Here is a 140859-nt window from a genome sequence, read left to right as displayed (position 1 = left end):
CGTTATCAGGTGGGCGACAGAGTCCTTCTCGATTTAAAAGTCCGTACGAAGGAAGAAAATAAGAAATTCATTTCTAAATATCGTGGACCATTCAGAGTGTCTAAAGTATACAATAACGAAACAGTAGACATAACGAAAAACTCTTTTGTCTCCAAAAAAAGTCCATGTTAACAGTCTCGGCCGCTTAACGACTCCATGATATGGCGGGACGAATTTTGTCCTGAGCTCGAAGACGCCACTGTTTTCCCAACGTCACCAGTTCCATCCAAAAGGGAAGAACAAGCTGATGGGGTTGTGCAAGAAGCCGATAACAGACCGGCAACACCAGAAGCTGGAAATAACAACCCTGCAACTGTCAACGAAGACGCGGAGCTTCTTGTTCCATTTCATGGATGGGATTAAATTGATAGTGATTAACCACCAGCTGTGAACATCCTTCCGCTAGACAAAGAAGTTAGTTAGGAGCCTCCCCCGCTACCCCAGCTCGGAATAGAAAGAAATAGAAGGGTTACAAAGGTCCCAAAAAGGTTGATAGATGAAAAATAGGAAGATTTAATTCTTGTCCTTTTTTTGCCAACTGCAATACTGGTCATGACACTTCTGTCAGCCTTGCAGCCTTGTCAACTTTTTCTTACACAACACAACCGTGTTCAAAAAAAATAGATAAAACAAGAAATTACAAAAATAAAATAAACAAATAAAATACATCAATTTGGAAATGCAGGATATCGGAAAAAACACAGACTCGCAAACTCGTAAAAACAAAAAGGAAAAAGAAAACAAATCTTGATTTGAGTTTTTTCCCACGGGTGGGAAGCAGATCTAGACAACAATTTTTGAGAAAAATTAGGGGGTCAACATACACCATTTCCCATTTTGATCCGCGTTGGTAAAAAAGCTTAAAAGAGCAAACGTTTTTAGCTAACAGCCCAATCCTTTTTCTTACGTCCAGCAGGACAGAGTAAACGGAAAAGTTCAATTGATTTTCGTGAAATGTCTTCATCACAAGCACAACGTGAGTTCGACAGACGTATGCGGTCTAACACCCCATTTCATGGGATGTGGGAAGAAGGGATGTGCTCCATACGTGACTCGCACAAATGGATGGACACATCAATTCCAACCCGAGTTTTGTTTACTTTAGACGAGATGTCAGAAAAATTGCTAAATTCGCCACATTACATGTGGGCGATTGTACGGAAGCAGAACGAGTCGCCGAAGACAACGGGATCGGACAGTACTAACAACGACTCTAGTTAAAGTGATTCTCTAGTTCCACAATATGACAGTTCAGACACTGACTGCCAAGAAACAAGTGAAACAGAAGGGCCAGGTACGCGAGATTCATCGTTTTACTGGGCTTCAAAAAACTTGGGAGACGACCGAAGCGACGACGACGACCCCGAAAGTCGTTTCAGCGATCGTTCATCGGGAAGTGCGACAGTTGAACCGGAAATGGGCCGTGTGCAGGAGAGAAGACCCGCGACTCACCCTTTTTGTTGGCACTCAGTTTAATGAGAGTTAAGGAAGAGCCTGAGACGGACTTTCAAATTATTTCGCACTCGATCAGACAGCCACCACTGGCCCGTTCCACAACCCAGTATGTCCGACGTGGCATACAGACCACCCTGGAAGAATTGCTTTTAAAGGTGGGGTGGGGATTGTTTAATGACATTATTGTGTGTGTTACTTTACATTTACATCGAAGTGTTTTACGTCACCACCGAACCACCCACCCCTCCACTTAATTTTATCCTGCCTTACACAGAGTAACGTCATCTACTCTGGGCCCAATTTTTTGGGGGATTGAATGACAGGTTCATTTTGAAATCCGTTCTCAATTTTGTGTGATTCTTATATTCATTGCAATTTTCTTTTTCTCGTCTCCCATTAATTTTCTCGTCTTCGATACATTTCTTTTCTCGTCTTTAAATCTTGCGAAGCATTTTCTTGAGTTTATTTATTTTTTTAAATAACTTTTTCGTCTTAGTTAAAAAGCTTTTTCAGTTTCTCGTCTCCGTTTAATTTTTGTTTCTTGTCTTAATTTAAATCGCAAGTATTTTATTTGTCTCGTCTTCGTCTACTTAATTTTCGTCCCATTTATTTTATCGTCCCAACAGTTGTAACGTTAACACTGTAATTTTTTTCCCCTTAAATTCTTCGTTAAAACTTAATTTCCTCTTTTCTCTTAAAAACAAAACCCACGAAGAAATAAAATTCAAAAAAAAATACATAAAAAAACATAAAAATAAATAAACAAATAGAGAAAATAAATAGAAAACAACATATAAAAATTATAAAATTATAAAAATAATAAATCAATTTAAAAAAGTAATACCTCCAGTAAAGAATGGAGAAACGCCAGTGAAAGAAAGGGAAAGTACAAAGCGGTAAAAGCCTCCAAAGAATGAACAAGAAGGCGATAAGGAAAAAAAGGTTCCTTGGAAATGAAGGAGGAGATGTCATTGAGAGAAGGAAGGAGAAGCCAATAGAGAAAAGGGGAAAGTGAAAACTTTTTTCTTCTTGACCTTTTGGTCAAATAGGCCTAGAAAACGAAAAATTAAAACAAAGTTATTTTTCTTTCGTTTTCTAGTACATACCTATTAAATATACCAACCAACAATTTAAACAGGTTAGTAACAAATCAGTTTGATCAAACAACCAGTTCAAATACAACTCACAATTTTATTCCTACTGGTCCACAAAGATTAAAAAACAAATTAACATTTAATTCACTACAGACAAACAAGTAAAAAAATTCCCCCCATATAAACAACAAACCAGCAAAAGGATTTCGATAACACTCATGCAAAGAAATCAAAATAGAACCAAACCACTGTTAACCTCCAAATAAGAATAAACAAAAACAAAACATTCATTTTGCCGACGGAAAACCAAGGAGGAAACAAATGCGTAGGAAGTACGTTGAATTAATGCAAGAAAAGCGAAGGCATACGCCATCTAGCGCGCTAGCGCGAACATAGACCACAACAATTTACCAGAATAACCATAAACCAGCTTTTTTAGAATCAGTAAAGTAAACATTTTTACGTAAAATCACAACCATAACAACATATTTACCTGAGGAAACATCCAGCACATTTTTTTTAACACACCAGTACACCTCCAAATCAATATTTTTTTCCCTCTCTTTTTCATCCGACACACAAATTTAAGGAACATTTCTCCCGTACATTAAAAAACTTTTTCAAGTTAACGAATTTTTGACTTAAATTGCCATGACCGTTCCCATGAATAAACACAAAGTACAAGCAAACGTTCACAGATTGTTTTCAACACATCCAAAAATACTTTCATTTTCCATCATGGCCTATGGCTAATTCTCCCTCTGTGCTACTGTGTCACTTGCAGACACTGAAACAACAGCCTTGTAAATTCCTTTCTACAATCGCCTTTCTACCCCGCGGCAGACAACTTTTTTTGGCTCCAAATGAAAACCACGCCCATTCAGGCTTAGCTTTTTCTCCAGCTACTACTACTCTCTGCCAAGAAGTAGTAATGTACACGGCTTTTTCGTATTTGATACAACGAAACAAAAATGGAAAAAGGCATTGTATTCAAACAACCACCATAATACAACATAAAACAAAATTAACGCCAGATTTCGTTCGACGGCCTTCAATCACCAATGTGCAGTCGACCCAAATCGGGATACTCCAGTTCCTCAACGTCGAAAGAAATGCCCTCAGGAAAGAAAACATCCATTCCTGACTCGTAATACCACAAAAAGCGAGCCGACAGAATATCGAAAACATCATGATACCTCGCGTAACCAGGGTACTGCCTAACAAATTATAACCATACAGCCGTTTAAATTTAACATAAAAAATTTAAAAAAAAAAAGAGGAGCACTTACGCATTAAACGCTCACTTAAAGTTGGAGAAACAAAACCGCCTTCTCGAGGCCTATACTCCGTCAACACAAGAAACTGCCAGCTGCCCAACGGTTGTTGAAGCAGCCAATTAAATCGAAGCCTATCGTTTAGGCTAAGATGAATGTCGTCCGGGATATAGAAAAACTTCAGAGCGAGCTCTAGAGCGTGCTGCTGAGAAGACTCCATTATAAACTATAAAATCAATATAAAATAAAGGCTACCACATCTCAAGATTGAAGAGACGCGTCGTTCTGGCGGGGCCAACCCCCACCAATTAAACAGCGCCATCGTCTACCATCAAACGTGTAGTCACTTCTGACTGTCTCCACAACAAAACCTTTTCATTTTTCCCCAGTAAATTTATTTCTACCGATTCTTTCTGTACAGAAATTAAAGTAAAGATGACTATCTATATTCAATTCTACTACTGCTTTCCGTGTGCGCGTCTGCCTTCGAGACTACAGTTTGTAACTGTAAAAATCCAATCCGGCAAGAACATCGACGATGACCATTGTCAACCAATTCGACGACCTACACAATGCAACGCCGATTACGCTATCTGGACTGATAGAAAAGACGGATTAAAAGTGCGCGGCTATGTATGCAGACGGTGGGAAAAAATCAACCATACATCTACAACTCTCTTTCTACAACAAATTGTCGTTCCCGACAAACGTGCTGTCAACACATCAAAAGCGGAATGCAAAATCATGGCTCAGACAAAACGGTGCGAAGAAATGCCGATGAAATTTGCCGACGGCAAAAGGCTATATGTACCTGAGCCATCACAGGACGGCGCATGGATGCGCACAATCTCGACACTAGTGCTGAACTGCATGGTGGAAGAAATTGTCCTTATCCAAGAAGAAAAAGACCTGGTCGACATCCCATTAGGGCAGGCTAACATCACAGATGGTGTCCACACACACAACCACATGACTTTGATTTGGGATGTGGGCGATGCTGATCGCATTTCACATACACCAAGGCTCCTCATTCAGGGGAAAGCTACGATCACTCAGACATCTAAGACGACAGCCTTCAAACTGGAAGATGATTCTAACCAGTTAGCGTATCACATCACGCACACCGACCGCTGTATAACACTGTCTTGCGATTCTACAAACAATACTTTTGCAGTAGCTGGTGATAAACATTTGTTCTTCGTCATTCTAAAGCTGGGAAGCGACGGAAAAAAACATCAGACCTTATCCTCAACCGGACAGCAACAACACCGACAAAGGAAGAGCTCGAATACATCAAAATCCGGGATGACTATTACAGCTATAATGAAGCCAAAAGAACAACTCTCCTTAAGCTACTTCAATCTCATGTCCAGTACATTAAAGATAAAACGATCGACCACGAAAATGAGATCCTTTGCGCTGCCCATGACATGAATTGTCAAATCACACGGATTAAACATTCGTTGGCAATAGCAGCAGCACAATACGACGGCTGGTTAGCTGCCAGTATTCTTGGATTACCTACCTGTTTTACCATCCAGGCCAAAGGTATAACTGTGCTAATGAAAGAATGCCGCGCTGAACAGATCACTTTCACGACCGAAACAACTACTTGCGACCCTCAGCCCAAGTATGAAAATTTTACGATATCCCAAAATGGACAGGAGCTCACGACTTACCAAGCGTGCTACTGGTCAGACCATAATGTCAATTTCAACGGTAAATGTATCGCAACGACACCTGGAAATTGGCGGAAGCCACTATCATTCAAATGGAACAACACTGGCCCATCTCCTTTCGTTATATCGACGAGAATAGCTACAGATATCAATCGTCTACCAACCCAGGATACAAAGCTTTCATCACCAGCCCAATGAACATCATGGCGGACCTCACAGCAGCTATGGCAGAGCAGTCGAGTCATTCAAGTGGTATACAAGAACTCCACTCACGCCAGTGCAAACAATCATCATGACAGCAGCCGAAAAAACTCACGTAGCGGGACAAATGGGTTGGTGGGAGACGTTCAAACTGGTTTTATTTATTACCAGTTTGGTATTCGTCTTCGCCTTCCTAATCGCCTTTTTACGATATTTTGGAATTTTCGCGCTTCTTTTCGCCATGTGCTGCAAGCCTCGCCCACGCGTCCATACATACCGCGTTCGGCGTCAACGCCGTGAAAATGTTTTGGATTCCGCTGCAGCTGTGGAACTACGAGATCTTCTCCCATCTGCAACCAACCGACCAGCTTGGTAGATTACGGGGCGTAATCCAAGGGGCCCGGGAGCCATGTAACAGAACTGAGTGTGTGTCACTAGGCCTATGGTTATAGTGACGCATCACACGACTGAGCATTTCCGGGACAACCCCTTTTCCTTTCTACTACCACCGCGGCTTTTTTCTCCTTTTAGATTGCATCTCAAGACATAAATTATGCGCCCTGTGCGTGTAATTCAAATACTATTTACCCCATTTAAATTCCCTTTAAAACTCAATTAAGTCAGTTGACACAACTGTCAACTGACCTGGGGGTGGGTTTTCTATGGGATACTTTTTGCTATCGTTTCTCTATTTGTCGCAACCTAACTCTTTTCATATAAAAGGGTGCGATATTCTTCTCTCAGGGCCAGATCCTCTTCTTAGTTCAAGTGACCACCCGGTCACACCGGGTTCCTAAAACGAGCCGGCTCTAGTTGTATTTGGTATTGAAAACTATCTTGTATTCGTATTTAAGCTGTGTTGTATTGTGCCGTAACGCCGATTCCAACTAACTACATCCGAGTAAAGGTATTGTCTCCCCGTTTATTATTCTTCTCCTTCATATCCTTTCCTATCAATTGTAGTTTCCGACTATACACAATAAAACGTTACATTGTGAGCAAACTCATTATCTCGAATATTCATTCCCGTAAGAGACAAGATGCACACGCCGTGTAGTCTCTTACAGTATTCATGGAGGAAGAATCGATGTCAGTAGAGGAATGCCTCTTAGATGAAGATGTCGTTATAGTTGGTGGAAGTAGTCGTGTGAAGTCTGTTGAAATACATACACGTATATCTGCAATGGAATTGTTGGGATTCAGGTAAACTTGAATGATTAATCATGACTTAATAATAGAATTCATGATTAATAACTTTTTTTTTTGTATTTTGAAGCAGCAGCAAGAGAACGTTTTGGAGGCAGCACTTGCTAAACGAGATTGCCTTGTTATCATGCCAACGGGTGGTGGAAAATCTGGTTGCTTCATTATTCCAGGCTTGATGGTTCAAGGCGTATTCATCGTAAAATCACCTTTAAAGTCGTTGATGTACGATACAATGACTTATTTAAACGCTTTAGGGGTAATTCAAATGATTTTTCATTTTTTCTATTGAATTAAACGTGTTGCTTAATTCTTTTAGGTCAAAGCCGTATTAGGCTGCAGCGAAACTAACGAAAAATCTTCCGAGTTTTTTTCATCACTTACTACACATTCTACCGGTAGAATTAATAATTAGAGATAATTTGAAATTCAAATTTTATAATTCTAAATTTAAATTTCGTTAGATGTAAAATTTATTTTCTTTACTCCAGAAAAGCTAATTAACTCTTTGAATGTTGTGGGAGAGCCTCGTAAGTTACAATAGATTCTTACTGCCCTCTATCTGAAAAACAATCTCGTGAGATTCGTCATTGATGAAGAACACTGTATCAGCGTGTGGGGCGCAGAATTTCGGTAATGTTTTAAAAAATTTTAAAGGTCAAATGTAATCACGAACTAAATTTTTTCTTCAAAAGCAAGAACTATTATGCGATAACATCCAATTTATTTACCGTTTCTCATCGGCGGGTAGCTTGGACTTGTTGGTGAAAAGCTAGGCTGATGGTAAGCTCGGACTGTATGATGGACTCGTTAGTGAATAAGTCCGGAGATGTCGGGCTTCTGATATGGATAACTGATATTCCATCAGTTTTCATGTCTAATGGCTTGATGCGTATACTTAGAAATCCCCTTATATTAATAATTTAATATTCATGTTTCACTGAAAGAGATAAAGAATAGCCAAGTAGGAACTAGGAATTGTGTCAAATTTTCCCTACCTGAAAAAATTTAAAAAAATGAACAAAATTTCGGAAAATAAAATATTCCTATATTTCTACGTCCCTGTAAAAGGAGAATCATGATTTTTGAAAAAGGTTTAGGATTTTTGTATTTTTAACTTGAGATATCAGGGTGATTCCATATGAAAACAACCAAAAACTGTGGCGACCCATGGCGTCACAGGATCTCACGGATTTGATCGCCACTAGGGTTTTTCAATTAGAATTGATAGAAGAAAAAAATTTCCTGTAGTGTTTGAAAAAAAATGTCGCGTTTGCCTGGTGCGAAGGTTTGAAATTTTTAAAAGACCGCTTGACTGTATAATTCTGCGGTTTCTCATTATTATACACTTGAAAAAATTGAAACATAGAGGTGGATACAAACAAGAAGAGTCTGTTGCCAAAAGTAAAACGCCAAGTTAAGCGGCAGTAGCGCGAGTGATATATTTGCAAATCTTGGCAAACTTCTTCAGCTGGTAGTATGCGGTGCTGCACACTTTCCCAATCTGCTTTTGCATAATAAGGTGGGTGTCTAGTGATACGCCAAGGTAGCGCTCTGCGTTGGATGGAGGGACAGACGCCTCACCCAGTGCAAGAGAAATGTCGGCCAGTTGCTCTTAGAGTAATAAAAGTGCGTCGGATTTGGAGTCGTAAAACTGGATGACGTTATCAGCTATCCAATCCCTTAGTTTTGCCAACGCAGTTTGAGACCATGGATTAAGCACGGAGCTGGGAAGAATGGTCCGGAACTAGAGAAAACGACAGGTAGATTTGCTCGTCATCGGCGTAGAAGTGATCAGAGACGCCGTGCTTCAAAGAGATGGGATGAGTTGGGCTGTTGCAGAGAGTGAAAGGAATGGAGCCCAGTACAGACCACTGTGGCAAGCCATAACTCGTTTATCGGGCATTCAAAGGGCTGCACCAGTTCAGCGCCATCACGGGAAGACTTAGAGAAACTGGTGGGTGGTTTAAACGGCGGGAATGAGATTTTGGCGCTACATATGTGAATGAATTCATTGTTTTATGACATAATGGTTAGGGTAAGAATAATTAATTATTCTGTCTGGAATTTTAATCTGGTAGCAGAGTCGTCTGGATCGTCGACAAGTTTTAGTCATGGCGAAAATAAAAAATTGTGAAAATCTGTCAAATTTTAAAAGACCTAGAAGAACTTGTTCCACTTTAACACTTGAAAACCAGTTCAAAGTTATTCAATTACTAAAAGAAGATAAAAGTGAAAGGTGTTTCGCTGAAATCGCGGGAGTTTTTCGTTCACAAATTAACAGAATAAGCAAATCGAGGGAGAAAATAGAACATTTTTTTCAAGATAAGGTGTTCCAACCAAAAGCCAAAGTGATGGTCAATAGATCCCTGAACGCTAATCTTGACATAGCTGTTCACAATTGGTTTCGTGAAATGAGAAATCCCCTTGGCCGCCATAAACTACTTTCTTTGTCCCGGACAATAACGGCCATCGATATAAAGTACAGTGGCGGTTATTGTTACGTGTTTTAATCAGATCCAACGTGGTTCACTGCGATCGCGTGCCCAGTTATAGAGCCACCCTCTCATGGGGCCACTGCACCAGGTGGCCCGATGACTGGACCGCCACGTAGGGTAACTTACTTCTTTCTGGTCTTCCTGCCAGTCACCTTTGTCCACTGCAAAAGGCTCAATATGCTGTTGCCCACGTCGTCACTGGTGCTCGTCGTCGCGATCCAATGACGCGACACCTGAAAGATCTGTGATGGTGGTTAGAAGCTGCCGCAACCATGTGTTTGATCCGGATAGATCAGACACAAAGCCGGGGGTACAAAAAATCTTGGCAAAAAACAAAAAAATTTAACAAAGTATACAAAGCCAAAGATAGTTGTTTGGTAAAGATGACTATTCTGGAACGAGCGTTTGAGCTTTCAAGTAGTCGAATGATGATAGAACAGCATACGGCCGGGGTTTATGTATCCCATTTTGTAGCGGTGGCGTATGAAGTTTGGTGGGCGTATATTGGCCCAGAGGTGTGGTAGACAATTGTGTCTTTTAAGAAATTCGCAGGTTTTCAGGGTTTATTCTAGAATGTTCGAATGTTATAGAACGTTCCTTTCTAATTTTGTGCTGATAGAACGTGTCTAAGGTCCCATAAAAATTTCCGCGGGTTTTATATTTGTTCTAGAACGTTCTAGAATGTTTTTTGTAAATTTGTACCCAGTGCACTTGTTACAAATTTGTGCCAGGTGCACTTGTTAAAAATTGTGCCGAATGCATCGGTAAAAAATCTGTTTAAAATTTGGTGCAAGATGCACTTGTTTTTAAATTTGTTACGGCTGTCCATGTTGCAAATTTGTGCCAATTGCACTTGTTGCAAATTTGTGCCGAGTGCACTTGATAAAAATTTGTGTGGGATGCACTTGTTACAAATTTGTGCCAGGTGCACTTGTTGAAAATCTGTTCCGAATGCATCTGTTAAAAGTTTGGTGCGGGATGCACTTGTTTTTAAATTTGTTACGGCTGTCCATGTTGCAAATTTGTGCCAATTGCACTTGTTGCAAATTTGTGCCGAGTGCACTTGATAAAAATTTGTGTGGGATGCACTTGTTACAAATTTGTGCCAGGTGCACTTGTTGAAAATCTGTTCCGAATGCATCTGTTAAAAGTTTGGTGCGGGATGCACTTGTTTTTAAATTTGTGCCAGGTGCACGTGTTGCAAATTTGTGCCGAGTGCACTTGTTTCAAATTTTTGTCGAGTGCACTTGATAAAAATTTTTGCGGGATGCACTTGTGACAAATTTGTGCGAAGGCACTTGTTGCAAATTTGTGCCGAGTGCACTTGATAAAAATTTGTGCGTGATGCACTTGTTACAAATTTGTGCGAAGGCACTTGTTGCAAATTTGTGCCGAGTGTACTTGTTGCAAATTTGTGCCGAGTGCATTTGATACAAATTTGTGCGGGATGCACTTGATACAAATCTGTGCAGGATGTACTTGATATAAATTTGTGCGGATGCACCCATTTGTTGGTAACATTCGCCTTCGGCGAATACACACCTCATTAAAAAAAATGCACCCAATATTAATTTGTGCGTGATGTATTTGTTGTAAATTTGTGCCGAGGGCACTTGTTGCAAATTTATGCCGAGTGCACTTGATACAAATTTGTGCGGGATGCACTTGTTACAAATTTGTGCTGTGTGTGCTATCTGAATCTTTGTGCCAAATGCATACGTTACAAATTTGCACCAGTTTTCTTTGGTGGTGGTAAGTGGCTGTTGTGTGCATGTTTTTTATGTGTATTTTATTTGTTTTAATAAAATTTGATCCCGGATTTTCATATTTTCTTTCACGGGTCTGTATTACCACGGTGAATCCAGCGTGTATTATCCCGATTTTTGGGTAGATTTGCGTTTTTCTTGCTTTCTTATTGAAGCTATATCCTCGAATCTATATTGGTCCAAGGCGGGCCGAGCGCAACGGGTACAAGAGCATCCATTCTCACCAAACCCGTCATCAACTGATCCCCCCGGGCTCTAAGGCTATCCCGGGAGGTCGCAATCTCCGCGATGGAGTTCAGATTACTCCGTTCTCCCTACTGGCTTGCCAGTGGTAGCCAATAGTCGATCGTTGAATAATACATGATTATTCCACTTTTTTGGAAACCGCGTGGTGAATTGCACCCATCCGAAGCAATTAGGTTAGGTCCGGTCAGGTTAGGTTATATTATATTTCCTGATTTGGATTTCATTTTTGTATTGTCTTTGTCGAGACAATTCCTTCGGCGCAGCCGGTGTGTTTCGAGGCTCTTGTTTCGTGCGACGAAGCCGCAAATTTTTGAAAAAGATATATAGCCAAGGAATATTTTTTTAGAGAGGTGGGGAACCAATTTTATTTCAGTCGATCAATTTAGAAAAGTGTATAAACGGATGATGATCTTATTGGTCTTCCTTCTAATTGTCTTTTTTTTGAAACCGGGTGGCGAATTGCATCCACCCGGAGCAATTAGGTTAGGTCCGGTCATGTTAGGTTAGGTTATGTTTCCTGAACTAGGTTTTTTTTGTCGTATTTCCTGCTTTTTCTAGGTGCCGGCGTAGCCGGTTTCGTGTCTGTCCGTTGGTACGTGCGTAAGCACGGGTACTGTGTTTGTGAGCCTTGTCTGGTATCAGTTAGTGGCTGCTTTCATTTATTTTGACGTTGTCTGTTTATTTTTGATGTGTGCTGCTGATTTAGGCTCTTTTGGTTCAATTTTATGTTTGTGTGAAAAAAAATTTAGCAAAAATTTTAACTTTACTCTTTGTCACTTGCTACTTCTTGCCAGACAAGGACCTAAGGAACCTAGAAGACTTACGAAGTGACCTCCATAAAAACAAATGTGGCATTGTTCTATTTTGAGTCAGTCTGACAACGTCGCCCCTACCTCCTGTTGATGGGAAAGGACCGAGTCGTTGGTCGTTCGAAGTTTTCGTTTTCGAAATTCGAAGTTTCTCCAGTAGTTCGAGCTGCTCTCTGCTCTCAGTTTGTTCGTTCTTTCGTCAAGACTTTCTAAAATGTCAGGCATCACGCCAAAAAGAAAACCAACAACTGCTGAAAAACTAAAGATTAGTACTAAAAAACTATCAGCTCGTATTCAGCAAAAAAAGGAAGCAGCTAGCAGGAAGCAGTTAGTGTGTCGTTCTTGTGGTGGTGTGAAAGTTCAAGTAAGGGGTGAAGTTGCGATGGCCAGCTCATCTATCAGGGTAAGTTTCTAAGAAGTCAGATGCCCCAAATTGTAAATGACATGAAATTTTTCTCTAGCTTGAACTTCCAACCTACTCTGGAAACAAAATGCTCAATCAAATCGAAGAAATACGCTGACATTGCAATTGGCGAGTACAGCTTTTTTCTACGGAACTCTGATTACCATCCCTACACGTTGGTGTTCCAGCCGTGTCCCAAAGCCAGCCAGGGCACTCCCATGCTGCTTTCTCTAATTAAGTACCAGTCAAAGAAGATGGAAAACTTGCCAATAGACAGTGATGATCAAGATCTTGCCAAGACAATAGTCAGCCATGCAGTCCAGACGTCAAGAAGAGTTCCTCCGTATTTTGCAGCTTAATTATAAGTCTGTTGCTTCGTGCAGGGATGGCATTTTATATGCCCAGCCCGTGCCTCCGTATAATGTGTTTGCGGTTCAAAGCCATGTGGTCGTGTGTTTTTCGCAGCTTGATTACCTGGATCCCGTGACGGGCAAGAAGCTGCTCCTCAAAAGAGGACAGGCTAATTGCAAGGCGATGCAGGGTGATCCGCCTGAGGCTCACAGACACACGTGGCGTTGGGACGAGAGTGAGAGTGAAGACTCCGAGGGGCCAACTATGGCGGAGATCGCGCTTTTGTATGTCGAGTGGAGACTGCGGTTGGTAGTGGTCAAAGAACCTTATGTTGGGGGGACCACTAAGGATCGTACCCGGGCTTTGATGGAGGTTCTCGATTACCTTGAGACCCGTCAGATCCCGGCTAAGGGGTTCATTGAGGACTTGAGGCGGCATTTTAAATTTTCCGCCATCAAGTTCTAAATGGACACAGCCATTAAGGCTTGTATGGAGTCGGGGTTGTCTTGGCCGGACGGGTCAAAGGGGCCTGCCGCGTTTCTAGGGTGGGAAAGGGCCACTTGGGGATCCAGGCTCCGGCTCTTGCCAAGACCAGTGGAGCAGGAGGGTGCTGGGGGCGGAGTGGGGTCCGGAGTAGTTTTTTCAGGTTTTGTCTTATAGTTTGGTGTATTTTTTATGTCCTTCTGGTGACTTCTGGGGACGGATAGCTCCTATGTTTCTTCAACGATGGAACATTGCCCTCATTCCTGGTTTCCGTCGGATTGCACATGGATACAACATATCACGAACTACCGACTAAATTTTATCAACTTGCAAGCAATATCTTATGGAAAGGTAAAGAATATTTTTTTTTTTGTCTGGGGATTGTCGACAAAGTTGATAACCCACCATTTTTAGTCAAATAATTATAGGGAGATATGCTATCGAAAAGCATTTCATTTTTTCTTCAAGAGCATACAGGTGGCATCTTTTTTTATGATGAGAAAGACCCAAGCATTGTACAAAGCTTGTCCCCGCCGCCTAATGAAAGTATGCCAAGAACAGACCGGAAGAGTTCCCACACTCAGTTACTAAGTTACTCATTTTACAGGCCATGCCCTCCGTGTTTCACAGTGGAAGGGCTCAAAGGTGTTATTACCATTCCGGAAAGGTACGTAAACTACAAAATAAATATTTTAAATTTCAAATGCTCATTAAATTTGTTTATAAACTAAATACAGCTACGCCACCCATCCCGGGTTAGGGCCAGCTTTACGAGCATACGAAAAAATTAAGAGGCTGGTTAAAAATGGCAATAGAAATTGCCCTTCTTCCCCCTGACGAGCTGTCGAAGGCTATTTTTTGTGTGGCGATAACGATAGAATTTATGTTTTTGGCACTGCGGAACTACAGCTCGGAAATCGAAAATGAAATTGACGCTGAAATTTGGGTGCATGTCCGCCAATTTGTGGATTATATTTTTTCTTTCTGGCTTGGGCAGATTTGCCCTCAAAGATTCTGGATTTTATGGACGAAAATTAAAAAAACAATCCTATGGAGGCGAGCCATAGAGCATTCAATAACCTTAGAGGAACAACCCATCCTAACGCTTGGTTCTTCATGGGTAAATATTTTCGAGAAACTGCCACACCTTACAAAATAACCTTACATATTTTACTCTTTTTCCGATCGGCTTCAAGAGTGAGCTATGAACACGATATACACCTATCTGGCTACGAGGGATGGGGCTCCTGTGAGAGACCGACGGAGAATGCAATACGTCAATAGAGACATGGCCTACTAAAGGGTAAGACCAGTAAACTTGTATGGTCCTCCACGAAGGGCGTGACCAAATTTTCTTGCAAGATCCAATCATAATTCTTTCTGATCACGTGCTGATCAGATCCAATCAGGAGAGGGAGAATACGACGACGCCATCTAGCGATCGAATGTGCCACCCGTAATAATGTATAAACATTAAAAGCAAAATTTAAATAGAGAAATTAAAAATTCTTTATTTTTTATATTGGTTCTAAAAACGCAAACATTAAAATGTAAATTTATTCGGTTGATATTCTAATTTGATATTCCATTTAAAAATATAGAAATCTTGTCAAATGCAGTTACACACACATAAACGGATATGCAAAAGGTAGAAAAACATAAATACGGGATGACAATTGAAGAAAGGATCGGGAATCCCGTCAGCAATTGTTTCAGTCTACAATGATCACTCAAATTTGCGTATTGCAAGGCTGCGCTAACAGCAGTAAAAACACTTTCATTCCATTGTTTTCCGTCGAATGAGATTTTGCGGGATAAGTGGATCACTATTTAAGACATAAAGGTTTGAAAGAAGGTTTTAAAGATGGTGAGGCACTTTTGTCTAAAAACTGTGTTTGTGTTGCTTGTTTCTCTGCATCCAAATATCGAGAGTGTGAACTATCTTCCTTGCGTTTAAAAAGTGATGTGGTACCAGATATATTTGAAGTAAAATCGAGTTAGTTTATTATAAGTAATTTATACATTTATTCAGAAAGACCATGAAAATGGCATTACGAGACTTTAGGAGGAACGTGAATATTGCAGTTGACAACATTTGAAAACCCTGGGCAGATAGGGATTGTCGATCCAAAAACGTCCATTGGACTCCTGATGCCAGTCAGTGTTCCTTACAATGAGTGATAGAACGCACTACTGATATTGTTTTAATTGTCTAATTTGGCTAATTTACAAATATGATTAATTAGACGTACAATAGCTATTAGTCTGTGATATTTACTATACCCTACTAATCATGTTGTCTTCATCTGTGTAGTAGATGGAATTTCGTAGTGGAAACGCAATCATTCAGCCAATAACAATGCGGCATTTAATCCTCCCAAGAAGAAAAATACTGTGGTTACAGTTACGGTGCCCATGTCACCGGATAAATTAATTTCAGTTAGTTTTTCCGGCTACACTGGCTGATACTCCGGCTAGGTCTCCTTCTTCGGCTACACAACCTGTTACTTCGGATAGATCCGATTCTCCGGCTGTTGCTCCCGTTGGCCTCACTTCTCCAGCTAGATCCATTTCTCCCGCAAAATCATTTTTTTTTTGCTTCACCTACGGTTACACCCGTTGGTCCCGTTTCTCCAGCTAGATTCGTTTCTACAAAAAGATCCATTTTTCCGGTTACACCGACGGTTACTCCTGTTAAGCTTCGTTTATTCAGCTAGATCTATTTCTCTTGATGCTCTCATATGTACGGCTGCACATGTTTTTCCGGATTCCCAAGTTTCACCTTTACGCCCTATTTCTCAGGCTAGACCTGTTACTCCAGTTAGATCCATTTCTCCGGCTGGAACACATGTGCGTCAAGCGATTAGGTTTGTTCACCTCCTAAATCCGCAATTACAAAGAGATGATAGTGTCGACTGGGTAGATGTTTTGCCAAAGAATCAAGCTTCTGGTCGTGTGGTAGGAAACACCCGCTCGTTCATCTGTTCTGAAAAGCAAAGAAAATTAAGACATGAAAATTTGCTTCAGTTGCTTAGAGGGGAAAAGAAGAAAACCATAAAATTGAAAGACAAAGTTACTGATCTGGAAAAAGAAGGAATAGCTTTCCAACAAAAATTCGCAAAAACCTTTCGCGGAGGCTTATCAACGCTTTCAACGGGGGGAAAGGGGACATTTTTCTACTGGACAAAATAAAAATTATGAGCAATTACAAGGCGCTCGCTGAATAGAAATCACTTTTTCCCAAAGCATAATTTTCCAAGCACGGGCTCCTGGGGCTAACGAATTTATGCGCAAATCAGGAATTATTCATCTGCCGTGCAGACAAGCTCTCAAGGCATACATCGGAAAATCAACTTCAGAGACCGGTAGGCTCACTTGTAAAGAAGCGTTTAAAGTCAGAAGGGGAAAACCTATCGGAAATGGAAAAGCATTGTTCATTGGTCTTGGATGAAATGACCATAATCCCGGGAGAAGAGTACATCCCACAACATTTTCAAGAGAATGAACGGAGGTACAGTATCTTGCAAGAAAACCTGACATATTTGTCACCTGACAACGCTGACAAATCTGTCAGCCTTTTCTGCAAGATACTGTACTCTTCATCACGTGATTCGCCACCCTGTACAACAATATAATGAAGAGGAGAGCTTTTATATACCTTTGGGTTATCGCCCTCTCTTTCTCAGTTTTGATTACTGTCATGTAACCAAAAATGTCCGCAACCAATTACTAGAACGAAAATTGGAAATAAAAGGGAAGCCTGTTACGGGACAATTCGCCACGAGGTTTTTTGAAGAACAAACAGGAGATTTGCTTACTCCAGTTAGAAACTGTATTCCTAAACGTGTAATGACTAACAGCATCGAAAAACAAGTGAAAGCCGCAATGGATATGTTCCGACTGTCAGTAACAACAGCCATTCAAATGCATGCAGACATGAAAACGAAGAGATTTGTAGACGTATAAAGTACGGTTACCTTCATGGATCGTCAACACCGCTGGAACTGCTTGCACGATGTAAGTAGCGTAAAAGAACATCGACGCTATCTTCTTCCTGAAAAAATGCCCTACTATTTCCCTTTTTTTAGATGAGCGGATTCACTTTTTGGAATGGGAATTTAATCCCCAATTTCATTAAAGGCACCTGGAAATCGAAGACATTGTTAAAATGATGCCAGATGATACTAAGGAAGAGAAGGTTGCTATCAAAGAAGCGAAGAAAAAGTTCCTGACACATGAAACCAACGAGGACCTCACATTCAAAACATCGTATACTGTAGCATGCATTCGCCATTTACTTCCAAGAGTTAGGATTTAAATATGTACTCATCAGAAGATTCTCAAGCGATCCTGTGGAGCAATTGTTTGGGGCTATTCGGAAAATGAATGAAGGCAACTTCAAGGGAGATGCAACGTCAGTTTCACAGGCTTCCGAGAAGATACTTTGAACTTGGATAGCCTAAAATTCCATCTATGGCAACACTTCTTTGTCTCGGGAATCTGAAAAAGAGTACAAATTAATACGGAATTCCGAAAATCTAAAATTAATATGACGGTGGCACTGAAACTGTTACCTGAGTCAAATTTCATAATGTTAAATGAAGTTTACAAAGCTCCAGGTACACCTGTAATTTGATTCTAAATTTGATCCGTTTTAACTTACTCAATGATTTCCTTTTTTGAAATAGTAAGACCGTAAACATCATCTCAATCATCTACGGTAACCTTCCTTGCTGGATACGTCGTCCGTATGCTGACAGAGCAATATAAGAGTTTTGTGAGGACTGTATTGCAAGATTGCAGGGTCTCAAATCCCCAACCCCTTGATGCAACTTATATACCGCCCAGGTAAAACATATCAACAATTAGTGTGAAAAAAATTGTTTTAAAAATTGTTTGTAAAATGTTTCAATTTCAAAATGGCAGACCGTGGTCTACTGTATCCTGACGTCGAATTTGTCTCCAGGCTGTGGGCGATCTATTTATTCATAAAAGAAAGCCTTATGCAGATCTCGGGGTCGACGTTAATGCTCAACGGTCTTGAAGAATTCCTTGTTGCCCAGCTTGAAAAATTCTGAACTTTTGTGTGTGAAATGCCACAACCTAGGGAAAATAACCAGGGCTTGATTGGAGTTATTCAAAAAAAAATATAAAACCAATTTTGTCCAAAAAGAGAAAATTGCACAAAATCGTGAACCAAAAAAGGACTACACTGACTGTGACTCTGACTCTGACTAACACTGAGACGTTCCTGGGAGGTGAGCATAGTCTACTTACAGGGATGTGGGAGATACTAATTGCACATACATCGAATGCTTATTACATTTCCTTATTTCCCCTTTCCTGTACATACAATTTGTTTTTCCGTTGGACGCCACATAAATATATTCGGTAGATGTACCACAGTAGATATTCAGGACTATCCGCTTTTACAACCCCGGTATATTAACACGGTTTAATATTCCGGTATATCGAAACAGTAATCATATTTCTATCTACACATCATATCATTGGTATGTCAACAGTGTACGTAAAAACTGAATTCTTAAAGTGATTAATAGACATTTAATTCCGTATTAATCGTTTATTTAAGAAAACCCCAAAAAAACCAATTAGGTTACACATGGGTTACACAACACACAAAGAGAACATGGTAGGTACACAGCACAAAGCACAACAATCAATGAAGTATCTGAATAATATCTTAGTTAAAATTTATGTTCATTTAAAGTTAAATGAACGAACCAGTATTTAGTGAGGTTATGTTTGAACAATTTTTCACACATAACTTCACTTTGTTTCTTAAGAATCAGAATTAGTTATGTAAAGAAGGGAGAACAGCAAAGGGAAAAAGGTACCGCTCAACCACAAGTAAGAACAAGAAACATTTCGTGAATGCGATGGCAGAAAAAGAAAATCTATTGTTGAGGACGTCTATCTGTATCGTCCGCTTCTACGGCAGCAGCTGCAACCAAATCACGTCATCGAACCGACTCAGGAGCCTTCCAAAAGAATGAATGTTTTCGTGCTCTAAAGTTGCGTAGCTTGCAAATTGGTAATTTGCTCTGATTTCGACTAAGATTAAAACGATGAATATAATTGGTTAATCAATAAATTTAAACAAGTTTTAACCAAAATTACCAAAAAGCAATCACAGACCCTTTCAGAGAATGTTTCTGATTTTGGCCACGCCTTAAACCATTGAAATTGCATTGAGCCTCAAAGCTTTCTGCCGAACGAATAAAAATCTCGTCCAAAGTTTCGCTTCCTTCGGTATGACTTTCGGCTTTGCTAACGCAGATTTTTGAGAGAATTGTTATTAGATCCTCGAGTTCGTTGACCTCAGTGGTTAACTTCAAAATTCCTTTGTAAATCTTAATAGTGTCAATGTTTTCAATTCTATCAATGTTCTCATGTCGAACTGGGCGCTCTTCAATTGTCATCAAAACGGGTCTATTTTCCACCAAAGCCTCATCTTCAATGCCAGCTGATGTAGTTGTTCTAACAACTAATGTAGATCTTCTATTAACAGCTGGGATGACGAATTGCTGACGGTTGATAGCTGATGAAGATTGAGTAGAAACAACTGAAGAGAAACGTTGATTGGTATTCGCTGAAGTCGATTGTCGACTTACAACACCTGTAGCAGGTCAACTGGTAGTAGATGGAAAAGGTGGTCGTTTTGCAACAGCTTGTAATGGTCGTCTAATAACAGGCCGTGTATTGTCAATGGGTTCACTGTCACCATTGTCGCTCAGAGTTGGACTGTTTATCAGTTGACTGTCAAGCTGTGAATCTTCTCCAACACCAACACCAGATGCAGATCCAGGTTCCATGCTTTCAGACTTAAAAACATGATAATGCACACTGAGGCAATTTTACAATAAATTAAATATGTTTGCATTGTTAGCAAAGAACAAATCTAGGTGTACTAACAACAACTGTAGCCTGTTCAGCATCATTACTGTGACGTGGAAGACTGTGAAGAATCAATAACACTCGGTGAATATTGTGTTGATGTATAGAATCCTCCTATAAATATTAAATATTAGACTCAATAAAATAATAACTGTGATTATGAAAACTTGAGTAGCATACTAGTGATGTTGGGAAACGAAGGGCAATTTGCCAACACGTATGATGCATCTTCCTGGTCATCACTTGAATCCTGAAAAGATTCTACCTTCGATGACTGACTATACCTAGCAGGTGGTCGTTTAGGTCTTTTACCTCTCCCTTGTTCAGCAGCTTCTTCTTCTGTCGACAAGTCAGTTTGTTCAACAGCCAGGGCTAGTTTCTGTCTAGCAGATTTGAAGTTTTCTGAAATTTAGATATGGATTCAAAGATTAATCCATGTATTAAAACTTGACGGGTATTGGAAAATTGTTACCAAAGATCTTTCAAACAACTGGTACATAGGTTGGCCAATCTGTGCGAGGTACGTCTCTACTTTTGACTGCCACGTACATTGATATCTTTGTAGTTTTTGTAGGCACACTACGTTTCTTTTTTACTATTTATGTTGTCGACGGCCATTAACCAAAAATCATGAACAACAAGAGTATACGTCACAAAAATGCCATTGTGATCTGGCATTTGGGCATCAATTAATGCAAATCTTCCATTCTGAAACATACAACAAATATTTTAACACATATATCGAAAAACTAAACAATTTTAGCGTTACGTCTTCATAGACCTTTAAACTTAATATTTAAAATAAGCAGCTTAAAAAATCAATGTCACTTGCAGATATTAACGAGAAACTCAGACAGACAGTGCACGACGCAGAGTTTTTATAGCTGATCAATCTACAAAAACATCATCTCTCCTGAAATATCCAACAATCAAAGAAATGTTTTTTAAGTTTAAAGCGGCATTGCCTTCTTCGGCATCTGTAGAACGTCTGTTTAGTGTTGGCGGAAGTATCTTCCAACCAACTAGAAATAGGTTGTGAGATTCCAAATTTGAGAAAATGTTGTTTCTTAAAGTGAATAGCAAATTGTAGTGATAGGGTACAGGCGAACGTAATAATAAAATGATTCAGGCATTTTTTTTTTTCAATGTAACGCAAATTTTACCGGTACCACGGTACTACTGCGGTAATTCTACCGGTACCGTTATCGCTACCGCACTTACTGAAAGCAATTACCGCAGTATCGCCACCACGGTACTTTTTCAAAGTACCGCTTTCAAAACTGTCACAGAGCATTATTTCTATGTCTATCAAGTGCGCAGAAAGAAGAAATGGCATAGGTAATCAGCTCGAGTATTCAAAATAATATAGGAAGAAAAATGCAATGGTGGAACATGGTTCGGTAACCAAGCTGAGGGCAATGAGGATACGGAAAGACAGTGTAATTTTCAATACCAGAGTCACACATATTGCTGTTTAATTCTCAACCAGACATGAATACGTGGGGAAACATTGCTGTAGTCAAAGATGGCACAGCAATGGCTGTTCATTGCACTTGTAACACAAGGTGAGTCTAAGTTCTTTCGCTATGTTTTATATGTTTACAATGATTCATCATTCTGAATTATGTTTGTTTTCATAGATTGTGTGGTGTTTTCAGCCACTTGGGGACAGCTGTACAGTGTCCAGAACTTAATTTGCACACAATGTACATCGAAAGAGGACTCATGGATGTACTCGGATAGATAAAAACATTCCAACAGTGGCCAATTTAAAGTTTTATTTGGCTTAAAAAATGCAATTACTAAAAATTTTTTGTAAAAACATTTAAAGACTAACGTTCCGACCACAAGTATGCGATGTAGTAGTCCTACTATACTATCAAAAACGATGAAAAATATTTATCCATTCCAAAGATAAACGAGGAAAATAAAGAAGCGTTAAATCAAATACTGTTGGCAAACAGTGCAGTCCAACTTCATGACGTGGATGAATTTTGTGACAACTTCGTTTCTGCTGAAATCCCAACTCGTTTGTTATCTAATATTTATAATAAAGATTTTGCTAACGGGAAAAATTATGAAGAAATTTTAGAAGAATGCGACCGCTTGCAAAGAGACTGTTTATCAATGCAGGGCAAGCTCTTCAGGCCGAGAAATTAACTATATAAAAAGAAAGTTTCCCTTCTGGTTAGAAATAAGAATAAGGTAATACACAGGATCTGTGATGTTTTCCTGGTAAACAACTTTTTACTCCAGTCATCAAGTTTGTAAACAACAATTCTTCTGTTATGTAATTATAGTAATGATATTAAAATTGTTTTAGCTGTTGCTTAGAAAGTGTATTTTATCAAAAAGGGCTTAGCTTGTGTCAAAAAGATGAATCTTCATCCAGGATCCCACACATCGAAAGCTGGATTCGTCATATCAACTGAACATCAAGGTCTGGCTGCTTTCACCTGACGGTTATTTCTCCTGCCCATCCCACGGAAAAAGTGTCATTGATGCCAAATCTGCAGTCATCAGTTAGAAAATTTGTCGGAGTTTGCTGTTCCCTATGAGGATTTTTTCATCGCCCATCATTCTGGCGATTTCGATTACAATTTTTCCTAAAAAAAGACACATCCCTATTATAACCAAGCTTAGGCACAAATGTTTATAACAAGTTCCTAGCATATACCAACGTAGAAATCTGTTTTGCATTCACACTCCTGATCTAGACGTTTTACAAGAAATTAGAATCAGTCAGCATTTTTTCCTTTTTTTGTGTTTTTCTGCCTCAAATGCTGAGTGAATAGGTTTGTAATAATTAAATTCGAAGCAATAACTAGTCCAACAATGGACATTTTTTAACGTAATTTTGAGCGGTTTTTCTGCAACCTGCTTCAGTGCTTTGTGGAATTTTTGCAATATTTAAATAGTGTAATACAATAAGTCAAATGCAATTTATTTATTTTTCTAATTACCATGACATGTCTAGTAAAAAAGGGAATCTTCCAATATCATTCTTTGCTGTACACAATCTTGATTTTAACTGCCTTTACATGATCGTGATTTGTGTTGAGCGAAACATAATTACTTTTAGTGTGTTGGACCATCTGAAAAATTTCCCATGATAAATTTATTTTGGCAACTGATGAATCTTCAAGTTTGTTTAGTTTCTCTATCAATGGACTAGTAATGTGTCCCACATTGTCTTCTATGTGATCAGGGATATGTAACCCACATTTTTCAAATATTGCATAAAAATCCTCTGCATCAGTAACTTTTCTTTAGTTTTTTATCATAAAGCCTTTAAGCATAAATAGCACAGGACAGTTTTCTTAAGCAACTGAATCAACAGTACTGACAGCGTTTCCGATTAACAACTCGGAACAATTTGAATCATGCGTGAATTAATCTTTGCATTAACAGAAATTATGATTATATAATTCAAAATAGGAAAAAAGTAAAACATTTTGATCAACAATATTTTTTTAAATTTAATTTGGCTTAAGATTCAAATTTTGTTGCTTTGATTCAAAGGTTTTGGCTTTCAATCATCCATGCTACAAGACACTGCAGGGGTAAACCGTGGACTACTCTAATTAAGGGCGGGATTCTTCGGCGTTTTTATGTCAGCCAGGTATTTTTTTTGTGGGAGAATCAGAATCAGAATTTAAAAATTACCATAGAATTACCATATATTCCTATACCTAACAGTTATTTTTTATAGAGATATTTCCTATTCCATAACGGAAAATTTGCAATAGGGCAAAACACCGATGCCATCTAGGAACCAAACCTCCTAAGCTCTTGTTAGTTTGCAAGCAGATGTCCATGCATGCATACCGAGAGAAAGAGAGACCACTCTCTTATCTCTATTCCTCTGACATAGCTGCCTAACTATCTTTTACCTTGTAGCGTATATTCTTAAGAGCTTAGTGTTTAGTTGCTAGATGGAACCGGTTTTTTGACCTTTTTGTGTTATCCCTACTCCTGAAAGTAAATTTATAATATCTTAATGATTAGTTTATTTCACTAAGATTTATATCCATAGTTGGAATCAGCGAAAGAAACTGAATTTAATGATATTTTTCATTAATGTTTTCATAAAAATACCCCACCCGACTAGCTATAACAAGGAAGGATAGGCGAAGAGTCCCGTCCCGTCATCACGTTATCATTGATTTCTACCGAAAAGCAGTACTACGAAAGTGTTCCGACTCATTTCTGTAAAACTCTTAAAGCATACAGTTTTTAAAGTTTTAAATATGTGACTGAAAACAAAATCTAATTGTATAAGTAGGCTTTCTTAATTCCAGTAAAGTAAAATTTCTTCAGAAAATCAATCCATACTAATTTGTCATACTCATCTAGCAATATTAGAGTAATCACGTAGACTAAAACTATCTAGAATGTTTTCTGCCTGGAACTTGGCTAAAATGCGGTACAATTTTGACAAAATTTATTTTGAAACAGGTAAAATCTAAGAGTGCTGATCGTGAAATCAGATAAAGCTAAAATTTAAACTGAAAAATTCTAAACGAACTCTTCTTAGAATGAAATATGGTAATAACAATTTTTAGGATTTATTTTGGGTCGAGAAATGTAGCATAAAGGAATTTTCTAGTGTACAAAAAGTGTAATAACAAATTCGTAAGATGGCATCAATAAAGAACGGAACGGAATTTTCACTGTGAGTCAATGACGAAAGGTTTCCAAAAAAGGTTTCACGGAAGAAGAAATTCACATTGCTAGGTTATATTCTGGGATGAATATTTGTTTCCGTGGATAGCCGGATCAATTCCAACATGAGAGAATGCCCACTTGAGATGGCGAGCTACCTCAAGAGGACAAAAGAATTCGAAAGAGAAATTTAAATGCCATTAAATAAGGGAATCTTCTATATGCAATACAATTATGATTTAAGCTGCGAGAGAGCTACTATCTTTACCTTCTTAAAATATATAAAGTGCGCATAAACAAATATTGCGTATGCAGAGGACTAGACTTTCTTGCGACGCTTTACATCAGGGATTGTATATAAAGATAATTCCTCGTAGCAAATAGTTGCAAATCTTTTCAATTTTTAACTGGTTTTATAAATTGGGTCCATAGTGATCACTGTAATTCTTGTACTTTCCAGAAAAATGTCATATTCTTCCGAACGAACTCGAACATGGCTAATCTGAATAACTTTTAAATCATTTTATTTTGATTAGTTAATGCCGTACAAATTAATATTTATTTTTACCAGTTTTACACTCTTTGAATGGATTTGCAAACACAATTTCATGTGTACATTGTGTAAAGGAAATCTAATCCAGTTTTCGATGCATTCTTCATTTGATTAAATTCCATCAATCAGGTACAAATCTCTGTATTGTATTCCAGAAGAAGTTTTCTCAATAGCACCAATCTAAATATAATTAATATATTTACATGTATATTTAAACATGTATATTTAATTAGTTTACAATTAAGCAAGTTGGTGCTACATCTACGGAATCTTAGAAATTCTGCAGTCGGAAGAAGTGGTACAAAAGAAAATGCTGGCCGTAACTGTCGGTCCATACTGTCGACGCTGCGAATTACACCTCTCGAAAATTGAATGAATGGAAACTGGATCCTGTGACAGATGTTAAAACCATACCGCGCTAACATTAATTCCAGACAATTTTAATTGACCTTCTTTGGTAGAGGAGACACTCAGGAAAGCGATAGCATTGGCTTTCCCATGTGCCATGAATTCTGAGAACAAGCAACTTCCAGATGAATATTTAAAAAAAAAAAAAAAAAAAAAAAAAAAAACAATTGTAGTTTCGTTATACCAAAGTTAAAAATAAGTGCAACACATTTGACAGAATGTGTCTTGAATCTAAAATTTTTTTTTCAAATAGAAACCCAGGGCCTTTTGGTTTCTGTAACCGTCCCGGATATCCTAAAACTCTGCAAGTTGTCGAAAAAAAAATTACATTAGCTGTGCAAACGCAAATCCAAGCACGATGTTCTACGGAATTAAAAAAGGGAACAACGACAACAACAGCTCATATGTAATTAATTCACTACCCGGATTTGTAATTAACCATTATCAACCCGGTGACACCGTGTTAATTGCTATGGGTCAACAAGCTAGCTTCACCTTGTCAACGCAATATTCGGTAAGATTATTTTTGAGTTTTTTCACTTGCTCACAACCAAGCGCGCCAAAGACTAGAATAGCATTACTACAAATTTTTAACTTTTTTTACTCCTTCAATAGAAAAAAAAAATCATCGAAGAACTATTTGGGCGCGTCATCCCTGAAGATACTGTTTATACTTCTTTTGTCAAAGTTTGACGACAAGTGATTTGAAATCGCGTTAATATGAAACGGTGTTGTTGGCTGCTGATTTACTCACATTAACTTGGCATAATTCGCCACTTTACGGGATTTCGACTTGCACCGACTGCCTATTTATATTCTGCTGTTCTTGGTTAGTTATTGATGTCAGATCAAGAGTGTGTGTGTGCGTGTTAGTGGGTCGACACGACACACTACCGTTTTCGTTTCTGCAGCAGCTCCACCGCCAACTCAGCCAGCCAAAACAGTATCGTAAACCAACAAATTTATCAAAGAGTAGCAAACTTAGTACTTTACTGGATGTCCTTAAAGTTTTCTTTGATTCTTTTTTACACTTGTGGTTTTATGACATAATTTTAACTTTTTTTAGTTGTTTCTCATCGGAAATACTTACATTTTCTTTAGTTTCTTCATTTCTTTTTAATCTCTGTACTTAATAACAGCCAAAATAACTGGTGTAAACTACAGTATTTATGATATGGTAGAAATGCTAAGTCGTGGTCACTCGTGGTCATTCACCCGTGTTGGCTATTTTTTTCCGTCGTGAATTTCAGAAAAAATTCTACAGTTAACCCAAGCAACCAAACAGGAAATGGTAATGGAACTACTCACGACGATGGAATTTGTTACTGCAAAAAAAAACATCATTCAGCACATTTGGTCTTGTGGATAAGCGCTAGGAGGTAAGCATGTTGATCCAAAAGACGAAAATGAAACTTAATTTCACATCTTTCTCTCATCCCTTATGCAGCAACTGAGTGATGACCAAAAAGAGCCATACCGTCAACTGATGATAAAGGAACACAAGATCATCGGTAAGGAAGAATGATAAGATCATCATTAAAAAACGTGTTAGACGCAGAGAATACATCGGTTTCTCGCCAGTGGTACCCCTAGCCTAAAAAGGACAGGGGTAATGAACTAAATGAATGGTAATCACCGAGTTGTAAAGTCCCAAAAAATAGGAGGGATAAAACCATAGCGATCGAGAGAGACGAACGTTACAAAGCGACCGATAAGACTCATTGTGGGAAATTATATAGGATAGAAATGGAGGAGGGGTAAAAGCAGCAGCAGCACGGAAGCAAAGACCAAAATCTGAACAAGCACTTACCCGGGGCTATACGGGACTGAAGAAGAAAAAGAAAAAGAGCAAATATAATAAATAAATAAATTTTGAACGGGAGCCAGCAAACCCAATAGGGGAGAGTTGGGGTAAAGCTGGGCTCTATGGACGAGCTTACCAGACAAGAATAAAAAAAGGCTGTCCTAACGATGTGACGAGTTATGTCGCAATTACTTAAACGAGAGTCACTGTCAATCATCAACGATTTAGTAAATCACATTTCATTTAACAAGCTAATAGATTATTTCGTTGATATGAAATATGATAAGCCATTCGTGTTTATATTTTATTCTGTATTCAATAACTTCTATTAGCAAAATCTCAAGAGAAGACAAAATCATGGCTAATGAACTGATGGGCGCCACCTTCATCTTTCAAGGATCACGTACACCAAATCCACCTTTACTTTCAAGAAATTCGTATTGCGAAGAGTAGCTTTGAAACTCCGTTCCTCTCAAGCAGCTGATATTCCCAAAATCCCTTAAACTCCATTTATTCTGTCTTACGCTGCACGTAATGCCATTGTAGATACAAGGGAACGGTAACTTCATTACGCTGCAAACCAATTATTGTCATCTTCTGATGAAAACAGAAGTGCGCGGACAAATTTTATAAAGTTCTTGCTTCAAAGTGGTGCCAATCCCCAAACTATCAATGAAGATGAAAAATCGGATTTTCGAATTCTCACCGAAAATTTCCAATCCAATACACATGAATAGCATTCCGTTTTTTAATGCATGCTTGAATTGAAAAGAGGGGGACAACTTTATGAGGTGCTCACATAAGAGAACACTATACTGTTTTAAGAATTCTCAAAGAACACGAAAATCATGCTTACGCCAATATCTCGGATGTATAAAAATTAAACTCCTGGCTTCAAAAGTGGACTCTACCCTAAGTCGATTCCAAAAAATAGCACATGAACTGATCCATTTGAAGATAAAATCATTCACAAAATTTGCCATAATTCGTTCACTTCTACTGTTCGCTGAAAATTGAATAGCACTTGAGAGCTATAGGATCCTTTGTAAATATGAAGTCGCATTAAAATCTTCTTGTCTCTTTGGTCTAGATTTGTTGGGTTTGTACCTTAAATCATTCGTGATTATAATGTAATTACTGGTTATTTTTTTCCGTCGCGAATTTAAGTCCCTCCAGCCGCGATGTCCGTGGAGAATCCAGCAAGCTGCTCCACCAATCCTATAAAAGAGCGGAGCTCTGTGATATTAGTCGGCTTCGGGAAGTCGGAGATGGCTCGAAGCTTGTCCGGGTCGGCCGAAACGCCACCCTGTTGAATTTGGAATCCAACCCACTGGAGCTACACAACAGTAGACTTTAGTAGTTTTTTGGTTTTGTTTGGTTTGGCTTTGCGGAACCGTTGGAAATTCGAAAGGCTCTGTTACCCGATGGGTTTCTAATCACGTTTTTTAGCCACACTAGATGGCTAATCAAGCCAAAATACAAAAAAAAGATCCAATGTTGGAGGATACGTGTAATGTAAAAAACGCCACTTCGATTTTGGAGTGATGATTAGTAAAGTTTGCTTAGTGATTTGGATTTCTTTTGCGCCATTAGCTAGGCGATTCAAATTCTCCATCATTTGGCATTTAGAAAACAGGACTATTATTTTTGTTCACCATAAACTTCAACTTCTACATTTTTGGTGGTGTGTAGGCCTATTGTAAAATTGCTTTGTCTTCCCCTGTGTTTTCCATGCAAATGACTTCATTCTTTATACTACAAAGTTTCAGCCTTTCAGGTCCAATCCATATAAACAAGATTACAAGTTAATGAAACATGAGATAAATCATGAAATGAAGGTATAGTAGATTTAGTGAAAGTGTTTCTAGTAAGTTACTAGCTGCTAAACTTGTAAACTGTGGTAATTTTAACTTTTTTAAACAGGTTTGTGAATGACATTCAGTCATGGCCATTTTGATGACAGCTGAAGCAATACCACAGATAAAGATTGTCATACAAGCCTCTTCATAAGTGGTGATAAATACAGGAATCATTATTAAGATCCAGGTCCAAACTCTTTACAGGAAAATTCTCTTGCTACATGCCAGTCGAGCAAGATAATAAATTCAAATCAAGTTTTACTTAACAATAACTGACAGAATAGGGTGAATCTTTTCCATTAAACAAGTATACTAATTTATGAATCTATCTATCTGATAAATTTTGCTCTTCCCCCCCCCTTGTCACCCTTTTTCGTGCTGCCTATACCCCCTCTTTTGCCCTTAGGGCCGAAAGGCGAAAGACGAAAAGGGTGAATAGGGGGGAAATTTATCAGATTTTAAGGACCGCCCACCAAAAATGGCGTGGGGTCTGTTTTAATATGGGGGGAGCCTAACTCAACTTTAAAGTGAGATTACGGGGGGAAATTATTATTTTAAAAATTAAAAAAAAATACCATGAGAATCAGCGTGAAAAACTGATTCTAATTATATTTTTTTCAAAGGAATCCCTTATTCATGCAAGGACCCCATTGGCAAACGTCAAATTAAATACAATATGACTTGTTAATAAAAATTTGTATGAAAAAATTACCTATGACTTTTAAACGCCAGCAAAGAATTTTACCAAGACAGGAGGAAAACAATCTTCGTCTGCAACACCCTTGGTAGCCACGGTGCAGTATAGCAGTTTATCCGCTAGGGGCAGGACAAGCAAAACAAAGACTCGGGGTCAGTAGGGATAGGGCTTAAAGGATAGCACATACGAAACCAGTCTTCTTTATCTATGGGAACAGTCTGACTTGGGAATTTAATTCAAACTAAACCTTAATAATATTGTACAACTATTTGTAGGTTGAAGGTTATTTTTTTTTATTTGATAGGTCAGATGTACAATTTGAATTTTTTTTTATAAAAATAATTATATGTGTCCAATAATGTGTCCAATAGGGCCAATCAGCGTACAGGGTTTTAAAGAGGCTGTACGCTGATTGGCCCTTTTGGACACAAATGAGATTTCCAAACCTGGCAACGCAGGATGTCCAACTGCTCCATAGGAAAACAGAAATCAACGTCGTTGGGTTTGAAAATGACAGATGGCGTGTGTGCTGACGTCATGTGATACATTGTCGACCCCCCCCCCCACCCCACACACACACACACACCATAGCCTTCTACAGTTACGGCCACGGAGCACAGATTCACCCTGGGTGTCAATTTTGTTCGAGCCACCCACCCACCCTCAGCTGCCTATACGATTACCGGACGTTTCGGCACTGACTAGTAGGTTAGTCACATTCGGCACTACCTACTACCATTTCGGCACTGTATTTTTACAAATTCGGCACTAGTCAGTATTATATGGAAAATGTGTTTTATTATCAGAAAAGAAAATGAAAATGATACCAGGGGTACGCATGGGGGGAGTTGCAGCGGCATCAGCGGCATTAATATAAATTAAAGAAAGTTAAACGACTTTAAAACGAGACTGATTGGGGATTTTTTGGTTATTTCGTTCTTATGCAGCATTTATTTTAATTTTATGGATACCGCCATATGGGCCATGTTAACACGGCGAAAAAATTTCGTCGCAAAAGCCGATGTGTATAACTACTTAATCAATTAAAAATGTTTGAATGTTCATCAGTCATTCAAATTTCAAACACACGTTTACTGATACATAAGTTATGATGACATGTATTTAAAATATTTTAAACATAGATAGTGAAGCCCCCATTTCCCAAATCCTATTTACAAATTTTCAATTACAAATTTCTAAATAACCTACGATTACACAGACCGAATTTGTCCTTGTTTAATAACTTAAAAAGTAAATAGAAATAGTGCTGATTTAAAAAATTGTAATTACAAGTTGTTCTAGGTTTAAATGATAAAATGACTTTACTTCATTCGAATACTAAAACTAAACTACAATTGACACCTGGTGGATTGATGCCGAAACGGTAAAAAGACGGTGCCGAATTGTCACTAGATAGTGCAAAAAAAATTTTTTGACGAGTCAGTGCCGAATCGTCTGGACACCGCCTATACCATGGACTACTTAAGCTAGAGGACGGGTCACTTCGACAAATCCTATGTCGGCTACCATTTTTTTTTTGTTACTTTAATGAATTGAGCTTCAAAAATGAGCCAGAGTCTATTAAATTATCCCTATGCGGGAATCATTTAATTTCGGTGATATTTTAATTAGAAATTGACGTAGGTGTTCGTTGGTTGTCGCCGCCTAGCGGTGATTGTTGGTTGACCACTCTGTGATTCTCTGGTTTGGGTTTGGTTTGGTATGATTAGGTGCGTCTGCTATCTGTGATTCTCTGGTGATTCTCTGGATTCTGTTTGTTTTCTTTCTAAAAACCATGGAAGAGTTTAGAATTCTTAGCGCTAGGTGGAGACAACCAACGAACACCTCTCCCGTTCTCTCAAAATTAAAACGCAAATATCTTTTAATTTAATATCTTCACAAGAAATGTGCATTGGAGACTTATATTAGCTTTTTAAATCTCTATCGATTGACCCTTTTTCAAAAAATATGATTAAAAATCCACCCGACAAGCTATAACACGGCGGGATAGGACGAGGGTCCCGTCCTCTAGCTTTAGTAGTCCATGCCTATACCTAGGCCACATGCGTTGCCATTTTACGAAAGTCACATTTTTTAAATTCCTGTTTTCCGCAAAATCACACATAAATGGTCAAGGTTAATTATAACGTGGTGGCCTGCCATGGCTGAAAATTAATGAAAATTTTGTGGAAAACAGGAATTTTTAAAATGTGACTTTAGTAAAATGGCAACGCATGTTGCCTAGGTATAGGCAGATGAGGGTGGGTGGGTGGCTCGAACAAAATTGACACCCGGGGGAATCTGTGCTCCGTGGCCGTAACTGTAGAAGGCTATGACACACACACAGCAACTGAAGTGCGTGAAAAAAAAAAATCCTAAGAGACCGTAGTAGCTACATGGGTCATGGAGTCTGGAGAATATCCAAACAATGTTTTTTACAGTGGAATTGATTTCCAGTTACCTGGAAATGGAGGAAAAGATTGTTCTAATTTCTTGAGTAATTGGCGCAGAGTTCTAGAGTCTATTTTTGCTGTAGCCTTCAGTTGCCTTTTAATTCATTTTGGTTATCAGCGATTAACAGTTCCCCAAAAAACCACAATAATTCGAAAAGATCGTGGAGGCAAGCGATTACTTCTTGTTGTTCTTTGCTTGGTCTTTGGTGTGGAGATAGGCTTTAAGTTTGCCAACCGCTCTGTCATTTTCTTACTGAATCCTTGCCATGTTGCAACCATCTTCCAGGTATGCATAATGTAGAACACTTGAGATTTTAACCTTATTTTATTATTTGAGCACAGATTTATTTATTGGCTGCACCACCTAGTCCACATGTGACAAAATTATTTCGGATCCATTTGAATTTTCTGAATGGAGCTATTCTAGCTTTACTATTTCCAGTTATCAACACACGCTTGGTTAGTTACATTTTTATAATTTCTTTATATAAAGTTTTTTATATACATGTTTATATTTTTCAGCTAACATTTGAGACTGAGACCTATTATGTTCAACATATTGCAATGCTGGTTGTTCCATACTACCTCTTACGTCTTGGAGGTAATTTTGTCTTCTTGAACTTGATTGTTTTGTGTCCTTTGCTTAAATTTTTTGGGTGTGTTAACTACTGTGGGTTTTTTTTTAACTTGGGTTGCTCATTTACTGGTAACCAACTTTTTCTTCCTGGTTATATCCTTATTGCTGTAAGAAAACAAAGGGGCCAATAAGTGAGAAATCATGTGAGAAATCATACTGTTTAGAAAATCCTAAGAGACCCATAAGCATGTCTGTTTTAAGAAGTTAATTAATTTCATATTACTCCTAGGGGTTTATACGTTGGAAGACGCACGAGATTTCAGCTGGTCAAGCTTGTCTTATGGTTTAATGCTGCTTTACCACTTTACTGTTCTTCAAATAATTGGAAAGGTAACATATGAAGCCATTGTCTAATATCCCTTTTTCGTATTTATTGATTCTTTGTATGCGTACGTCCTTGGCTTTCCTTGCAGTTGACATCAGTTAATCTCAACAGCATGCTTTGTCCTGCTGTTTCGGATCCTTTTTATGGACAAAACTATCGCGTGGCTGCCATTTTCCATCAGTTCGTAATGGTACCTCTCGTAAGTAAAGGTTACCGTATAGTGGCTTCCTACTTTCTTACACGTCTCTCCTTCACCAAGGTACGTACCTAGTACTCCCATTCAATTCTTGATGAGAACGTGATTATTTATTTCGTCTTATTTGTAGGTAAAAGACAAGCTGGAACAGGCGATAGAAGCTGACCTTGCGTTCGGTGCCTACCGTACCTCTTCTATTAGTTGCGTTTCCACTTCTTCTAACTTTCACTCGTTAGCTGGCGATAAATCTTCTAAGAAGGAATAGTTTGCCGATAACGCGCGCAGTCCTAACTTTTACAGGGAATGTCAGAAAAAAAACTCATGAAAATATTGATAGGGAATAATAATGCTTTTTAGTATTATTTGAGAAAACTCGCATTCCAGTATCAGTTTATTGTATTAAAGTAGGTGCTAGCGGAAAAGCTGATGGTGTTTTAATAGTTCCTCAGGCTTCATCTGGCGTATCATATTTTGACTGGCGAAACATCAACTTAGTTGTGATTTGTTTTCCATGAACTAACCTCTCCAAGTATAGAAACATTAGGTGGCCGTATACTTTCTGTCCAATAGCTGTCGAGTCTGTGTTCTTCCTTAATTTATTTAATTCGGCCTTATAGCCATCGGCCAATTACCCAGAACTAGCTGTTTGTTCGCAATCTTTCGTGCATTCGTCACTTATTGATCTATTAGTGGAACTCCTAAATTATTCTAGTAAAAACTAAGTTACGAAATTCAACTGTGTTACGGACGTCTTGAGTCAGAAGTGTGTCGTAATCGATCTCGATCGGAAAAAGTGCTGAAATGTCAAAACACGAAAGAAAAACTGTCACATCATGAATTTAGTCGTCGTGATCTATTTAATGTGCTTTGCTGTGCCATGTCGAAAGCAGAATACATTGTCACATTTGTCAGTGTGACGTCTGGTAACCAACTGATTTAGTCTAGTCAATTAGCGGAGAATATCAAACAAGCCTAAATTTAGGTCATTGATTAGACCTGGGCCATATGTAGTGGGCGCAAAGTATATTGTCGTTAACCATCTGCGTTTAGTTCAAAGAGGATATTATTTTCATTAAGCCTTATCATGTTTTCCTTACAGAAGAAAAACAGTAGGTAGTACACAGGCATACTGTCTACCAGCTGTTTTTCATACTGAAGGGTTTTTTTCTCTCTCCAATCTGTAAACTATGGCGACATAAGGACGGAAAACCATTCGACAGGGTCCGCTTGTCTCGTCATGTTAGTAGGCTTATCAATTCAAACAAACACTGCGAGAGCAGAGGGGCGCACGGTTTAAAGAGAGCGTAAATCAACAGACTATGTTTGCTTGATAATGATGAACACATTGGTGGATGCTTTATGTTTGCGTGATGAACTTACTACCTGTCACTTTATCGGTTGAAAGGTTGCGTTGCCTCGACGACTTGATTAGGATCACGGTGATATCTCTGTTTTTTTTTACTTGAGCGTCGAAACACTTAGAGGCAATGTGGCTAGCTGTTGAGATGCGCTATTCGTTTAGCTCGATCATTATTCTGTGACTAAAATTTTTACCAGAAGAAAAAAACCATGTTGGGTTTGATCTTCAACGGTTTCTTGCTAACAGTCAATTTACTTCTACGCGGAGGTAGTAACGTGTGGATACCATCTAACGTGCGGCCGCTAGGTTGTTACTCGCCATTCAATTTTCAAGCTGTGATTGCAAACTCAGATGGTACCGAAGTCGGATTATCAGAGTGTTTCATGTGCTACACGAACTTTACACTGCTTCGCGGTGTGCAATGCCTTTGCCTCGAGGACAGAAGAATTGCTGAACTCATCCGTGTGAATGACTCCTACTGTGACATACGCTGCGACGACAACTCTCAACCGAGCAACGTCAATTCTTCGTTCATGTGCGGCGGCAACCTCGGGGCTAATCTTTATTGCAACAAGCAAGCCGGAAATATTTGTCATGCTAATCCGAACCAACCTGCTGTAGAAATCTATCGCGAATTCGACAATAATCAAGGAAACGGTTTCGAGCTTATGGTTCCTTGTTTGGAGTATGGATGCGGTCAACCCGGTTTCAACGATAAATATCATCTTGAGTATATTGAATATTTTCCAAACTTGAATCCAGAAGATTGTGTTATCTACTGTACTTACATGAAAACTTCTTATGCCCATGTCGGATGGAATCCAGCCGGAAACAGTAAGTGGTTCACACTTCTACAGTGAAAATACGCCAAGTGCTCGTCGTTTTTCGACGAAGTAGGAGAATACTCTGAATTGTTAATGATTCACAATGGAATTTTCTCTAAAAATTCCGCAAAAATGTGGTAGTAAGTCATAATATTTCTGGTGGGCTGTTATTTATTATTTAGTTGAAGGCAGAGTTGTACCCAGCGCGCTCAATTTCCGCTTCGATTACCCGCTCATGCATCTGCCTCAATTGCCGCTCTGTGATCATGATCGGTAGTTGATCGATTGGTAGCTAGACCGAATCCACTTTTCAAAAGTGATCGAGATCGGAACAGAGGTGTTTTGAATTGCGATCTATTATTCTACGCCAAAAGACAATTTGATGGAAACAAAATACCCCCCTAAAATTAATAAGCAAATCATGGTATTTTTGATCGAATCCTGGGTTGGTACCGACTACCGAGGGCCGAAGTGGGGAGTAAAAATTTTAAAAAAGAGCGAGATCGGAAGGGAACAACAAAAAAGCTAATGGGGTACCCGCGGTTGCAAGGGTCCCATAATTTGTTCTTGTCAAAAGGGCCACCGAAGTAATCAGCATCAAACTGTCAAAATATTATTCTAATAAAATAATATCAAGACATACAAGAACGTTTGTTTGAAGTTGGGAAAATGGGTTTTATATTAAGGTAAATAAATCTTTACAAAATAATTATCATTTCAAGTCGCGTCTACTAAACAAGTCGACTAAACTACGCACTACTAATTAAAATTACGTTACTCATTCTACGAAAAATTCAATGCTGAAAGGGGTTTTTGTTTTTATTGGCTATCTTTAATCTAGAGTGTGTGATACTCCGCCCAGATTGTTTGCGTAAGCTAAAAGAGCAAGATAAATAACGTCACTTATAAATAAGCTAGCTTTATTTATCAAATTACTGCCAAACAATCAAAATAATATTACCGTAGTAAAAATGTTGCCATGTTTTTGAGGCTATATAAAAAGTCATCACTAAAAAAATTGTATAACACCCCAGAATTATATCCGGCATGTGTTTGCTCCAATGCTACGGGAGACCCTTACCTAACCGGCCCGCCATGCGTCCAAGGAACATGCCCTTCTCCACTGAATCCAATGAGATTCAATAACCGAGACGACGGTTATTTGCCGACGAATGGTTATTTGCCGTCATGTGGAAATCAAGATTTAGACGACCCTTATTGGTCTATCTTCTGCACGACGGCGATCGTTAAGGAACCCAATGAAACACAATGCGCGGCTTTTCAAACGCCGCCTGACAGCTCTTGGGACACATGTCCCACTTCGTCAACATCCACACAGAAGGCCAGTTCTTCTTCCTTGACGACCCAACCGCCACAAAACACAAACTGTCCATCGCACAGCAAGTTAGTTCATATATTTTGATACACTGTATATTGTTGACATAATAAAACATGGTACCATTATTGTAGGTCGATAATTCTGGGTTCTTATGTGAAATTATGGGAGATGCTAGACGTCGGTTCCTGCTCGAATAACAGTCGCGTTTACAACGGTTCTTGCTACTTCATCGAGTCACTGTCCGGTGAGTCCTAGAAAACGATCAAAATCAACATCATTTTCTAAATGGATTTTCTTCAGAAAATGAGATGGAAAATGTCGACGTTTGGAGGAATGCTTCCTCCAATTACTGCAACAAACATAACCACGGACACTTGCTGGCGATTGAAACGGAAAATGAGAAAAATTTCATCACAGGGGAATTTCTTTCGGCTGGTTTTGGTAGGGTATCGTTAATCGAAATAACTTGTTATTACCTAAATTATTATTACCTATTATTAATTAATAATTACCTGGACTCGTTCAGATCTATAAGACTTTTTAAAAATGGGCAAAAATATTTTAGAGGAAGATGAAGGACTCATGCGCCCTTATCTGACCAGCGGCGTAAAAACCAGTCAATCAACAGAGTTCTGGAGTCTGGCGAACAATGCCCAGATTCCGATGAGCAACATGAGTGGCTGGGGTGTTGAATTGCTGAGTTGCGAAGAGGAATATCCTTCCTACCTGATGCTGTACTACAATCTGGAAACCCAAGGTTGGTTATCATTCCCGTGTAATCGCTGCTGTCTGCATTATATCACGGATTTGTTATTCATTGTTTCAGGTTATAGCAGCTGGGAATTTACGCGGTTTGAGTTAAGTCGCCATTTCATTTGCGAGTATGCCGAGCCGGAGAACAATGAAATCACTAGCCCTTCAACAACTTCTTCCACAACACCCACAACGACTTTTTCGACAACGTCAACTACAACAATTCCTTCAACAACTCCTACTTCAACAACTACTCCTTCAACGACACTTTCCTCAACAACTTCTACTTCAACAACTCCTCCTACAGCAACTTCAACAACCCAATCTTCGTCAACACCATCAACGATGACAGTAACATCATCAACTCCATCTACGCCAACCTCCACTACCACACCAATTCGAAAACGTAAAAACGAAAATTTCCGTGAATGTTTAAAACAATCAATGTCAGTGTTTAATTATACACTTCATTGATAAGGCACAACAACCGAGTCAGTTGTTGACAACACCACACCACCCACAATGGAGACAACACGTGAGAATAATAACAAAATCGGATTCTGGTATTTTTCTCAAATCTTGACGATTTAACCTTTACAGAAGTTACTACGTCAACAACCACATCGACTTTAGTACCTGAATCAAGTTACAAACAGTGCCCGTGTGTCGGAACCGATATCTACCACAGCAACTGGACGATTCCAGCTAACACAACTAAGCACCAGCAATGTAGACCTGGTGCTATAGGCATGGCTTCATGGGCCTGTGGAATGAACGCCAACGGATGTTATTTCCGAACCACACAACCAAATTTTTCCGACTGCTCCAGCAAAGAGCTTAGAGAGATCGCTAATGATGTACGTAAATTTATTCGATTTGATTAGCGCAACATTAAAAAATAATAATAAAAATAAAATAATCAACATAAACAGGTAGACAACTATGATACGGAGCTCAGTGCTGTGTGGGATTCGCTGTCCAATTTCACGCAACCAAACGATCTCTATTTTGGTCACGAAATAGAATACATCCTCGGACTGATTGTGGACCTTTTAGATCGACAAGATGAGCAGATGAACAATACCATAAATCATCTCGAGTTTCAGATTAATACCACTCGCACAGGAGCGCATATCCTGGATAATCTTATCTCTCACGACATGCAATGGGATCAGCTAAATCAGGTATGTAAGAGTAATCCGACGACAAATCTTTCAAAATATTACAGTTGCATCACTTCAATTTCGAAATGGCTTTGATTTGGCATCACTATAGGTTAATCGCTCTCAAACGGCGTTGATTTTACTCAACGTTTCGGAAGACATGTCATTCCGGCTGACGGACGTGGCTGAAGTGGATGGTCGATCATTGCGATGCGAAATAAATTTGTCTAACGTCTCTCTCAGTTCGTCCTACTGGGACGGGGGACCGAATGATGTCCACGATTGCTATTTGAATACAATGGCTGCATCCAACGTATTCCAACAGTTTCCGCTTCCGGGTCAATCTTACGACTCCACTTATATCCTGTTGCCGGAAGAAGCGATTGCCATCGGTCGAACACATAAAGCTGCTGGTCTCCTCATCTCTCATTACATTCTACAGCAACTCTTCCCAGGCCAGAATAGGTTCATTGTCTTTCTTTTAATGCGCATGGATTACCTGTTAGTAATGTCGACTTGTTTGATACAGCGTCGCTGGAGATGAAAAACAGATCAATAGTCCACTGATTAGCTACTCTCTGCGTAACGAAGATGGACGAAATCTGTGGAAAAGTGGTCAAATTCCTGAAAATTCCTTTGTTCAGATTGTTTACAAACACGCGCTAGTGGCAAAAGATCCACCGGTTCAAATTATTCACCGCGAGTTGGACCCTGGGGAAATACCGAGTCCGGTCATAGGATCTGCATTTTGTGCATTTCTTTCCTTCTACGAATCAAGGTAACCAATGTAAACCGACAGCATAATAATACCTTGACCCATTTTAACTCTATAAATTTGATTTCAACAGTAATGACACTGATCGAATGGCTTGGATTTGGGATGACCGCGGCTGCTCACTGATATCAACCAATCGAACGCACACCCTTTGCAAGTGCAGTCATCTGACGGGATTCTCCACACTAATGGATTTTCACGATTATGCGGTATAGGTCCCATCAAGTTTTTAGTGTACACTAAGGCTTAGACATGATTCAAATACAGGGTGAATCCCGCCCATTGGAAATTACTAGCATTGTGTGCAGTATGGCTTCTGCCATATCATTAGCCATCACTTTTACAGTTCTCACCATTCTCAGGTAAATTCTTCAAATTATTATTTTTTTCTTTCCGTTTGATGTGTATTTTCACTTTCGTATTAGGTCAATCAAGACAGACCGGACCATTATCACACAGCACTTGTGCATTTTCCTAATGATTTCACACATTTTGGCTTTGACAACGTTGGGTACGACAAAGTTGCTCCTTTTTAAAACAAAAAAATTAGGTTAACCCAATTTTAATTCTTTTTGGTTTTAGACCGCCATTATCTAAAATTGGATGATGTATGAATATATTGATTTATTATATGTCTTGTAGAAAATATTATTAATTTTTATTATTATTAGGTAACTTGCGCCGCCATGGGCGTTACCCTTCACTTTTGCCTCTTGGTTTCGTTCATGTGGATGGGGATCGAGGGGGTTCGCCTATGCAGGATGGTTATCTACGTCTTTAATTTGTATAATTGGACTCTCTACTACATCCTAGCCGCTAATATTGTCCCATTTATCATCGTCGGCTCCACCATTCTTGCAGCTTATTGTACTACAGGAATAATCCCGGCTTATGTTGGCGACGAAACGTAACGTATATCCGGTCAAATAGATTGACATAGACGCTTGATTTGAACCCCAAAAAATCGATTGCAGGTGTTGGTTGAATGGAGATAACTACAAATGGAGCTTTGCTGGCCCAGTCGTTGTCATTATCATCGTATGTAACCCTTATTCATCATTTAAAATTTCTAGTCATAAGACCGTTTAAATTTTTAATTTAGGCAAATGTTTTATTTGCCGTAATTGCTGTTCGCTCATCGTGGAATCTGAAGCAGAATATAGATCGATCTCTGGAAGAAAAAATCAGGTGAATTATTCTTCAGTTGTTGTTTTCATTCAATCGAAGTAAAAATAATTTTAATATTTCGATTTCAGGAATGCTGCTGCATTGTCATTATCGTTGACTTGCTTGCTTGGTATCTCTTGGCTAACTGGCTTCTTCCTTTACATGGAAACACAAGTCTTTGAATATATTTTCACAATTACAAATGGTTTACAGGTATTGTAGTTTTTCACCATAAAATTATTGGTTTTCTGATAAGTTTCAAAATATAACGGACCCATTTTTATAGGGAGTAACGATAATGTTATTTCGGTGCGTGTTTAACGACGAAGTTTCCACCGCCATAAAAGAACGTTGGAGACGCCATAAAAGTAATAGGGTAAGGCTTTTTTCTGCGAAGTTATTGTTCAGCTAATCAAAAAATTTCATATCTTAAAAAATGTCGTTCATTCTCATTCTCTATTTTAGTTGGGAAAATGGTCGTCAACCATGACCAATAATACAAACTCCCAGCACCGCAAATCAGTTGCCGATACTGACAACAACCCTAGAGTCAACAAAAAGCTAACTCAAACCAACAGCCGATTATCTACCTTGTCAAATGCTACCAAAACTACAGATGTGACCTACGCTTCCAGTACCAACATTCATCGTCCCGAACGAACTCACCGAAAAAATAATATTCGTACTTTTTCAGGTGGGTTTTCTCAAATAATCAAAATAATTAATGCAAATGCTTTGATTGTTATATCTGTAATATATAATAGGAACCGAGTTCTCGGAGACAGAGTACAGCAGTTCAGAAGCCCGTGGGTCGTTCAGCAGTACGGAATCATATCGTCATACTTTAGGAAAGCAGCAAAAATCAGCTGGTAACAGTGGGGCTCGGGAATCACGACGTGTCAGCTTTTTCTTCCAGGAACACACATTACCCTCCACCTCAATTTCTCCTGATATTCCCGAAGAAATTTCTGAACATGCAACTATCAGCAGCAGACGGACCGGAAATCTAACGTTTTATGAACAGGACCCGTCCGTTTTTTTCTGACCACGGAATCGATGAATACGAAATATATCGATGTATACCGACATAAATCACGAAACTATTTTCTACATTTCATTAAAATGTATGTATCTCTCATAGGAACAACTGCTTTCCTGGAAAAAATCATTTGTTATTGTTTTCACTCCTTTCATTTATTAAGCCCACACAACACTAACTCGAAATCATTTGTCATCGCTACGCTTCCCTTTTTTCGTAGAACGTACTGTATACATTTAAGTTGCACAATTATTTTCGCTATCACCATTCCGCTTCCTATAGTATCTGCCCGCTCATTATTTCCTACATTCTAACACGAAAAGAACTTTTAAAATACGACAGTAACTATAAAACAAAAGATTGTTTTTATCGTCGATGTCTCCTTTTTGTATGAAGGAGGTATGAAGAAGGATAAACAAAAAGTTTGAGACAATTACTTGTATTAGGCCTACTATAATGAGCTATCGAGCGCTATATATATATATTTTTAACTTTTATTATTATATTATTTTGCGGTTGTCATTGTTGGAGAATTCCCAGTCCTAGTTACTCTCCTACTCCTATATAGTCCTATCTCGCCTAGCTATTCACTTAACCAGCAGTCTGGGGCTCACCACGAGCTGCATTTTTTACTGCTCTATTTGCCTTTTTCACACCTATTGTTTAGAAACTAATATGATGCAGTATTGCAGTAGTAAATCAAATCTTGTATTTTTAAAAGACACAGAAGTTGCTAACAGTTTGTTTATCATGTTGGTGGTTTACTGTTTACTTTGAGTAATTGGCAACAATGCTCTTCACAGAACAAAAAATCAAATAATTTCCTCAAATAACACCCGCGCATTCTGTAATTGTTGATTTTGGTCTGCGTTTTTCGTCCATCCGTGTTGAACGTTACTTGAATCTCCGAAACTTTGATTGGAGCTTTTATATAATTTGTAAATGGCTTTGATAGCGTCGATCGGCTCCATTTTTCCTATTGCGCTCCGAATTCTTTGGCGCCTGTAGTCAGCCCACGTGAAGTCTTTCCGGGTCAAGATGGTTTCTACCACGTACAAGATGTCGGATAAAACTCCCATGAAAAGCAGGTTTTGGCAAATTTCAGATGATAATGTGAAACCGAGTACATCTTTAATTCCTGGTATTGAGGCAACAGCTCCTAAGCCAATAGATGCGAGGGCACCAACGCTGAGGAGTGATACGAATAATGACGCCTTTAAAATTCTTTTAAATGTCCATTCCCGATTCGTAATGTCAATAATGCGATCAAATCCTCCAAGACTAAAAACATACAGTTCACTGGAAACAAATCGAATCACTTTATTCGACTCTTTTCTTATGTCACGATCGATAAAGTCGAGGAAGAAATCAGGGGTGATGGTTTTCTCAGCGTAAACAGGTCGACTCCTTGTCAGGAATTCCATAATATATTCACGTTCTTTATCGTTTTTTGTGATTTCGTCAACTTTTTCCTTTAAGTCGTCCACAGATATGTCCGACACTCGAGCGCCAGATATGACGTGGGCAGCCATCAAATCTCCCAGCATATCTCGATACGGTTTGCAAGGTAACAAGATGATGGCTTTGAGACATTGGGGTGTATCCTTCGACATTAACCACTGTTGTCTGACTATTTCGGCGGGGAATTTCTTTGCCACCAAACGCATGACACTGTCTGCATACGCTGGGCAATCAGGATACTTGAAATCTTTATTGAATTTGAAGTCTGGTTCAAGATAGCCTTGGCCCTTTATTATTTTTTGAGCGATCAGTTCTTTCCAAATCCCTTCGTGTTCGTATTTATCGATTTCAATTTTACCCAGGTCATCAATTCCCAGTTGACTTAACGATTCCAGGTTCACGTCTTTGAGTTTGTCGAGATCAAGTTGGGCAATTTTATTTGATTCGAAAAGTTTCTTATTTTTGCTATACCCATCAGACGATAGAATGTGTCGAACGTACTCTTTACAAAAAATGAGCTTTTTTTGTTTTTCCAATTCTTGGCGACTTTCATACATCAAGTTGTAAAGGATGTTGAGACAATTAGTGTTGTGATCAAACGAATTTCCGCCAAAATCTAATGTTATTGCATTTCGCTTATCAAGTTTGGGCTGTATTAATTCCAGCTTTTCTTCTAAAATGATGACACATTTCATGTTAACGCACTCCTTTAGAGAATTTAAGGCCTTGGCATCGACCAATTTCTTCCAGAACGTCTTCCTGGTGCACGGAATCAAATTCATTTGTTCCAGTTTCTTTTCAATGTACTTTTCATCCCGAGATTTATCAAAAATTTTTTTGAGTTTATCTTCCAACGAAGCGTTGGCGCCGTAGTCGTCGGCTATTTCCTTTATTATTTTGCTTCGAATAATGTCGTTACTTGAGATTTTGGACTTGTCGAGAACAACGTTAGGAATGGTATCGGAATCGTTGAGTTTACAGGTAATTATGCACTTGGATTTGATCAGATCACGAAAATATTCGTCCACTTTTTCCAGGTGAATTTTACGTCTTTTCAGTTCTTCGTTTTTTTTCTTGTTGTTGATAAAGTTTTCAAAAAATCCGGGATCTCTCGGGATTTCACGTGCAACTTCCTTGAAATTCGAAATAGAGCAGTAGTTGCCTAGCAACCACTGAATAGAGCTTAAAAAATATTGAAGAATTTCAATGTTGTTTTCCTTTTGTTCCTTGTAGCCATTGACGGGACAAAATGAAAGGGTTTGGTTAGGTTTCATCTCGTATTGATGAATTAGACTGAAAGACGACATTTGCATTTTGATGTGTTCATTCAAAATTGACTCCGTATGTCGTAACATGCAGATAAATTTATTTGTTTTGCTTTCTTCATTTTTGTTTTTCATTTTCTTGAGTAGAATAAAAGCACGATAGTAAAATGCGGCTGGGTAGAAAAAGTTCTCAGTTGAATTTTGTAGATTATCCAAAATGTTTGTGGCTTCTTTATCGGAATTTTTGAAATTTTTCATTGTCAAGTGTTTGGCAATGTTGACTCTACGGGCCGGCGTCATCCAATTGGGAATATCATCAATTTTAAAAATATCCCAATTAAAATTATTTTTGTTTGGTTTCAAATCAAAACATTTTAAATCGTAATCTGTTTCGTCTACCCACAGAGCCCATTTGTCCAGAATGCTGTCATGGAAGACCTTAAGCAACTTGTCATCGTCCGCTAGTTGGACGATTTGATTTTCGCATGGTTTCTTCTCTTTTTTAATTTCCTTGAATTTTTCTTTGACTTTCCTTTCGGAGAAATTATTGGTGTAATTTTCAAATAAATCTTCAAGCATTTTAAGGTGGTTTAAATCTTTTTCCAAACGTGAAATTCGTTGAATCTCCTTCCATTCTCTAATCTCTTTCATGACAAAAATTTTCTCAGCCCCCCATTCTTCACTTGTGCCCGACTCCTCCGTTTGGTCAATTTGTTCCTCGCACAGGATGAGGATTCCACTTCCTGGTTGTCCTTTTCTTGCCGCTCGACCCATCGCTTGTTCCTCGACTCTTTCGTTATCCACAAAATTAGTCAAACAAATGTGCAGACCTCCGTTGGCTTCTAGATTTTTGCTGATTTTGATGTCCGTTCCTCGGCCGGCCAAGTTGGTGGCGACGATTACGTGTCCGACATCCAGTTCAGAAGTTTCAAAAGCAAATTTCTCGTAATCACGAGTGTAGCGATGGATGCGCTTATTATTGTCTCTGCTGAGTTCTTTGATTGCAGATATCAATTGTTTATGAACTATGTTGACCTCTTTAATGGATCGACAAAAAATGACGATGGAACGATTTTGGTCAATGATCGCCCAACGGGTTTCTTCAGTAATAACCTCCTTCCATTTTTCATTTGTCTTCAGTAATCTAGTCGGTTTAAAGCGGAAACGTTTGGGGAAAGCAGGCGGGACAGTTATTAAATCGCATTTATAATTCTTTTTCAAAAATTCCTTTTCTGGCTGGGAGCCCAGGGTTCCCGACACTCCTGCAAAATAATTATATTTGTTAATGTACTTTGCGTTGGAGATGAACACTGCTTTGAGACTCTGCAACGTCAATTTGCATCCTTCCTTTAGCTGAAGGAATTGGTGCAGGGCTCCGCCCCATTGCGAATTGGATTGATCCGTCCCTGTATCCGGATCGATGATGATCACTTGCGGATTTAGATCGGGACTTGAGTCTGATCGGTCATGGTCAATGACGTAGTCCACGTCTTGTTTGAGCTCCAGTGCCCGCCTTGCGTTATCCAGCCAAGTGTCCAGGTGTCTGTCGACGAAATCCAACAAATGATCCGGTATGCGAATGTGACGCTCGCGCTCTACTATTTGACGGAAATAGAAAACGATTTTGGGATTAAGTTTGGCATTAACTGTGTAGTTGATCTTTTTTTCTGTAATTTCGCTGACTTCGTTTATCAGCAGACGGCCTTGACGGTCGATAACTTTTTTCTTAATCAGATGTTCCCATAACGCATTTCTTTCCGATTCATTTTGTCCCAATGGGCCGTGAATATTTTCCAAATCTGTTTCTGTTATTTGGCCGTAGAGGTCATACAGGATTTCGGATTTGATTATTCCCGCTGAAGTGTTGCGTATTTGTCCCCAAATGAAAACGTAAAGAGATTCGAGCATCTCCATACCGGGGATGTCGTGCGACAGGTAGAGCATGTTGTTACCACCATCCAGCAACATGCTATCCACTTCGTCGATGATGCCATACACCATCTTTCGGCCACCTTGTATTTCGCGATTGTAAAATGTGTCCAGCAAATAATCTCGCTGAAAATTTACAAGTTGCCCATAAACGACGTCCATGTTATAGGCCTTTTTGCGCTCGTCTACATTTTTACTGCAGTTGTTTGCCACGGTGACGTTGAAAAACTCGTAGAGTTCCTTTAGTCCTCCTTCGGCAACTGGCAGATTGGAATCACGGAGAGCAAGGACGTCGTTACTGGTGATGACGTCTACCTTATGATTCTTTTTCTGGTTGTTTGGATGAAAACGATCTGAAAGTGCAAATCCAATGGCAACCCCGGCCACGATAATTGATTTACCTTCACCGGTCGATACTTGCGCTAATGTTTTTTTAAAATCGAAACATCCGTTAGATAGTAGAGCCATGATGGCGAATTTTTGTGTCTCACTCAGCTGGATTCCCATAGTGATATCGACGGAGTATTCAAAAACGCAAAGAAAAGCTTCCATCCAGCATAAACTTTCCTTAGCCTTTTGAGAAATGAATTCAAACACAAATTCGCTTCGTTGTTTGTCGTTTGTCTTTTTCATTTCACTTTTTTCTTTTCTTAACAAAAAAAAATTTTTTGTCACTTTGTTTGTCTTTACCATTTCGATTTTTCCCAAGAATTCGGATTTCATGGATTCCGAACCATTTATCTTTTTTTCAATTTTTTTAGTCGTCTTGTTTTCCGGATCATTTTCCTCCATATCAGCAATAATTGCGTTCAAACTTTTCGGGTTCGATTTAGAATTTTCTTCTGGAGTGTTCAGAACTGTATCGCCCATCGTCAATTTCTTGTCACTCATCAATTCAGCTAGCAATTTTGTTTCGTTCTTGTATTCCAGATCCAGTAAAAAAAATGAAACGTATTTTCGCTCGTTAACTAACCAATCTTCTACTTTTTGCTTGTCAACCAACCAAGCTTCTACTTTTTGCTTGTCAAACGACCAATTTTCTACTTCTTTATTCAAAAATGCGCTTCTCTGTTTGTAGAATAAGTTAATTACAGATAATGAACCAAAGCCTTCTCTGGTCAAATCGCATTTTACTTCTTCAAAAACTTTTAGCGTCCGTGAGAGTTTATCGGAATCTAAGAAAAACAAAATGTCGCTTTCCTCTTTTCTCAATGCAAATTCAGTGAACAGTGACAGTACGTCTCGGTCGTGATCCATAAAATCCAAATGTTTACGCACTTCTTCTCTCCATTTTTTTCTCTCTGTAGAATGCTTCCATAGTTTCTCCAACCGTTCTTCCATTTCCAGTAGAAGAAATTCGTATTCCCAGTCGTTTGGTTCATTCTTTTCCACGATGTGCAGGTAAAATAAAGGACTTATATTTCGGGAGTTGTAGTACTCGATCCACTTTGCTAGTGAAATGATTGCGGATGCAAGTTTATTTGCCTCCACTTGACGGTTGAGCTTGTTTAATTGGTCCAAGAGAAGTTGAGATAGTTTGGCTGGTGTCTTGTTTTGGGGATTTAACTTCTCAATAGAAGTGATATTCTTTTGATCAATGTCTGTATTTCTAATTCGAGACATTAATTCTGTAAAACTCTCTGAATCGTAACTTTGTTCTTCAGCTTTAAAAGAGAACTGTCGAAACCTTTCACGATTATTGTCTTTAGATGAAAGTCTTTTCCATTGACTGTTGCCTTCGTATAATATGTAATATTTAATGATATCATTTGATCGATTCATTGTTTCTTTCTCTTCGAAAAATGATAAGCCATGGTACTTATAAACCTGAATTGCAATTTTAAACATCTCTGCCAACATTTCTAGTTCGGCGAATCCCAGTGTACCCGTCGGTGACTCGATGTATCTGGTGTAATCGTCTTTCAAATCTTTGTCCTTTTTCCACTTTGATATTTCTTCTAGCAGTTGTTTTTTCACTTCTGTGGGGTCACGCCCAATGCTGCCCCATGCCTTCTTCCACTCATCATCGTCGTATTTTGAGTCGAGAAATTCATCGTCGTCGTTACGGCCGTTGAATAAGTTCAACCAGTACAAAACTTGTGTCTCTTTTCCCTTCAACGGCTGATAATTTGCTATGATTTTTTTTATCAATTCGTCTCTTTTAGCACACGCCATCGGGAAAATGTTGTCATTATCTACTCGCAAAATGAACATGACTACGCCGTTGTAGGTTTTAGCGCTGGAGTCTTCTTCACGGATGTGTTTTGCAATCAGTTTGCGGAACTTGTTAGTGTCTTTACACACGTATTTACCCTCCGAATTCAATTGGCCGAAAAGGCAGTGAAGAAGACTGTCAGTTCCATCCTCTGTCGGCAATACATCGAGACAGTTGGAACTGACGACATTTCCATTCCAAACGGGGCGACGACCGATTATTTTGGGCTTCGGAAACGATCGTGATGGATCAAACGCTGGTCTAAAGTATTGTTCAATTTTCTCGAATTGCTGCTGTTGTTGACGCTGAGCCATGAGCTGATGGTGTTGATGGATCTTGTTTTCCGTTGCTTTTATAATTTCTTCTTTGCTCATGGAATGATGTTTTGCATGATTGGATAACATCTTTTGGATGGACTCTGTCAATTGCTTTCGTTTGTCTATTTGGTCGAGGTGACGGACGAGACTTTGACGAATGACTGCCTTCTTCTGGTGGACTGAATCCACTAGCATTACTACCAAATCGCTGGCAGAGTATTTAGAGACGGATAATATGGCATACATTTTCTCCTTTTCTTCTTGATATTTCACGTATAAATTTGCACCTGCTTTTTCTGCTGATGTCTTCTCCTTCACTCCCAGTTCAATTGTGATCTTCTCGTCTCTTTCAAACCCGTAGAAATATCCGCCGCCTTTAGCGACTTTTTGGGTAAAAGCAACGTCACCTGTTAATTTTCCAATATTTCCGTTGGGACACGAAGCCTCGTAGACTCCCAATCGGTCAGCCGTCAATTGTTTCCCTTCTTTGCCCGTCAAAGGGATCCCGGATGTCATAGACGATTGCCCGCCAATGTTCACTTCGATCTTGCCACCGTATCCACCTTGCCCTGCTTGCCCTGCTTGGCCACCTGCAAATCAAAGAAAATATATGCTTTCCTTGAGAAGAGAGTTATCATGTTATCATTCAAAGAGAAAAGTAAAAATAGTCGTCAAAATATCAACGTTGTTGACACGATCAATTGATAATGCAAAGAAAAAAAACGCATTTAGAAATAAAGAATTGAAAGAACACTGGTCATTGTTTGGTACCTCTGATTAAAAAGAGTGTCTGTCCTTCTTTTTTCCCCTTATAAAATATTGCCGTGATTTCACTGCCGTCGATCGCCGTGCCGCTGATGAGAAAATTGCCCTTGTGCCCTGGCAGAACATCTTTGTCTCTTGTTCGATTTTCCCTTGGTAAAATTTCTTGTAATGTTGTCAATACGGTTTCCATTGCCTTTTTGCCACCCGACGATATGGACGGAAAAGAATTTTTAAATTTTTCTTCGGTCCATTTGTAAGCCGCATCACTTCCGTCGCCTCCGTCCGATACGATCGTCCATTTCTGGCCGTTTACTATTTCGTTGCAAACGACGTGCACGTTGCCGCCGCTCTCACCCGCTTGACAAGGTTTTCCTACATTAATGATACAAATTCATGTTAACATTTTAGACAGGAATTAAAGAAAATAGAAAAAAAATTGTCTCACCCATCGGTTGATCTTCAGCATTTTTTCCGGATACGTTCCAACAAAATCCGGTCCAAGTCTGTGCATTATTGTCAGTGGTGTCATCGACGATGAGCTTGTCGGTGACGATGCCAATGTTTATTCCGTGCCAGATTTCATTATCCAAGTCACAATCGATGTGGACGGATTTCAATCCAACGATTTTGATTTCTTCGACATCCGGATGTTCGTCTTTCAATTGTTTCATTAGCTGAAGCATTTTGCTGACGAATAAGGCGATTCCCTTAAAGAAGATTATTTTTTTTCCGTCTTCTTTCTTGTAATTGATTTCAGTTTCGGGTAACAAGAATTTCTTGTACATTTCTTTTGTCAGAATTCGCAATTTGGGGGTCCACTCGACGTCTTTCATTATTAGTGACGAGGCTTTTTGATAACGTTGAAACCATTCAAGTGTTAGACTTGGCGTTGTCTGGCTGCCGTCAGTCTGGAGAATGCTTTGTGACATTTTCTCGACTAGTCTGTGAAACGACTCTGGCCATTCAGTGTCAGTTGTATTTTCAACCACCATCAAGTCGTTCTCCAGAATGGCTTGCAAAATCTCTTCCTTTCTGACGCTAGCCAGGAAATCGTTCTTAGAACAACTGACAAACATTTCCACCAGTTCTTTAACTAATTCCTCGCCAGTATTGCCATTGCATTCTTCGTTATTTTGGGGAAAACCTAGCTGCAACAGCATTTTTTCAAATACATTTTTGTCTTCATTAACAAAAGCCAAGAAATCATTCAGGTCAATAATGAATTTTTCGTGTTTCTGGCCGTTGGTTTCATCCTTGACGATGTCGCTCAGACATCGGGAGAACATCTTTTCAATGCACGATGTTTTAAATTGAGTCAAGTAACAGTTGACAGAGACGGTGAAACGTGGCGTGTTTGTAAACAGATCTTCCTGTCCGAAAACAAGTTTAAGATATCGACACTCCCCGTCGCACCAGTTTCGCAGTGGCAATGTCACGTCTTTTACCTTAGAACGAATGTCCTCAAAACAATTTATGGAATCCAATAGTTTCAAGTCAGTAGACATATCCTTGCTGATATCGTTATTGCAATTGTCCAGGTATTCAAAAGCCTTTTTTAAACTTTTTTCCAGCCACATTTGCAATACCGTTTGGACATATGGCATCTCAAACCAAGTTTTTTCCAAACAGGAAAGTGGGCGTCCCAGTTTGAACTCGATGTGTTTGATGGCATTTTCATAAGTTTTATTAGTGCCATCTTGATCGATCTCCATCCATTCTTTTATTTCACTGGCAACCTCTTCTTTGGTAGTTAATGTATTATTCGTCGTTGAAGGGGTGGAGATGGCATTTGAGCTACTTCCGGTGTCTTCATTCATCTTCAGAACTTGAGAATTGTTGGGTGTAGAATGAATCAATCAGATTATCGTTTCAGTTGACAGTGCAATCAACGCAACGTTATTTTTCAATTGATACGGCCACCAGAAGAAAAGGCTACAAAAATCTAAATTAAATTTGATCACAAATTAATTATATTATTATATCAACCGACTGGGAATGATTGCTTATGATCTATTTAAAGAAGAATCAAAGACAATTCTTATTTACAAATAATGTGCAATATTGGCATTTGACATTAACATTTAGGCCTATTATAAATTGAACCAGGATTTTCTTTATTTTAAACTTAACTATTGTAACAAGTGAAAGCCCGGGACACTAGTCACGAGTATTAAAAGTGTTAACCATGGTCTTAACTTTCTATACGAGTCGAAAATTCTGATTGATACTGAATATAAAGAACTAGACTACTGTATATCAATCTACATTTGTGTATGCCACGTATTTATTCGTTAAACTTAAACACAAGCAAGCGGTCGAAATGTTGAAATTTTCAAGGACGACATTTTCTTTTAGTGACACTCAAATTTTACGCTAGTCGAGTTTTATGCGATAGAATGACATTTCAATTTGTTTAAGTAACTGCTGACTTAAACCGGTCATTGCTTCACCAGCACCGCATGCTATATTGTAGTTTAATCACCATCGCTTTATTTTTATTACCGGATGACCATTTACGAAATTCCTCTAAATGTCTCCAACATCCCTACAGTCCAGGAGCCAGCCTACAATGACGCACATTTTGATTGGCAAAAGATTTGAAGCTAGAATCTGAAAGAGGGGGATGGGGGGGAGTCTAAAAAGTCACGTCTGGTCCGCCAGAGCGGCAGCGTCTAAGCGTGACAGGTTGCCAAAGTCGGCGTGAAATGCAAAAAATTCCACTTTCTATGGCAAGAAAAAAACTTATGGCATTTGATAGAAATAATAATGGTAAATCTGTCATTGTAAATAAAGCTATCACTAATCACTGTAATAAAGCTAAAATGTCATCTACTATACAAAAGAAATAAATTCGAAATACCCGCCGTCAATGCAACGTTGCCGTTTGAAAAATATACGGCTTTTCTGTCAAACTTCTAATGACGTCTGGTTTTACGCCATTGTGTTGATCATGATTTTATCTATTTTTTGGTATGTTTATGACACCTGCCAACACAAATATAAAATTTCACCAAAACCCCCTATCTTTAACCGTGTCTGGTTTTATGTTTGACGTGTAAAACGTCTGGTTTTGTAGTAATAGATTATACCATTATTATTTCTATCAAATGCCATAAGTTTTTTTCTTACCATAGAAAGTGGAGTTTTTTGCATTTCACGCCGACTTTGGCAACCTGTCATGTTTAGACGCGGCCGCTCTGGCGGACCAGACGTGACTTTTTAGACTCCCCCCACCCCCCTTCTTTCAGATTCTAGCTTCAAATCTTTTGCCAATCAAAATGTGCGTCATTGTAGGCTGGCTCCTACCAGTTTAAACCGAAAGTTTCCTTATCTCTGAACGCACTTGAACACAAAATATAAGAAAAGAAATAGCTAAAAATGTCACTTACCAAAATTGATTTAAATGATCTGTAAGCTGGTAAAATTACTAGATGTGCAGGCAAAGATGTTTGGTTAACTGAACACTTATTGGGTGCTGGTTACGAATATTCGCCAAATAATTCGCTGCTGCTGCCAGTAAAGACAAACTTCGTTTTGTGTCAACTGTCTGCTTCCAAAGGGTCCGAAAGACTATAGCCCGTCTGACGAAGTTTTCGTCAATATCGTTACGAATATCTTGCGTGACCTCCAGTTTTCGCCATTGGCTAGCTGTGCATCTTAGTGGCAAGCCGTAAAAGGCGAAGGGCCTTGCGGGAGTGTATCATTTGGCATGGCAACGTCCGCGACACATTTTCCTCGTATAGTTTAAATTAGTGTTTGCAGTAATGTCGTACTACTACTTTGGTTGATAAGAGAAAACAAAAACAGGCTGCGCACTTCCTTTTTCGGTTTATCAAAACATCGTCGGGTTTGATCACTTCCGTTAGCTGTAAGAAAAATACTTGATATTGTAATATCACAGCCAAGCCATTGAATCATTTGAATTCAAAACAAATTTGTCCTAACGTTCAATTTCTTCTTGTGGTGTAAATGTCTAGACAAGTTAACACGGCGCTTAAAGCGGAAAGCCGCAAACCCCAAGCTTAATAAAATAATTCATGTTTCTACAGAAAAATACGCTTCAACCTCCCTTAAATAGTTTTCTTTCACTGCTAATTATATATGTATTTTTGTGAAAAGGGGAAAATTATTTGCATTATTTCTCTCTTTTTTTTATTAAAATTTGGTATGGTAGTTGAGATTACGAGTTTTGTTTATCAACACATTCGATGATGGTGCATAGTGGGTTTTCTTTCGTCGATGGCATTGAAAAACGAGTCAGATTGTTTGTTTACTTCCTGCAGTCCGCTGCAGTCAGCTCTTCTCGCAACCAAAGCGCCCGGAGACATGCACACAATCTCTTCTCTTTTTCGAACCATGTAATAAAAGTTTAACTAGAAAATTCCAGCATTCAAGGCACATGATATTGCTCAAATGTTGGTTGTATATACAAACACTTACCAGACTGATTTTGAGATGAGTCTCGAGATGAGTACGAGAACGATCATGCCCTTGTTTTTTTTTTTACAGTTAAGATATATAGTTCCGTCCGTTTCCGTAAGATTCACGAAATGGTAAAGCGACGTATGTTGATGATGGCTCATGCTCGTCAGAAAGAAAGAAAAAACGCCATGACAAAAAGCGTACATGTAAGATATTGTATCCTTACACTTGATGAAGGTGTTAAAGTGGGGGAGTGAATTTTTTTTTTTTTTTTTTTGCAATACGTAGCAATCCGCCAAATCACTGCATCCGCCCAACGCACAATCCACCTATTCACTGGATGCCAATGGGTCCAGCAGTGCCCTGTTGGATTTGTTCCGCTTTCGATTGCCTCACGCGAGTGTCCTTAACAGTCGAGTCAACTTCAACAGCGTAAGAATACTGGAAAGGATCGCTCTTTTTCAAATAGAAATGATTGTCAACTCCCAATAAATGTATAGGTAAATTGAATTTACCTGGTCAAATTCTTCATCCGGATCCGGAGTACCGGTAGTTGTTAGTTACGAATTTAGACTTGGATGTGCTGATGTTGGCTGCGTTCAATGCCGACACTACGAGAGGAATGAAAATAATAAACTTTGCTGACTGCATTATGTATGGATGTTATTTCTCGCCTGACTATGGTGTCTGAAAGGTGACAAATGACAACTGTCAATTTCTACTCACCGGAACGGCCAGTTCACTTATTATTTTCATATCCAAGGAGCTTCAAATGACAGGCGGAGGAGCATAAAAAAATATATACTCTTCAAGGACAAGTATTCTCTAGGGGTCTCCCTAGAGGGTGTAGCGAAAGACAGAGCCGAGACGACAGAGCTGGATACTGCCATACTGGATAGGCCTTCCAAGGTCTGAACTTTCCCCCTTGTAGCATGTGGATATAATGGACATCCAACTATTGTTGATATTGGCCAATGATTTTTTAATAAGAAAAAACAGGCAAAAACGAAAAAAAAGTATGTATATGTATTACACTTGTGCTTGTACAGGCTTGTGTCGTATAAGTTGTGCAAGATGAAACCTTACAACTTTGGATCGGTCACAGGTAAGCAATTCAATTATAACAAGGATTCTCGATAAACCTGTTGACCCTTGTGTTCAAGGTGTGCATTGCGTTCACGTGCCCATCGGAAGACCAAACTGCATGGTATCAAATGGTCAACAGACTGCAATGGATAATCCTTTCACTTATAAGGTTGCGTTCTTCTATGCGACGGAATAAGCGTACGCCGAAAAATGTCACATACACAGTGTGCGTGCAGAACACGTGAATCGAATCAGACGGCCAACTTTTGGCTATACACAGTCTAAGAAGCCTCTCGGTTCTAACCTAATTTACAAACGCGTAGTTTGGAGTCTTTTAATATTGCGGCCAATGCCCTAGTCGGCCCCAGTCTTGGATTTGCCTTTTGCCAAGTGGTTGTTGGGATCTCATAGTCTTCTCCTTTCAGGTAAAACTGAATTGGGCGAATTGTAAAGATCAGCTGCTGAAACTTGGATTTCACCATGTCGGTTACTGTCGATTCCGTTTTCACCAAAATGACCCCGAACGGGAAGGTAAATTCATCATGAAAATGACATTTTTAGTGGGCCAGTTTCGTAACCATTTCTTCTCTCTTTTTAAAAAGATATCGCTGTTCATGCCACAGAGGGAATTTGTGGATAATCTATCATGGATTCAACCAATAGGTATACGCAGATTTTTCATTCAGTTTTAATGAATGTGGAAACCGCTTAGCCTAATTATTGGAATATGTATTTGGCATGGGTGACTACAGACGGAGCAATTGTTGTGGATCGCGAATACATCCATCCAGAACGTTCGATAGCTGTTCAGTTGGTGAGCGCGGTACGATATGGACGCCAAGATGACGAAGTTATGGGCTTAAATCTATCGAAAGAAATATGCCTGGCTAACGTAATTGTGAATAAAGTTGCACCGCCCGAGCATCTCACCCAAATGCAGGCAAGGCTCAATTTTTTTAAAAATTTATTTACTATAGCTAGTTAATAATTTCATCACTGGGAAATTTTTCTTGAGAAAAGGAAGGCATTATTATCGGGTTTATTGGGGCCGCACATTTATTACATCCTTTAGAAATTTAAAATTTCGTTCCTATTGGTTGAAAAGTTGTGCTAGTGTTTGCTCCTGTTTATTCGCTGATTGTTTATTTGCTGAAATGTGTTGGGCACAAGTGGATACAATTCGGAGGTGCGTGAATGCGGAATTGAAGGGAATGGCCCCGCACCTAGCTTTGCTATTGTAATTTGCTGCGAGGTTTTTTAGAATCCCTACAAATTTTCAAGATATTTATTTTAAAACTCACTTTTGTTTTGAAATTTGTCAGCAAAATCTTGTTCGCCTTCACGGCGACGCTTGTTTTCCTTTCCATTTTGATTGGCCGCGAGGCATCGGACCCAGTTTGACGATCCAGCAACCAGAAGCTTTCAAAGGCGAGCCATGCGGAATCCGACATTTCATTGAAGTCTTTTGTCTCTACCGAGGAAGTTTTCAACCTCACAAACGGTTTTTTTTTCTCAATTCAAACTATACTTAAATTTACATGACTTAGTTCAATTGGATTTTCTTAACAGGAGCTCTATCCACTTTAACGTGGATATGATTCAAAAGTACGGATCGGCTGAGAAATCGGCCATGTGGATCCCGCCAGCCACAACAGTCAGCCGTCCGCTTTTGCTTGCTCTTGGACGTGTAGACATGGAAGTTTGCCTAGAAAAAACATCGGTCGCAGACGGAGAGCCGCTTATAATCAATGTTTCCATTGTGAATCAATCCAACAGGAACATCAGAGGAATGAAGGTACAACGCATTTCCATTGAAGTTATTTGAAGACAAAGTAGTTGCTAATTGAATTGTTTTACTACGTGCAGATATCGCTGACTCAATTCTATAAGCTCTCATTTTCGGAAGGCAAACGTAAAATGCCAGTAAATTCCACAGAAATTAACACCGGATTTCCTATTGCACCAGGAGGCACTCTTAATCAGGTGGGTACACTTTGGTCTGAATTTGAAGTTGAAATCAGAATGTATAATCAGAAAATATTTTTGGTGTAGACTGTTATGCTTGTTCCTCGTGTTCCGTCGGCCACAGCCGGTTCTAAGCAAGTGGGCCTGGCAGTGCGTCGCTGCACGAGATCGAAAACATTTCAATTAGCTCCAAGTACACTTTTTGCCGAATCCGGTCATTCAGACATTTTCGGCTTCATTATCTCGTATCGAGTTCGGGTCAAGCTGGTAGTTTCTCAGACACCTCTGAATTCCAACGTCATGGCCGAAGTGCCCGTGTTCATCGTTGCTAAAAGGGACAGTGAACACTTTTCGCACCATGTGCCTGACATCGAGAAATGCACTGACGATACTTCTGGTACCGTCACTTTTCGGAACAGAAGGTGAGCGGCCACTTGTTAGTTCGAGTCTCATCAAATTTAATAATGCGTGTCCTATTTTCATTTACAGTGCAGCATTTGCTAAGTCATAAATGTTCTATCACTGAAAAGTTGCCTTGAAGAAAGAAGGATTAAATCTCATTGAATTTCGGTGGCATATTTTTCTATTCATTTCGTAGATAATTTTGATCAAAGAGTTTAATGCATCATATTTTGATTATTTTCACTATATTCTTCATTATAATATACTTTACCGAATATAATTAGTTTTTTTTTACCCTTTTATGAGAAACCTTATAGCTATGAAAATATTTACCATTAACGTTTATAGTGTATCGTCGGTTTTATATCCATTAAAAAGTCTTTATATAATTTGTTCTATAATATGTCTGTCTATAAAACAGCAAATTTGAATAGAAATAACAAGAATACATTCCTTAAACATATTTTATCCAGTCAGTTTAGCACAAATCAGCTGAAACGTTACGTAATAATAGCAAAAGAAAATACAACTTTTTGAAACAAAATCAAATCGATCCGCCATTGCCAGTTCCTCCTCTAAGTTGCTGCGGAACGTTGTTAAAGAATTCTTTTTCAGCCGGCAGAAGAAGGCAACCCGCGATTTTACATTCCAGCGCTGGAGCCTGGAGGCAATATTCTGACATCGAATTCGAACTAGCGTGCGGCTACGTGACTGTCAGATAGTTGTACACGTCACCTAAAGAGTTGTTCGTTAAAATGTCTTATTGTCACGTGTTAATATTTTTTTTGGCAATTACTGCAATTGCCAAATGTGACGATGAGCCCGATTTTTATACTTTCAACGTTCAAGATATTGAAGGCGATGAAGTGTCATTGGAGGAATACAGAGGAACGGTATCAAAAATGGTCTAGCTATTGAATAACTTTATAATACTGATTGTAAAACTTTATTTCAGGTGTCTTTAGTAGTCAATGTGGCTAGTTTGTGTGGATACACTGATACTAGTTACAGGGCTTTGAAACGACTACAAGACATTCTAGGATATAACCAAAAGTTCAATGTCCTTGCATTTCCTTGTAATCAGTTTGGAGAACAAGAACCTTATGAGGATGAAGTTATTTATAATTTTGCAAAAACTAATTATGCTGTTGAGTTCCCTATGTTTTCCAAAATTGATGTCATTGGAGAAAATGCCCATCCAGCTTTTAAAAATCTCATAAGTAAATTACTTGATCAGCATCTTTAAAGTCTTTTTTAAAATTATTAATCTGTTGCTTTCAATTCTGTAGGTCAATCATCAGTTCACCCAGATTGGAATTTTTACAAATATTTGGTTGACCATAATGGAAAAGTACTGAAAGCATGGAGTACCAAAACAACTGTAGAAGAAATTTTTGATAGGTAGGAAAGCTTTGACAAGTTTTGCCAACATGCTTCAATTCATTTTATGCCTTTAATGTTTTGACATAATTACAGCTGTAAAGCAGCCCTTGATGCTATTCCTGAAGAAACTGCTGTTCCATCTGAAGAAGAGCCTACCAACTTACCTCAGCAATCAGCTGATAATAATCTTAAAGATGAACTTTAATTAACACAATGAATTGCTTGAAATATGCTGTAAGAAAACACATACAGAAGGTTTGACTTTGATATTGTATTTCCACATTATTTAATGGCACTAGGATGCGCCACTATGCTTGACGGGAAACACGATGAATTAGGAATGAAGCTGATTTGTGGGAATTTAGGATTTAAACTACTAGGAACGAGAGTGTAGTATTTATACTTCATCGATAACAATGCTGAGTTAACAGTTTCTTTGTTTCAATTCATTCGACGTACAAAACTCTTTCCTACCTATCTGGGGCCTACAAACCAGGGGAACCCATTCCCACAGATAAAAATTTGCGTGTTGAAAAAAAAAATGACGATGATAAGATGATGGGGGGCTTTGAACTCTACCAAAGTTCGCCTTCTTTTTCTTTAGCTGGGACTTCGATTACTCGGGGCTTATCAATGATTCGGGCAGTTCGATTTCCCTTTTCCACGATTCCAATAATCCAGGCTTGATATCCTTCAGTCTTTTCGATGTCTTTGCAATATGCTGCAGCTTGCTCGCGTGGAAGACAGATAAGCATACCACCTATTAAAACAATTTATTTTAAACCTGCTTACGAGCAATGAAAAATAAAAAAATTCACCTGAAGTTTCGGCAGATAGACCTTGAAGAAGCTGGAACATGTTTCCACAAGCCTTGGCAACTGCAGCCATTTTTGCTATCACGGGTAAATTATGTATAACAAAAGAAACTTCGTTCTTTTGATGTGCGGCAAGGTTCTGAGCGTGACCCAACAATCCAAATCCAGTGACATCAGTCGCAGCATGAGCGTTGTATTTGTGCATCAAGCGGGCGGCTATAATTAACAATTTAATGTACATACATTTACATTGAGAATTAAAATAAGGCGTACCTGTCCTATTCAGTCTGGCCATGGAATCAATTGAACGAAGATAAGCTTTGCGTACGTCATCCTCCGATACAACCAGTTTGATTCTATTCCAGCGATCTTGTAGGTCCAACCATTGATGAGCATTGACAGCTACTTGTGTCCCCAAAGGCTTAGTTAAAACAAGAACATCTCCTACAACTGCATTGTCTGGCCTACAATTAAGACATTGCAAAAAAAAACAACAATAATAGTTTTTAAATAGTGCCATAATAATTTTTTTATAAATCTTACATTATCAGCTCTGATGTTTGACAAACAGAGGATGCTACACCTCCAATAGTGCACCATGGATTCATTACTGTCTGACCACCTGTAACATTAGTACCAGCTTCCAAGGCACAATCCTAAAAAACAAAAAAAAAGAAAACATTGTGAACTTCAAGTAAAAGTGAAATGTCACAAAATAAATTTTATTTACCTTAAAACCACGCATAATAAGTGGCATTACAATATCTCTTTCCTTTTCTGACATCTTTGTTGAAACTCCAACCAACATTAACATATTATCACACTCTGTCACACCCATGGCATACAAATCACTCAAAACGTTTGCGGCAGCAATTTTCCCTATTAATCAAATAAATGTATCAGCACATTTGCTATTGATATTACCTACATATTTACATAACCTACCTTGCATATAAGGATCATCAACCAAAGGGTAGAAGAAATCTGTAGTTTGAACAAGTGAAAGGCCTCCATGGCGAAGTGGTGTGACTGAAGCATCCATTCCAACACCTTTAGTTTAAGATTCATTAGCAGAGAAAACAAAATTGATAAAATGTAAATAATAAACAAGGAAAAAGACAAATGTCGACAGGGAGCCGCAAGAAATAAGAAAAAAATACCGATTCTTGTATAAGGAAAATGAAGATATTGACTTTGCTCATGATCTTGGATGTTAGCATCGTCATCCTGAAGCCCTGCAGATAAAAGAAGTTTCCCCAGAACATCCTGGGGTAACTTACACCCTCATCCTTTGAGATCTGCATATCGGGTCAACCTGAATGATGCATCCAGATCATGAGCAACAGGATCGAAGGGTCTTCTCAAAGACAGGCTTGTTGCATTTTCTCCAGTTAGTTCTAGTTGAACTGCTTGAACAGCAGCTAAGGCTTCCTGGGACACGTTCGATTGCTCCATGGTTACGAGCAAGCTAATCTAAAATTGAAAAAGAAAAAATTTCATGTAAAATTCTCTCATGACGTTTGAATAGGCTAAACTACTGTATGCCTTATACCAACAAAATATAATACCGAAAAAACAGGCCGTACCGTGGTCTTTGCACTTTGAAAATTAAACGTTAAACCTTGAAACAGTCCAAACGGCAAGCTATGAAATGGCGTCTAGCAAGGGCGTCTGAACAAGGGACAAGCCGCATCAACTTTCGATGGAAACGGAGAACGAACAAAACGTCCGTAGCGCCACCTTCGACAGAACGAATGCTGTGGCGGCCAATAAATGAACTATTTCGGAAGAATAAATACTCCAATGTTGTAAAGAGATCAAGAGATGAGCCACGATAAGGTAATAATAGAAATGGCAACGGCCACATTTGGTACTACTTTACGCGGAAATTACGAAAAAGGACATACAAATTTTTGTGGTTTCAATATTATTTTCAATTAAACCGTACATGTTTAATAATTTTATTTGAATGCAGTTTCTGATGATTGTAAAAATGATTTGTATTTACGTTGCGTCAGTGGTTTTACACTACTGATGTTAGAATTACTTACCTTTAGTTTCGGGAATGGCACGGTAGCGAGTGGTCTACAATAAAATATAGGGGCAGAATTACATAGATGATATCAATATAGTTTATTCAGCATTTGTTACATTCCTGAAGTTCATCAAAAAATGCAAATGAAAACAACCTTTAGAAATCTGAGAGAAATAAGCGAGGGACCAAAGGTTGCCTACATGGCTATATGCTTTAAGCATATTCGAAGGCTATATCTGCCACCTGGTGGCAGACAACACAAAAACTGGGAAGTTATCAACTCGTCATTAGTTTTCCTGAGTCCGGTCGAACAGCATTTCCGATAGAGTTGGCTAACGTCCGAAGTTGCCATTTGTGAAAAATCGATTGGACACGAAATAGTAAAATTTCTTACATGGCGGCTTACGGAGTTTGGCCCGTTTTAGTTTTAGTTTTTAATTTTCTCATTTAAGTCGTCTTCAGTTGCTATTCTTAATTAGATAACTACATTCCTTAGTTATCAGGTAATCTTTTAAGATTTATTTCCTCTCGACAGTCATTGTAGTTTATTTATTATGAATTTTTAAGTAAACGTCCCTACCGTGTTTACGAAAAAATATCGCCATTTCCTGCCCCAAGGGAAGAATGGAAAGAAGAGACGAAGGAAGAAACTAAGAGGGGACAAAGGGGTGGCGCGGGGTTCTCTTTCCTCGGGGCAGGATATTGTCCTTGGAAACCAAATGCCTTTTACTTAAAAATTCATAATAAATAAACTACAATGACTATCGAGGGGAAATAAATCTTAAAATATTACCTGATAACTAAGGAATGTAGTTATCTAATTAAGAATAGCAACTGAAGACGACTTAAATGAGAAAATTAAAAACTAAAACTAAAACGGGCCAAACTCCGTAAGCCGCCATGTAAGAAATTTTACTATTTCGTGTCCAATCGATTTTTCACAAATGGCAACTTCGGACGTTAGCCAACTCTATTCCATCTTTTTTTTTTTTTTTTTTATAAAAATAGATTCTATACAATGGCATCGATTGATCTATGAACCACCATGCCTGAACCATCCTGTCTGAACTCTGATCAAATGAGAAATGAATCACGGTTAAAATAAACGTTTGTTATTACGAAATTAACTGACGAAAGAAAGGTTCATAAGAGCTATACAATTAACACGATGTACAAGCATTAATGTTGCAAACTTGGTATTTAACTTTATCAAAAAATACTGTTATAAACATAAAATTGTTAGTTAATTTTAGAGTTACAAATAACTCATGTTTATAGTAATTATTTAATTAAGTAAATTTAGAGATCAGACTACTAGGTTTTGTTAAGGGGTACAACAATCTTTTTAAGGCAAATACTGTAACTAATGTATTCTTCTCAAATTCTTTCTTTTTTTAAATTTGACATCCAAATTAGATACATCAAATATGACAAACAAAATTATTATTTCATAAACAGAGCAAATAAGGAGAAAGGACTGAAAGTGAAGAATAATAGCTCAGGAGGAATGTTTGGTTTTCCTCCACCACCAAATCTGAAATTTGAGGAATTTCCTTAAGCCACCAGCAAGATTTATCAATGGGAACATGCCAAATACTACTATTTAGCTAGTTCATTGGAGAGCCAGTCAAGTCCTTCATACAATCCATGACCTTGTGTGGCACATGTTGCTTGGATATACCATCTCCTCCCTCTTAGTTGATTAAGGCCTAGTTTATCGGTGAGTTCAGCAGCACTCATGGCCTGTGGTAAATCTTGCTTGTTGGCAAATACCAAGACAACAGCCTCTCGCAACTCATCTTCTTGAAGCTGAAAGTTTTGTCAGATAATGAACATAAAAGAAAATGAAAACAATATCCAATAATCATATATTACCATTTTCTGAAGTTCGTCTTGTGCTTCTGTGATACGTTCTCTATCATTGGAATCTACAACAAAGATGAGTCCTTGGGTGTTTTGAAAGTAGTGTCTCCAAAGAGGACGAATTTTGTCTTGGCCTCCAACATCCCAGACTGTGAAGCAGATGTTTTTGTATTCAACAGTTTCCACATTGAAACCAATTGTAGGGATTGTGGTCACAATTTCTCCCAACTTGAGCTTGTAAAGGATTGTTGTTTTACCAGCAGCATCAAGTCCAACTAGAAAGACATTCAACACATAATTTAAAACTAATTCTTGCAGAAGAATACTTAAAATACTAAACTAACCCATCAAAATTCTCATTTGCTTCTTGCCGAAAAGCCGAGTGAACAGACTTGAAATGGTAAGACCCATGGTGATAATAGAGAGATTTTGGAATTCAGCGGAACTCCCCCACCAACAAGGCAATCAGACAACTATCCTAATAGTGGACACGAAGGAAGGTAGGAAAAAAAAGACTTCAATTGAATTGAAAATGAAATACTGGTGTTTCAATTATCTCTCTGTGACGAGTACAAACTACAACCCAACACACGTCAGCATTAAATACAAAGTCCCTGAAAACAACTGACGAACGAAAAGCGTTGATCTCTTCTGCAAGCCGCCAAGTCCAAACAGAGTGAATCATTCGCCACTAGAATTCCAGCGTCTTCTTCAATTCTATTCTTCAGAAATCTTGATTGTTTCTGATACTAAAAAGTTTTAGCAAGAATATATACTTAATCATATAAAACAATGGGGACATAAGATTTAATAATACTACACGAGATTAATATTAATCATAATTTTACTTTTGAAAATAATACAAGTCGCTAGATGGTGCATTTGTTGTGTAACATGTGAAATGCTGAAGACTTAAAAGTAAGAAAACTCAAAATAGCCATAGATGGTATCTTGAGTTTATTAAAGGGGACCGAAAAATATTGTTCGTTAGTTCTTTTTGTTCGAAAATAATAATATTACATTCTTAGTTTATCTTTTATTGCAGGCACGACCTTGTGTCCTTGTAAAGCGGTACTGCCAGGCATTTTTTAATTCTAGTGAATTAGTGTGTAGTTGCAGCCCAATAGGAATGCGTAATGGATATATAAATATTTCTTTACGCAGTTGGGGTTCCAGGACACAGTTCAAGAATGGGTGATTCCCAGCGATCGTGACTCCAATTAGCGACGTAACAAGTATTTGATTTGAATTTAAATAATTCAGAGTTATTTACTGAAAGTAAACTAAATTCTGCTGATCATATTTTCATCAAATTTTTACCACTCAAATGTAAAAAACTTTATTTTTTTTATTATATATACCCTCTTGTATCAGAGACGAAAAAGCTATTATGCAGAAAACAATAGCAGGTACACGTACACTTATTAAATATATAAATTAAACCAAAAAAAAATCTTCAGTAGAATGTGGAGGCGTCCAAGCCCTTGAGGGAAGAGCAACGAACCGCGTCACACCTTCACATGGCTAGTGTATGGTCTTTTCTTTCTTAAATGCGTGTCTCCTGCTGGATGGGAATAAAAGAGCTCTAAAATATGTGAATTTTCCAACTGTACCCCGAGGGCCCTCCGCCAGAGGGCAAAGTTTCACTTCTTTTCCTTTCTCTTCCTCAGTGTTTTCTCGTCCACTGGAGACTGAACTACCGGGGACAAGTCTGTAACACACAGTGCAGTGCACAGCTTTCATTCCTTCCATAGACAACTCTGACAAAGCCAGTGTATATTTTGTATTGCTCTTGTTCTGATTTCAAAACTACTTTGGGCTGATTTGATTCATGTTTTTGGCTACATGGTACGGGTTTAAATTTTTTGATCGTTTCTCATTGATCGTGCAATACTCGGAAGATCTCACATGATTCTTAAATGGTGCTGAAGACATGGAATTATTGACCTAATTACTGGTTTACAGAAATTCATCTTGCAACTAACGTCCGTGTTCTCTTAGCCTGCAGAATTTAGTAGAAGGTAAATCAAATTTCGTTTATCGCTTCTATTTATCACAGAGATGTTCCAACTGTATTCTAGAATGTTATTTAATGGTCTTAAACTGTACAAACTTTTTTCATGCATCGATTTTCGACTCGAACCACAGTAAACAGTAGTACTACTCATAGTTGCGCTTCATCGCCAACTAACTCTTGTTAGTGAACCGTTAGTGTAATCTTCCTCGAAGATTACAGGCACTTTAAAGCAAATTTCTTATAACAGCAAAAACTAATTCGCCAATATTTGGTAATAACTCTAATTAGCTCCAGCTGGGAGTGAAAGTTGTTATCTGTCAGTGACAAATCATTGTTTCCCCCAATTTTTTCCCTTCTCATCGTCGTGAACGTTTACCTAAGCAACACAACGAGTCGACCATGAATTTAAAGTGAGACTTTCTTCTCGTCAAATGCATCGAACCATTCTCATGAGAATGGACAAACAAACTGCTGGTGGTGGCTGGCCTCGGAAAAAAAGAAAAGCAGTCGACGTCGCCCTTTTTCACAATTTCACTTCGAAATCGATATAAATCAACCCTATCGATTAATCGCAACCTTTTGGGGGGGTTATTTTCAAATGGGTTTCACCGGGAAAAAACTAACATTTGTTGTTTAGACAGCCGGCTGCTTTTGGGTCAAACTGAAGCAGAGACTGGTTCCAATTTTGTGCTATCACAGTTTACTTGGCTGAGCTAAATGGTTCGAAATTATAGTCGTTGCCCCAGTTGTCGGTGAAGGAAAAAAGAAAAGGTACTCTAACCCGGTGTAACCCATCACCGTTAAAACTTCCGAAGAACCACCCATGGTCGCATTCGCTGTGTTGTGATTTTGAAAATTTGGGAGCAAACAGGGTCCACTTTTCTCTTTTGGCTGATAACTACCCAAAGTGAAAATGTCAGTTATTTATACGTTTTACTTTCTCCCTCCTTCTTTTGGTCAAACGAAACTGTGCGACGTGTTTATCCTGATATACTAAAACAGAAAGAGAATATATTAAGAGAAACCAGTATTCCATTGTTTAATAAGGGAAAATCGAGATTGAAACGGATTGCTTCTTATTATATAGTTTCAAAATCTCGGATAGCTCGCACGCCGAGACTGCAGCGTTCAGAAAGTGGAAAATACTCTTAAACAACGGAGTAAGAGTTTATCGCTAGCTTCTTTCTTTTGTTGTGTTTTCTACAAAATAAAGTACATGCCGTAAGTACAGCCCATCGTTATTGGAAGATTCCAAAGTCCGTTCGTTGTTAAGACCAATGAACTACAGGGACCAGAAACAAACTGTTCTATGTTCTAACAAACCGCACAGTTTTTAGACGCCGTTTACTATTTTTGGTTGTTTCAAAACCACGTTAAACAAGATTAGGATTGAACAACAGTGAGCGTGGTCTTCGAATGAAATTGGATAGTAAACATTGGTAATATTTCGTTCTTTTAAATAGGACGTCAAGAATTACCATCGATTTTGTTCAGCGTTTGTTCTTGGAACAATTAGATACAGTTCTTTTGAAAATAGATACGCATTCTGTTTTTCTTTAAATTGATTACTAGGTAGTGCGTACTGTATTATTTGCATAATGAGTCGATTGTTTTGTATGTACTACATGTGTTTGTTTTTTAACTGAACAGATGTTTCTCTGCCGATTCATCCGCCCTGCAGGCCGGATTGTCCGAGTGACCCGGGGTCTGTTGATACTTTTATCAGCTGTCGCCATCTTTGGTACCATTGCTTTCATTCATCGAATGGAAACAACTTCCAAATTCAATAATGACGGTATAATAACTAGAAATATCATTTTTCATCGATTACATAAAATAGAAAAGAACCCATGTTCTCTTTTTCGAATCAATGTTTCCTTACTATCCAAAAGTTATATGTATAAATCTTGATCTCAATGTTTTAGGGCACTCAGCTCCAAATGTAGTGCAACAATTGTTCACGCCAGCTTGCCAAAACTGCAGTCAGCACCGAACCGCGTCTGACGAGAGTGTTACAGTGATTTTGGACAACAAAATTCACGCCGACCATACAGCGAAATCTCCTGCGAAATCATCAGATAAAATGGAAAGGCCAATCAACGACGAAGCCATTGCGGCGGCGGCGGCGGCTGCCGCTGAAATCATTTCGCCCGACGAGGCATTACCGGAAGAGATGATGCCCGATCAGGAATCTCCTGCCTTTCAACCACCTGTGATCAAGACGGAACCTCAGCAACCGCCCTCGCCCATTCCCGAAAGTTTCCCCCAACAGCAAGAGCACGCCCAACAACAAGAATCGCTAAAGATTGACGAGCAGCACCAGAAATCGCTCATCTCTCCGTCGTTTGCCGTCAGCGACAACGCCTCGCCAGCAGTGCACTCTGAGGCTTCCAACGCTCACGCTGACAACATGTCTCGCACGCTGCTCCATTTGGAGACGAAGAAGGTGGCCAGCAGCGTGTCGGTGCATTCCAATGCGCGGACGGCCAAGATTCAAAGCGTCGGCGCCGTGAAAGGAGCGGTGCGAATGAACTCTGTGACACAGGAGCATCCGCAGCCCCAGCCCAAGGTTGGCAGCGAAGAAGAAAACCTTCCGGTGCTGACTCGCAGCTTGTATCAAGCCGGCCATTATCTCCCTCCCAAGGACGTCTGCCCAGAGCAGGGCGAAGGCATGAAACTGATGATCTTGGTTACAACCGCTCCCGGCCATGCCGCCCAGCGTGAGGCCGTCCGCTCTACCTGGGGACACGTCGCCTTCCGTCGTGACGTGGGCATGGCTTTCATGGTAGGCACTTCCAAGAACCACTCGGAGAATTCGCTGATTGAGCAAGAGAATTTCATCTACGGTGACATCATCCAGGTAAGCAACTTGCGCAACTGCTCAGAAAACACTATCATATCAATTTGACTAGTGTGGAAATTTCACGCTGCGTGAGGCAATTAAGTGCCAAAAACCGAACGCACATTTGGCATTCGACGTGGTGAAAGACATTTCACAGAATAGAAATGGAATCGCCAATGTGTCAACTCTCCTTTCGTCCAGAAGGATGTTATCGCAATCGTTGCCCGGATTGGATTATAGTCTGGCGTCGACGGTAATCAGAATTCCTGGACATTCGAACAATGGGCGTCCTTAATGTCACGGGATCTATCAGACTCCGACTTGATCCATTAAAGCGAAAGAAACTTTTTGCTGTAACCGAATCAGACCCGCTAAAAAACTACAGCGTGTTCTAAATACGCTGCCATGAATGAAAGAATGCCGATGACTCTCTGGCGTCCTTGCCAGCGGACACGATTCTCTACAATCTAAATAAAAGCTTCCACTGTATCCTAATATCCTTGGTCTTTTCAACACACAAAACAGGAATAATAGTCAACAATTTTTCATTGTTTGTTTTGTTGTTGTTTTTTTTTCCCCCAGGGTCATTTCATCGATACGTACAACAATTTGACGCTCAAGACGATTTCCATGCTGGAATGGAGTTGGGAACATTGCAGCCGGGCCCGGTTCTTACTCAAGACGGACGATGACATGTACATTCACATGCCTGTGCTCCTGTCCATCCTGGACGGAGCTGCCAGCCGACGACGAACAATCATGGGCAAGGTGGCCAAAAAATGGAAGCCCATCCGCAACGTCACTTCCAAGTATTACATTTCGCCGACTCAGTTCAAGGCGGCCATGTACCCCGACTTCAACACGGGCCCGGCTTACATTCTGACCAACGACATTGTCGAGCCACTCTACCAAGCTTCGCTGAACGAAACTTTCTTCAAGTTGGAGGACGTTTTCGTCACGGGGATGGTGGCCAGCCCGCTTAAGATCCAGCACATCAATTACCCGCAGTTTTTTAACCGCCGACTCAAGCTGGATACTTGTGCCGTCGCCAAACTCGCCAGTGTTCACATGGTCAAAACTCACGAAATGTTTGATCTTTGGAAACGATTATCGGACGGACTTACCCGCTGCTCTCCGAAATAAGCAGCTCTGATTATAATCCTCACCTATACTCCACAGAACTTAAATGAATTGAACTTCATGTGTCGCTTTACTGGAACGTAAAGTTTTTTTAAAAATTCATCCGTCACTCATGACAGTATTTGTAATAATAACCTTTGATGATTGCACACAAATCAACGCTCAATGATGGTCGAGTTTGCTGCTGCTGCTGCTGCTGTATTTCTGCATAATGTCACGTGCATCTGAAATCTGATTGGATGATGATATGGTTGCTATAATTGTGCTTTCCAAGTTCGTTTAAAAATCGAAATGTTGGCCCAGTTAAAGTCATAATGAGATGCTGGTTTGTTAGCCAAAATGTATATTTAAAATGTAGGGCCACCTCGCATGCAGTATTTGGTTTTCATAATCTTTGATGCAAAATTTTAATGCTCCCCTCGAACCTCTATTTTTTGAGTGAGAATCTCGTGTATTATCATTTATTCTTGCCTTTTTAAAAAATAATAAACCAAGATATTCAGTGGGTTGAATTGGGGTTGTGTCACTTAGGTAAGCCCTTGAGGCGAAATTTTCTTATTGGCGGTCAAACTGAAACCCCACGGGGGATAAGAAAGAAAGCAGTCGACCGAAACATTTTACCACCACATCCACACACGACCGTCGCCCGATCTTCCAGACGACGGGAAAAAGAAAAAATTACCGTTTAGTATGTGCCGACTTGTTGCCGTCTCCAAGACTAGCAGCCGTCGTTTCCGTCAATGGAGTCGACTGCTGAGACAAACAAGTTGAACGATCGATCAAATGGAATGAATACTCAACAACCGACTAGATATCTTAGGATATCTTCGGCCCTGTTTTATGCAGCGGCTTCTTTTCTCATCACTGTGGTGAACAAAATAGTGTTGACCAGTTACAAGTAAGTCTAGTTATTTAAGCCAACTTTTGACACTTAGATATTCAACTTCAAAAAGAAACATGTATGAGACGACCAATTTGGAAGTCTTGATGATGTTTGACTTTTAAACATTCACACTACAGGTGATGATTTATATTTCTGTCACAGATTTCCTTCATTTCAAGTTCTCGGGCTTGGACAGGTTAAATAAATAATTCAATTGTTTAAATTTTAACTAAGTCTCATCGAAGATAAATTTTTCATTCAAGATGGTTTCAACAGTGGTGGTCTTGTCCGTGTCTAAAAAATTAGGATATGTTTCATTTCCTTCATTACAAAAAGATACATTCAGAAGAATATGGCCGCTACCACTTATTTTTGCTGGAAACATGATGACGGGACTTGGTGGTACTCAGCAGCTAAGGTGATCTATTTAAAGCAAAGAACTGTTTGTCTGCAGTTATTCATCATGCTAATTATAACTTATTCAGTTTGCCAATGTTGACAGTACTCAGGAGATTTTCAATTCTTATGACTATGGTAGCTGAATACTACATTCTAGGGTAATTTTTGTTAATTATGATTATTTTTTTTATTTTATTTAAATCTTTCTTCACTTCTTAGACTCACTGCTTCTTGCTCAGTACAATTTTCAGTTTATATGATGATATTTGGTGCATTAGTTGCTGCTAGTGAAGGTATCCAGCTTATTCACACTAGCTTCACTTGTTTTATTTTAAAAGTTGTACCATAACTAATTGATTTCATTCTTATCTAGATTTGGCATTTAATTTGCAAGGCTATACATATATTTCATTAAATAATATCCTGACAGCTTCAAATGGAGTGTTTTTGAAGAAGAAACTTGATGCCAAAGACTTGGGCAAAAATGGCTTACTTTTCTACAACTCCCTTTTCATGATTCCTCTTGCACTAATTATTGCTGGAGTGTCGGGAGACTTGCACAAGGTAGAATATCAATAACTGGATTCTTTTCTGATGAAATATTTGGTTTACATTGAAAAATTATAATGTGTTATTCTTTTACGTGTTTAAATTACGTTGTTTAGGCATGGGAGTACCAGCAGTGGGGTGACATTGGATTCCTGTCACAATTTATGGGATCCTGTTTTATGGGTTTCGTTCTTTCTTACAGCACTTTGCTGTGTACTCAATACAACTCTCCCTTGACAACGACAATAGTAGGCTGTTTGAAAAACATAGCCGTCACTTACTTAGGGATTTTTATTGGTGGTGACTATATTTTCTCCGTCACCAACTTTATAGGACTCAATATCAGGTACTTCAATATTCCCATAGAGGTTAACTTTAAAAATCTATAATTTCATTTGTATTTGTTGCAGTGTGGCAGGAAGCCTTGTTTACACTTGGGTTACATTCCGAGAGAAAGAAACCAGGAAATCCGGAAATGATGTTGATGAAAAACCATTACTGACAAAAGAAAAAGAATCGCCTGCTTAATTTGAATTTTTTTTTTTTTTACTTATCGCTGAACAAGTGCGTAATAATTGAGATCTCGATTCGAGATTTAAAAAATTCTTCCTTATCGCTGGGATGCATTGACTTAAAAGTATCAAATATTTCCGCGTTATTTAAACGAGCCTTACTTCTTGACGAAATTGCAAACCGTATTTGTTACCATTTTTTACATTTGATTATTACAATTGTCTTAAAGCATCGAACTGACGTTTGTCATCGTTATTTTGAATGTATTATCCTTTTTTTCAAATTGAACCAATTTGTAGCGTGGCTGCTGCTGCTCAAAGAAAGGTCTATAATAGAAAATTTGAATGAATAACATTTGTATCTTTTTATTGGTGTTATGACTGGCACTGAAGAAATGCTGGTTACGTAAAAGAAGGTAATTTATGCACGGGATCCAATGTTTCTTTGTCTTTCAGATAATTATTAATACAGTGTGCGATGAATGAGCCCGCATTATTAGATTATTTGATTTCCCTGTTATTCTGAAGCATTTATTGAATGACGATTGACTAGAGTTCACGGACTGGAAATATTCCCATCCCGTCTTGAAATTAAAAGTACAATCAAGACCTTTCTAGAATTGGATTAATAGTTTATAGCTCCTTTCCTTGTTTTTAAATCCTCTCTCTTCGTCGCGCTTCTTTACGGCCAGCTGAAAATATTTTAATGAAAATGAGTTCGCGTCGTGTGCATCGTTCCCAAAGCCCCCGCAATAAAAAATTCACTTCGACCTCATTTGAACCGGTCAACCGGACGACCGATCACCTCATTAGCCAACGAAAGTTGGGTCATGGTGGAAAACGAAACGAAAGTGGTCCATGCAACATGCGTCAGTGTGCTGCGCCGGAATTTTTGCGCAACATTTAATTTGTGATGTTATTAACAGTACGTCACTGTACCATCAACCTACGTACACTTATTAATCATCTAACTTATTAATCATCTCTTCTATTCTAAGGGCCTACAAAGAGGATTCTTTTTATTTTTCGTAAAACCATTACGTGGAGTAAAAATGCCAGCCAAACATAAATTGTTTCATTCTTCTATGATTTGCCTATTAATAAATTTGTTTTCCAGCTCAAAATAGCAAACTGATGTTGTCTAAATTTCTCTTTCGGAAAATGTCTGCTTGAATGGCTGTTATTATTAGTTTTAACTCGATAAAAACACGGCACATTCAACACGGGTTGGCCAAGTAGATGTAAATAATTACCTCAGGCGTAGTTAGTTCAGGGTTGGTTGTTGGGTCAACGGAGATTGGAATCAACAGTCATTCAGTGATGCCATAACAACGAGCAATTGCAAATTGCACTACGCAGCAGCGGTTGTCTTGACAACCCATTGTATATTTTGACATGCATCTGAGCAAAAGAAATAAAAGGTTGAGGCATAATTGCCAGCTAATAAAGATTTTCTCATTTCAAATTTGTAATTGTTGTTTTTTTTCCCTAAGATAATTTCGTGATTTGTTTTTAATGATTTGTCTATCATTCAGCACGAACAAATGAATTTAATTTAAAAATTTTTATAAACAAAAGTTGCCCCTTTTACTCTTTTAGACGATAAATAAATTTGAAAAAAAAAAAAAAACTTTGACAGACCACATTTCTCACCAAAATGTTAATCGTCGACTATTTAGGCTATATTGAACGAGTAAAAAACTAATCAATGGTTGACGCATTTGATGTTTTTCAGGCTTATTTTTTCAAAGGGCCAAGTCTAATAATAAGCCGAGTTCCGTTTAATATGGTTATTTACGGTTATTTACAACACGCAATATCTCCGTTTGATATCCAAAACGGAAGGAAAAATCTGCATCGCCCAACATTGGATTCCCTGGTGATGGGTAGGTGAATCATTTATTCAATAGATATATTACGAGGGGGGGTCGGGCACGCGGGACAAATGGTGCTGAGAATCCGCCACATCACGCGTATATAAATATATCTTGGGGTAAAAAAAAAGGAAATTGAAGATGAGATTGTCCGCGGTGTATGTGGGAACAGCGGGAAGGATGGAGGACGCGGAGAGAGGAAGATGGGAGGGGGTGGGGGAAGGCAGCAGGAGACGTCGCGCAGGGTTCCGTTCCCATTTATCCTTTTCCTTTGCCCGGTAGATATATGAGATGTGTCACGACGGTAAAGAGCAGCTATCCGTCTTTCGCTTGTGTTCTGCTGACCGTAAATGCTGTCTTTTTCATCGCTTCTTCTTCACTTTCATTTCTTGCTCACATGATTTGTGGGTTAGTAATGATAGCTAGCCCGCTAGCCCGCTAACACGACGAGAAAGATCAGGGATGGTCTAGTACAGAAGAACGACGGTCTGGGCGAACCGAACTCAAATAGGCCAAGCGCTCGCTGAAACGTCTCCAATCTCTTATTACCCTTTGAGCGCTCAGCAGCGCTCAGCAACAGTTGTCTCCAACGATCTTTGGTAGTATAAAGTACAAATCTCAGCAGAGCAGAGCAGAGCAGAGCAAGAGCTATATACTACCCCCTTTGTTAGATAGATCTTCCCTAAGATTAATAGTTTCGCCTCTAACGGCGGCATTCTTCGGTTATCATCGGATTACGCCAACGGAGGAAATTCTATGAAACTCTAGGGAAATTATATAGTGCTGGCAAGCTGGCTCCGTCTCAGCACTCCGTCGTCCTAATAAGATAGAAACAGGGAGGGCCGAAAGAAAACTCAAAAAGTGTCGTTTCTCAATTCTGATTATTATAACAACGGGTCGGATGCACACCGTTTCAATCTAAAGCTTATAATGCCGAAAACTTGTCAATTAAAATCAATTGTTTTTTAGTCTAATATTTAATGTTGATCAAACTTAATAATACCCTAATCTCTTTTTCCAAAAATAGGTGAAAGTGTTTTGCTCTAACATATATAGTAGCTATCGGAATAAATCTACGATCGAGTGACCACGGGTTATACCGCAAATGAGTGCAAGACATTAAGAGTAATCGGATGGTTGTACAGCACGACGCGGGAATAAACGATTGTTGGCCGGGTGAAAATGACAACGGTGGCAATAAATATCATAGCATCTTTAATAAGCACACTTTGACTTCTTTTTGTTCCCCCATCTCCTGTGACAAGGAAGAATGATGCCTCGTCGTAGCCTATATTTGCCTTTGATATCCTGATGATTAGGGTTATTCTTTGTGATATTTGGCCATCTTTTTTGCGGAATGTGACGTGATTCGTTTTATCTCAAATAAAGAAGAAAACCTGGTTATTGCACATACAGTAAATGATAATAACAATACAAGAAAGTGGTCTATAATCAAATATACATATAGAACCTATTTTCTTTCTGAATGAAAGAAATCGTCATCGCCATTAAAAATTGAGGATAGCGCGGAACTGCTAACTCTCTACAAAGATACGCAAGAAGACCAACGTTAGTCTTTTTTCTCAGTCATAAGAATTGAATTTCCACGGGGTAGACCGAGATAGATATTGCTTGTTGGCTATATATCCGACCTACATGTCCGTCCCCGCTCCACATGTATAGTGTAGAGCACTCTAACAGCTTCCCTCTATATATAGCCTATATATCGGTATATATATATCCCTTTCATATTCTTCGACACACACACACATCTCTTCGAAAATCCCTATCTCATATATCAGCCAGAGAAGTCTCGAAGAGTACGTCATCCCCTCGGTCGGGTCGTCCCTCCGTATAAAACGACATGGGCATATCAGGATATGGCCTGGCCGGAATATAGAGCCGCTATTGACTTAACGCTTGACACCGACCAGGTTTATCCTGGAGGAGATCAAGTTGACCCCGGAAAGCTCCCCGACAATAATCCCCCCCCGCACGCGCATTTCATTATTACAGACTACTGTGTCCGGCCGACCGACTGAGCCTATAGCGCAACAACCATTCATCATCCACAACCCACCGCAGGCAGGAAATTACGTGGATTTTCAATTTACCGGGAAATTGATTTCTATGAGTAAAGTCTAATGAAAGTTGCACATCATTCATAACTTTTGAGCAAAGAAATTCCCATATAGTATGTTCTCCTATTCTCAGTGTTCAGTTGAAATTCAAACAACACAAAAGATCAAGAACAACATTTGAAGATTTTTAACTCCCATGGCAGTTGTGTTACTTTTAATAAAACATTTCTTGGCGTGAAAAATGGTAAGACAATGATAAGTATAAGGCTCTTTGATAAAAAATAGAAAAATAAAAGTCGCTCCGGGCTGAAAGTAACTTTCACTCAAAGAACCATCTAGCTTCTTGTCCTCCCTTTTATTGTTTTTTCTTTTTTCTTTTTTTTTTTTCTTTTTTTGTTCTGGGCCTCGGCTTAAGTTGCCTCATTTCCATATTCGTTGACGCTCACTCCGTCCCGGGAGTAGGATCGCGGTCTTGCGTCTCCTTCACTTCCTTTTCGTCTGTTCTTTTGTTTCTTTTCTGGGTGGGAAATGGGCGGGGGAGAGAGGAAACGTCGCAGAATTGTCGCGGGAGGAGAATCCCGGCTTTCATCTTTTGGCTGATACAAAAGGCCACGCGACCACAACAGGATAGTCAAAGAATAGACAACGACAACATTTTCTCTTCTTTTTTTTCTCTTTAAAAAATGGACACTTTTCTGGTTTACACTTTTCAGAAAATCTTTTACTTTTTTAAACACTAGGCGCTTCTTTTGACAGTTGACTCTGCAGTTCACAGTGGAATAAAGAAATCAACATTGCTGGGTTGGAATATTTTCTATTTATTCTTCTCATCAGTATTAGCGCAACCCACACACACATAAGTAGGTCCTAACGATTAATGACGCTTATTCTACCGAGAGGGAAAATAAAGGTACATTTATGGTGGCTGCTGGGTTTATACACACGCTAATGCTATTAATTTCTCCCTTGCATACGCGATTCACCGCCGGTCGCTAATAGATATTTCCAGTTGTTTTGGTGGCGTTTTAGGCCAGCTCAACACATCCGCCAATTGTATTTCATTTTTTCATTTTTAAATCCGCGGAAGGAAACATCCATCAGAGGGAAAACTGAGAGAACACAGCGCGACAAACGCCTTATAACTTCTGTAACGTGCTATCGTCTATTTGCGACGTATACACACACACACACTACGGTATGTATTCGTATTATAAGGTCTCTTATTCTCTTTGTTGGCTGTGTCAGCTCAGGACGCGTCCAGATTGAATATCAAATGCACAAAAGAGAAGGCAGTTGGCATGGGAAAAGGGGATGGGTCGCGGTCCGTGACGTGTCCGGATATTAAGAAAGTGTCCGCCGCTCTACAGTAAACACATCGCCAGCGCTATAGTATATAGCAGCGCTGCTGCTATGGAGCTGCTGCTGCTGGACTAAAGTTATTTAATCTGTCCGAAAACCGGACAACTGAACGACGAACGTTGTAGGTTGTAGCTGTTTTCAACAGCTCAATACGCCCAAGTTGGATATGTTTGCATCGACTTATTCGCGTTTCTTTACTATTCCTCACCAGCATCGTCAGTTCACGTTTCTTTTCTCTTTTTACATGTACGTATAAGCCAATACAATAAGTCAAGAAACAAATCGAAAACGTGAGTCAAATACCAGAATGCTTTGTCATCTATTAACCCCAAACTTTCTCATTCTCACTTGTTAAAACTTGGCTGATTTATTTATTTATTTTTTATTTGGCTAATAAGTGTTGGATTTTATGTATATACCGTATCTCTTTATTTTTTAAGATTACGCCATCAATATTTACCTGATGGATGATAATTTCTGTCTAAACAACAGCGGGAGTAGCAGACTGCTGGCTATATATTCAAATGTGAGAGTCCTGACTATTTATCTGACTTGTTTATTTTAGTTCTTATTTGACACTTTCGAAACCCTAGTCGAACTACTAGCCTACTGATTTCACTTCATCGCCTGTGTGTACAGGCCAAGTAAATAAAGCGGCTGTCGATCTTGAGCCGGCTTAAACTATTCATTGGTGGATTATACTGTATGGCCTTGGCTTCGATAAGAACTCAATATTAAAACCCTCGACACTTTTCGACGGTCTTTGAGACTAGCCAGACACATTTTTGAGCCGCAAACTCTTTCAAAAAGAAAAACCCAGCTCAGTTGATCAAGTTGGACGGTGCCAAAAATACTTGGCCTTTACGATATTTAGTCAGGGCAATAAGGGACGGAACTTATTATGCAAGATAGCAGGCTAACTATATCTTTATTTTTACGCTATATTACATAGGAAAAACGTAAACCATACATACGTCGGTTATTACGCTCTATTTCTGTGTATTGTTCATCTGCACGGAGATAACGTAAGATCGAATGAAAAATTCCAATTTACAAATATGAAAAAGAACGACGCAGTTTTTCCATTAGTAAACGAATCAGCGTAACCACGGAAAACGGGGGGAAATCAAGTAGATTCCATTGGGAAACTCAAGTAGCTACTAGATAGGCCGTACCCACGAATTTCCTATGCGCCTTTGAAGCACACTACAAGTTGCTGTAGTAACTGTTGATATAATCATAACCCGGAGACAGAAAATCAAGGAGATTTTTTCAATATATCTAAACGAAACAGTGTAACCACGGGAGGAAGAGTCGCATTAAATGCGGTGCTTGCGTAATGGAACCATTATAGAAATATATGCTTTCCGAACGACCGACTTGATATTACATGCTTATTAGGTGACGGATGTCGCAGCGTCTAATGGGATTCTGGTGATCGGGCAATGTGCAATCGGCTAATGTCCAATTTCTGTAAATGACGTACACAGAACATGGAGAAGTCGCAATGAAGAAAAAAAAGAAACATTCGCTGCTGGATTCGAATAATTATTCCTCTGATATTCACCTGAACGCATCCGAACATGTCTGACTAAATGCTCGTGTCACATCAAGTTCTGTGGGGGGAAAAAGTTAATCAAAAGCTCTTTAGTTTTAACAAATTTTTTAAGATTAATTTGTTGAAATAAACCCCAAACGGAAACAGTAACACAGAAAAATGTATTGAAACAAATTGCAATTCATCATTGAGTATATTATTATATATACTGATTGAACTGGAGATCATTTAGAAATCATTTATAGACAGTGCGTCGTTTAATTAAAAAAAAAAATGCAATTCAATGCTGCTTGGCTCAGAGAAGAATATAGACGAACGAAATTTGTCAGTGACATTTTTGAATAGAAAAACGAGAACTAAACGACGTTACGTATATGTTACGTATACATAACTTTCATTCCTTAATGAGTAACTTGAGGCTTGTGTATAGAAGAGATCTTTCATCAATGTTCAACATTCAACAAGTAAGCAAAAGAGAAAGAAAACAAAAATAAAACCAAAATGGCATGGCAAAGAAGTGTCGAGCTCAATATAATATGAGAGGGGGATAACGATCACTGTGTCATAAAAGGTATTCAAATTCCGCTACGCGCTACGTATGCTAAGTGTTTCTGACTTTTATTCCATGGCGCTGATGTATATAGGTACAGTATATAGGTCTGCTGGGATTTTATAAATATTCTTCCTTGAAATAATTACAGATGACAATCAAAATGAACTGCGACAGATGGACCACGTTGATGAGAACATCAAAATAAATCCTGCCAAAATCAGCCGACCTAAATAATCAAAAACAATGATGAGGATTATTATCAAAATCAAGTAGCATTCAATTGTTCTTTATAGCTTCTTACTGAAGAATTCGGTCGTGATGTTGGAGGAAACATTGGTAAACGCTCCGTGCCGAGTGCTGAGGCCAGTAGCCGATGAATTGGTAGACGTCGCCGATTTTGCCAATTTGATGGCAACGCGACTTCCCGGAATCGACGACGGAGCCCAAGTAGTTGGCGAATTCCTGATGACCCTAATGTCATGTTTGTCGGATTCTTCGAACAAGCCCAGGATGTGTGAAGTGCAAATAAGTGGCAAAACGACGTCGGAACCTTTGACCAGGCCAGCCAATGCCCGTGACCTTTCGAGTCTGTCGACGACCTGGATAATCCAATCGATTGGCAAAATCAGCATCGAAGTCGTTCGCTTCAAATTGTCAGCGATGCCATTTTGAACCCATTGGACGACAAACTGTTTATCGTTGGGGACCTTGAACAAGAAAATGGCTCTCATTATTTATTTAAAAAGACCAGATAATTATTTTCTCCGAGTTGTTGTATGTACGGGAATAGATGCCAAAGACCAGGAGAGCTGAGGGGCTGGAATGCCCTCCATGCCACTGCAATTGGCCACGATCGTTTCGTTGGCGATGCTCTCGTCGACAGTCACTTTGGACACGGTCACAAAGGGAAGTCCTTTAGGTCCGTCTGCGCAACACGGCGAAGCCAGCGAAAAATGAATTTTAAAAATAGTTTTTTAGATTAAAGGAGATACGAACGAAATTAGCTCAAGTTCAATGCATAGACATTGTTAGGGGATGATGTAACTTGATCTGGCGTTTTCCAGGTATAACAGAAAATAACTACACACCGTTATAACTATACAGGCGTTCAGATACATTTCCTCCTGTTATACACGACGGATTGTTGCCAAAACAGACAACAATTTCTTTTTTTGATCCAATCGAAAATATGCAAAGTAGAATAATATCGAATCACTTCAGATTCCAAATATAAGAACTAAAATTAAATTTATTTATTTGTTTGCAGAGTTTCGGCTGAGGTTCTAACTCATCATCTCCATCCGACTCCAGCAGCTGCAATGTTATCCGCTTTTTTAAAGAAGAGTAGCTACCGTGACTTTGTAATGTGCTGCTATAGCAATTGCCATTTATTTATATACATACCAGCGGCACCAACCCGTTGTGGAACTGAGAAGAAGCGGCTTTTTTTTTCTTTTTCTTTTCTGGTATTTGATTTTGATTTTCCCTGGTGACTTTTATCTTTTTGAAAAAAAAAAAACTGCACAAGTATGATACGAGAGAATGAAAAGTAGAAAATGGCCTCGAGGGAAAGTGGATCGGCCGGATGCAGTGCAGAGCAAATTGCTCCTTTTACTATGGCAATCAACGGTAGGATGGCAGTTGAGAGCTAGCTAGTCGTTTCGCTTTTGTTACAATATCTAGCTACCTTGTCGTCGTCGTCGTCGTCGTCGTCCCGCTGCTGTCTACTCAGTTGCGTCAGTTGGTCGCTAGGCAACACCCTCTTTTGCTTTGATTTTCGGGATGATGCTACACTGATGTTGATACTTACATCCTGAAATCGGAGAGCATCACATCTCGTTCGCCGGCTAAGATATAACCGTTCCAGCTAGCACCAGCGTAGGTACCGTAGCATATCACTTGATGAGCTGGCGGTTTTTCCTATTCATTCAACTTTGATGGATATATTTATATCATTCTAGACGAGAGAGACCTTTATAATCATACTTAACATCTATAGCGTGACACTCTGCCGAGTTGTGTGTTGCTCTAGACGCGGACGTTTCAACGGCTCTTAAACTAATTAACAGGCTGTTCCTACATGTTCATTATCACTATGACATGTCTGCCCCCTATCATCAGGTTCTTTCTATTCTCTTTTTCATCTCTCATCTTCCTTGGGTTTTGAAGATTTCAATGCGCACAGACAATTCGTCGCAACTTTTTCACGACATAGACGCGGCGGAGCGTGACTCTTTTTCTACCTAATCAGATCCGTCAATATCTAAGAGCTAATAATATTCTTAGAATAAAAGGAGAGACAAAAAACAAAATGAAACTTGCTGCATTGGCGGAAAGGTGAAAAAAGAAGAAAGAAAAGAAAAGAAGAGAAAGAAGAGAAAGCTTTTTTTTTTTCTAAAAAAATCAAACCCGCGTCTGCATGAATGCCAAACTCTTACCGATAACATTGAAGTGCGCTTCTCTGTCGGCGGTCTCGAATCCCGGCGCTTCGGCCGAAACTTCGCAGCGGTACAGGCCACTCGTCGATGCCTCCACCTTTGTCAGCACCACATTGGTGGAAGTCGATGAAAGTGTCTAAACAAAACAGGAATTTTGAGACACATTTTTTTTTTTCACGATATTTTTGGCAACTTTTTTGAAAAATGAAACTTTTCGTATTTTTTTTTTTTTAATAGAAATAGTCTTTACTTTGATTCTAACGCCGGACACGTTGTAAACACGCTGGGCCGGGGTCTCTTTGGGCATGTAACGGAAAAACTCGTTGCCGTCCTTGTACCACCGAAGGAAGTAAAGCGTTTCGTTGCTGCCCAACTGATATTGGCAACTCAATTGGCGGTCTTCGCCCACTTTGGCCGCTAGCGGAACCGAGAAATCTGTAATCTGCAAACAGTTAACACCTAGAAAAGAAAAGAAAAAGACAAAAAAAAAAGAAAGAAAAGAAAACGGAGAATTTTAAAAACAATTTAAAAAAAATAAAAGTTTCGTCGATTAATTGTGACCATAAACCATATGAATGACACAGCATTATACAGTTGGCCGTGTGTTAGCTAATAATAAGCAAAAAAGTTTGCCAGCCATGTCTAAATTGACTAAGATATTTATCAAATCATTGCCGAGCTTGACATGTAGCTTAATACGCTTATATAAATTATATACACATGCCGAAAATCCGCAGAAATAAATGAATTTGGGTGCTGCCGGTTTTATTTTCCAATCGAAACCTAAATACAATAGAAGGTACAACGTCTGTGCTAATCTATTTATATCCTCCTTTCTGAACTTCTGTCTTTTTTCCTAGAATTGTTCGAGAAAAGTTTCAGATAACGAATAATCAATGTGTCTTTAGATCATTCAATATCAGAATACCGGATGAAAAATTGACTGCACGTGTTTTGACTTACTGTAGCATATGATACCAATAAAACATTAGTGCTGCGAAAATGAGACAACCATCTCGTCCTGTTCAGTTTAATTTCTACCAATATGCAAAATATTTTAAAGATTCCCAGAAAATAGAACTCCTCACTACATAGACCACACGGAGACATTAGAATTCCGCCAATAAAATTGACAGTAAAATGTGGCTTATCGACAGTGGATACCAAAAGTATCTATAAGATGTATATTATAGTAATACACAAGCTATAATTTATAATAAATCAAAAAGGTAAAATGACAATTCAGAGTTTTGATTTGTCCATATTTTCCATTGAGTTGAATTATGCTGTTAATCGCCATTTCTCCAAATGGTGTCGTTACACGTGTCGTTCGGCTGCGGAAGCGGAAATACAGGTGAATGTTTGATATGTTCAGTGTAGTTGTTAATTGTATGAAAATCGCAAGACAGAGGGAGGAGCTCCTTATTCCTTTCAAAAGATCCGTGACAGGGCGGCGGCGGCGGCTTTTGATTCCGGGCAAGTTTAGTTCAAGGCTTTAAGCAGGTAAGAAGTTTACCTCGTCGTCCTACCAAGACACGAAGTAAAAGGCAGGAAAACTAGACTATACCTTCTCTACTTGGGTGTCGCGTACCCGAATTCGTAAAGATATAGTAGTAGAAGTGGAGGGGGAATAACCCAGCAAAAGGTCGCGTCGTCCCTTTTACTTCATTTTCACAAAGTGGAAAAATCATTAGAGAAGAAAACAATAAGAGTGCCAATTGAGTTTCTCCCAGTGAAATATTTGCGCAGATGACTATACAGCAAGAAAACACTAGCAGATTGTCAGCACTTCTTGTACGGAATTATTTAGCTGAACTGTTTCCGGTGTTGGCAGTTTATTGAGATTTGAAAGGTGATGATTAGCATAGCCGTCGCTATTGGTAGGCAATGTGTCAAAAGTCAAAAGATTCATCACCATAGTCAACTATCCAATTGTCCAATGATTACGTTATACATGCTATCGGAAATGACAGAATAATCGCATTTTTCATTTCTCTCTCATCTGGAGTCGAACGAAAAATCGTGCGAATTCAAACACCGTGTCAAGGCTATTATAATAATTGCGACGTAAGATTAGATTTCTCCTCTCATAAGCTAAGGCTGCGTGCCAATCGAGTGGCTATAAAACAATAACACGAAATACCTGTGAAAAAGACTTGGACGATCCCGATGAAGTTGAAGAAAACGAAGAAAAGGTTCACTGTCGATCGACGCACAATCATTTTGCATTTCTTTTCTGAACCGACGATGAACCGTTTTGAGCAAATGAGAGAGAATAATCAAAGAAAGCGGGGGAAAAAAATGAATGTGCTGTCGTCGTCCAACTTGGCGCACACGCTGGACTCGCTCGCTCTCTCTTCTGTGATCTATACGAAAGCCCCGGCAGCTGCTGAACTGAGCCGGGAGCAGAGAATCGCATCTGCTTTTGATGTCTTTTCCACATCCAGGCAGCCAGCGGATAGAGGGAAAAGACGGGAGTCGTTGTGTGCGTTGCCGTCCACTTTTTGGTGCGGTCTCAGCGCACGGGAATCAAAAAACGACGAGCAAGCCATATAGGACAGTCTTGTTTTTGTTTTTTTTTTCTCGGCTGCTGGATGGATGTTAGACGTGCCGGGACGGCAGACGGCGATTGCGCATGTCTCGTTCGCTGGCTTCTGCTCTGTGTGTCGCATATCCGAGGGATTTCAGCCGCAGACGACACCTTGACTCGTCAGTTTGACTCCCGTTGGCAAAGATATGGGCCTATGCCCTCCGCCTACAAGTCTATAGAGCCGGTCATAATCCATCGTCTCCAGCATTTCTATTTATCCCTTTTGTTTTATATAGCTGACTGCTGGTCTTTCTATTTCATGCGGCATTCTATAAGACATTGGTGATTCATTTGGAATTTGCATTGCTTTCTGTAGGATAGGCTTCGACAATATGCATGCTAATCAGCTTGAGGTAGGACTGAGTGAATCCTCACAACAGTATGTCTAGAAAGCAGTTCATATGCATCATTTTATCCCCCTTACATTTTATTCATCCGGGTAGAAATAAAGCTGGGCTCTTTGATAATGAAGTGTATCTTCGAGGAATTGTTTATTGAAAAATAAAAAATAAATGAATTTCATGTTTAAAAATAGAACTGGCTGTTACTATATGCCAATAATGAATGAAACTCCCGCCGGAATTTGAATACGACATCTTTGATTTGTTAAAACGTTTCGAATTTCCCGCCATTTTTGTTTTAAATTGTCAATCGTACTCGATGTGAACTTCTCGCTGCACATTACAAATAAATATTGATTGAGTTAGGAATCGTCCAATAATTAATAGTAAAGTTTTATCGAAAAAGGCGATGCCATTTTGTGATTCGTCTGATGTGAGTAGTAATGCAACCTCCATTCTTCCGACCAACGATATACGCTCTAATACGCTCACAGTCAAAGCGATAGCGCTAGCCACGTCAAAGCCTTTGGCATTGTAGTTTCAGCAAGGAGCTGAAAACTATTAAATTCTATGTGCGACGAACTAAGAACTACACGGGCAGTTAATCTGAAACTGTAGGCCGCTACAATAGCTATAATACACGCTAGTGTTAAAAATGACACAAGGCGGACAAAATTGTGGGAGACATTCCAATTCCATGTGTGTACGTCTAGTATACAGGACACATACGTACGTACGTACACAGTGATCTTTAAAAAGTCTAAAGAAGTCAAGTTTTAAGAAAGTCATTGTAAGAAGCGATCACTCAGACAATAGAAAGTTTGAGTTTCTTTTCACGGGCGTACATATCGTCATACATTCATGCATCTCGACGTCTAGCTGTGAGACTCTTGGGCCGTCTTGGGCCGAGCGAGCGAGCGAGGCTTTCTATATGCAACTCGAGATGAAAGGCTCTCGTTGCGACTTGCGAGCTTCTGGTTTCGGATTTCAATGTGACTGAGGGCCGGATCAACTTGGGTGACGTTTTTATTTGGCCTAGCTGCCTGCTGCCTGCTGCCTGCTGCCCTGTGCCGACGAGAGAGAGATCGTCTTCGCCAAGCATCGACATCCATCAGCCTCGCGATGAGCAGCAGCACAGCAGAGGGATTTAGTATTGAATTCTGACTCCCATCTCCTCTCCATCAGCCGGATCAAGTGATGAACGGCTTAGACTACGACAATATCCAGTGATAGGAAATCCATTTTTCGGATAGCCTACATCTATCCCAGGGTGCGCAACACATCGTGTATATACGTACACTACACTCACCCCTCCGCCGCTCTATAAAGTTCACTCTTCGAGTTTACGGCGGACGATATTATATCACATACTTCTCGCCGTTCTCGCCGCCAATCGATTACAACAACATCTGGAATTACAGCGATAACTTGCACGCTCTTATGAGATTGAATTACTTCAGAGCACTTAGAACACGGCAGACAGTTGGATGAATAGAAAGATGCGCCAACTATTTTATTTCGAGGACAACCAAAAATTCAAAAATCTTGGAAGAAATTGGTTAATTTTGATTCGAAAAACGGAAAAATCGCGGCGGATTTTCAGCGGGTATTAATGAATTATCTTTAAAAGTTCGCAAGTCGTTTGATTGTAGTCTAGCATTGTAAGTTTTTTTTATTGTTGTTTTGAATGAATGTTGTTTGTCGCTTGTTGCGAATGAATTTAATTGGGGGAAAATCCTGTCGGGTACTCGACACAACCACTTGATTCCTCTCAACAAAATGGGTAATCATTCTGAACGGTTAAGCAAGAGAAAGCAACGCCATTCAAGAGGAACCAATAGTGGAGAGCTATGCGCACGTTTAGAGTTCAATTTTAAGTGACTTGAAACTCGCCATCAGGAAGATGCTGGACTTTCACCGTCTCAGTCATTTCTATCGCATCCCGCAAACGGAGATGCGATGTTACGCAAGTTATTCTAATTACGCATTAACAAGAAACCCTGCGTACATACAACTCCAATAAGTTGTTTGAAGATTGCTCTGTTTAGTCTAGTTTAAAGATTGTCCAAAGAACGTTCGGTTATTTGGATTGTAGCCAAAAATTGATATTGGCCAAGAGGCTTCCATTTTTATTTTCCCCCCCGCGCAAGACTTTGGACTTTTGTCATCAAAGGTTCCCGATGCTTGCTCAAATAAGAAGTTGAGAAAATACTGATCCGACAAACGAGATCAGTGGCCGCGGAGGGGAATGTGACAATGTTTATTTTCATGCCTGCTGGCGACGACTTACTGACTCGGTGACTTCAAGTCAGACTATCTACTTTATTCCTAAGGTCTGGTAATTCTATAGTGACTATCCCATACATAGCTCTATACGTGTACGTATATACGTATATATTTCTCATATCTTGCCTCTGCGAAAGCAGGAGCACAGCAGGGCTTTCGGCGTGATGATGAGAGGGGTTTTCCGTCTGCGCAGCCCACCGCCTCACTATATAGTTCCAAATCCCGCTTTGTTGCTGATCCCCGGATCTTCCAACTTTTGCTCGGGCTTTCGAAAGGGGATTTTGCGTGGCCCACTTTTCGACTCATTTCCTATTCACATCTGGTGGGTTAGATCGCGTAGACTTCTTCCTCGAAAAATAAAAAAAAGAAAAGAAAAGAAAGGGAAGCTATATTGGGGTGTGTCCCCCTCTGTTTATGTTCATCAATAGTATAGTATATATATAGGCCGCACACCGTCGATTTTACGATCTTAAAATATGTTTTGTATGCGTATATATCAGCATACTTGAGCATACTATTGACGCGTGATGAATAAACTCTCCCAGCCACCTTACGTCACTTAAAAAAATACCGATTCAAATACATAAGTTTTATCGAGTTTTACAGAACTAATCTCCAAAATGTTTTCAATTTAGACGTAATGCTTATCTCGTCAAGTCTTTCAAAATGTTTAACATCGTCTTTATTATAGACCAGTTTTTTCGAGTTGGGTCTAAATTATTTTTAAATTCTTCAAAATTTCAACAAACGTAGCATAAACAATTGAATCCAATTAGTTTTGGATATTCGTATCGTATAGACATGTCGATAATAACTAGCTAGTAATAAAGCAGGTGTTTTTAGATTGTCCTTCGATGGGGAGTCTAATTGAACAACAATGTCCCTGATGGCGACGAGAGGGCCAGAATAATGTCAAGTGCGTTGTGTTATTAGTACCGTATCGCGCTGCGCAATAACGTCGTGCTTTGTTATGTATTATGTGATTCTCTCTTATTAACAAGGTGCGCAAGTCAGGCGCAAGTTTACAAATGTGTAGCTTAACAGGCCTAATTGGCAGTAAACGTATACTGCTGCAGTCTTTCATGAAAAGTGTCCATATAACAAATATTATCTAGCCCACTTTCTTGTAAAATCGACTGTCAAATTAGACACAATAAGAAGAAAATCGGGAACCAGATTTCTACTCTACTTCCCGATACTTCCGGTTACTAGATTATACTCACCCCCCTGCCCATTAAAAAAATCGGTTTTTAGCTAGAACTTATCTCGCTAAAAAATCAAATTGCGCGCCATTAAGTCGATACTGCGTCATACATGATCGTCAAACGTGACCTCGGAACGAGTGAACAATTTGAAATGGTGGATCCCATCAAAAGTTTCACGTCAAAATGATAAAAAATGATGATAAGGATGCGCAATGAAAAAATAGAATTAATTAGAACACTTGATTTTCTCCAGGTGATGGCGTTTGGGTTGGAAATATCATTTGAAGAAATCAGCGAAACGTAGTACTTGATTTTTTCACATGATACCAAAGACATTGTAGCGCGTGTAGACAATCAAACGATTCGCGGTGGGAAATATCAGTACGAACAACTTGAATACGAAAACCAGAAATTGCTCAATGTTCTATTTATTCCATTATCCCTTGCGAAAACAAGAAAGACGGAACAAGATAAAGTGGGGTTCTTGTCTGTTATAAGATAACGCGACAAGAGAATGAAACGTGACTTTTTGGACAATCTAAAATAATGAGCGGGGACGATGCTAGCTGCTAGCTTACATATATAGCAGCAGCAGACAGTCAGGCAATGTGAGTGTATCTTCAACTCTAGACGAATAAAAATATATGTCGCGCAGCATTTATTCAAGATCGTCAATATTTTGGATACACTGCGTTTTTATATTTAATTCTAACTACTGTTAAATGTTACGAGCATTTCCGTTTTCTTAATGGTGTCTGCAATCATCGTCAACTGTATATGTAATGCTGGCCTTCTAACGATCAAGACACATTCAGTATATATATAGTATAGGAGATCGACTGGGTTCTATGGTACAGCGACCAGAGGTTTGAAAGCACTTGTTCTTGACAGATCTGCCATCGTGCAAGCAAAGGTGGAAACGTGAATAGAAACGACCACCTCCCGCTGCTACCGGTTGATGGACTGACAGCAAATAAACGAAATATGTCTGTTTTTGCTATGGGGGAAAAATAGATAGCTTAACTTTCAATAATTTAATAGAATTGGATTTGTCGCGGCGATGGAACCCTTAAATCGTTTGTGCGGCAGGTGGTCCTGCTGATGCGTGGCAGGAGGAAAGAGTTTATAGGGTAAATAATCAATACTCTTCTAGCCGTAGTAGGTCTTGGAAATAGCCGGGTCGTTTGACAAGTATTATCCATTTGCTATTTTCACACCTTATTCCAGCGACAGAAATATGGAATTATTTTCTCCGCTTTATCAAATTTATTTCAAACGAGTAGTCTACGAGATTAAACTGTGTGCCGCCACAGTATTAACACAGACGCGCGAAATATTTATTGATTGTGTAAGCAATTCCATACAGAAGAATAAAACAATTAATGTCTATCATGAACTTCTAATATACAAGAATTTAGAATTGATAGTGGTATCAAACCTGAAAGAGTTTGCCTTTAATCTCTCCACATATTCATTTCCAAAGAATTTAAAATTTGAACGTCAAGAAGAAACCCATTTTCTTGTTATAATGAAATTGCAGTGATATATAGGCTACATGGAAATGAGTTGAAAACGAAACGTCGTGAGATGCCGGCCCTCGAAGTTGAATCACAATGCGGATTTCGACGCATCTTCGTTGATTGACTTTGAGTTCGAGTAAATAGGCCTATCTCTTTTCAAGAGTCCTTTGAAAGTCATTGACTTCTACAGCAGCACCCCTGATAATATATTAAAACTATGGCTAAAATCAATCCGAATTCTATCCTGCATTCTTAAGTGTTATTTTGTAGTTGATGGAACAGAACTGAAGAATGAAAAACAAAAAAAAAACGGCAATGAATCTCACAGATACCGATCGATATCGTGGTAGTCATCACTTTAAGTAAAATCTTAGTTTAAAATTAAGAAATTTGCGTCTTCCTAACTAGTCCCTGTAAAAAGTAGCTTGAATTATAAAACAGAACTCATCAAAGTAGATTCTGACTTGGACTCCCTTTATCTGTTTGAATGTAGCAACAAATATTTCTTTGCTTTTCACGGTTAATAAGGAGCGAAAAGGTGAATCAACTAATAACTGTGACTTTATATGGCCCGACCTCTTCTCCTTATTGCTGACTATGCTGAATTGCTGAGTAAGCATAATATCGACTCGAAATCTACTCGTAAAAGCATTGCATTGCGTAATTTGCGTTGTACGAAAAGTTTGCTATTTAAACGAAGCGACTTATTGAGGTTAACGAATCTTTTATATTAATAGTAATTTAAAATGATTATTACTAAAAAATTCAATTAAGAGCCTCAACATTTTAATTTTATAATTTTTTCTATTCATACGGAACGCCACCTATAAGGAAGCGAACGCAACATTTTATTTTCATCTATCGGATTAATTCAGAACTGTTTACGACTTTCGGTTAACCGGTTAATTCTCGTGAAAACTGTCACTCTCTGAAATGCACAATGCAGTAGGATTGGCACCAACAGACGACGAAAAAGATGGATGTTGACGTGTCAAAAAACCTGGACGATCTCGTTCAAAAAGTTTCGTTACACAATCCGCTTCCTACAATTATTCATGGATACTCACTGCCTTTCATATTTTTGTACGGGTTGTGGTTTTATTTATGGGTTTTTGTTTACGGGGTTGAAGAGTATCCAGAAGCAGGGTGGATATCATTAGCCGGCATAGGACTAATCCAAGTTTTAGTTTCATTGTCGTGTTACTGGTCCGTTCACATCAGAACATTTCTTACCTGTACAAGTACATCTAATCCATTAGAAGCAATTTATGTTAAAGTGGTTCCAACTCCAAATAATGGTTCCTCTCAACTTGTTCCAATTCAAAGAACGAAGGTAATTTTCGACAATGGGCACAATGAAAATAAATTAATAAACTTTTTTTTTATTGTTTTCAGGATGTTGAAGGAAAAGTTGTGAAAATTTGGTTCATGTTTCAAAAAACAAGATACATTTGGTAATTTATATGATTAATATGATAAATTCAAAATTTACCCACAACACTATTGCATTTTTAACATTCTTTCTTGTTCTAATACAGGGATATTGAAGAAAAGTGTTTTAAAGGAATAGTATTCCCAATTGGTCATAGTTACCAAGAATATTTAGATTGGAAAGGATATCAAAGTGATTCTGATATCAAAGAAGCTGAAAACAACTATGGAAAAAATGAGTAAATAGTTTATTGCTGTTTTATTAACATTAATTTTTCAATGATTTCTTAATGCCGTCAAATGTTCTAGGTTGGAAATGGTTGTGCCTGAATTCATGGAATTGTTTTTGGAGAGAGCCACTGCACCATTCTTTGTTTTCCAAGTATTTTGTGTTTGTCTTTGGTGTTTGGATGCCTACTGGTAAGTACTACTTGTATTAGGTTAAATACCATACTATGAACTGTTTTCTAATATTTGCTAAATATAGGTATTATTCCATCTTTACGTTACTTATGTTGGTTGCTTTTGAATGTACGCTTGTACAACAACAGTTGCGCAACATGTCTGAAATTAGAAAAATGGGGAATAAGCCATATAGTGTTCAGGTGGGTTTATACTTAATAACTACGATTAACGTAAACATAGATTATGTAAGATATTTTGTATTTTAGGTTTATCGGAGTAAAAAATGGCAAATGATCTCTAGCGATCAACTAGTTCCTGGTGATCTAGTGTCAGTGAGTCGCTCCTCTGACGATTCTTTGCTCGTACCGTGCGACATGCTACTTCTTCGTGGTCCATGTATTGTTGACGAATCATTGCTGACTGGAGAGTCAGTCCCACAAATGAAGGAGCCCATAGAGAATTTGCCTGACGACCAAACAAGTCGTTCCTTGGACATAGAAGATGAAAGTAAACTCCATATATTATTTGGGGGAACTCGTATCGTTCAGCACACTTCGTGAGATTAACAACACAAACTAAATACAGGAATGGCGAATTTAATGTCACGAAAATATTTTGATTTTCAGGCCCACCAAAACAGCCGGACAGCTGAAGTCTCCTGATGGAGGATGCATTGCTTATGTTCTTCGTAATAGCTTCAACACATCTCAGGTAAAAATGAATTAAAAGACATTTCAAATACAACTATTTAACAAAAAATAACTGATGATAAATGAAAAAAACAAGAAAAAATATCGGATTAATGCCCTATCATGAGCGTGTCAAGTTTGTTGATTTTAGTTAATATATTTACGTTTGATTGTTTCAGGGAAAGCTGCTACGTACAATATTGTTTGGTGTTAAACGTGTGACGGCCAACAATCTGGAAACATTTGGATTTATAGTTTTCCTTTTGTTTTTCGCCATCTTGGCTTCTGGATACTTGTGGATCAAGGGAACAGAAGATCCGGATCGCAATCGCTACAAACTGTTCTTAGAGTGCACGTTGATTCTGACGTCGGTAGTTCCTCCTGAACTTCCTATAGAACTATCTCTAGCTGTCAACACCTCACTGGTTCAACTCACCAAACTAGGAGTGTATTGCACCGAACCTTTCAGGATCCCATTTGCCGGCCGAATCGAAATGTGCTGTTTTGATAAAACTGGAACTTTAACAAATGACAATCTTGTTGTTGAGGGCATCGCTGGTCTCGATGAAAACGATCCAACTATTGTACAAAGTTTAAATCAAGTGCCGCTAGAGACTCTGCAAACCTTGGCCACTTGTCATTCCCTCATTCACATGGACGAAGGCCTAGTTGGTGACCCACTTGAAAAGGCCACACTAACAGCTATTGATTGGACTTTGACCAAAGGTGACGCTTTGATACCCAACAATAAATCGGTAAGTTTCTGTCAAACCCTGTTAGTTAAATTTTGAATTATTTCTCGATGTTAACGACTTTAGGTGCGCAGCCCAGCATTGAAAATTCATCAAAGATATCACTTCAGCAGTGCGCTGAAGAGAATGGCAGTTGTAGCTGGCTACAGCTTATCAGGCTCCATGGAAATCAACTACATAACCGCCGTGAAAGGAGCTCCTGAGACCCTAAGGTCTATGTTCGTTTCAGTACCGTCCAGCTATGATGAGGTGTATTTAGCCATGTCTCGCAAAGGAGCCAGAGTTTTGGCCCTGGGATACCGCAATCTAGGAACATTGAGTCATCAAGCTGTCCGTTCATTGAAGCGTGAAAATCTTGAATCAGAGCTTAAGTTTGCCGGATTCTTGATTCTCTCATGCCCGATGAAGAAAGACTCTCTCTCTGTTATTCGAGAAATAGTATCGTCGTCACATCGAGTCGTCATGATCACCGGGGATAACCCTTTAACGGCCTGCCATGTTGCCAAAGTGTTGAAGTTTGCCAAAAAAGAATCTACTCTTATTATGACTTGTGTTGCGAATGAGTGGGTGTGGCAAAGTGTTGACCAAGACTTGGAGCTCCCACTGATACCGGCCGATTTCAAACGATTCACATCGGACCATGTGCTTTGCATAACGGGTTTAGGCCTCGCTCATTTGTACAACGCGATTCCCCAATTTTATCACCGGGTTTTACCCCACATCCGCGTATATGCCAGAGTCAATCCTAAACAAAAAGAACTGATTATTACTTCTTTGAATGGGCTAGGCTACACTACTCTAATGTGTGGAGACGGGACCAATGATGTAGGAGCATTGAAACATGCTCATGTTGGTAAGTTTTGTTTTGTTTTTTTCTCTTAAAAAACAAAACAAAAAGTAACCTTGTGTGTCCTTTGTTTGTCAGGTGTGGCCATTCTTTCTCATCTCCCGGAGCTGACGTCGAAATCGAAGAAATCGGAAGACAAGTCAAAAGAAAAAGAAGTCAACAACGAAGGCCACGAGAAAAGTAAAAGACTCGTCTCGCGTCATGGCGACAAAGGGCGGCCCATCCCTGGTTCTCATGATGTCGCCTTGGACCCTCGTCTGGAACGTTTAAACAGGGCGCAAGTTCAGCTCCAGCAAATGATGAAAGATATGGAAGAACAGGAACGGGCCCAATTAGTCAAGTTAGGAGACGCATCCATCGCTGCTCCATTTACATCGAAAATGAGTTCTATCCAAAGCATTTGCCATGTCATCAAACAGGGTCGCTGCACGCTCGTAACCACTTTGCAAATGTTTAAAATCCTGGCACTGAACGCTCTTGTATTGGCTTATAGTCAATCTGTTCTTTATCTAGAGGGTGTCAAATTCAGTGATGGGCAAGCAACTTTGCAAGGTTTACTCTTAGCCGCTTGCTTTTTATTCATTTCTCGATCAAAACCACTGAAGCATTTGTCCCGAAATCGACCCTTACCTAATATTTTCAATTCTTATACCATTTTGACTGTATTACTTCAATTCTTGGTTCATTTTTCAAGTTTAGTGTTTTTGGTCCAGCAGTCGTCCATACGTCTACCACCAAGAGAATCACCGTTTCCTGATCTAGACAAAGAATTTGAACCGAATTTGCTGAACAGTACAGTATACATAATTAGTATGGCTCTTCAAGTTTCAACGATCGCAGTCAACTATCGTGGTCATCCCTTTATGGAAAGTCTGAAAGAGAATCGCGTTTTGCTTTACAGTCTGATAGGGACAGGATCCTTTATACTTGGTTTAGTTCTCGGTTTTTTCCCAGAAATTAATCAAGAGTTTGGAATTGTGGATTTTGAAACCGAATATCGCAATCTTCTCGCAGGAGTTCTCTTAGCTGATTTTGCTCTTGCTTTCCTTGTAGATAGAATTTGTTTGTTCATTTTTGGCGAAGGGAAACTAAAAATTGCAATTGACTAAAAGTGTAGACCCTATAAGACAAATACAAATGAACTACGAACTATATAATTAGACATGCTTTGAGTTCAAGAATAAAAGAAAGGCAAAACAGGTAATTCGGGTGATTCACTGAATTAAAAAAATAAATAAATAATACGTTTTCAAAATAAATTATAACTAACAATTTCTTGCACACGAACATGAAAACGTTTTTTTGACCACACTATTGTTACCTTGATTATAAGCCTTGACTTTTGACTGCGCTGGTTATGTACAAATATTTAAAAAAAATTTCTATTAGTTTGCAGGGAGCGTTCACATAAATACATAATAGACAAGTTCCGGATGCTGAGTTGCACAACCGCTAAATTAGGATCGTGCGCCAACGTGTCCTTTTAACGTTGTGGCAGAGCAATAGATACCTGGTCGGTTCTCGGCCGTGTTGGCTTCCCTATCCCGGTTTTAGGGTAAACGTATCCCCGATTTTCAGACATTTTAGGGCGGAGCTTGTCAGAAGTTGTGAAGTGGTAAAAATGAAACAGCGCCATCTAGTGATAAGACGTTGACTTTCAAATAATACTTTCGGCGGCCATTTTTGTGTAATATGTGAATACGGCGGCCATCATCGGGAATACGTGAATGAAGCCTAACCATAATTTCTGTAAAAATGGTTTGCAGGTGTGCTGTTCCTGGTTGTAAATCAACATATTTCAAAGGAAATCAAAAAGAAAACGAGGTTACCCTGTTTGCAATTCCTAAAACTTCATTATCTAAATGGCGAGAACTAATTCCATGTAGTTATTTGACGAGCACCTCACGTATTTGCTCCCGTCATTTTGACGAAAGTGACTTCAAATCAGGGATTTAAATTTTGAACGTGTTCCATCCTTTCAAACGTAGGAATCGTAATGCTGGAGCAATTCCCAAACATTTTCTGATAAATGGTATTGATATTACATTTCCTGTATAATCTGTAAAGCACAGAAACTGAACCTTTTTCATTTTAGATACACCTAGTCGACAAGCAATGCAAAATGTTGATGGTTTCAAATGGAGAAATAACCTCAATGGTATTTTTAAATATGTTTATTTTGTTTAATATCAAATAATGCAATTCTTAAATATGTATTGTAGTGGAAACAAATGCTAGCAATGCATCAGTAAGGAAACGACCAAAAGTAGACAAAATACCTACTACGTCTAAGAGAAAAAAATTTGACAGTACAGGTATTGATAATAGTTCTCGTTACATTTTATTTTTAAGAGCAATTGCTTTAAATTTTATCTGATAGCACCCTCCATGGAAATTACCTCTACTATTAAAGAATCAATCAACATTCCCCAGGCTGCTGAAGAAGCAATTTTTGATCCACTTCCAGATTCAATCAAGGAAAATCTTGCTGTTGTCATGGAAGATACGACAGTTGCATCACCTTCTATGGAAGCTACCTCTACTATTCAAGAATCAATGGACACTCACCAGGCTGCTGAAGAAGCAATTTTTGATCCACTTCCTGATGTAATGAACGAAAATGTTGCTGTTGTCATTGAAGATTCGACAGTTACATCACCTTCTATGGAAGCAAGCTCTACTAATTTCAAGTCTAATTTTGTGACATTTCAGTCACTAGTAACTTCATCAATGGTACCAAAGAATTGGACATGGTATTTTGATCAAATTAAACAAACGATTTTTTGCATTTCGATGGATCAACTACCAAATGAAAATTATAATGTGAAAAGTGTACATTTTCAAAACAAGAAGTAGTGTATTATGTCAACGGAACAATAAACAATTTACACAACCAAACAATAAAATGTAATGTTGGGACACTTAGAAAAGACCTAGAGGTTTGACAGTTGGATACTTCTACCTTTTTATTTTGTTCACTTCTTGTAGAAAAGTAAGCTGTGATTGGTCAATGAGTTTTTCATAGACCCTTCCTGATTGGCTGGCTTCACGTAGTACCTGACACACTCACTAGAGGCGCTCATCAATTTTTCCAAATCGGACCACGTTTACCCTGAAACCGGGATAGGGAAGCCAACACGGCCGAGAACCGACCAGGTATCTATTGCTCTGGTTGTGGGGATAATAGAAAGCGGGTTTTTTATTATTTAAGCATAGAATTACTTATCTAATCTTAGAAATGTTCAGGATTATCGTTGTTTAGAACATTCTGCTTTTTATAGAGTAACGAGTAACCTGAGCCCCGGTCAAATCCGGGGAACTTTGGTCTAGCGTTAAGTCGGGCTGTTTTGCTATTCGCTTTTCTGTAGCACGATCTGCCCGTAATAGATTTTATCGTGGGAAATCTGCCCAGTACCTTACTTGAAGATTTCGTCATCACCGCGATGCTATAGACATCTGGTGATGATGCTGGTTGTTGAAGATTGCGTCATCACGACGACGACATCTGGTGTTGGGCATGTTTGGGCATGTTCCATTTTGGGGGAGGAGCCTGTGTTGACACATTGTTGACACATGAATAAGCCCCTCCCCCAAAAGCTTGTTCTTTTATTATATATGGATTTTAAATGTATAATTCAGCTTAGTTTACCCATTAAAATTAAAGAAAGTCCAAGCCTGGGATGCTGTTTAGTCTTTTCTTGTGTTTAATACTTAGAATCTTAGATGTAAACAATAACATGGGTGATCTTAATGCTAGTGATCCTATACTTGGGGAAACTTTAACCCTTTTTAAATTGTCCGACTACGCGAAAGGACTAGTGCCAAAAGAAAAAGAAAAGTATCTTGAAAAGTTATTGAAAGTGGATAGTGCTGACAAGTGACAAGCTCAAACAAATTACTCTATAAAAAGCAGAATGTTCTAAACAACGATAATCCTGAACATTTCTAAGATTAGATAAGTAATTCTATGCTTAAATAATAAAAAACCCGCTTTCTACTATCCCCACAACGTCAAAAGGACACGTTGGCGCACGATCCTAATTTAGCGGTTGTGCAACTCAGCATCCGGAACTTGTCTATACATTATTACGCTTCGAATAAAGATGCACAATATGTACTTAACGAATACTATTTTTATCCCTGAAGGATTACTATCCTTACTAATATCTGTTAAGTGCTAAGGCCTAATGATTAATGAATAATAGTTAGGTATAGGGCTCTTTCGGATCTGTTTTCTTTTGCCGCTTTATCTGGCAACACAGCAAGGCGCCGTTCCCTGGTAGCGCGAGAACGGGGAGAATGGGACGAATGGGAGGGAGGAGGGCGTACGAAAAAAAGGGGACCCTCGTTTCCTCTTCTCCCCCATTCGTCCCATTCTCCCTCTTCTCTCCGTTCTCGCGCTACCAAGGAACGGCGCCATGCTGCGTTGCCAGATAAAACGGCAAAAAAAACAGATCCGAAAGAGCCCTATAGGCAGAGCTATAGACTCCTGGTCGCTTCACGGCTGTGTTGGCTTCCCTATCCCTGTTTCAGGGTAAAAGTAAGCCGATTTTCAGAGATTTTAGGGAGGAGCCTGTCAGAATTGTGAAGTGGAAACGTTAAATAGAGCCATCTAGGCTCTCAAAAGTAGCTGAGCGTAGTAGCTGACACACTCACTAGAGGCGCCTTTTAAAGTTTCCAAATCGCCTTGGTTGGCTTTGTCTGACCAACTGACGAAGGTCAGATGACGTCAGAAAAAATCTGACATCATGTGACCTACGTCAATTGGTCAGACAAGACGGGGCGGGCAATTGTAGCAGACATCATCTTGACTCGAATGCTGCGTTTCCGCGATGGCAACACATGTAAAAAAACATGTCGAACAGCCCATATAGGGCTGTTCGAAAGATCAATTGGTGATTTAAATCAAGTTATCGGTGATTTCAATTTTGATCTAAATATTTTTTTTTAATATTTTTATTTTAATCACTTTTTAACGAATCAAAATCCACAGCTAATTTTTACCAAAACACGAAAACAGTGTTCAATGAATCACATTTCTCATCCAATAGACAAGGCTAACGTCCGAAGTTGTCACTTTTATTTAAGAAAAAAAAAAAAAAATTGACACGAATTGGTAATTGTTCTTGCATGGCGGCTTTTGGAGTTTCGCCGGTGTCATTATCCATTATTAGTTTAATTTTTTCCATTTCAGTCATCTCTTGTTCTCGTTCATAAATGGATAACTACATTCGTTCGTTATCAGGTGAGATTTTCGTTTAGTGATGCGGGGAGATGTGTAACACGAGCTTCTTAGGACGTCCACACTTTCGGACGTCAAGAAAGAGAGTTTATACAAGAGCATGGCCTACTGAAATAACGGCCCAACAGCTCACTATCTCCCTGTTGCCGAATGGTTCCCAGCCCCTACCCCTTCCCATCCCCTACTTTTCATAGCCAGAGGGTCGTAAGGTACATCAGAGTCAAGTTCCACATTCCATGTCATCTTTCCGCGGTTTAAAATTTTTTTGATCGTCAGTCTGTTTGCCTTGCAAGCCTTAAGCTAACGTCATATATGGTCGTATTTGGGCATGGCTAATTAAGTTTTTTTTAATGTGTTTTTTTTCCTTTAATACAATGCCACGTACGTGCTGTGTAAGATTTTGCAATAGTTCAAAACATGGTTCAAACATTGTGGAAAACAAATCTAAGTTACATTTTTTTTCGTGGCCTAAAGATGAGAATGTAGTGGAAACGTGGCTCAAGGCATTCTCAGACAACAGTTTTGTCACTGGTTTTTCTAAATATTTTAAGGTTACCAAAAACTTGAAAATTTGTAGCTTGCATTTCGAGCCGAAATTTGTTAATGAGAATACTAAAAAACTTATTAAAAATGCTATTCCTACCATTTTTCAATTACCAACACATCACTCCATAAAGGCAAGTTGTCATAAGAAATTAAAAGTTGTTATTATAATAAAAATTATGTGTTTTGATGTGCCTAATTTCAATTAATAATATTTTTCTTATAGGCATGTACAACAACTACAAATGTGGACAGGACACCATTATCAAACGTAAATGGTCGATTGAAATGTGTACCCTCCATTAAGGTTTGGATTACTGGTTGATAAAAGTTTACTTGAATATCTAGTTATTAATCAATGTATTCTCAAAATTAGGAAACTTCAAGTGATAAAACAGTGAGCTCTTTTTTTGCTCGGGACTTACATCAACATTCTACATCCACTCATTCTAACTCAATTGTCTTTTCTACTATCTCTAAGCATTACTTGCTTTTAGTCAAGTAAAATATAAAGTTATTAATCATTGTGATTCAATATTAGGAAGCTGCAAGTGACACAACATTGAACACCTTCGGTCATGACTTGGATCAAAATGGTAGATCAACTTCTCATTCTAGCGTCCTTCAAGGAGATTTAGAATTATCTATTCTCTCTGTAAGAATTTCTTTACTTAAAGTTTAGTTTAAAATCAAATTATTAATGATTGTGTTTCACTATTAGGGAACTACTAGTGATATAACTTTGGACTCCTTTGGTCATGACTTAGATCAAAATGGTAGATCCACCTCTAATTCTAACAACCTCGGTGGTGATTTACAGTTGTCCCTCCTATCTGTAAGCATTTTTCGGCCTACAGTTTACTGGAACATTGAGTAATTCAATATTGTGTTTCACTACTAGGCAACTACTGGTGATACAACCGTGAACTCCTTCGGTCATGACTTTGATAAGAATGGTAGATCCACTCCTCATTCTAACGCTCTCACCGGTGATTTAGATATGTCTCTTCTCTCTGTAAGCATTTTTTGTGGACCATAGAGCATAGAATTATAAATAATTGTGTTTAACTACTAGGCAACTACTAGTGATAAAACTTTGGACTCCTTCGGACATGAATTAGAACCAAATGATAGATCCACATCTCATTATAACGACCTCGGTGGTGATTTAGAGTTGTCTTGTCTCTCCGTAATCCTTAATTGCTTAAATTTTAGTTGAAAATTAAGTTAATAATAATTGTCTTTTAATTGTAGGTAACTCCAAAAGATACAACACCCCTTCTCAAATGACATAGGAATTGATTCCAGCGTTGTCCATCTTTTGGATTCTTCAATTCTTGATTTAGATAATTCAGCCAAATTTTTAAAAGAAGATTCGCTTTTACATCCAAACAGCAATTCAATCTCACAGCCGTCAGAGATTGATGATTGCCGATTTCCCGAGTTGTCATCGAACATGATTCCAGATCCAGTCACTTCATTTAACCGTGAAATTTTCCTGATATTACAAAACTACAAGAAAACAGGCGATAGTCATGCCGCCATTAGTCACCTTCACGAGTTACAAGTAGAAAGCTTTCATAACGAACTGGTTTATTCAATAGTGATGGAAGCAGTTGATTCCGAACTGGAAGTGGATGAAACTAGATTGCTTAAATTGCTAACGTCATTTGTGTTGGCGAAAATTATTGCGAATGATCAAGTGAATAAGGTAATTAAATTGTTCAGAATTATTTCAAGTGTTTAAGGTAATGTAACAATAATGTTTTCATTTTAGGCCATGTTGAAAATCTTTGATATGCTTGAGTGGATTCATAGAAATATACCAAACGGTATACGGAAACTTGTGCGGTTCTGCAACACATGTAAACCGGTCGGTATTATCGGGAATGATTTGATATCAATTCTGAATTCTAATTGTCTTAAGATTGCTGTAAAAGAAGTGGATTCAAGTAACAACACCAATGAAGTGACTAAGGAGCCAAAGGAATATAAAGAAAAAAAAGAAGAAAATTTTGTCTAAAGAGTCTTTAACTAACAACAGAATGTTTGTTCGCAAGCTTCGTCATCAAGTCGTAAATCTTGAAAAGGAGATAAAGAAGTTGGAAAACTTAGTAGGATTACAAACAATCAAGCTATGCAAATTGGATAAGCGGATGACAGCTGCAATTAAATCGTTGGTGAGTGTTTTTGAAGAAGAACTTGACAAGCAGTCTGAACAACATGCAAAAGCTTCATTTCTGTTATGCCAGGTAATTGAAATTTTTCCGTTGATTAACAAAACATTTTTTAAAACTTATTTTTGTTTTTGTTAGCTCTTGAACTTCAATAAAGATAGCTGTAGGGGAGACTGGAGTATGCCGGGACACCGGGTCAAGAGGGACAGTAGGGGGGAAAATAGAAGATTTTAATAAAATTCAAAACATTTTTAGTATGAGCTTTAGATACATGCCAAATTAGATGGCATGTATCTAAATAACATACTAAAAATGTTTTGAATTTTATTAAAATCTTCTATTTTCCCCCTACTGTCCCTCTTGACCCGGTGTCCTGGCATACTCCAGTCTCCCCTACAATCAGATATTGTCAATGGACCTTGAAATACTCAATCGCCTTGCAGGGACGAAGTCCAACGTTGTACAACTTCTTGAGAGCGCATAACATCCTCACGCTCCCTTGCAGAACCACTATTATAAGCTACACAGGAACTACACAAGGAGAGGTCGGATTAACAAATGTAAACATTGCGCGACTAAAGATGCTTCTCAAAAGTCTTACACAGCCACACGAAAGAAGGATCTCCATAGAAATTGATGAAATGGCTTGCAAAGCCTTGTTACTATGGATGCAATCAAGACAGAAATTCGTTGGTGAAGTAGACTTCGGTGGTGTTTTAATAACCGATGAGGACTGGAACGCAATTTTCGAAGAAGAAAATGAAGAACAATCAGACGAAGAAGACTCAGAAGAAAATGATGGGAAAGGAATAGACTGTGACGGTGGGAAAATCTCAGAAGAGGCTGCGTTCTTGAAAGACGACAATGATGTGAAAAGTACTGGAGCTCCGGTTTTAGCAAACAGTTTAATCAATTTTTTTAATTACCGGTATCACCAAGAAGTATTCGGCGCTAGCTGGAAGTTGGCCGGTCGCAAAATTTACTGGAAAACAGTTATTTTTCCTAACCGTACACGTCAAAAAGAAGCTTGAAGAAATTGGCTTCATAGTAGAACGGCTGGTGGCCGACAATGCCAAAGTGAACGTTAAACTATTTAAACTGCTTAAAAGAGAAGCTGACAATAACGATTTCCAAGTTACTCACCCGGCAGATCCATCAAGGATTTTGTTTGTTTCTTATGACTATACACATATTTTGAAGAATGTCAGAAATCAACTAATCGATCGGCAATTGAAATGGAATGAAACCAGGCTTGATTTTTCGATTATCAAGCTGCTTTTCGTCAAAACAATTGAAAATGGTTTACCTCTTTGTCGTTTTCTTACTAGAAGACATATTGATCCGACGAATTTTGAACGGATGAAAGTATGTTATGCAAGAGACATATTCCGACCGGAGTTGGTTGCAGCCTTGCGATGTATGAGCGACATGTACCAAATTGGTTTTGAAAATGTAGAAGCACTCACAGATTTTTTGGAGTTTTTCTGGAAATGGTTCAATTACCATGATGTGTGTAATTTGACTCAACATTACCAGCAAAGGCTGGAAATGAAAAAAACCATTCTCAGATACCAATGATGAAAGACTATATGAGTTGGATGAAGAAATACCGAAAATGTTAAAACACTGGAATAAAATGAAAAGTAATGCACTAGAATGCTTCACGAAGGAAACTCTAGATGCGATTATTTTGACGTCTCGCTCCACAGCCAATTTTATTAAGTATTTGTTGAACGGCGGTCTCCAGTTTGTCCTCACAAGAAGGTTCTCAACAGACAACATTGAGCGCTTCCATGGCGCAGTACGCAACTATTGCGGAAACAATGACAGTCCTGCCGTTGGTCACGCTCTCAGTGCAATTGAGAGGATAAGTAGAACGCAATTGGCTATGACCTCCATGCAATGCAACACTCCTTTAATAAGTGAGGCGATTTTAAAGAAATCGGAACAACTTATAACTGAACGAAATACGAAATGCACTAGGGTGAGAGCAAGAGATGTGTTAAGAATGACAGAAAAACCAAATGAAAATTTGTCAAAAAGTCTAACATGTTCTCCAGGTTTGATGTTTATCCCATTTCATTATGTGATTTTATATAAAGAAATATCTTTTCAAATAGATCACGTACCATTTATTCCTGATGCCTTATCGTGTGATTATATAACTGGCTACACAATATTCAAATATGGGCAACTGGAGGATTATTGCATTGCATTAATTGCTACACCAAATTAGTTACTGCAACTTGCAATGCAAGATATCTACGTTTAGTGAAACATCTAGGTAATGTTGTTGGCCACTTTTCATTATTTATTATAATATATCATTTTACATTTCTTTTTTACTTTCCAGATCGCAGTGGTTTAAAATATCCCTGTGAACCGGTTACCTATAGAATGTGGACTGTCTATCAATATTTCCGACAACTATTTCCACAAATACGTAAGTGCAGCAAAATTGTGGATGATTTAGTTGCATTTGTAGTTCCTATTTTGTCAAAATGCGACGAATTTAAATGTTGTGACAACGGGAAACATAGCACTTTTTTTTACAACGTTTGTCTGTAAAAGTTTTTTTTGCGGTTTTACGGACTGAGGAAAAAAGATTTCGGGTACGATTCGAAAAAGTACCAATTGTTTGCAACAAACCACAAAAGAGGAAGGTATTGAAACTTCAGAAGTAAATCGGTTGTAGCATTTCTTTGTATTCCTACAATAAATTCAAAAAATTGAAACAATATTTGTTTTTACCAAAATGTCTAACAACTTAATTTTCAACTAAAATCAAAGCAAATAATGCTTCAGAAGAGACAATTGTAAATAACAGAGATGGAATGGATATAGAATTTTGATGTAAGTCTTAATCGAAAGAAGGATATACTGTTGTTTACTTGTAGTTGCCTTGAATTAAATCACAATGAATAAAAACTTTGCATTCAACTATTCTAAAATCAATTGATGCTTACGGAGAGATAAGAAAATAAAAAGTAAGTGGGATGGCGTTAGGATGAGAAGTGTAATTACCAGAACCGATTGAAACCATAATAACGCTTACGGATGGTACAAATGACTGTGAAGTCAAGATCACCACTGAGTGTGTTATATAGAGAAGTTGATCTACCATGTTGATCTCAGCCACGACCGAAGAAGGAGTCCACACTGTTGTATAGCTTGTTGTTGCCTGTTATTCAAACACAACGATTAATAACTTTATATTGAACAAAACGAAAAGCAAATAATGCTTACAAGGAAAACAAACAATTCTGAATTTCCATGTAGGGTGTTAGAATGAGAAGTGGATCCACTTTTGTATCCGTCATGAGACCGTTGAGTCAGAGGGAATCCTTTCTGGTATAACTTGTAGTTGCCTAGTACTGAATCACAATGATTAATAACTTGACATTCAACTAAACTCGACTTCACTAAAAGTCAAACAGGCTTACAGATAGAAGTCGTAGCCCACATCACCACTCAAAGTGTAAAAAAAAAGTGAATTTAGAATGTTGATTTCATTCGTGAACAACTGATTGTGATAGAATGAGGAGTGGATGTAGAATGTTGATGTAAGTCACGAGCAATAAAAGAGCTCACTGTTTTATCACTTGAAGTTACCTAATTTTGAGAATAAATTGATTAATAACTAGATATTCAAGTTAACTAAAAGCAACCAGTAATCCAAACCTTAATGGAGGGTACAGATTTCAATCTATCATTCAGTCAGATTATGGTTCCCTGTCCACATTTGTAATTGTTGTACATGCCTAAAAGAAAAAATAATAATTAATTGAAATTAAGGACATCAATACATATAATTTTTAAATTAACAATTTTTTATTTCTTATGAATACCATGCACAGACAATAAGTCATCACCACGGATGGCAAGCATGATGGCAAGGAAAACAAAACCAACAAAACAGACTGACGATCAAAAATATTTTAAACCGCGGAAAGATGAAATGGAATGAGGAACTTTCTGATGTACCTTACGACCCTCTGGTTATGAAAAGTAGGGGATGGGAAGGGGTAGGGGCTGGGAACCATTCGGCAACAGGGAGATAGCGAGCTGTTGGGCCGTTATTTCAGTAGGCCATGTACAAGAGACACTACACCGCCTGTTTATGGTAAGCGAACAGCAAGGTTTAATCATCGAGTGCTTTCGCCTTTGCTGTTTCTACGAATAACGCCGATAACACTTATGACTTATTACTGAGCAAGGCCTGTTGTATCCGCCCATGCTGTTTCTACGAAAGAAGAAGATACACTTAACCATTTACTACAAAGCAAGGCCGATAGTTTGAGTACATTCGCCCTTGCTTGTTTTCCCCGAAGCAATTGAGAAGGTGTAAACGTCCTGTGATGCTAAAGCGACATTCAGACAAAGTAAGGTCAAATTTACCCGTACACTCGTCCTTGCTTGTTTCCAAGAAAGGAGATGAGCGCGGGGTGTGTCACGTGATCTCCACGTGACAATATGGTGAACACTTTTAGTTAGTGTTCGGAAGATCAATAAAAAATGTAACTTAAATAAAAATCAATCAATAAAAAAAATATAGAAAAATCAATGTATCAATCATGATTTTGATTTCTAATTTGAATTGTCCTTCATCGTTACGCATGAATTTATAAATTTATGTCGGACGAGCGGTAGACTGGTTTGAATGTATGGAGCTTTTCATGCTTTTGTACATCACACCAGAAAGTCTAAGGTGAACAATTGGTCATTTGAAGAGGAATGGCAGGTGAACATCATCTGTGAACTCGGCGATGGTGAAAGAACCTACAAAGATGCTTTTGTGTCGGTTTAAGAAAACGTGTGGCAGCCGAACGGCGATGATGATGATGATGATGCTGGCCGCTCAACTCTAAGCCCCGGGCAAGGAAACGGAGATGCCTCCAAGCCCTGAAAGGCGGGGACCCGACATCCTTCCGTGGTTATGCAGAGTAGATTGGGGCACTGCTTCTTAATTGTAGTGGCGTAGAAGAATCGGGCCATGGTGACATCGAGCGCCTGGCACAGAAACTCTAGATTGAAGACCGGTTCTCATGAAATTACGGCAACCGAGTCGGCCTGGAAGTTGGACAATGAATAAGTTTGGTGTATAGTTGGGTGCACGGGCCTCTGCCAACGAAAACCCATATTCAATTGCAGCCGACCATTAGAAGCCAAGCAACTCTTCAAGGCAACCACAACAACAGCTGAATCATCCTGGAAAAAAACAATGTGCAGATATATAACGGTGGTAGATCTTCTACACGACAAGAAATCAAAACTGTTGCACACAAGTCGGTAGGACAAAGGTTGGTAGTCTAACCGACCTTTGTTTTAAGTGCAAAGGCAATAATAACCATCCAACTTTTACCTTCTTAAAAGCTCTCTCAGTAAGCGAGCGGACAACTTTTGTGATAGGTCGAGGGCTCGTCTGTGTTTTTTGGCGTGCGTCACGTCGCTCGTTACCTCGCAGTCACCGTGCAGCCTACAATGCTGGAAGCTGCGAATCACCTCATCATCCACTGCAGCTTAATGCATCCGCCCATCGATAAGTGAAGTCCCATCATGTTGTGGATAGAGGCGGAATTGATCGCGTTTGGAGTCATCCAGCTGGAAGCCGTAGTCTCAGATGGGTAGCGGTAGCTAGTGCCGATGACTGTGTTGATCGATCTCGGCAGTAATTCAACCCTCTTCCGCGAAGGGGCCTCCGTGCTCTCAGCAAAATTTTTACCGTTTGCTAGATTAGACGTGTCTCAATCATTGTTCCAACTCCACAAAAAGCACTCAGGGAAATTTTGCAGCAAGCCATGCTTCCAAGCCTCCCAGAAGAAGCCAGCAAACAGTAGGCTCATGTTGAGTTGAGTTGAGTTGCCTCTCAGAAGGCATCGACTCTGCTGGAGGAGACCCTGACATTTTTTCAACACCCACGACCAGACACAACTCCAAAAGCCTGCTATCCACCGACAGCAGTATGTAGGAGGGTCTGTCTGCATCCAAGAAAGTCCGCTACGAGGACCTATCCAGCATTACCGAAGACAAAAAACTCGCACAGCTTGACTCGCCAAGCAAAGAAGCCATCAGTGCCAAACTCCGAGCTGCTATCAATCTCTAACATGATTGCGTCACGAAGCTGCAAAGGCTATGCTGCTCAACGTTGAGCTTTACGTTTGCCAAGGCAATAAATATTCGTTACGTTAATCGCGCCTCTCCCTCAACCTCTTCTACTGAGCCTCAGCAATCCGGCGTCCTGGGCTTTCTGCATACAAAGGCTATACTTTCCTATACCCCAGCCACAAGAGTTTGGCAAGCACCTGTCCTAATAGCCAACTTCGCCGTCGGATCGGCACTTGCCGACCGTATTTCCTTAGCTGGGATTGAGAAACTTCTTGATTCCGGTGTGGATGTGGCTCGGTTCCCGCCCTCATTTGATCGAAGAGAAATAGCATCATTGTCCGCGTTAACGATCCGGCTGACCTGGATCACGTGAAAAATATTCTTGAATCCAAAGCTGGACCCAACCACTTAACTCTTTTTTATTCTGTTTCTAGTTCAAACTAAGTGTTTCCTGCTGTTGCTCTTTTTGCTGTTTTGAGTTTCCTCTCCAGCTCGAAAGAACGAATCATGATCTATAAATAAGAGGTCTACTAACTGTCGTCTGCTAGACCCGATTTTGACGTTTCGTCTGCTAATTCTTGAAAATAAAATTGGGGCATCCGCTTGGTGCGCTGGCTGTCCGGGTCAGTCATACTTTCCATGGAGAAGTATACGGAAAGGAAGGTTTTTTCGCTTAAATTTAACATTTTACGTTAAACTTATTGTTTTATATGAGCATCCATCAACTTTATTAAGTGTATCGTTCATCTTTTTTATATTATACAACAGTTATTGACATTTTTCGGTGTTGATGTCAAGTATATTTTAATTTTAAAAAGGTAGAAAAGGAAAGTCTGGTCCCCTCTTTTTTTCATTCTTTCCTTTCCTCCCTTTTCTTCCCTCAGGCAGGATTAACCCGAAAAGCCTGGCTTGCAACCACATCGGGCGAGCCAAATAAAAATCTGCTGTTCACGGCACCCCTTCACACTGCAACGCGCCGCTAAGGGGTCAGCTTGACTCATACCTTTGGATCTTAATAAGGTCTATATTGGGATGACTCTCGTTATACTGAATCTTCGAATTTTATCATGTTATCATGAAATCCAATGAGAAAATTTGAAAATTTAATCTTGCATCTATAGGGTTTTAAAAAGTATGGAAAAGTAAATACCTTACACTCCATCGACCAAAGTTGATTTTCCGTACTTTGGGACAATAAGTACCGAGCTCTTTACTATGAAGACCGAGAACTTCGGCTCTCATCCGCCAGGAGCGCGAGGGACCGTTAAAAAAATGGTGGCTAGTCTGGGTGAAACTGGCCAAATGAGCCCTCTACTTAATTATTAATAACTATCAAATCCGGAATATAAATTCCTTTTGGATTTGTACAGAGGGATGGCCGAGACAACTTTTGAATAAATTAGTTTTTCCCCTTGCCCCTTTTCCCTCCAAAAGGATACTACACTCACGTAAATTGACGAAATAAAGAAAAAGGAATTTCAAAGTTAAATATCTCCTGAAAGACAGGGAATTTTTACAATCCGTGAAAATAAGGAAATCAAATTTGGAAAAATGAACAATCCTGTATTTTTTTTTTTAATTTTCATATCCCATAGCAGAATGGGAAAAATGGGGGGGAAATCGGTGCAGTTGAGTCGAGGATTGTTTGTTAAATACGCCTGGCCTTACACTTTAACGTTATTCATGTTTTATCTATTTTTTGTATACAGTCGTGGCTGAAAGTTTCTATACGTGTAGCTCAAAAATACGCCTTTTTAATCCGACCTCTCGCTTCGCTCGCGAGTTTCCCTCTAGGTCCGACCTTTTCTGAATTGTTTTTAATTATTATATTTTCAAAGTAATGAAATAAAAATTTTTAGGTTAGTATGGTTTTTTTATGTCTTTCTCTAATTTTACTATTAACATATATATCAGTAGTAGCATTTTCAGATATCTTTGTGAAGAGCAGCGCCATGTTTTGACGATGAACGTATAACTTGCTTTTGTTTCAATCATTTTGCAATCCACAGGAGGCGTTGTGAGAGCGAGTATGCCTGGCACACGAATGGTCCAGTGTTCGATTCCCATTACGGGTGAAGCCGTGAATTAATTATTTATCGAATCCATTGGCAAACAAGCAAAATGTTATTAATAATTTCTACTGAAAAATGTTGGATTAAATCAAATGAATCGATTTAAGTTATCAAATTGTTTGAATTAATAATAAAATTTGGATAAAACCATTTTAAATAAGGCTCAATGAGATCTGCTAACGCGGCGACTCGCTGCACGAAAGCATAAAGGGGGGATGCTGTTCAAGGGTAAGAATCACACGATAATGGAAAGACATACTACCTTGAACAGTCTTGATTTCGTAATATAGTTTTTAAAGTGATTTAAAAGTGATAAAGAGATTTAACCATTTAAATAAACACTGAAACATACCAGGAGTCTGAAACTCCGATCACAGAGTAATTAATACGAAAACTACTTCGCTCGTGAGTTTCCCTGTAGGTCCGACCTTTTTATGAATTTATTTTTAAATTCATTAGTTACCGAGTTCAATTTCCGGTACGGGTGAAGTAATTATTGACCTAAAATCGAAATCATCGACAAACAAGAAAAAAAAAATTAATTTAAAAAAATAGTAATAAAAAAGACTACTTTTTTTAATATGATTATATGTACCCTATCAGATGGTTGGTTAATGAGTATGTCAACCATAAGAGAGGGCCCGAGTTCAAATCTCGGGGAAAGTGAGTATGTATTCAGGAACAATGCACGTTGGTCACTATATACGAAAAGGTGGGTCTCGATGAAAAGTCGTGACCATCCACCCCCTTCTTGTATATAGTCCGCGTTATCTTCCCAGTATAAAACCGAAGCCGTGTAACACTTGTTGGTGGACAAGAGTTGGCACATCGGAATTCTCTGCTGGTTGATGGAGATTGTTCTTCCTTGTTCTGTCGAGTCCTTGCTAAGCTCGATTTGATGTCCGATGACGCCACTTTTTGCATTTTTTCTTTATATATTTTCTTTATATATAAAAGGTTGTTTTTTGCGTCATTCTTAAAATAACCAATTCTTTTTTTAGGAATAGCGCTACATCCGTTGTTTTGTTTCTTTCCTTGCATTTTTTTGGTAGAGGGCGCTTTGGACGTTTTTTTCCTTTAAAAAAAATATTATTGTGTTTTCAGAAATGTCGGCCTTCCGTTTTTCCCTGCATGTTTCCGGTAGAGGGCGCTTTTCTGACGGCTTTTAAACAATAAATGATTCCACTTTCAGAGTATATTGGCAATCCGGTTTAATGTAGATTGGGATATTCCATTGCATAACAACGGTAGAGGGAGCTTTTTTAAAAATAAATGGTTGCATTCATGTATGTTGGCCACTATGAGGTGTACGTCTAAATAACAAAAAAACAAGTTCTTATTTTTAAAAAGCAACTTTCCGTTTAGCTTGCAAGAAACCGTTCGATATTGATTTTTTTCTTGAATTTCGTTGCCATGGACTATGAAAAGGAAGTAAAGAGACATTTCTCGACAATTTGTGAAATATTTTATTTCTGTGTAACACGCCAATGAATTAGCCAACTCTCAGAGTTTTTTTACGGAGCATACAAGGTTAAAGGTTTTTAATTTTTCAAAATTCGGCAATGATATGGGATACATTTTCTGTCGACATTTTTCATTCGCATATTTTTTCTTGTTTTCTGGTTCTTCGATGTTCGCCTCCTCCATTTTTCTTTTTTCTACCAAACTGTTTTGGCTGCTGTCGCCGTCGCCCGTGAATGTTTTATAAAGAGTAGAGGATTGTAATAAGACCTAAATTTGAATGGAAATTAAATGTTAAGTTGAATTTTTTTAATATTTTTGATTCCTCTACTACCTCTACGTTTGATTCTTGCTCGTCGACAAAAGGAATTCCCCTTCATCATTGCTGATGGGATTGTCCCGTGTTATCCGGATGATGACTGGTTCCTTGGATGTACGGCTTTGGAAAAACTTTAGTTTTTTGAACAGCATATCGCCTTTGATGGTCATCGCTACCTGTTAACATTAAGATAGTGGTTAGTGTAAAATGCTGGTTGTGTAAATGGTTTTTAAAAATAGCTTACTTGTTTTGTTGCGTCTTGAATCACGTAGTCTTGCTGAATGTTGTCGTAGCCGGCTTCTGGGTCTGACGGGGTCGAGGCAGCTCACTAGTTGTCCGATGATATCTGGAAAAGAGAAATGAAAGATAAGAAGGGAAAGATGAACATGTTAGTACGTTTTTTTATCTTAGTTGTTTTCTAATGTCGTTAACCCGTACTTACTTAAAACGTTTGTTGGCTTCCGTCCTCCCAAACGGATGCTAGTTTGGTGTACTCCATGTCCGGGATGTTAATCGCTGGACGGAGATTTCGAATCTTCTGTAATGTGGGAAAAATAAAGAAAACAATAGTATCAGAGATATGTGAAAATATATTTTAAAGTATTGAGTAACTTAATTTAGCATCAAAGTTGAAATTGATGCGCAATTGTTCGTTGTATTCCGAAACAATTTTTAAATCCGTATTCGATGCTTGGATTAGCTGAAACTCGTAGACGGCATCCATCTGTAAAGAAAGAAAAAACGAATTATATTACAGTTGTTGTAAATGAATTAAAAGAATGTTTTCTTACGTAAAGATGTTTTGCCCAATCGTTGGCCAATTTGGCATAACAGATTCCGAAAATTTCCTTTGTTTCGTCTTTCAGAACCATCCTCAGCATGGTAGTTTTTTTTTCCGGTGAGGTTTCTTATAAGGGACGAAACGTATACCACACGTCCAATTAATCGTATTCTATAAATAAAAAACAAACAGTTGAATTATTATAATTTGAATAAACTCACCAATAAAAACAAAGTCATCGACACGTTAGATGATACTTACTTTTGGCTGTAGGTTGAAATTTCATTCAGCTTTACCAGCGGGATGTTCCTTTTCGTGAAGGTTGACGGTATGGGTCCTCTGGCTTTTGACATTTCAATACAGAAGACAGCAGCGATTTTAGAGAAAAAAAGTTGTTCTGTACTTGACGCTTGTCCTGTAAAGAATGACTAAGTCACTTATGGCCAATTGTAGTTTCTGTATCGCTTCGGTGTTCGTTTGTTTTCGAGGAATCTCGATGCCAGGCATCGAGATCCTTTTGGTTATTTTCAAGGAAAACGTTTGTTTTCTTCCTAAACGACGATTAGTAAGTGGCATTTGATCTCCCTGAGAAGCGGTGGTTCTGAAAACCGATTCACAAATTGGTCCATTTTGTACAAGTCATAGTGTTATTTTCCATTTTGTTGTTTTCTGGGTAGGGTCAAGGTCAGTGGTTGATTGGTAGTAGAGTAACTTCTTATTTATTTTCTTCCTCGTAAAATGCGGAAAACAAAAACGTTGGTTTTCTGCCTAAACGATTAGTAAATTACATTTTGCCGTCGTGAGAAGCGATGATTCTGAAAAGCGACTTGAAATATGGGTCGTTGTGTAGAAGTCAACAAGTGCTCATACATTGCTTGGTTTTTTTCTGGGAAGGGTCAATGTTTTGGGTTGACTGGTAAAAGGGTATTTTTTTTATATTTTGGATTCTTCCTCGTAAAATGTGTGTCTTGATTGCTCGTGAAATGGCGTTAATGCCGTGTGACTTTCTTGGTATTTCTTTTTAGTTGAAAGAGAACGTTGATTTTTATAATGGTAATATAATGTCTTCCTTTCGGATCAGTGTCATCATTCACTTTTCCACTTACGCAGAGATCTCGAGAAAATGGAGCGCTCCGGTCATTTTTTGGAGTCTGGTTTTTCTTTTAGCAATATGCGGGGAGTCCACTCTACTTTTAACAGCGTTCGCCCAGGAACGAAACGTAAGTTTTGAAACATTTCTGCCTTATTGTCTTTTATGTGTTTGATTTATAATTTTTTTTCAGCTTCGGTCTGCATGCGCGTTTAACCTTTAAGTGGTTTTTTGAAAATGTGTTCGGCGTCCCTTGCCTTACCACATCTTGGGTGGACAGAGCCGGAGTAGAATTTCAAGGACGTGTAAAAAACGAAGCGGCACACCATTTTCACCAGTTATTGGAGGTAATTAAATTCTAACATTCTAACATTTATTTCCGACTGATTTCACAGTCGGAATCACGGGAAAACACCCTTTTTGCAAATTGCTAAACGGGGAAAAGTTGGTCCACGCTGTATTCTTGTGCTTAAACAAGAAACAATCGACTTCTGACGCACACACAGACGCAACTTTTTTCCCAGTCGGGAGCAATTCCAAAGTCAGTGTTGCCGACGGTTTCAACACGATATCTTGGAGGTATGCCAAGGTTCCATTTGCAACTCCCTTTGCGACATCGGAGTTGTCTGTCACAATATATGGTGCGTCGACTACACAGTAAAGGTTCCCTGGGCAACCCAGTTTGTTAGATCCTCGAATGTTTTCCTTCTGTTGATCTGATATCACGGTTGTCGATTTCAATGGCTGAATGACGCTGCCGCCCATTCAGCGTCTTGTTGGCGATGATTGTCTGTTGCAGTTCGACGACGTCTGTGAGACACGTTTTCCAGAGCTGTCGTCCGTTGGAGGATCTGATGCTGTTTTTGCTAGCGTTCGGAATATGGTGACTGTAAATTGGCCCACTGCCCACGGGAGGAAGCTGGAAAAAATCACCACAAAAAATGACGTGAACCCCACCGAAGAGCTTCTTTGGCTCTCCCTTGAGTCAACGCAACCGATCGTCTAACAAACTCAGCATCTGAGGCGTCACCATGCTGAACTCGTCTATGATGAGAATTCCCACCTCAGACCAAGCGCTTATTTGATCTAAAGTCGGATGTGGAGGGTCCATTCTAACTCCGACGCCCAATGCTGCGTGCATCCTTCAATGAGCATTGCCGCAACACCAGAAGAAGCACATATAACGGTTGCGGCAACCGAATGCCACCGCCGCGTGAAATATTTGAAGCACTTTATGATTCTGGATTTTCCCGTTCCACCCAATCCAGCCAAAAACATAACCAGGTGACGATTAGTTGGAAGTAAACCATCTAAAAACGAGTCAAGTTTCTTGATTTTCGATGTTATACTTGAATTATTTTCGCTATCCGCCAGTTGGTTGGTGGAATGAATGTGCTGTAACATTGCTGCGCCCATCAAGAGGAAGGCGTTGTGCTTTTCTTTGTTAAGCGACCATAGCTGCGATTGATCCTGCAGACTGGGGAAATTAGGGTCCTGGAGCGTTGGTTCTGTGCCATCCGAAAGAATGTCCTTGTGGAGATGGTCGTCCAGTGCATTTTGCAAATGTTCCAGAAGGTCGACACGCGTACCTAATAATGAATTTTTTAAAATATTATAAGTCTTTTTACGCTTCATTGGATGAAAAAAATTAATTAAAATTTACCCAACAAGTCCAAATTAGTGTTCATTTCTGGGTGTTCTGGCGTCGGGTTGCTGTCCTCCATCAAGAAACCAAGACTTGCTCGACCGAGCAAGACAAATTTCTGTTTGCTTTTGGATAGCAATTTCTGCACGGCTAACATAGCGTCGGAGTGGGTTGTTGTCGGTGGCCAGATTCTAGTAGGCAGATCCATCGGGTTCTCTTTTAAAGATTCTAGCGCTTTAATGAAGGGATCGTCCGTTAACAATTGAGCTGCCTCCACGTTGTCGCCGTCCGCTTAATTAAAGTCAATTACGTTTACATCCTCTTCGTTCATATCAAGGGTTTCCTTTTCTTCTCGAACCATGTCTTCAATGTCAGGCTTACTGAATTCTAATGACTCGCTATCTGACGACGAACGGCAGAAACTTTCGTAGTAATTTTGAATGCTGTCTATCGTTAGTTTGGACGATTCGTCGGCATACAGTGTCTTTTTCTGGCGTTGATAAGCGTCCCACCACGTTTCTCCAACAGCAAATCGTCAAACCTCCTTTTGGGTACTCTTCTCTTCGCTCTTGTCTTTCATCCGGAAGAAGATCGCTGCTATCTTCGAGGCTCTTGAGATCTGGAAGTCTTTTTGCTACGTATTTAGGCCAGCGTACATCCATTCTTTCTCTATGGCCTTCGGTCCCGTGTTGTGGATGGTCGGGAGAACATTTATGAATGATTCGTGCTGAATTCGATTCATCTTCGCTACTGGAATCAGTTTCAGCGTCACAGTTGCTTGGTCTTGCCTTCAATTTGCATGATTCTTGTTTTTGGGTAAAAGACCACAAATTCATCTTTTCGATTAATGGATTTTCTTTTGATCTGAAAACATAATCATAAATTGTAGCTTTGACATCTCCATACCGTGTTATGTTGGCGTAAATAGTTTCTTTTTCCAAGTACGCAATGGCTTGGGTAAGTGGAAGAACTGCTGTTTGATGGGACATAGCAAAGATCTCATTGCCTAGTAGGACAAATGCGGCTAATGGTCCACCAATAGTATCCCCATTCGTCGAAGCTCGAATAGCAGAAAGTAACTTCCCTAGTCCTACAGAATATTCCAATCTCGGGAGAGTGGTTTTTTCGGTTTTTGATGAATATTCCCCGTTTTCGTCTTGAATTCGTGCCGGGTTTACTTGTTGCTCCATAGCTTGTTGTCTGACCATTTCTTGCTGTTTGAGAGTCTTTTCTTCGTGTTTCTCAATGGCCAATAGAGTTTCTACAAGAGCTTTTTCGCAATCACTATTGTGCTTAGAAGTGTATGCTCCATAATACATGGATAGCTTCTGGTCCTTCACATACTTGGTACAATTGTTGCAATTTAGTACCGACATTATGAACGTATTGCAATCAGCAAAGAAAATGAAAAAAGCCCTTTTCCTTACAGTGATTTCAAGGCTTGAAAATGTTTCAGGCTCATTCTCAGCTGCGGACGATTCCGGTGATTTTTTCTTTCCTTGAAAATGGGCTTTCACTGTTGTTGAGTCACACGGGAAAGGTGGGATACAATACCTGCATTTTGTTCTTCCATTCTTAAAGCAGCTTTTCCTGTGCCGCCAGTCGTGCAAGTTGACTCGCATTTGAATGCATGCGAAATCAAGGAGCCACAGATCACGTTCCATGTCTGTAAACGAAAGATCCTGTTGCCTGAGACCTTTCCACATTAAATTGTCAATCTCCTCGTCCGTAGGTTTCTTTTTCTTCAATCTGTCGTAGCCGTGCTGGAGAGCTGCATGAACTTTTTTGGTTATAGTCACATTTTTTTGGCATGTTTTACAAAACAGAATTTTCTGTTCGTACTCTCTTCCGCAGGATCGCATGGATTCCAGCGCCGTTTCTGATAAAATTTCCAATTTTTCATTTTTACAGGATTCACATTCTAAAACAAATTTCATATCTTCCTCGGGGAGTTTTAACTCCCCTTGAATGGACGTCTCGATATTTGCAGCTAACTTTTCCGTTAACTTGTCAACGTGAGGAGACTTCCTTTTCATTTCTTGCTCGGTTTCCTGTTATAATAAAAAAACATTCCAGTATATTATTTTTAATCGTAAAGTTATGAAACAATCGCATTATCGCATTCCAGAGCATTATTTAACTGGTACTCTATTTTGCTATGTCCATATAACCAAATCAGCATGTGGGTGTGCAGAGTAAGGCGAGATTGTTCCTCGACGATACGTAGCCAAGCTTTTGGAACCCCAAAAAGTCCTGCTTGTATGGTTTTCCTTTCTTGGAACATCAGCCAATGATCTCTTCAATAATAATATCAAGAACACGTTGGAAATGCAACGCTGCTGCTACAGGGTGATCGGACAGGATCTTAAAACGTTTCGTTCCCAATGGTATTGCGTTAGCATGCGGAATAGCTTCCTCGGCACCCAAAGGAAACCACATAACTTTGTACGATTTAGCGTTATCTGGACTTATAGTGAGCCAAATGTGGGCTTTTCCGTTGTTCGCATGAGCTGCATACACTTCTTGTCTATTGCGCTGCGCTGCAGCTTGACAATGTTGAATCGTTTGATTCGCTATTTTTTGATCCGTGAAAAATGAAGATGCAAGACCACTCACACTTTTTGGAGGACGTGGCGCACGTTGCCCTAATTTTTTTCTTTTGATATGCACTCGATTTGATATTCAACCGATTTTCTCATATCTTCTTTTGATATTTTGGAATAAGCTACAGCTTGAGGCATAATAATTCCATCCTTGTCCACCATTCGTGAAGGTAATCTTGCCCTAACCATAGCTTTATTGTAAGATAGTGTTCGGACGATGTAATCGTACAAAGGCAAAACGAAATCGATTTTCTGAAATTGTCTTGTACTAAGATTGGCGTAATATGCAATGAGCCTTTTCTTGGAGATTGGAATTTTTCTCGTTTCACCGAATCCTCCTCGTCCAAATGGGAATAAATCTGGATATCTAATTTCGAGATAATTGGGATCCGAATCAGAGACAAAATCTTCAGCCGATCTTACGACGAACGTTTGTGGCTTTGTTGATGGCTGAGTCGGCAGTGCATCTAAAATTTCTTCGTGTACGAATTCTCCGTTATCTTTTTCTCTAATTGTTACAATACACGAAATCATCGTCGAACTGTTTTCTTCTTGAGTTGACCTCAGCAAAGAATCTCCCCCAGTAGAAGCTGTTTTTTTCTTGTTTTTTTTTGCTTCAGAATCCCCTTCATTTCCTTTTTTAAGTTTGTCGTGGTCAAGAAAATAAACTTCTGGTGACACGACATTGTTTGGAAGTACACGAAATGATTCTTCGTCAAAACGAACTTTTTTCATAAACTCGTTATTGACATCGTTCCAAAATTGATATAGCTGTTTCATTTTTACGGGTTCGATAATATAATCGGTTTTAGTTGCAGCAATTTTGCCCTTGTTCAATGCAGAGGCATCGTTTGTGAAGGGAGATACCACAAGGACGCGAACAGGACTTTGGCCTGGAATGATGGGAACTGTTTTCGTTACAAACGAGGTGTCTAGCCTGTTTGAATACACATGGCCTTTCAAGCAACTACGTTCCACTGAAGTTGGCTATTCTTCCGTACGACTGCACCCGTCTCATAAGACTTAAAGAACCGTAAGACATTTTACGTAGTTCAGGTGGAAGCTCCCAAACCCAATTTCTATTAGCAATAGAAAATTTGGGTAGTTTCCCACTCTTTAACCTTTGCAAACAAGAATGACGTGTTTTGTCGCAAAAATACATCTTGGGGGTACATTTGCAGTTTCCTTTGTCAACACAACTTGTAATGTGACGCACTACACCGTTTGGGGAAAGCATTACATTCTTTAATTCTAACTAGGAAATATTCCGGATACGTCATATTGCTTAACGAGTATAGGGTGTAGCTTTTGAGCCGACATTCCACTCACATTTGTTACTTTCAGTAGCGTGTACATTTTTTTGGGAAACTGTTTAACAGACAACAACTTCACGAGCGATATGTAAGTAAATTGATTGCAAACTGCATGAGTGACTTTTTCTTCGTGATATTTTTGGAAAATTTCGCTAGTAATTTCTGACAATTTTTCTTCAGAAAGGGGATCTGGCATCCCCTTTTTATCAAGTTCTGCTAATTCTTTGTCATTAAAACAAGTATCAAAATTTGTGTTTCCATGTTCTGTTTTTTTTCGTGTTACATCTCGATTTCGGTTCACTCGATAATCTACTCTTTCAATCCTCTTATTATTACTAGCTATCTTCGCATTTGTTGTTCGCTTTTCAACTCTAACGTTCTTTCAAGATTGTCTGAAAAAATCTACACCACTATCTAACGTTCCTGTCTTTTCAACGGGAAAAACGCGAGGTTGAAAATTTTCCCCAATAGTCGTATCTCCATCACTAAAACAAAAAAAAAATTAGTTTTTCCGCATTATCAACAATAGGCTACTTAAGTGATTGGTAACAAATATTTTTTTGAAAACATAAGGTGCATCATTGCAACAAGTTGCAAATGATAAAAAATCCGTAAAAAGTAAATTACGTAAATAATAATGTAAACAACTCGGTAAAAAAGAAAGAAAAGGTGTCGTAATTTTCTAAAGCTATTGTCATAAAACTATTAGATTTAAAGAATTTTACCTGTCTTCCTTGTAAACTTCTTCAAGATTAATAATATCTTGCTCCAATTGTTGGTCACATCCACCGCTACTTGTCTGTAAAAATAAAAATTCAATTAATATTTGCAGTTTGACACATTATTAAGTATAAAATATATAATTTAGCCTACCAGCTTGGAAATTTCACAATTTAAAGTGCTTTCAGTTGGCATTGATTTTCTTCTTCTGAAAATATTGCTATCGATCTTTCGAACTGCAGATGTTAAAACTTGACGAACATGCTGTATCAATGTCACTTTTTCCGTTGAATTTTTCCCCACTGATTGATCTTCGTCTGTTGAGCTAATTATTTCAAATTTAAAGTATTGTTCGTCGTTTTTATCAACACTACTCCACTGAATCCCTGCAAGTCCTTGTGTTGTGTCAGAAATTGTATTAGCACAAAAGCTTTCCATCGATGCGCTAACTAATTCTGATTTTTTTTGTGTTCATCTGCATTAGTTTCATCAGAACTACTCCACTCAGCACCAATTTCAGCTAATGACGATTTTTGATTTTCAAATTTTTTTTTTGTTTTCAGAGAAATTGAGATTTCATTAGAAATGGATTTACAGGAATCTCCCCTAGTTCCGCTATCTCTAGCGCTAACTAATTCTGATTTGAGGTGTTCATCTGCATCAGTTTCATCAAAACTATACTCAACTCAGCACCAATTTCAGCTAATGACAATGTCTGATTTTCAAAATTCTTTTTTTTTACTCACAGATTTCTCTTTTACGAAAGAATTTTTTCTAACTTCCTGCAATGATTCATCATCACAAAAATTTTTCATTAACACTTTCTTTTGATTGACCATTTTTCTTAGTAGGCAATCGCACCTTTTTTTTGGAGGCATTTTAAAAATCTAAACGTCAAACTAACTTACTTCCGACACTTTATTAAAAATCACCTTTCCCTATTAGGACGACAAAAACACGCACACGCTAAATTATTCCCTTTACAAATCGGGAGGAAAAGATAATTCAGTTAACAGCACAGAACGCTTTCAGCCGCGAATCACAACTACCGATGGAACTAACAACACAAACTACAATAAAATAAAAATAATTTTATTTGTTTCTTCAGAATATGTCACATCTTCATTTTAAAGAACGAAGAACAAATTTGAAGTGATGTTAATTTCCAACATGTAGGCATAATTCCAAGAAGAAGAAAATACATATCACTTTCATATGCAAAATCATACCTGAACAACATGACAGAATACGTATCATGTATCAGTTATCGTACATGCCATATTTCCTTAAACTCATTTGTAATACCATCATTAATAGGCTCTAGTCAAATTTTAATTTACATGATCATACATGAACAACATGACAGAATTCGTATCATATATCAGTTTATCGAACATACGCCATTTTTCCTTAAACTCATTTTTAATACCATCATTAAGTCAAATTTTAATTTTTAAAATGAAAAATAAAAGCGTAATGACTAGTATTTCATCACTCGCGATAACTCGTTAATTCGCAGAATGATATACTTAGATCCTTTAATCTTTTAGATTTCCTTGGATCCTTTGTTTTCTTAGCATATTATTGTAGCATATAGGACATATATATACCCTACTCCAAGTCGAAACATCTGAAATCATCATTTTGTGATCATAACTATGACACGGCACACTGATAACATCACAGTTCACAAACTACAACCAAATATCCAACAAAAGTAAAATACATACTGATTTTGTAAGTACATCCAAATTGTAGTCTATTATACAACATCTAAATTTTCGTTTGTAATATACAACATCTTAATTTTCATTTTTAAAAAGGTTTTTCAATATGAATTCAGTACTGGTACTTGCAATACTTATCAATTACTTTGGAAACGTAACTACAGTTCCTATTCCTGCGCAACCTGTTAAACTTTTATCAGATACTGGGAAGATATTACTTAAAGAACAAATCAACGCGGAAATAAATGCCACGTTATCAACAGTTCAAAACTCACTTAAAAATATATTCGAAAAAGATTATGAAATCGACATATCGAAAAATATTCTATCATCAACAATTTCTCTTTAATCTAATTTTTACAATCGTAATATTTTTAAGGAAAAAATGTACAAGAAACTTAGTGAACTTGAAGACAAAATTGAAGAAACAGAACTGAAAATAAAACGAAAATTATTGTATTTGAAGACAAAATTAGAACCTCCACAACCTTCTACTTTTAACGTTTCAAAACACAACTGATACTGAATTATAGTTTCACCACAGAAACATGTTTTATTCTAATTCCATATATCATTGCTACCATCATGAAATAAAAAATAAAACGAATAAAATGAAATTTCTAAAAACATTGCGTTCTTTTTTCTTATTGTTTTGTATCTCTTATCCTTATTTTGATAGCCGCAAATAAAAAATAAAACGTTCATTCAAATCAACCAAAAGAAGAAACACGAAAAGAAAAGGCGATAACAACCATTTCTAATTTGAAAATCAATCATTCTTTCTATTCTGTTAGTTTTACTCATGACGGCCTTAATAAAACAGTTTGATGAACACGCATGAAACCCATCTAGCGGAATAAAAATTTATTACTGAAACTGCATTTCTCTCTTACTCCACACTTTCATCAATTTAACTAAGTTTATGGCTCCTCAAACTTAATTCGCACTGTGACGTTGCCATCCTCTACAATTCCTCTACAACCGAGAATTAATTATTTTAATTTCAATCAAACGAATCAAAAACGTATAAATTAACAACGTTCGTCCCATACCTCTGAGAGGAACAGCGCCATCTTATCGGTTGTCGACTGGTGGGTTTGGGGGGTCGAGTTTCGATAGAATTCCTATCGGGAAACTGTGTATTGGCAGATGGTGTTAGCCTATGGTACTATATGCCCTTGGCTACTATACTGTTAAGCCAGCAAAAGCTAAGATCGCGGTCAGCTGTTCTGACGCCGATCTTTCTCTAGTTCGCCTTGTCTTTGTGTATTTTTTGTAGTTCACATTCTCATATGGTATTGTGGCTGTGTGTGAAAGGTTCTACAAATGAAATTATCTGTCATTTGGACTGATAACGAGAATACGTGTATGGTTTACTCTCTATTAACAGATTATGGACTCATTACTTCTGCTTTGTTGTTCTTCGATTTGTATCTTTCGGTAAAATACTAAATTTTTTTACTACTTGTTCACTAACATCAGCTTGAACTTCTAACTGAAACATAAAGTGTAGCTTGTTTACCCAAGTAACACATGATGTTGGCAACAGCGTTTGCATTCTTACCAAACCAAAATCGACGGACGCTCAGATTTGCGCAGATATTACGCTTGTTCCACATTCCCGTCGATATTCTACATATATTGAACACATGGTTTACATCCTATCAATTTTCTATTGAAAATTTATTTATAGATTTGATAAAAAATATGGCAAATAAGAAATCACTTAATTTATTTGTAATTTTAAATTTTCAACAGAAATAGGGAAAAAAACGAATTCAATGTCAATTGTCTTCTTCCGTTGTTTTCTCCTCTTCCGATGATTCTTCGTCATTCTCTTGGTCTTAATTTTAATCGTTTTCATTTTCACTATCACTTTCATCATCCTGGCTTTGAACTTGTTTTCGTCTTGCCCTTCCTAGTTCCTTTAACGGGCCTCAAATAAAAAATAATACAAGTTTAGAAATGATTCCAACCATTTTTCATCATGAGCCATTTAAAAAAAAATAACCCACAAATATTCTTGTAATTCTTGAAAAAATAGAACCTCTCCAATGAAAAAAAAATTCACATAAAAAGAGAGGGAACTTCGGAAGTTTAGCTACAAAATGTTTGTTTTCTTCTCAACAACACTGACTGGTCTTCTGGCAGCAACTGATTGTGCTGCTCGAAAATATCGTCTTGTCAACTCGTAGATTGCACATAACTGCGAGATTCTGAAACAAGAAGAAAAGTAACCTTTAGAGCTAAAGACAGTAGTCAAAATTATCCTAGGTTTTTATCATCTCTTCAACAAATCTCTTTTAAGAATTTGATACAAGATTAGGACGACGGTAATCATACTATTGTTTTTCGAATAAGTAGATTGGAGTCTACAAAAAAATTAGAAATGTAATTTTTAAGGAAATACTGAATTTCAGATTCTCCTACCGCATCTTCCTCGAATATGTGTACTTGAAAGAGGTAAAATACATCGTGAAGTTTTACTTGAATGAAATTCAGGTGGACGATCCTAATCTTCTTTTTAAGTCTTACATTGCAAATCTTTTGACGACGAGGGTGGCTTAGGGTAGGGAAATATCTAGCCATCCAACCAAACAAAAGGGGTGATCTCTGCCTACTGCAATTGGGTGGTCGGCACGAACCGCGACTCCCCTGCTTCCGTAAAGGGGTTTAATTTCTCCAATTTGGTTGCTCAAATTCGATTTGGTGGCACTTTCCGCACCCAATTGAGGAAGGTACTACTATCCGTCTAAAAGTTACGATCACTGATCTTCTTGCTCAATGCATCTTCAAAAAAGCAGTACAATCGGGCACTCAGCAAGGCCGCATTCAAACCCAGCTTACACATAGTTTTCAAAGAAATCAGTGCTTCCACTCAGAAAATTGTCTAGTAGCCTCTAACGATGCCAGATATAGCCTGTCATAGCCAAAACTGCTATTCCAAATAGCCAAGAAAGTAGCCAAACCGATAGCCAAGAAAATACGCGAAAAACAACGACTGATCAGAGTCTGTTCTCGAGTTGCACGAGCAAGAATAGGATTGTTGGGCAATTCAGTTTAAAAAAGTTGAGGAATATGTTACAACAAACAAACATAATCTCAATTCCAGTGAAGTTACATTTTTATAAAGAGGATTTTCAAGGAATGTTGCGAGACTGTTTTGTCTCCTTTGTTTGGATAGGAAAACATCTATTGCCTTCTGATGAATAGAAGATTCCATATGTACTGTGATGTTGTGCTTTTTGTTTTGAAGGAATACAGAACAGGCACTGCAATATGGATGATAAGATTTGTCGTCAGGATTAATCATCTTCTTGATAAGCCATCCTTTAAAATCTTTTTCTTTCAGCCATTCTTCTTGAAAACTTCGACTAGTGCTGGTTTTCTTCTGTAACAAAAATAAATAAATAATCATCACTTTTAAAGCTTCAAAAGAAATTTCCAAGTGCTTTTGATTCCCTTTATTATAAATTTTATAAACGGACTAATGGAATGGCCTAGTTAATTGCTTCAAATGTTATCTTTAACATGGATACTCTGTTAACAACAAAACCCTGTTACATCAAATCTGTGTTCTACATATACACAAGATATTTAAATGCATAATTAATTCCCCAAAATGAATACCTTTTTTGTTTCCCGTTGCTTGGGCATTTTTCATCATTTCACGTATTCATAAACCTGAGTGCTGGGAAAAAAAGACACGAGTGCACTTCGACAATTAAAACTTTAAACGGAATATAGCGATTATAGTCTTCTTCAGGCTTCAGCCTTCAGCAGGAAAAGTAGTTCACTAGTTCAGTTCAGCGTTCAGGCGTTTGTTCTCAGCCAGACGTCACGTGGAGGCATTGCCAAATGTACACTTATTTATTACATTAAATTGGAGAGTTTAAGAAAAAAAAAATTCAAAATAAATAGCGTTGTCTGCTGCTCTATTTTTTTTTGTAAATTAAATTTGAATTTCCTTTAAAATCGTTGAAATAGCCATAGCCATAGCCATAGCCCGACACCTAAAAAATAGCCAATTTGGCTATATATGCCAAAAATGGAAGCCCGGAAAAGAAATCAACTTTATAGTTGCTTTCACATGAGAAAATATCACACTTCCGTTTCCGTAGTGATGTGATGGTGTGGTGTGGTGATGCCTTTTCAGAGGTATCTGCTGAGTTCAGTCTAGCTGCAACGTTTTTTCTTCGTTTGAAAGAGTTCATGATGGAACTACACATATCGTAGTTGCTGCATAATTGTATAAGTAGTGGTTCCAACACTCAATTTTGTCAACATTCAATCATTCAATCTTGTCAACATGTAGTTTGAGAGATAAGATGAACTCTTCACGGAAAATATTTTATTACAGCCGTGGTCTATCAACACATTCACTGGCAACAGCATTTGATCTGAGGATACGGATTCCAGCCAAATGATTCATAAAGCGAGAAATTGCCGAAAGACGTATGTGAAGTGACAATCAATCCACCACCATTTTAGTAAAAACAAAGTTCAAAAGTTAAAAAGTTCATACTTAACAATTAGGAATTATTAAAAAAGTCAGTGACATGGGTGCAATTTGTAAAAAAGGTACCTAAAATTAGTGTACCAATGTAGGAAGATATTTCGTTTCTACTTTCAAAATAGGAAAAACGCCAGGAGATCCCGCAGAATATTATTGGGGCCAAATGTGATAAATAAATGTTATACGTTTCCTGTTTACTGCGATAACTAAAATATATTGTAAAACAAAGACTAATAATATGAATGGAAACTTTATATGTATATTTCCGTGTTTGAAAAGATGTTGAACAATTTGGTACGAATCGAATGAGTTCTGTCAACCCAGCTAGCCAATTTTGTTTCACAAAAGCACTGCCTCACTCTACATTTCAAGAAATTTCGACCGAGGTCAGGAATATAAAAGCCAGATACAGGGCGCAAAAATAAAGGAAGTATGTTGTAAAATATAGTTTAATCTTCTCTTTATAGTGTCTCTTGGACATGATGAGGCTTTCCACTACATTACTCTGTACTGTCTGTGAATATGTATATATGTGTGCCCTTTAGTTTTATGTTACTACCATCACTGACATACTACACACTCGTGACTTGCCGCCGAACCTATTCTCTGCCAGCAGAGTCAGTCAAGAGGCATCATGTGTAACGTCCCGCTCATCAACTCATCAGAAGGGCTACTAGCCTAATTTTAAAAATATATAAAAACCGCGAGATATGTCTACAAACGAGGTAAAAACGACGCAGGATACCTACTTACGACAGTTCCTTCAATTTTTCACTAGTCCATCACTCCTGACTGTAGTGTGGGCAGTCAGAAGAACAGCACGGTAGTATTTGTACATTAAAAAAGTGCTCCAACACATGGATAACTGGACTTACCTAAAAACTGACCAAAAAACAGTAAAGGAGCAATTCTGTTCAGATAACACAATTTTCTGAACAATAGGAATACAAGTCAAAGTACAAAATTTAATTTTTCAAGGGTTATTGCTTGTCGAGAATGTAAAAAAATTTAACGATTATACCTTAGTAGTTCATATCCCTTTATTAGTTTATCGTAACCTACGTACAAAAATACACTTTTACGGAAGTTTAGCGACATTCAACCTATATTTGTTACCTTGATTATTATAGAAGGATGATTACTAAGCAGCACGCAATAATGTCAAGAGCAAATAGTAAAACAAAAAGTCCACTACTTCTCACTGTCATGATGTCCGACTTTCCTCAACCTCCAATTAGCTGTCAAACGGCATGATTCGCTGATGACATAAAAATTCACAACATTACCAAATGGAAAGCAAAGGCCGAAACAAACCTTCAAGCATACCTCTACGAAGTCAAAGATTGAGTCAAACAATAAAACAAAGTTTCTCTTCTAGCAAGTGTAAGCTGAACTTTCAACTGACACGCACATACTCTAAATGACACTCAAACTGATGGGAAGTGAAATTCAAGAAGTAATTCAATAAAGCACTACAAATTCCTAAGACTTACCTTCTAACCTGTTAGAGATCAGATACATAGAATATGAGACTCGTACCCGATTGTGGTGTATCATTGTCTACCCATCAGGAAATAACCTTGAGGGGAGTGACACATATACACATGAACAATACATCTCTTACCGGAGGGGTTCTTCTTCAATAAGATTCACTTTGTGTAGAGGCAAGGTCTGCTTGTATATTCTATCCTCACACGAGTTAACGTGCATATCATGGTACGAGAGACAGAACAAACTAGAAGGGATAGCAGATGACATCGCTTGTCAGGCAGACAGCGTTGCCAGATAGCACATAGTGGACGGAGGAGAGAAAAGGGTATTGCGCATTAATGCGCAATATCCTACACCCCCCCTCAAACGGACACGGAGTGCTTGTAAATCTTTGTGGGCCTTCTTCCCTTGGAGTGGATTCGTGACGGTCGACTTGAGGTAGAATCCATCCATAGTAGGCTAGTGGCGATTTGTTCCAGATGCGTAGGCGAATCTATGTGTAGGAAAGAGAGTCAAGGGATAGTGCTCGATTCCGTCGGTACTCCAAATCTGGCATCCGGTTTCATGTCTGGCGTTATCTGGCTCTTTTGAACGAAGTGGGTTGCTGTATCTTCGGCGGCCGTTGCTTTTGGCTTCAAACTGGGTTTGTGCGGATTGAGCGACTGCAGGTATGGCTGCCGCTTGGCCGAGCGTCTCTCGACCATTTTGTTGATCAATTTAGCTCTGGTGTCAGGCCGCCGGGGTAACGCATCTCGATAATCCGCATATCACTTCCGGTCGACGAAGCCACTGAACCAGTGAAGGGCATAGTCCAGTAACGGCCGTCCCGGTCTGTTGCCCAGTAAGGTCTGTTGCCCTCTCCTCCTTTGCCGGCTTGATTGGATGAATTCTCGGGTCCGCCGGAAGGCGTGGAGTCATCTGGAATTTGTCGGTGAGACATCGCCACCATTGCACATGGAAAAGAAAGTGCGAGCATTATTGTTTAGGCAAAAACGTAATTATAAATGTTTTAAAACATATTCAGCATTTCCGATACGGGTTTCAGGCACCCGTGATGTTTGCAATGGCTTTCTCGTCCGTTTTCCGTAAACCACGGCGTCTGGTTCTCTAAACGTCGAATGGTCAAGGTCCAGAAAGTTTCCTTTCATTTTCTGGTCGCTTGATTTTTCGTGGCTGTGGAGAGGGAGCCCTGGTTGAGACTGTGACCGGCATTTTTCCAGAAGCGAGAGGGTTTGCCCGTGCGATTTCAACATTTCCTGGCGGACAAATCCTCGACTTTCAGACGACAATATTGATTTGGGAAGCGGGTCAAAAGTCCATTTATCGGTTCCAGGTCTTCTTCCATATCGACGCCGGGGTGGCTGGCGTTGTTACCGGTTGTTACAAGCCGGATTCTTCTGACACCGTACGTGTGTGGCCCTTGAGGTCACGATTGGGAGAGAATCGCGAACTACGTGGATTATTTTCAATTATTTTGATAGCAAGGGATCGCTCCCCAGCAGTGCCGGTAGGTCTCAGCTGCAGAGGTCGAAACAGCATCTCTCGGATCGGTAGGCGTAGAGGAGGCAGAGCGTTTCAGCGTTGATGATAAAGAAAGAGACAGGCGATCACCCCGGCGGTTACCGTTGCTATGAGAGCAGGGTCAAATTTGACACGGAGAGTGAGGACAGCGAGTTATTCCTCGCGCCTACGATTTCCTCCCTTCATCTTCCACTGGGAAGCTGTTCAGCCCCAAGGGACCCAAATTGGACGTGGATCGGCGCAGAAGACGGTCCGATGACGGCATCGTCGCCGCGTTCCACAGAGATGAATTGTGACGAGACTTCGTTCTAAACTTGTGGAGGCCCTACAACTCGAGGGGAAGTGGCTTCACTATGGACCATCCGCTCCAGGCCGTTGATGGTGCTGGTGGTGATGCAAATGTACTCACCCTGATGTTCGTACATCACGTTGGTGATGTGCAAGTAGCGACGGTCTTTTGACCGGTTGACAATATCCTCTTCGTCGTCCTTGGCCCACCTATGGAGCCGATGGTAGCGTGACTGCCATTCCGCCTTCCGCCTGACACTCGAGCCGAGTCGGCTCGTGTAGCGTGACCGTCTATTGTTGGCTAAGAGCCGGCCCGACGTTGACAATCATCGGCGAGTATGTGATGTTGATGGGAATCGTGATGAGATTCGAGATTCCAGTCGTGTTCTTGGCTTCGCACGAATAGGAGGCGGAATCTTTGAGCGTGACGGGCGAGAGTTCCAGGATCTCCTGGGAGCTGTAGATTTCACCCATGCTGGCCACGTGAGGTTTGTCCAACAGCGACGGTGGTAGAGGATTGACGTGGTACGTGGGCGGTGGAGGTGATGATGTGGATGGTGATGGTATAAGAGCGGTTCAAACGAATAAAACACGTGCGGTACACCTTCTATTAGATCGCCCAGAAATGTTGAGCCGAAGCGCCAGGTCAAAGCGATTGAAATCCTCCTTTTAGTAGTCGTCGAAAATTCAGGATCATGAATGTAATGCGCACGGTTATTATTCTATTTTGTCTGCTTCCCTTGGTTGGGATTTTACCGGGTGGTTTTGGATTCATGATGTTTGGCTAAGGGTGTTCTGCACGTCTGGTGGGCGATCGTGCAATTGATCATGGGCCGCTGTTGGTACAGTGCAGTTGTGGTTTAACCTCTCAGCATCAAGTTCTTTCTTCTACATCAGTCTAGAATCTCACCCTCAGTGTCGTCGTTACTTTCCTCTCCTTCCACCTCAGCTTGTGCAGTTGATGTTTGTTGCTTCGTGCAGTACATGGTTGCATCTGTTTAATCAGCTAGCACAGTTGGATTTTGTTGCTGCAAGTAATACGTGATTACATCTGTTTAATCAGCTAGTGAAGTTAGTCCTTGCTGTGTGCAATACACGATTGCATCTTTCTTAATCAGCCAGTGAAGTTAGTCCTTGCTGTGTGCAATACACGATTGCATCTTTCTTAATCAGCTGGTGAAGTTGGTTCTTCTTGCTCGTGCAATACATGATTGCATCTTCCTTAATCAGCTAGTGCAGTTGATGCTTGTTGGAGATCACTCCGATAAGGCTATTCTGTTCTGGTAGAAGGAGGGATTCCAGTTTCCGCAAGGGGAGGTAAGCTCCATCATACTTGGTGTGTCCTTATGGGTAGAGTTCATTTTGTCTATAAAGCAGGTAGCGTGTGGCTGCCTGGGCCCATAACCTGTTAGAGATCAGATACATAGAATATGAGACTCGTACCCGATTGTGGTGTATCATTGTCTACCCGTCAGGAAATAACCTTTAGGGGAGTGACACATACACACATGAACAATACATCTCTTACCGAAGGGGTTCTTCTTCAATAAGATTCACTTTGTGTAGAGGCAAGGTCTGCTTGTATATTCTATCCTCACACGAATTAACGTACAGTATCCTGCAAAAAAAACCGAACGGGAAATCTCCACCTGTCGGTCGTTTTTGTAGTCGCAAGAAAGCGGTTAAGAAAAGAAGCTAAGTTTCACGGCCTGATGTTCAACACCTGAACTACTGTGATCTCTGATCTGTCAATATTGTAGTTTTTGCTCTTTGGCTCTTTGCTAGCAAGGCCAGCTAATTACAAATGTTGTGAACTTGTTGAGTGATTTTTTACAGTGAAAAAGCGTTTTAAGAGTATTATCACACGGAGAAGTGCTTAACAGTAAAAGAAGAAAGTGGCTGTCGGCGGCTTTAACGAAAAGACAATAACAGGCAATGAAAAAAAAGTTTGTCGAATTGAATCGGCGTATGAAGCCTTTGAATTACATTTATGGCAGTGAATTAAACATTCAACTTATTAGTCAAGAATCTGCCGTTACGGATGCCCAATTACAACCAAATTTGGAAACTACGACAAAATTTGTTGACAAACCAGTAAAAGGTGGAATAGATTGAAATCCAGTTGCCCCTTTATATATTCTTATAATGAGTCAATGTTTTACTCGGTTGGAACAGGTTTGATGACCAACTGCCATTATCGAGCAGCATAACCAATTTACTTGTCAAATGTTTGAACTTACGAGATACATGGTTAACAAAACCACCAGTTCTAACTATTATCCCCCCCCTCCTTGTCCAAAGATCAACAGCGGCTGGAAAGCTCTGATCCGGTCTCTAAACTTGCTAAAATTGGGGACAAGACCAAAAAGGCTCTTACGTAAATCGTTTGACTCACTTAATTATTTCAGTTCAAATTATATTGCTTTTGTTTTCAGGGCAATTAACAAACCTAAAACAGAAACAAATTAAACAGCTTGCAGCACAATTGTCTGTTGAACAGCAGCTCTACTCTAAAGAAATTACTGAGGCTTGTGTTTGCTCCGATCAAGCCAGAAGAGCTGTAAGAGATTGAGCTTTATATATTTGTTGGTTCCTTCTGAATACCCTTTTCTGTGTTGATTCTTTTTAGGAAGCATTCCAAAGTTTGGCTTCAGATCCTGGATTGCATTAAATGCTACCTGGCCTGTGCACCTTTATCGCTGAAGGCGTTCGAGTTAATGTTGTTCAAAACAAGTTGGCACCTGTTAAAGCACTGCTTTCCAATCAAACGCTTTACCTTTAAAAAGAAGTGAGTTTACATATTTGCAGTTCTTTCCCAGCAGCTCCGTTATTTATAATTTCATCTATATTTTCAGCTTCACGAATGAGTTCCTGCTGTCACGTCTTGCATGGACAGCAAAAAATTTGTCTTTGGCAAGAAGTGGATAATCATTGGGCTTTGAGAGATTCTCTTCACGCCTGATTTGCAAAAATTACCCCACAACGACGAATAATTGCAAGACTCGTGTCGCGGTCGTTCTGTTGAGCGCTGGGCAACGACAAAATGCCATTGGCGTCATTTTACCACGCCCTCGTTGGTAATTTCATCATCTCGTAATGCCCAAATGATTTAATCAATTTCTCAATTTTGTAAAATTACAGGATCATCCAAATTGGGAACGGAATTGATCAAAGCCTTCATTATTCCGAAAATACGAACGATATAGGTGGACGCATCGAACTTTACTTGGATGGAACAGGGCAGGCCAATGCCGATCGGATAGCAGCCTCCCACATCACGCAATTGACGATCGTATGTCTTACCTTAAAAATGTGTTCATCAGTCAGCTTCTATGTTCTTATTTTAATTGCATAAAGTCATGAAAGTGACGCGCCAATCGCCTGATAACATTGACGATTACCGTCAGGAGTTCGGGTAACTTGGGCCGGCTCTTCACGGCGCCGTAAATAGAGCCCGATCTCAGAACACAACTCCGGCGGCGTCGTCTACTGGCATTTCATCAGCTGCATGTAAGGATTTTGTGACTCATTCCTAGGGTGGTGATATCAGGGTCAGGCCTAATAATGGAAATAAGTTAAACAACTTGCTGGCCCTTAAAATCGTCATCGAAAAGCGAATTGAAAGTTTTTTTTCAAGTTAGTCTACTTGTGCGCTAAAAAGCCATTCTCTTTAACATTGACATATTTTTATCAGGATCACTGTTGTAATTTTCTAATCCAAATGTGCTAGCCGACAACCTCCGATCGCTGCGTCATACAGTTTTCGTCGACGATTTGGATGTCACTTTGTCAGAAGAAGAGGATGTGAATCAGGTGGCCCAGGAAGTGTTCCATTTGTTGACTAAACAATATTTTTACCGCTCCGACAACAGAAACACGAAGATAACGTTTCGCTTTTATTTTTAGGACTACTTGTCAAAATTTTTGGCGAGGATCTCTGCACTGACGTCTTAAAAACTACTATTTCATGCTTAACGGACCCTCTACTTAATCGCGACCTTGTTTTAATGTTACTCGATTTCGTCTTTTTGCAAATCCTCCCAATATGTGCTTTCCAACATATGTGTTGTTTGTCGAAGCTTGTGTACTGAAATCTTGAATTGAACTCAATGTTTCGAAACGTTAGTTGACATGCCGCTGCAAGATTTCGGTTAGGGGAAAAACATTCATTCTAAACTGAATGAAAGCAGACCTGAAAAATTCAGAAGCACACGGTTCAACCTCGCCAGCATGATATATTACTTTTAATTCGGATAAACGCCTGTGTAACCGACGAGAAATACAATTCTAAAATCGTATTTTGCCGCTTCTAAAAAAATACTTAATACACTAAAAATACTAAATTGCTGTCCCATTTTTCCCAAACAGCGTCTAAATGCCATACACACCACACCATCGGGAGCGCCTAGAGTCGGTAACCCTAGAAAGGAATAAACAATACAAAATGAAAATGCCCCTAGGCCATGTCTGGCTTATGTCCCATCCTTTTCGTCTCATTCCACTCGCCCCCTCCTCTTTTTTTGTCATAACGAAAAAATAGACAAGTACAATACTTTGTTTGTATTAGTTAATTTTTCTCCCACTAGATGTTTTTTACAATTAAAATCGCGTTCGGATTTTATTGCAGGGTACTGTACATATCATGGTACGAGAGACAGAACAAACTAGAAGGGATAGCAGATGACAGTGCTTGTCAGGCAGACAGCGTTGCCAGATAGCCCATAGTGGACGGAGGAGAGAAAAGGGTATTGCGCATTAATGCGCAATATCCTACATAACCTTCAAAATATAAACGGTTAAGATTCAGCCCCTTTCGCATGTCGTTCAAAATTCACAACGGATCCCGGTTAACCAAAATCCACCTCTCCGTCAGCCAGTCGCCCCTGCGCTCCCAACATCCAGCAAGTGGTCTCCACGAAGAAAAGACCCGCCCTACTATGAACACCCGGGTTGCACAGGACAGCAAACAACCTGAAAATATAACTCGACGTTCTTACGAGAGAATCCTCGTCCGATATCTTTTCCACCAGTGGATATGAAAACTACGTACGGGCGTACGGAAAGTTATACTGATTTAGTAATCTATTATCCTTCTAAAAAGTCAAGCAGAGCGGGCATATCAGCAAGTATCTTGTTGAAAAGCTTTGGGGATTTCAGAAGATTAGACCCTCCGAGCCAGTTCATGACCCACCATCTTCCCTTGACGTCTATGCTCACCTAGGAGACATGGCGAAGGAGGCGGCAATAAACCCCACTATTCGGAAAATGAAGGACACAACCGGAACGATCGGCTGATTTTGCTTTTAGCAAAAGAAATTATTAGAACCGGAATGATAGTAATCCTTAAGTGATAAAGACCACGCCAATCTTTTGCATAATGTCCTCAATTGGTAGCTTGTTTTATCATATCCCCTGCACTTTACGAGGCTTTAGTCAGTATTTTAAGGTTTCGTGTAAGATATATCGCCGGAAATCCACCTGAATCGAAAAATGGATACAAATGTGTCGATTGCAATGAACAGTCAACTCGTAAAACGTATTTTTTTCTTTTGACAAAGGATTAATAAAATTATTATAGTTTCCAGGTATAACAACGAAAATTCACAGGTAGGGTACATAGACATCCTATCGGATTTCCTAGAGGGTTGTAGCCAAAAGAGAGTTCTGTTATTAATATCTGACCATATTCAACCATATTGTAAGTCTTTATAAATCATTTGGCATCGAATCACATTGTTTTGTAATTTATTGAAGTCTCATAGTCTTTAAAGAAGTTCGGCATAAAAACAGTATTTAATTTCTTAAAAACTACTAAATGGTGTGTTCGGATGTCGAGAGTCAAAAGATTGGTTCATGCCTAGAGGGACTTGAGAAGCGCTCTCGCTTACGGGTCTTCTCGAAGTATCGGGACTCGGCTCAGACGTCGTTTACTGATTGGAAGGTTGCAGTCCAGTGGTAGTTTTAAGACGTTCTATCTTTAAGCTCAATCTACTCAGACACCAACGGATCAGGTTGATCCAGTGGTCCCATCCTGTTCTTAGCCCAGCCCTGGGAATAGCTCATCGGGGTAGTCGTACTCTACCGCCACGAGACATAGTCTTATCTATTCGCCATATTCCGATTGAATTCTAACCATTTAACCGGTCTTGTCTGTTAGTTTTTGTATTTGCATAGCTTGCATAGTCGCTACAGATCCCGCAGCAATCTACGGAACAAAAATCATCTTACGGTCATTAAAAGAAACACCCGCACTTCATCGATTAGAAGTAAGTAGTAGTTAAAGGCTGGACATCGTAAAAACAAGTTTAATTCGCTGAACCACACCGGAAAAATCTGGGCAGAATATTATCCCGTCCAGGAATGTTCAACATACATCAACATCAATCAAACTCAATGAGAGTTTTCACACTGAAGAGCAGAAATATCGAGCCTGTGGATATTTAAGGAGTCCCGTAAAAACACAATTTTACGATATCCCAGAGTAAGGAGAAATGATTTAAGAACAAATCTAATGTTCTTAACCCTGAATATCCATTAGGACAATATTTTTTCAGCTTCTCCAATGTAATTTCCGTACAGTAAAGAAGCTTCCTGTGAAACTGGAAATCAATCCATAGGTCGGCAATCTTGAAATTGCGAATCCCAGCTGAAAAAGAACTACAGTTAAACTGTTTTTGCAAATTACTGCAGTAAAACAGCTGATAACTGCAGTAATTTGGCCGAAATACTGAAGTAATTTGGCCAACGGAATTTTTTTTAATAGGGATATGCCGCATTATTTTCTGAAATCCATAATAAGTCACATTGGAAACACTGCAAGTGGAGGTAATTTGAGAAAATGTAATATATCACGTTGAAATATTGTAAGAAAATAAATTTTATCAGGCCACTACTTATTATCAGGTCTCTTATATAACCGACCAAAATGGACAACACATGGAGCTGCTTTGATGATGTAGCCATGTTTCCTTCATAAAAAACAATAACGTCGTTGATGACCAACTGCAATAAAACGTTGTGTTCCTTTATACTAGGGATGATATCAATGACCATTACAAATACACTATTTTGTAAACCAGGACGTGTGTGATTATTATCAAACATTCATAATTTTATGCATAACAACAAAGATTTTGAAAACGAAAAATGAGTTGTAGTGAGTTTCGTTTACTGGGAGGCATTAAGAAGAAATTTGGCGATCATCAAAAAAATATTTCTGATTGAATACGCGTTGTAGAAATTGTGTCAGAGGGGTTTGAAAACCACCCATGAAGCATTCATCTGTTTCAACGTACTCACTGAAGCCACTGTGCCATTGGAATTTGTGTCAACGCAGAGCCAAAAGTCGTGCGACTTTCCTTGACTTGCATGAAAAGTGATTCACAGCAATATTACGATGCCTTTGTATTTTTCCCGCTTTAACAGTATTTTGACAGCTTTTCGGTTTTCTTGTCACTTGTCGAAAGATTGAAATTAAGCCTTAGGCAATTGCAATGCGGTTATTTATTTTTACCCACAAAGGGAATTCCATACAGCCTGTCTGGTTTAATTCATAATTTTTTGGGGGAAAAGACATGAACAGAGGCTAAATGAGCCTATTACTCCTTTTTCTTTCTTCAAACCTTTCGCTTTGTTCCTAGCCCCCCAAAATTAGAATAAAAAAGCCTAACATAGTTCCCGCATGACTGATAGGTGGCTTTTAGCTTGTTCAGATGTTTTGGACCATACTGTACACAAAATCTGGACGGTATAATGAACACAAGATGGCACCAGTTGACGTGTAAAAATCTGGGTATTGCTATCTTCATTTAAGTTCTATGCCGTTAGACGAAACAATTATAATTATTCTTCTAACACAAATACTCTCCTTTAACGGTGTAGAACAGTTTGTATTTAGCTTCACCCAAGAATAATAAAGCAATAGCAGCGCCATTGCCAATATAGGGATCTCTCAAGTCCTCAGAACTCTTTTAGTTCCAGCAAAGTAAAGACATAAAAAATGCCTGCCGCGTCTATTGAATCTAGTGCTTCCGTTCTACGTCAACGTGCTCTTTTTACTTCGGAATAGTTCCATTCCATCTAATATATAATGAAAATATAAATAATACAATAAAAAATAAACTTTTCTAATTAAGTTTGTATTGATACCGACCTCATAGCGTTGTACTGTGCGTCGTGACTAAGTTTCGTCACTTCTCTTGCCGCTCTTTGAACATTCCTTACTTACGACAGATCTCTTGGCACCTGTTCTGCTTGCTTTTTCATATTTGTAACCGTGGTCTCCATGATGTCGCCGTATAGTTTTGCAGGGGCTCACCTTTCCGTTTCTTCGCCATCAACAACACAGATTTAGCAGTGCGATAGTACGGTTTTTCGGTTTTTCTAACCCCTTTCAATTGCCGTTTGAATATTGAGGGTTTACTGCAGAATCATCACCCTCATACAAGACTAAATGTTGGTTCAGATAATCGTCATGCGTGTACGCAGTCTTGTTGAATGCCGTGGTGAAGGATCCTGGATTTCCCCTGGTTCAATTCGCAATTTGAAGAACCATTTCTGAAAATTTATACTACCCACATCTTCTTTAACACAGTTTTCTGAATCGGTAGGGGAACGATGTTTTCGGTGGAAAGTGTAATTGACCTTTGCAGACTGTTGTCGCCAGCAGGGCCCATCCGTATGCCCTTCGTCTTTATAAATGATCACATTTCCATCCAATTATTAATTTAGTCCCTATTTAAAATATTGTAGTAAATTTCAGTAGCATTTCCAATCATGTGCTCAAATTAACATTTCTTATCTGGTTTAGGCGGAAGAACTTGTGGTTTAGTATTGATCCTCACTAACCAAATTATGGGGAATAGAAGGATCACGACACAAACAAGATAACATGTTAAGCATGGATAAAAAATTTTTTCCCATTTTAGAAATGGGATAATTATTTAACAAATGTTTGAATATCACTGTAAATTAACCAACTGCCTAACAAACGGTAATCTAGAAATATTCCCAACCCCTTTAACGTGCCAGCTGGATTTTAGGGAGTAGGCATTGCCGTTGAATCATTCCCCGGGAAATGTTTTCCAGTCAAGGCCATTCACCACATGAAAAAAGGTGGACTAGTTAATCGTTTTTCGTTAAATTTTTTTATATTTAAATATAGTTTTAACAACTTTATATGGGTCCCGATATGTACAAAATTGTTTTCCCCATGTTGTTATCTCTAATGAACGTTAATGCTTCTCAGTTTGTTTATTATTTCATACACTATTTTATTCGAGGAGCAGGAAACCGTTCAAACTCGTCAGTAAGAACAGAACTGGAACCTTTCAGTGCAAAGGCCCTCGACTGGTTTTGTTTGGTCTACCTATTCAAAGCTTTGGTGCAAGAAACCACAAAGTCAACGGGAGAAAAACTTGCTCTACTAAAGTTAGACTTAAAGGAGATTGTCTGGAATTGTCCACGGACTGGGCGGAGGAGAAGAGGCCTACATCGAAACTCTAGTATGACTGAAGCAGTCGTGCGAGAGAAGATACGTGATACGAGCAGCCCACATTCAAGCGAGAGAGAAACTGGAATGTAAAACCGATCGTTATGAATTGGATCGGAGAAACATCCAGTATGGATATCATCGAGAGAATCTGTCTGAAGCTGCAACCACATGACTAGCTGAACCGATCGACTAGCTAGGATTTTGGAAAGACGTGGAGGAATGGAGAAGCGAAGTCTGAATACCTTCGGCACCGTGCTCTGTGATAGAGCAGCCGTCTATCAAAACGCCTACAGTTTAGCAACAGCACAACTAACTGGAGCAGCACCTAAAGCTACCTTCCCTCGACTAAATGCCCGTGTTAATCAAATTAATTCAAAAGAAAAGGAAGGAGTTTTTATGAAAGGCTCGTCACGTCCGTTCTGTTTTAAGTGCAAAGTTAGAAAATTGCGAATCCATTTTTGGCTTTGGAGGCCTACTAGAGATTTCGTTTTTTATACGCAATGAACTGTATTAAGGATGCTTCACTCCGCTAGAAACTCTAACCAAACCAAGCCAGGTGAAGAAGACGGTTGTGGCATTCCTCATCATCCGTTGTTGCACGAAAAATATAGAGTGACTAAGACTACCTGAACTGCAATCGCAAGAACCATGTATCAAGCAAACGCGGACACAGCAATGGGAATTGCTTCGACTAGAAGTGCTTGATCGCGACAAAAGACTAATATCGGCCAACGTATTCAAATACACAGGGAGCAATACTTCCTTGATGCTGCAAGAATTTGCGAGAGCTCTCAAACTCGAGGGCAAGCCTCAAGAATAGCATTAGAAGGCGCTGGTGGAGTCATCAGTCCCTATAAATCAGAGAAATTAAGCATCCAGATTCCCACTACATCCGGGCAAGTTCACGTGCTAAAGTGCTAAACTATGCCTACGGTTGCAAGCTTGACTCCAGTTACAGATTGGCCAGTTTTGATACCCCGCTGGCCCCATCTGAGTGATCTTCCGGTAACGAAATCTGGTGGGCGAGTGGACATCTTGATTGAACTGGATTATGGTCAACTGACTGCAGTGATCGAGTCTAGGGAGGAGAAAGAAATGAACCGGTCGCAAAACGTACTGCTT

General features: G+C 39.0%; 12 protein-coding genes and 5 long non-coding RNA genes across 22 annotated transcripts; 10 read left to right on the top strand and 7 right to left on the bottom strand.

Annotated features, from left to right (window-relative positions):
* Nucleotides 1-3558: 3558 nt before the first annotated feature.
* On the bottom strand, nucleotides 3559-4155 carry LOC124198196. The gene is made up of 2 exons (XR_006876514.1): nucleotides 3878-4155; nucleotides 3559-3805 (listed from the first exon to the last, which is right to left on the bottom strand). It is a non-coding gene; the product is annotated as an uncharacterized LOC124198196 (long non-coding RNA).
* A 28473-nt stretch (nucleotides 4156-32628) lies between these two features.
* Nucleotides 32629-34947, top strand: LOC124198227 (transmembrane protein 164-like). The gene is made up of 6 exons (XM_046593955.1): nucleotides 32629-33144; nucleotides 33201-33317; nucleotides 33381-33459; nucleotides 33725-33825; nucleotides 33909-34079; nucleotides 34147-34947. The coding sequence occupies exons 1-6, from the start codon at nucleotides 32809-32811 to the stop codon at nucleotides 34279-34281; spliced, it is 939 nt and encodes a 312-aa protein (XP_046449911.1). The 5' UTR covers nucleotides 32629-32808; the 3' UTR covers nucleotides 34282-34947.
* Nucleotides 34948-35476: 529 nt separating this feature from the next.
* LOC124198224 lies at nucleotides 35477-42581 on the top strand. Its single transcript, XM_046593947.1, has 22 exons — nucleotides 35477-36210; nucleotides 37235-37604; nucleotides 37671-37783; nucleotides 37840-37980; nucleotides 38105-38296; nucleotides 38366-38698; nucleotides 38771-38827; nucleotides 38893-39149; nucleotides 39225-39476; nucleotides 39568-39920; nucleotides 39985-40233; nucleotides 40304-40439; nucleotides 40498-40592; nucleotides 40656-40741; nucleotides 40813-40838; nucleotides 40902-41137; nucleotides 41205-41268; nucleotides 41333-41418; nucleotides 41487-41610; nucleotides 41684-41773; nucleotides 41863-42091; nucleotides 42162-42581. Exons 1-22 carry the CDS (start codon nucleotides 35586-35588, stop codon nucleotides 42440-42442), a joined length of 4395 nt encoding a protein of 1464 aa, XP_046449903.1. The 5' UTR covers nucleotides 35477-35585; the 3' UTR covers nucleotides 42443-42581.
* Nucleotides 42582-43122: 541 nt separating this feature from the next.
* LOC124198223 lies at nucleotides 43123-54129 on the bottom strand. Its single transcript, XM_046593946.1, has 4 exons — nucleotides 53778-54129; nucleotides 50834-52330; nucleotides 50395-50760; nucleotides 43123-50213 (listed from the first exon to the last, which is right to left on the bottom strand). Exons 2-4 carry the CDS (start codon nucleotides 52203-52205, stop codon nucleotides 43249-43251), a joined length of 8703 nt encoding a protein of 2900 aa, XP_046449902.1. The 5' UTR covers nucleotides 52206-52330; nucleotides 53778-54129; the 3' UTR covers nucleotides 43123-43248.
* An 886-nt stretch (nucleotides 54130-55015) lies between these two features.
* On the bottom strand, nucleotides 55016-55415 carry LOC124198229. The gene is made up of 2 exons (XR_006876527.1): nucleotides 55326-55415; nucleotides 55016-55266 (listed from the first exon to the last, which is right to left on the bottom strand). It is a non-coding gene; the product is annotated as an uncharacterized LOC124198229 (long non-coding RNA).
* Nucleotides 55416-56243: 828 nt separating this feature from the next.
* LOC124198226 (phosrestin-2-like) lies at nucleotides 56244-58726 on the top strand. Its single transcript, XM_046593954.1, has 8 exons — nucleotides 56244-56427; nucleotides 56499-56559; nucleotides 56649-56836; nucleotides 57219-57397; nucleotides 57466-57691; nucleotides 57763-57879; nucleotides 57949-58283; nucleotides 58351-58726. The coding sequence occupies exons 1-8, from the start codon at nucleotides 56377-56379 to the stop codon at nucleotides 58370-58372; spliced, it is 1179 nt and encodes a 392-aa protein (XP_046449910.1). The 5' UTR covers nucleotides 56244-56376; the 3' UTR covers nucleotides 58373-58726.
* A 107-nt stretch (nucleotides 58727-58833) lies between these two features.
* LOC124198228 (glutathione peroxidase 7-like) lies at nucleotides 58834-59913 on the top strand. Its single transcript, XM_046593956.1, has 4 exons — nucleotides 58834-59156; nucleotides 59219-59483; nucleotides 59553-59664; nucleotides 59740-59913. The coding sequence occupies exons 1-4, from the start codon at nucleotides 59019-59021 to the stop codon at nucleotides 59849-59851; spliced, it is 627 nt and encodes a 208-aa protein (XP_046449912.1). The 5' UTR covers nucleotides 58834-59018; the 3' UTR covers nucleotides 59852-59913.
* Nucleotides 59903-62193, bottom strand: LOC124198225 (inactive selenide, water dikinase-like protein). 3 transcript variants are annotated; one of them, XM_046593951.1, is made up of 8 exons: nucleotides 62048-62193; nucleotides 61622-61934; nucleotides 61407-61511; nucleotides 61192-61340; nucleotides 61005-61117; nucleotides 60735-60925; nucleotides 60465-60677; nucleotides 59903-60406 (listed from the first exon to the last, which is right to left on the bottom strand). In XM_046593951.1, the coding sequence occupies exons 2-8, from the start codon at nucleotides 61914-61916 to the stop codon at nucleotides 60222-60224; spliced, it is 1251 nt and encodes a 416-aa protein (XP_046449907.1). In that variant the 5' UTR covers nucleotides 61917-61934; nucleotides 62048-62193; the 3' UTR covers nucleotides 59903-60221. The 3 variants fall into 3 exon arrangements, with proteins under 3 accessions (XP_046449907.1, XP_046449909.1, XP_046449908.1); XM_046593953.1 differs by having other exon boundaries at nucleotides 62030-62189; XM_046593952.1 differs by having other exon boundaries at nucleotides 62014-62167.
* A 1645-nt stretch (nucleotides 62194-63838) lies between these two features.
* LOC124198726 (ADP-ribosylation factor 2) lies at nucleotides 63839-65529 on the bottom strand. The gene is made up of 3 exons (XM_046594741.1): nucleotides 64704-65529; nucleotides 64372-64634; nucleotides 63839-64305 (listed from the first exon to the last, which is right to left on the bottom strand). The coding sequence occupies exons 1-3, from the start codon at nucleotides 64768-64770 to the stop codon at nucleotides 64096-64098; spliced, it is 540 nt and encodes a 179-aa protein (XP_046450697.1). The 5' UTR covers nucleotides 64771-65529; the 3' UTR covers nucleotides 63839-64095.
* A 457-nt stretch (nucleotides 65530-65986) lies between these two features.
* On the top strand, nucleotides 65987-70870 carry LOC124198724. 2 transcript variants are annotated; one of them, XM_046594737.1, is made up of 5 exons: nucleotides 65987-66207; nucleotides 66325-66380; nucleotides 68027-68171; nucleotides 68302-69236; nucleotides 69801-70870. In XM_046594737.1, the coding sequence occupies exons 3-5, from the start codon at nucleotides 68027-68029 to the stop codon at nucleotides 70359-70361; spliced, it is 1641 nt and encodes a 546-aa protein (XP_046450693.1). In that variant the 5' UTR covers nucleotides 65987-66207; nucleotides 66325-66380; the 3' UTR covers nucleotides 70362-70870. The 2 variants fall into 2 exon arrangements, with proteins under 2 accessions (XP_046450693.1, XP_046450694.1); XM_046594738.1 differs by lacking the exons at nucleotides 65987-66207; nucleotides 66325-66380 and adding an exon at nucleotides 67389-67597.
* A 122-nt stretch (nucleotides 70871-70992) lies between these two features.
* On the top strand, nucleotides 70993-72935 carry LOC124198725 (UDP-sugar transporter UST74c-like). 2 transcript variants are annotated; one of them, XM_046594739.1, is made up of 8 exons: nucleotides 70993-71256; nucleotides 71404-71437; nucleotides 71505-71659; nucleotides 71727-71798; nucleotides 71860-71933; nucleotides 72014-72204; nucleotides 72306-72535; nucleotides 72600-72935. In XM_046594739.1, exons 1-8 carry the CDS (start codon nucleotides 71099-71101, stop codon nucleotides 72715-72717), a joined length of 1032 nt encoding a protein of 343 aa, XP_046450695.1. In that variant the 5' UTR covers nucleotides 70993-71098; the 3' UTR covers nucleotides 72718-72935. The 2 variants fall into 2 exon arrangements, with proteins under 2 accessions (XP_046450695.1, XP_046450696.1); XM_046594740.1 differs by having other exon boundaries at nucleotides 71121-71256; nucleotides 71379-71437.
* A 6780-nt stretch (nucleotides 72936-79715) lies between these two features.
* LOC124197797 lies at nucleotides 79716-85069 on the bottom strand. Its single transcript, XM_046593345.1, has 6 exons — nucleotides 84708-85069; nucleotides 82815-83023; nucleotides 82565-82700; nucleotides 80909-81051; nucleotides 80428-80833; nucleotides 79716-80352 (listed from the first exon to the last, which is right to left on the bottom strand). Exons 1-6 carry the CDS (start codon nucleotides 84784-84786, stop codon nucleotides 80282-80284), a joined length of 1044 nt encoding a protein of 347 aa, XP_046449301.1. The 5' UTR covers nucleotides 84787-85069; the 3' UTR covers nucleotides 79716-80281.
* Nucleotides 85070-91403: 6334 nt separating this feature from the next.
* LOC124198472 (endoplasmic reticulum transmembrane helix translocase-like) lies at nucleotides 91404-95782 on the top strand. The gene is made up of 10 exons (XM_046594319.1): nucleotides 91404-91839; nucleotides 91902-91960; nucleotides 92045-92176; nucleotides 92247-92357; nucleotides 92425-92542; nucleotides 92609-92898; nucleotides 92969-93053; nucleotides 93211-93786; nucleotides 93850-94636; nucleotides 94709-95782. Exons 1-10 carry the CDS (start codon nucleotides 91483-91485, stop codon nucleotides 95737-95739), a joined length of 3546 nt encoding a protein of 1181 aa, XP_046450275.1. The 5' UTR covers nucleotides 91404-91482; the 3' UTR covers nucleotides 95740-95782.
* A 520-nt stretch (nucleotides 95783-96302) lies between these two features.
* LOC124198475 lies at nucleotides 96303-97528 on the top strand. 2 transcript variants are annotated; one of them, XM_046594323.1, is made up of 5 exons: nucleotides 96303-96454; nucleotides 96517-96662; nucleotides 96726-96788; nucleotides 96853-96945; nucleotides 97011-97528. In XM_046594323.1, exons 3-5 carry the CDS (start codon nucleotides 96746-96748, stop codon nucleotides 97484-97486), a joined length of 612 nt encoding a protein of 203 aa, XP_046450279.1. In that variant the 5' UTR covers nucleotides 96303-96454; nucleotides 96517-96662; nucleotides 96726-96745; the 3' UTR covers nucleotides 97487-97528. The 2 variants fall into 2 exon arrangements, with proteins under 2 accessions (XP_046450279.1, XP_046450278.1); XM_046594322.1 differs by having other exon boundaries at nucleotides 96308-96662.
* Nucleotides 97529-100877: 3349 nt separating this feature from the next.
* LOC124198480 lies at nucleotides 100878-102761 on the top strand. Its single transcript, XR_006876579.1, has 6 exons — nucleotides 100878-101070; nucleotides 101137-101250; nucleotides 101317-101430; nucleotides 101491-101604; nucleotides 101670-102667; nucleotides 102731-102761. It is a non-coding gene; the product is annotated as an uncharacterized LOC124198480 (long non-coding RNA).
* Nucleotides 102762-105401: 2640 nt separating this feature from the next.
* Nucleotides 105402-106500, bottom strand: LOC124198477. Its single transcript, XR_006876577.1, has 5 exons — nucleotides 106441-106500; nucleotides 106274-106353; nucleotides 106036-106204; nucleotides 105839-105966; nucleotides 105402-105773 (listed from the first exon to the last, which is right to left on the bottom strand). It is a non-coding gene; the product is annotated as an uncharacterized LOC124198477 (long non-coding RNA).
* Nucleotides 106501-132405: 25905 nt separating this feature from the next.
* Nucleotides 132406-134627, top strand: LOC124198479. The gene is made up of 7 exons (XR_006876578.1): nucleotides 132406-132621; nucleotides 132680-133032; nucleotides 133100-133321; nucleotides 133386-133536; nucleotides 133602-133880; nucleotides 133939-134057; nucleotides 134151-134627. It is a non-coding gene; the product is annotated as an uncharacterized LOC124198479 (long non-coding RNA).
* Nucleotides 134628-140859: the final 6232 nt, after the last annotated feature.

The sequence above is a fragment of the Daphnia pulex genome, chromosome 7 (genome assembly GCF_021134715.1).
Source record: "Daphnia pulex isolate KAP4 chromosome 7, ASM2113471v1".
Taxonomy (NCBI): Eukaryota; Metazoa; Arthropoda; class Branchiopoda; order Diplostraca; family Daphniidae; genus Daphnia; species Daphnia pulex.
The sequence above is the reverse complement of the archived record's forward strand: the minus strand, read 5'-3'. Positions and strand labels throughout refer to the sequence as shown.

Coding starts and splice junctions, on each gene's coding strand:
- LOC124198227 (XM_046593955.1), top strand. CDS start 32,809: ATGGAGTCTGGAGAATATCCAAACAATGTTTTTTACAGTGGAATTGAT. Junction 33,460..33,724: donor CTACCTCTTACGTCTTGGAG/GTAATTTTGTCT, acceptor TATTACTCCTAG/GGGTTTATACGTTGGAAGAC. Junction 34,080..34,146: donor CACGTCTCTCCTTCACCAAG/GTACGTACCTAG, acceptor TCTTATTTGTAG/GTAAAAGACAAGCTGGAACA.
- LOC124198224 (XM_046593947.1), top strand. CDS start 35,586: ATGTTGGGTTTGATCTTCAACGGTTTCTTGCTAACAGTCAATTTACTT. Junction 40,234..40,303: donor CTTTCCTTCTACGAATCAAG/GTAACCAATGTA, acceptor TGATTTCAACAG/TAATGACACTGATCGAATGG. Junction 41,774..41,862: donor GACGCCATAAAAGTAATAGG/GTAAGGCTTTTT, acceptor TCTCTATTTTAG/TTGGGAAAATGGTCGTCAAC.
- LOC124198223 (XM_046593946.1), bottom strand. CDS start 52,205: ATGAATGAAGACACCGGAAGTAGCTCAAATGCCATCTCCACCCCTTCA. Junction 50,761..50,833: donor TGCTGAAGATCAACCGATGG/GTGAGACAATTT, acceptor TCATTAATGTAG/GAAAACCTTGTCAAGCGGGT. Junction 50,214..50,394: donor GACACTCTTTTTAATCAGAG/GTACCAAACAAT, acceptor TTTGATTTGCAG/GTGGCCAAGCAGGGCAAGCA.
- LOC124198226 (XM_046593954.1), top strand. CDS start 56,377: ATGTCGGTTACTGTCGATTCCGTTTTCACCAAAATGACCCCGAACGGG. Junction 56,837..57,218: donor AGCATCTCACCCAAATGCAG/GCAAGGCTCAAT, acceptor GAAATTTGTCAG/CAAAATCTTGTTCGCCTTCA. Junction 57,692..57,762: donor GGAACATCAGAGGAATGAAG/GTACAACGCATT, acceptor TACTACGTGCAG/ATATCGCTGACTCAATTCTA.
- LOC124198228 (XM_046593956.1), top strand. CDS start 59,019: ATGTCTTATTGTCACGTGTTAATATTTTTTTTGGCAATTACTGCAATT. Junction 59,157..59,218: donor TGGAGGAATACAGAGGAACG/GTATCAAAAATG, acceptor ACTTTATTTCAG/GTGTCTTTAGTAGTCAATGT. Junction 59,665..59,739: donor GTAGAAGAAATTTTTGATAG/GTAGGAAAGCTT, acceptor ACATAATTACAG/CTGTAAAGCAGCCCTTGATG.
- LOC124198726 (XM_046594741.1), bottom strand. CDS start 64,770: ATGGGTCTTACCATTTCAAGTCTGTTCACTCGGCTTTTCGGCAAGAAG. Junction 64,635..64,703: donor GCAAATGAGAATTTTGATGG/GTTAGTTTAGTA, acceptor ATGTCTTTCTAG/TTGGACTTGATGCTGCTGGT. Junction 64,306..64,371: donor AAGACGAACTTCAGAAAATG/GTAATATATGAT, acceptor CAAAACTTTCAG/CTTCAAGAAGATGAGTTGCG.
- LOC124198724 (XM_046594737.1), top strand. CDS start 68,027: ATGTTTCTCTGCCGATTCATCCGCCCTGCAGGCCGGATTGTCCGAGTG. Junction 68,172..68,301: donor TTCCAAATTCAATAATGACG/GTATAATAACTA, acceptor TCAATGTTTTAG/GGCACTCAGCTCCAAATGTA. Junction 69,237..69,800: donor TCTACGGTGACATCATCCAG/GTAAGCAACTTG, acceptor TTTTTCCCCCAG/GGTCATTTCATCGATACGTA.
- LOC124198725 (XM_046594739.1), top strand. CDS start 71,099: ATGGAGTCGACTGCTGAGACAAACAAGTTGAACGATCGATCAAATGGA. Junction 71,438..71,504: donor AAGTTCTCGGGCTTGGACAG/GTTAAATAAATA, acceptor TTTTCATTCAAG/ATGGTTTCAACAGTGGTGGT. Junction 72,205..72,305: donor TGTCGGGAGACTTGCACAAG/GTAGAATATCAA, acceptor TACGTTGTTTAG/GCATGGGAGTACCAGCAGTG.
- LOC124197797 (XM_046593345.1), bottom strand. CDS start 84,786: ATGATTGTGCGTCGATCGACAGTGAACCTTTTCTTCGTTTTCTTCAAC. Junction 82,701..82,814: donor TGTCCGGCGTTAGAATCAAA/GTAAAGACTATT, acceptor TGTTTTGTTTAG/ACACTTTCATCGACTTCCAC. Junction 80,353..80,427: donor CATCACGACCGAATTCTTCA/GTAAGAAGCTAT, acceptor TTGATTATTTAG/GTCGGCTGATTTTGGCAGGA.
- LOC124198472 (XM_046594319.1), top strand. CDS start 91,483: ATGGATGTTGACGTGTCAAAAAACCTGGACGATCTCGTTCAAAAAGTT. Junction 92,899..92,968: donor CGTATCGTTCAGCACACTTC/GTGAGATTAACA, acceptor TTTGATTTTCAG/GCCCACCAAAACAGCCGGAC. Junction 93,054..93,210: donor ATAGCTTCAACACATCTCAG/GTAAAAATGAAT, acceptor TGATTGTTTCAG/GGAAAGCTGCTACGTACAAT.
- LOC124198475 (XM_046594323.1), top strand. CDS start 96,746: ATGCAAAATGTTGATGGTTTCAAATGGAGAAATAACCTCAATG. Junction 96,789..96,852: donor ATGGAGAAATAACCTCAATG/GTATTTTTAAAT, acceptor TATGTATTGTAG/TGGAAACAAATGCTAGCAAT. Junction 96,946..97,010: donor AAAAAAATTTGACAGTACAG/GTATTGATAATA, acceptor TTTATCTGATAG/CACCCTCCATGGAAATTACC.